This window comes from Caloenas nicobarica, chromosome 5 (assembly GCF_036013445.1).
Source record: "Caloenas nicobarica isolate bCalNic1 chromosome 5, bCalNic1.hap1, whole genome shotgun sequence".
Classification (NCBI taxonomy): domain Eukaryota; kingdom Metazoa; phylum Chordata; class Aves; order Columbiformes; family Columbidae; genus Caloenas; species Caloenas nicobarica.
In genome coordinates, this window is record NC_088249.1 from 65,402,809 (window position 1) to 65,546,987 (window position 144,179).

At 42.2% G+C, this 144,179-nt stretch overlaps 4 protein-coding genes across 9 annotated transcripts; 1 reads left to right on the forward strand and 3 right to left on the reverse strand.

Annotated features, from left to right (window-relative positions):
* Positions 1–43,361: 43,361 nt before the first annotated feature.
* CCND1 (cyclin D1) lies at positions 43,362–60,856 on the forward strand. Of its 2 annotated transcripts, none has more exons than XM_065635268.1 (5): positions 43,362–43,892; positions 45,599–45,814; positions 46,340–46,499; positions 51,953–52,101; positions 52,676–52,760. In XM_065635268.1, the coding sequence occupies exons 1-5, from the start codon at positions 43,695–43,697 to the stop codon at positions 52,697–52,699; spliced, it is 747 nt and encodes a 248-aa protein (XP_065491340.1). In that variant the 5' UTR covers positions 43,362–43,694; the 3' UTR covers positions 52,700–52,760. The 2 variants fall into 2 exon arrangements, with proteins under 2 accessions (XP_065491340.1, XP_065491339.1); XM_065635267.1 differs by lacking the exon at positions 52,676–52,760 and adding an exon at positions 57,404–60,856 and having other exon boundaries at positions 43,365–43,892.
* Positions 48,011–78,126, reverse strand: LTO1 (LTO1 maturation factor of ABCE1). 5 transcript variants are annotated; one of them, XM_065635272.1, is made up of 6 exons: positions 78,037–78,126; positions 76,250–76,355; positions 74,507–74,577; positions 73,509–73,626; positions 50,987–51,042; positions 48,662–48,750 (listed from the first exon to the last, which is right to left on the reverse strand). In XM_065635272.1, exons 1-5 carry the CDS (start codon positions 78,096–78,098, stop codon positions 51,031–51,033), a joined length of 369 nt encoding a protein of 122 aa, XP_065491344.1. In that variant the 5' UTR covers positions 78,099–78,126; the 3' UTR covers positions 48,662–48,750; positions 50,987–51,030. The 5 variants fall into 5 exon arrangements, with proteins under 5 accessions (XP_065491342.1, XP_065491344.1, XP_065491346.1 ...); XM_065635274.1 differs by lacking the exon at positions 48,662–48,750 and adding an exon at positions 48,935–49,009; XM_065635270.1 differs by lacking the exon at positions 50,987–51,042 and having other exon boundaries at positions 48,011–48,750.
* A 5,571-nt stretch (positions 78,127–83,697) lies between these two features.
* On the reverse strand, positions 83,698–87,265 carry FGF19 (fibroblast growth factor 19). The gene is made up of 3 exons (XM_065636836.1): positions 87,046–87,265; positions 86,853–86,956; positions 83,698–84,030 (listed from the first exon to the last, which is right to left on the reverse strand). Exons 1-3 carry the CDS (start codon positions 87,263–87,265, stop codon positions 83,698–83,700), a joined length of 657 nt encoding a protein of 218 aa, XP_065492908.1.
* A 26,565-nt stretch (positions 87,266–113,830) lies between these two features.
* Positions 113,831–116,957, reverse strand: FGF4 (fibroblast growth factor 4). The gene is made up of 3 exons (XM_065636738.1): positions 116,598–116,957; positions 115,652–115,755; positions 113,831–114,007 (listed from the first exon to the last, which is right to left on the reverse strand). Exons 1-3 carry the CDS (start codon positions 116,899–116,901, stop codon positions 113,831–113,833), a joined length of 585 nt encoding a protein of 194 aa, XP_065492810.1. The 5' UTR covers positions 116,902–116,957.
* Positions 116,958–144,179: the final 27,222 nt, after the last annotated feature.

Sequence of the window (144,179 nt, forward strand, 5' to 3'; positions counted from 1 at the left end):
ATTTCAAGTTGAAATCCAAATGAAATATTTTGCTCTTATTCAAACAAATTATTCAAACAATTATTTTTATTCATAACCATGCTTTGTAATAGCTTTCTGGATTGTTTTATTGCTTTCATTAGGAGAGGAAATAAAACTCAATCATAAGATATTCCCTGCAAAGCGAAAATCTGGATCTCACTGAGCTTTAGTTAGAATACTTTTTCATTAGCTTCGCTTTCTGAATATGTTCAATGTCTTACCCAAAAAGTCTCTACAAGCAAGCCCTGTACAAAAGTCACCACACATCCCACATTGTAGGATGCTCAAACCTCATGTCTATTATGAAATGGCAGCAGGATATGGATGTTTTATGAGTTTTAGGACAGCCTACTGTTCTTTAGGACTTCTGCATTCACACAGCGAATCTAATATATAGTATTGATTATCTACATTTGGGGCTGGTGAGACATAAATTACCATTGGACCTAAAACTCAGGAATTAGAAGACATGTAGCAATTATTCCATCTGCATCAGCCAACTCAAACTACAGAAAGTTCAGCCCTGCCCCGGCTTAGAGAACATCACTGCAGCCAAATCTCAAAGTGACAAAGTCTTGGGTCACAGTTACCAAACTTTGCATCTGAAAGAAAAGCGACACCTCTAAGAAGCAAACCCAGATGTTGGGGGTTATGGGCTATGGGTAAGAGACAGAGCTGAGCCTCTCAGGAAGGCCTGAGATGCAAACCTGCATCCCGAGGCGCTGATGCACGCATCCTGCAGAGGACTGATGTAAAGAACCGAACAAAGGAAACCATTTGCAGGGCACCAAAAAAAAAAAAGAAAAAAGAAAAAAAAAGAAGGAATTTTATGGGCCTTAGAGAACTTATCTCCTGAAACCTTATCTATTTACACAGACACAGACATCAGCGGTGATAGATATTATCTGCACTTCCTTCTGATTGCTTCGCTTTCATGCCAGCATCAGGTCTGAGCGTCTCCAGCAAGCCCTGGCCCAGGATCTGCTCTCAGCAAAGCTGCTGTGAAGCACCTTCCAGCAATTCAGCACAGAAACAGGGGCAGCGTGTGGGTGGTTCCCGGGACATCAGCATTTACATCAATTCTGTAATCTCACAGGTATTCCTAAACACATTTAGGAGGAGGTCTGACAGCTGACAGTACCACAAAGGACTCAGTCCTTAGAGATGTTCACCATTTCACCCCAGGATCTCTCAGAAAGAAAGGAACAGAAGCACTTAGCAGCGGCATTTATCCCAAGTACAGGTCGAAAATGTGCCATCCATATTTCACGCAAATCCTATGTAGTAATCAGAAAATAAATAAAGCAAGTAAAGTTTAATTTATTTCTAGTTCTTGCTTCTCAATGGAAACGCGAATAGCTACATGTAGACATCCAGAGCGGGTGTGAACCGTGGTTCCTGACTCCAAGTTTATGGTGATATAACATGCATAGCATCTCCTACTAGTGCTTGCATGTCTCAAGCCCATTTTCCCAAATAATTTAAATTTGAAATCACACACTATGACCAATGTTTTGTTACCCAGCACCAGATAAGGTCGTAAAAGTTTTTTCTCTTAATTCCCTTTTCAGAGTTTCTCAGCTCCACTGGATATTCAGATTGCCCCTATAAAAAATAATCTTGCTCTGCAACCTCCGGAGGTTTTAACCTCGACAATTTGACCCTCAGTTATAAAATCTGCAGTTTTCCAGGCTCTGCAACTTGGAAGCAAAGACTGAGGATTAGTTAAGTACTGTGACTGGCTCATGAACAGTTGTTGGTTCTTGCAATGCCACAGCTTCTGCTGTTTCCCTTTCACACTCAAATTACCCTGGAAGCCCTGCCCAGTGGGGCGGGTGCTCTCAGGAGATAAGCAGCAGCGTGAAAAGCTTGGGAACTTATCCCATCATACAATAAACTTGACATCTAATCTACTACTTAGGTTTGTAACACACCCAGGAGAGTTAAACTAATCCACCGCTGCTGTCCCTGCATCCCTCCCAACATTTTTCTAGGCAGACCCCGTTTACTGGAACTAAAGATGCTCCATCCGCACGTTTTTCCAGTTTTGCACATTCACTCTGCCCCGGACAATAATCACAGAAGACAGTGCCGTGGAGGATTCATTTCCCAGGTGGATTCCCAGCCAGGGAACTCCTGGTGTCCACATCTTTCAAGGGTTTGGTCATACACGTGCTATCTCACCCCTGAGCTTTATCAAGCCTCAGGTATCTTTGGGCATGTGCAGGACTTTAAAACGTGCGTATTTTAAAGCCAGGAAAAAAAGGTTGCATGGTATTTAAGTACCTTTGAAGCTAGGCTTTAGTTCAGCAAAGGTTCTCAGGATTTAGTTTTAGTTTAAAGAAACAGTACTTGCAATTGACTTCGGTGCCAATTTAGATTCCTAAATCTATTTTCTAACCTAGCCCATAGTGACTAAGGCATCTGAATGAGTGGCAGAGATTAAAATAACCACCTTTGATAATTGTCTAAATTCCTAAATTAAAAGCACTCCTCTGAGATACATAAATGGTTTGCCTGTTTCACATAGACCAGAAAATCAGGACCAAAGTCCAAGAAAAAAATGACATATCAAAACATCAGCTGAAACAGAAGGTTCCAGCTGTTTCAAATGCCACTAAACCACAATGATTATTGCTAACATAAATAAAGCAAAATCTTAATCCAGCTTTATCAAGGAGTTACTAACCATATTTCTCCGTTCTTCCAGTAGTTTTATGAGTGAGCACATTTTCATAAGCAAGGAGGAGGACGGTATATTAGCGACCACTTTCTCTTGTACTGTAAAAAATCCCAAACACCCCCAAATGCATCTAACAAACAACTGAACTTGGTCAATTCATACAGAGTAGAAAAAAAACCTGTCAGACCAATGTCTGAATTATGTCCTTGCTAAGTGGCTTGACTTGCCTTTTTTTTTTTAATTTTATTTTTTATTGAACAATGTCACTTCCTTGTGACCACTGCAAATTCTAACAGTTGCAAGAGCCGGAATTTTTTGAAAAGTTTTACAGCTTCAATACTCTGTCCAGGCTGACATTCTGTACTTCAAAAACTATCTTTAAGCAACTTAATAGGTGACTCCAGAATAAGGCAAATTGAAGGAAAAAAAAAAAATAGTAGAAGCCTGGAAATGCCAACCCATCACACTTTTTTTACATCCCATGATTGTGGTGAAGGGTTTGGGTTGTTTCATTTGCAGACTCGTGGCTCCCTACATTCCAGTAACAAAAATGCCAATAGCATTTCTAAATTAAACCCAGCATCTTGTCCCTTCTATTTAGGGCAGCGTTTTCTCTGCCCCACCACATCTCCAAGCACAATGCCAGTTCTCTCATACCATCTGTGTAAACTTCCCCCCGCTGTTTCCAAAAGTGCCTTTTTTCGGCTGCTGGGATCCTCCAGTCTAGGAGAAAATTTTCAAGATGTGTTCAGTAAGTAATTTTTTGCTAGCCAACTTAAACCGATCACATGAAGTTCCCCCCTCCTTTTTTTTTTTCCTTGTTTCCCCACCATTATGACAATGTCCAAAATGTTCGGGTCCAGCGACGCGCTGCCTTGGTAAAGATGTTCTGCTGCTGGGATCTGGTGTAGTTTCTCTCCATGGCAGTTAATGAACGGTTGTTATGAATCACAGTAATTTTCACCAGGAGTTGTGCTTCTACACCTTTTAGGAGATTTTAATCTCTTGCCTCTAGTTGTTTATCCTGGCGTTTCTCTGTGGAGTCTGTATTGCTCCAATAGCTACCAGGAACTCCTTGGAACTGGCATGGGGATAAGTCAACAAGGTGCACAGATTTTTTGCTGGACCTGCAGAGGGATTTAGGATGACATGTTTCTACCTGAGAAAGAAGAATGACAGAGCACTGGCGCAGGTTGCCCAGAGAGGTTGTAGAGTCTCCACTCTTGGACATACAAGTTGTCTGGGCAGATCCTGGGCAACCTGCTTTAGGTGACCCTCCCTGAAATGGGAGATTGGACAAAATGACCTCCAGAGGTCCCTTCCAGCCTCATCGCTTCTGCAAATCTGTAAGAAATACCAAAGTTGGACTATTTCTTACAAAAAGCCAAACAGATTCATGGGATGGGGCAGGAGACATCGACTGGATTCTCCGGAATGAAAGGACATGCCACTGGTGGTTAAAGATCTAAAACTCAAGTCGCTACGTCCTCAGGTAGTGTCACACAAGGTACTTGGGTACCAGAGCCACGAGCATGACAGGCCTGAATTGAGGTGAAGCAAAAAGGAGACGTTCCAGTAGCATTGTCACCACTTGTCCAATATGAAATTGTTCCTCTGGGCTCCCATGCCAATTCCTTTTTCCCCTAAAATAAGCTGCCTGGTAGATTCCCTGCTAAAGTGTATGAAAGAAAACAGTTGGAACACACTATCTCTATTTAGCTCAGTAAAATACAACCTCTTGACCTTAATTAATAAGTGCATTTCACTGTTTTCCTACTGCAACCAGTCTACTTGTTTATGATGGCATGATAAGGTAGCTTATAGAGAAAAATATCTCCTATAATTGTTCCGCAAGCTATATTGTTCTTTAATATGAACACAACAATGCAGTTGTGTTCATAAACTTACTGTTACCAATACAAATAATTACAAAACCATAACAAAATAAATGCACACAATAACCAAAAGTATAAACCCACCACTACTAAATAGCACTTTGTAATTGTGGCTCTGAATTATTACTGCCTCACCAACACAGCCGCAACATCCGACTTCATAAAATCCTCCACTCTGCAGATTAAATGGATTGGATAATTAAGAAAGCTTATGTTTATTCCACAAAGTGAAACCACCATCACTAAAGCATGAGAACGAACCCATATTTTAAAAAACAGTAACATTTCCACAATCCGTACCTCCATCTGAAGCTGAGAGTGTAGAACCTGGGCAGCTGCTTTGCTCTGTAACCTCCGGTGCTCTGCCAACAACTTCGAGTCTCAATTAGAAAAATCTTCAGGGCTGGGACTTTTGGCTTCCTACCGATCTGCAAGACTCTTCATTGCTAACAATAAACAGAAAATCACAGATTTGTTGTAGAAGTCTTGGTGAGAAAACAAACCCACAGCACAGAGGCGTGCAGGTCTTGTACTAGGACCTGTCGCAGAGAGGGGCTAAGATGACAGTGGCTTATGTCAAGAGATTATTTATATTTATACTTTTATATTTATATTTATATTTATATTTATATTTATATTTATTTCTATTCACATTCATGTTCACGTTCATGTTCATATTCATATTCACATTCATATTCATGTTCCTACTTATATTTAATTATTATAACTCCTAAAACATGTTGGCCGTACAGCATTGCCTGATTACCTTCACATTGCACTAGCTCTATAAATAGGACAAAACCACACCTATATAGGTGAGGTAAGACAATTATGCACATATGTTTTATTCCAAACAGCATCTCCAGGACAGCTGCTGATACTTTCCCAGATGCATTTTTACTTGTAACACTTCAGCATTTGCCAACGAGATTTTTTGCACTGCCAGGTGTTGTTATCACTCCACCCACATGCCTGAGTCCAGTGACAGTCCCGCTCCTGGCAAAATTCAATCTTCTCTCATCTCTCGACCCATGCTCATCTTCGCATTGCTTTTTAATTAATCCACGGTTAGCTGAAGCTCCTGCCACAAATCAATGATTCCCTTTCAATTCTAGTTAAAGATTTTTCATTTCCCTAAATTCGCAGCGTGTTGCTCAGGAGCCACTAACAGCACACACTTCTCTCTCATTATCAAATCAGCAAGGAATAGACTCGATGAAGCAAAAAAACATAAACCCAGCACTGAGAACCTTCAGGCTTCAAGGCCTTTTATCTGTTCCAGACAAGCTGCAAATGAAAATAAAGCTTTTTGCCACCTTGAAAGCTACAGGCCAGATCCTCTCTTGGTGTAAAGCTCCACAGGTCTGTTTTGGGACACAAGATGTCCTGATCTACACCAGGCACCCTGTTTCCCCGAAAATAAGACCTACCCTGAAGATAAGCCCTGGCATGATTTTTCAGGATTTTTGAGGATGCTCGAAATATAAGCCCTACTCCAAAAATAAGCCCTAGTTACAGTTTATTTAAAAAGTCAATTTAAATAGCATCCAGGCAGCTGTACAGGTAAAAAAGTAAGCATCTTTTGGAGCAAAAATTAAGTAAGACCCTGTCTTATTTTCGGGGAAACAGGGTAATTATTTGACACTGTAAACTTCCTACTCCAGCTGAGGGAACAGCAGGCTCGCTGTGAAACTGCCCCTCGAAGAGGAATTGCTGGCGTTGTCTGTGACTGTATTTCTAAACGCAATTTTTCCCTCTCTTTTGATTTTGCCAAGCAGTATATTGAGGTCTGTAGCGAGTTCTTGAGGGGACGTTCGCATTGAGGTTGCGTTTGTGTCCCCCTGTGCAAACGTGCTCAGCGTACCTTAGCACTGTTAATTAATAAAGTTCTAATTGCTACGGGGTTCAATTTACAAGACAAGAGATTTTAAAAGCCCAAGACTTTCTAATCATGTTCGTCTCAAAAAGAGAAGATGAGCAAATTACACAAAAGAGAGTGATGAACATACCTACTTACTCTCTTAAGTAGCGTGAGGGGAAAAATCACTATTTAGTCAACGAAGGAAAATGCAAGCTGTAACATTTTGAAGTAGTTTATGAGGGTGACTGTGTGCACAGCAAGATCTGTGAACTGCACACACTAGAACAAGGCTCAGGTCCAGCATCCTCTACAGTTTAAGTCCATGTTCACTATTCATGTGTACTACATTAAACTTTTTCCTTCTCCTTTTCTCCAGCTACCCTTCTGTGCATTTTGGTCTAAATTTTCAGAAAATCGCATGCACAGTTCCTACTATTATGCATGTAATCAATTAGTTATTTATGTACACAACGACTGTGACCAGGTATGCAAATCTCCAAGCAGCTTTTGCCGCTTTTCAATAATTTTGCCCTTTGCCATTTGTACGTCCACTTTTCTTCGGAACAGCAAGTTCATGGAAATTTAACTCATTCGAAACATATGCGTAGGTCCATACGAACTGCCCAAAAGCGTCACAAAGAGAAAGGATAACCTTCTTGTTAAGGCAGGAGAGCGCGAAATCTGGTTTCCATTCCGAGTTCTGCCACACATTTCCTGTGTAACCTTGGGCAAGTCATGAACTGTAACCTATATCTCGGCGTAGCTGACCTACATGTAAAGCAGACGGAGCCATCCTTGCTTCCCGAGGTTATTGAGACGTTTTGTTTGCGAGTGCACACGAAAAACATTGAAGCAAGTAAGTGGAAGGTGCCAGAGAAGTATAAGCTATCAGTAATGGTACTAGATATAGTAATGGTATTATATATAGTAATATATTATACATAGTCAAATATGTCACTATTATATATATTATTATATTAATATATATAGTAACAAACAGGATAGATGATTCAAACGGTAAGTAAAGGGGCAAAAAAGGCCACTGAGAACTGAGCAAAGCAAATGACACACAAATTCAAGCACGGAGATAAATGAGAACCAAAGAGCAACAGTGAGCATGAGCAGGCATGTGAGCAATTAACCTTTATACTGCGATTGTTACTGTCCTACTTGGTCTTGTCCTTTTACAAAGGGTCACGGCGTCAGAAGACATTTGAGAAGAACTGAGCTGGTTAATACGGCACCGACCACCTCACAGCCTGTCTGATCGGCATGAATTATTCCTCGTTAACCAGGATAATTCTAACAGTGATATTTGTGCCAGGTAGTGGTCAGAAGCTGGTGGAGAACACTGTGTTATTGAACCAATTAATATAGCGGTGTTCAGTTATAGGAAAACATGCCCCCTTTGTTTCCTTATACACCAGAACAGAACTGCAAAGTCAATTCTGTTGCTGTGATTACTTTCTTCTTTTTGGATAAAATGCACTTCACTAAATGTTTGGGGTATGGCCTTGTGGGAGCCATATAAATCATGACATATTCTGAGAGAATACATCTCCTGTTAAAAATTACCTAATTCTGTAGCTGACCTATACATGGCACTCACACTGACATCATCAGGAATCTAGAGTAGATTGACTGTGGTACCTGGCCCAAATTTATCACTTAATACTGCAAAATATTCAGGATCCTCAGATCCAGCTGGGATCAAATGTTACATCTTGGGCCACACGTAGCAAATTTCCATTTTGATTCACAAAAATCTTTCCTTGTGCGAAACGAAGCAAAGCTTTTGAAAATATATTAAAGATTGTATCTCTTGACCTCTGCAAAACAGTCTTTGTTTCATGCGTGATATTCCTCGGAATCTGGAAATCAGAATTAAAAACGAACAAAGACATTCTGGTACGTGTAAGTTTAAGGTTTTCTGAGCTACAGGCAAATGTTTGAAAATATGCCTCAGTACACGCCTCTAAAGGTGATTGTCATCCTGTGAGTCTGTATTCAAACTGCAGCTGAGGAAGCAAGAAAACCGATAATACATTTGAATTTGCTACAGAGGCTTTTGTACTTCCAATGTAAAATGTTCAGGTGGCCACGGACCGAAAAAGCTGCGAGCAGCTGCAGCACGTCGGCCTCCTGAGTGCCCTGGAATTCATCCCTCTTTGAATTGGAGCATATCTCTTGGAAAAAGATATCATCTTGATTTAAAATGTTCCAGTGAGGGAAAATACACTATCAACTTTGGGAAATTATTTCAACGGCTAATTAAACTCAATCAAAAATCTGCGATGATCAGAAGGGAACTTTGCAGGGGTCCTTATCAGCTACAGAGAAGGTGCCCAGATTTGCTATTTATTATGTGAATTGCACCTGTGTGACGTGGTATTTCTTTTTTTGATCACCGACTGCAATACAAAAACACACTGACTGTAAAAATCTAGCCAGCAGAATGATTAGAAGAGTTACTATTCCCTTCCAGGTCTTGTGAAGTGTTTATTAAACCTATTAGATATTACCTGAAAAAAAAATGAGATAATAGGCATGTGCCGTGGGAGTCGTTCCACCACAGTTTAGCTGGTGTTCATCACTCTGCCATCTGAGCTACAGTCAATGGAAAAACACAGGCGCTTCTACAACATGATTCATTTGCTCTTAGGCATACACCTACCTTACATTTAGACGGATGAATCACATGTGTAGTATGTGTGGCAGTTAAGAAAATTTGGGCCGTGGCCCTGATTCTGAGAAACCAAGAAAAGGCCGGATGAAACAGTCCCGCCTGATGGAAAATCACCTGCAAGACGACAGGGTGGAGGGAGCTGATCTTCAGCTCGGATCCACGGTGTTCCCCTGCAATCGCTGTAGAGAAATGCCCCAAAGCAGTTGTCATCCTTAATAAGTGCCGACTCCTGAAAGCAGCAGATTTGTCCAGCAAAAACTGGAGCTGAAGTCCCCACGTCCACGTTTCCAGTGCTTTAGGGGTTTTACTCCGGACCAGCTGTAGTCTAGTCCCACTGGTGGCATGTAAGTCAGCATGGAGCTCCCGGAGGTGGAACAGACCTCATGGTCTGGAGGAATCTGAAAGAACTGAGTCCACGTGTGCTGTGACGTGACCCAAAGCACGGCAAGGGGAATAACAGGGAGATCCGGGTCACACTGTTAGTGTGGAGACATCCCAAGTGGTTTTTTATTCGAGACAACAAGGTATGTGGGTCTGTGCTCAGCCCTTGAGGCTGGATCTCTACTGATGGTCATTATCATCTCTATCCCAGTCCACAGGCTGATAGAGACATTCAGTTCTACGTGCCCAGAGCCAAAGTCTGATGTTTTTTCTGTCTTGGGATGTGTGATTGCTGACTCCTGTCACATACAGACAGTAAGTTCAGAACTGGCTTTGATAAAAGAGCCGAGGGAGCTGCTCTAACACCCAGTGCCTGCTGGTGAGGCATCTGCCTGGGTTTCACACTACGGTTTATATATTGCATTATAAGCAATTGTTTAATTGCCTGTTTCACTCTCACCTGAAGCCCTGATGAATCTTACAGATCAGACTGGCTTGGTCGAAACCAGATGTTCAGCAAATTTGGGTGCTGCTGTCCTTTCTCCTTCCTCACACAAACTCCCTGCTTCAGCACAGCAGAAATACCTACTTCCCTTTGCTTGGGCTTTTGTAACTCTACAGGCTTTAAAGGTATTTGTCACTTAATTTGATCTTGAGTAGAATTTCTTCCAGCACTAAAGGAGATAACTCTGCAAATAAAGTTCCTTAACCTGCAAGATCCTTAAAGGAGAGGTCCATCTTTCATTTTTTTCTGTAGGAGTTGTGCTCACCTACAGGCTGTATAGAGATTAATAATAATAATAACAACAACAATAATGCAGAGTTACACAGGTGGAAACTTAAAACAAGAGGTCAGATGAGAAACACAGCTTTCATCGGTCTCCAGGGTCACCGCTGGAATGCAAAGAGATCATTTCATTTGTAGAAGACTCAGTAATTGTAGGCGGAATATTGTCTACCCTCTTCTCCTCTCTCCAAAGAAATTACCTAATAGTTTCCAACTGAGGTGGCTTTAAAAAGAATTTGGTTTTGATTCAGTCATCATCTCAGAATAAGGAGAAGTATTTCACTCTTAAATTGTGATTTTCATAGTTGTCTAATGTCAGCTGAAATTCACACTGTTCCTCAACTAACATATGCTTCTTAAATTTTCTCTCCCTTTGATATACATCTAATCAAATAAATAGGTGCAAATAACAATCTGCTGTACTTCTAACCCAAGATCCAAAAAGTTCCTTCAGAAGCTGGATTTAATTTCCAGACAGGGAAGCTGAGGCAGAGGGAACTCTGGGGCTTTGCCTGGGATCACGCAGCAAGCCAGCAATTGACCTGGGAATAAAATCCAGGTGTGCTCTTTAATTTCCACATCCCGTCCTCTAACCAACACTACTGTCCCGATTCCTTCTCTCTACAGCTATATCTGATTTTTGACAGTGTTGGGAAAGCGTTCCTTTTGTGCAAGATTCCAAAGCAAGTTGTCTTACCTGAACCTATTGTATTTTAAAATGCTGTATTGTTTTGCTTTTACGGATGAGAAAATGTTTATTCCACCTGTCAGTTCCTGTCACAGAAATGATACTCTGACAAATCTCAGCGCTCATGATGTCTGCTGTCAGAAGTCCAGGTCTTTGAAAAGATGAAAAACGTCATTTAAAATGGCAAGAACGTTCATCCACTTATATGACAAATCCAATCGAGGGAGATTTTTTTCCTGAGTCTCTGATGAGGCGTTTTAAAGTGTCAGTTGTTAACTAAAGAGTGGCCCGTTGGTGCACACATGCAAAAGTAGAATTCAGGGTACTTGTCTGACCTAAGTAGGAAGGGGCTGTTCCGTTTAACAAGGGCAAGGCCCAGCTACAAAGAAGTGATAATGGAGATGCCATTGAGGACAGGGATGCATGCAGAAGCCACAGAGATTCCTCCTTTTGTCTCCAGCCCGATCACAAGGACCAAGATTCTTTCACACACAGAAAGAAACAATTGCTGGGTGCTTGAAGGAAATCCAGTTGAGTCCCAGATAAACTAAGAATCTTTTTGTTCATACAGAAGAAAAATATGCCCGTTGCAAGACTTCGGATACATCGATATCAAGCTGTTGGGTTTTTTTAAAACAAAATTAGGCAAAGGCTTTCTCTGCTTCCTCCACAAAATGCCTTGGGAACTTGCTGCAGATCCCAACTGTCAAGTCGTTGCGTTTTGCGTTCGGTCCAAAATATATCTATATTTTTCTCCTCCCCAATTAGACAATCTCTATTTTTCATTCCCCTCAGGTCTAGCTGCATCACTTTGACCTCTCTGTGAGGCCTGGCTAAATCCTGAAGATGCTGGGCCACAATTCTTAAGAAGGAAACTTCAAGTTCTTTCCGCTTCACTTGCCCTTCACATGTCTGAGGCAGTTAACGTTGCTGCCCCATAGTCTGCGTGGCAGGAGCTGTGTGCTGGCTGTGGCACCTATTGTCTGCATTTTTCCTCTCGTTAGTCTCCTTGACCTTTTATTGTCTTACTCCTGCAGTGTCAGGTCAGACTTAGTGTAGGTCTCCCTTCACTAAGGACCCCTTTCCTTTCGTGGATCACTAAGCAGGACAATTGCTCTATCCATCTTTTCAGGGTCTATTGTCGAGCCCCCCCCTGAGCTGAGAAAGGTTTGATTCACTGGGAAACCATTTTGGTCAAAGGGAAGCCTGACTATGTGTCCTTTTAGGAACTCTGTCTTAATCACTGACTTTTTTATCTGGGATATGAAGAGGATTCAGGAGATCAAAAGGTTTGGGAGTACATGGGTTTGACCACATTTTTCCTGGAAATAATGGGAAACCTCCACTGAAAAATGAGCTCCGTTACAATGGGCAAACAAGAAGGAAAGCCACATAGTGTTCCCAGAGCATTCTGAATCATCAGACCTTCAATAGCTTCCATAGAGAAGGGAAAATGTAAACAGAAAATGTAAATGGAATGTAATAATTAATGGACCTCAAGAAACAGACTCATTTGATTTGCGCATAATTGGTGCCTTTAAAAAAAATATAAGTCAAAAGAAATCGACGGAGCAGATGGAGAAGGCTGAAGACTGGAAGTTCAGTTGGGCTGAGTACACAATGGACCTGTGTGGTTACTCAGAATTATTAGAGTAGCTCACCTCACCTTTACAAGTGATTATACCTCCAACAGCCCCATGGATTTCCCAGGGCCACGGAATTTTACAGAGACCTTGCTGGAGCACCACAGAGGAACTACGATGATTTTGAAGGCCCTGGCTTGGTCACTGCGTGTATCTGTTCAGCCACATTCTTGCTGATGCCTTGAAGATTTCTCCCTGCATGGAAAGCCTGACCGTTATTTACAATTACGGGGCCTTATACAAGAAAACCATGAAACATCAGTTGACTGTGTTTCCAAGGAAGTTAACCAGCAGCAAACGTTCCCATTCTGCCAATTTATTGAACTAGAGATGTATGTGCCTCTTCAGGTGCACAAATTTCACAGCGTTTTGTTCAGGGACTTAACAAAAACCAGGAAGAATTAAAATGCCTTCTTTCCTGCAATCTAGCCAGAACCCTTTTACCTACTGGTATGCGAAAATGCTTTTTAAAATGAATGTTTCACTCTTCCTTCATGGAGCCATTACCTCTGCACAGAGTCAGCTCAGCCTTTGCAAAAGGCAAAGCCGAACGTTGCTGTGTCAGGACAAAAGAAGAAAGGGACTGGTCTTGGGAATGGGGGCAAGCAAAGGGAGGAACTTGGACAGAAAGTCTTGGGGAGCTGGACTTGTCTTCCTGTTATCAATAAGATGAAAGAAAAAAGGCCTTTCCTTACTTTTTTTTTTACTTTTAACACGAATCAGTAAGGATTCTGCTTTGGAAAGCACCTTAATTTAGGCAAAGGTTTGTATTTAAAGTTCAGTACATGCTGAGATCTTTACCTGAGTCAAAGAAAAAGAGTCAACTGGACATAGTGAGAGCCAACACACTGGTTTGTGGATGAGGAGCTACAGCTGGCTTCAAACAAGGTCGAACCTTCAGATTAAACACTCCCTAGAAGAGAGAGAGAAAAAAGCGGCCTTTAAAAACAGAGAGAACTCAAAAGATAAAGCATTTCTAGCCATGAAGAGTAAAAAGTGACGCCGTCCACATCTCTGATGCTGCAGGTAGAGACAAGTGTGCAATCGAATGAGATGTGAACCATTCCTGTTTTCTACAGTGAAATTTCTGAACCTGACATTTTATGGTTGGAAAACAGACATAATCCTTGTGATATTTCCGTTAAGTATCAACCAGGAGAATTCTTTATTCTTTTTTTTGTTTCCTGGCATATGTTGTCACTGAAGGCACAAAAATTTCTATGGTAACTTTTGTGCCACCTTAATTTGTTCCTGCCATTTGACTTCCCAGTGTCAACCCATCATATAATGTCAGCAGTGTCATTTTCTGTCAACATTACCAGGCAGAAGTGTCCAAGATATTAAATATGCTTGCATTTACGTATAAGAGGAAGGGAAAAAGTGATCCAAGCATTTCCTGTACCGTAGAAACACCTGAACGTTGTTTTGGTTGAATTGTGACTGACTCATTGACAAAGCTCTGCTCCAGAAAAGTCTTTAGTCTTGATCCTTAATGACACTAAATATCAATTTTCTATTAATGAGTCCCAAACATATGAGGAAAAATAGCGATCAGTGAATAAAACACAAGTCTATCTGCAGACCTGGTGGAATCAGTGTAGCTGCAGTTTCAAATTCCCGAAGGCAGAGAGCAAGTATTATGGGACATATTTCAGCTATATCAGGGAAGCCCCTTGCAAAACTAAAGCGCGGTCTCGTATGGTTAAGCTGATTTGGAAAACTGTTGAGTTTCATGTACTCTTTAAGCTCGATAGAGGGAGCTTTGCTGAATATATCTAAGGATCTAAGCACCCCAGATTCTGAGCACGTGGCAATGCCACCAGCTTTCACCTGGTATTACAATACCAGGTCAAAAAACATCCCAGAGAAAATACCTTTAAGAGAGAAAAAGGAATTGTTTTCCATTTCTCTGGTGATAACATCCAGGCTACTGATAAAGGTTTCCCTCTGGATGCCAAGGTCAGTCCTTCAACTGACCTGTTGACAGAGCATTGTATGTGAGGGCTTCCTAATGTGCTTTGGGCAAAGCCAGACTATTTCAATCCCACGGGTAAATTATGTCTACATCCTCTAATGGTCCCACGTGTGTCACACCTCCGGCATTTTCTGAGAGATCCCATATTGCTGACGATTCTATGAGTTTCAGAGCATAGCTCAGGTGAGCTGCCACACGTCTTACCTGTGAAAGCAGCAAGTTGTCCTAGATATCCTCACACTTCAGTCCTTCTTGATGAGCTAACTTGGGCAAAATTTATTACGGGCCCCAGGAGAAATTAATTGCCCTAGTAGAGAATTAGGTTGAGAATTTAACTCAGCATGGCTAATTTGTCACGCGTAATTTGGAAGTTCTCCTACTGCCTTCTCTGTCAGATGGGTGGAGGCAGGACCTCCAACAAATCATGGTAAAAGGAGGAGGGTCACCTCTTCCATTAGCACATCTGGATCAGAAAAAGGATGATTTACCATCCCTACCCCAAACTCCTACTGAAAAGAACAATCCTGTTCCTCACAAAGGACTAGTGGTCTGCTGCATATTTAATTGGAATGGTAATATGGCCACTTGCATAGTTGAAGATGTAAGAATTATAATACGATTGAGCTAATTGCTTCCAGAGGGAAAGAAACAGAAAGAAGCTATAAAAAGGTACGCAATATTTGAAAATAATTTTTCCCCCAAATAATACTGCTTGCAGAGCTTTAAATGTTAGGTGGAACATAAATTATTAACTATTCTTTCTTGTAAGCATGCACATTTTTTGTTGTTTGTTAAATCTTTTTTCCACATAACGGTTCATGCTAAAGCTTCCACAGTAAAATGCAGCACATACAGGTGGGCAAAATAACTGTGTATTCTTAGTAATTAGTTGTGGTTAGTAACTAACTGTTGATGTTGTATTCAGCCTTGCAATTTTCTAATCTTGAGACGCTGAGTAAGCACAAAACCGTATTAACTCTTCTTTTGTAACAGCTGGACCAGTAGCTGGTTAAAGTCAAAGGAAAGATTCTCATTAACTTTAGTGGTCTGTGAATCAAGCTCTCGATATATATAAAAGGCCCCTGAAAACAAAAATTGTTTTTTTTTTTAATGTATTGTCTCATTTGTTGAATAGCATGGCTTACTGCCCAGTGTTATGGCAGTTCACAATGACTATTCTTCCCACCCATTCTCCTTCTCCTCCTTCCATTAATCAGCGATGGGTCGAATTCAAGTGTTTGGGAAGTTCTGTCTGGTTTTGATGTGACGGTACATAAAAATATCTACAAAGTAGTTATTAGGGTGCTTGGCGTGGCTGCATTTGTCCTGGGGAAACCTCCCCCTCCTCTCCGAGAGCAGCAGCACATTTTGTGGGAAGGTTGGCAGCTCTACAAGGTCTTCTTCGAGGCAGGCTCCACTCCCTCTGCCCCAGTGGTACATCCATCATTTTTGGTTTTCCTTTCCAAAATGCTTTTCACAAAAGTCACTTCCTTGTTTCACATTACTCCATGCTTTGTGAATTCAGACTGAAACATGCTGTGAACCAGATCCGTATCTGGTGTAAATCAGCATCATCCTGCTGCTCTCAGTGGAGCTACAAAATTTTGTCTCCATGGAGGATCTTGCCCATGAACTTTCTACACGAAGAGGCAGTTTTGGTGGAGTGAAAAAGGGTTTATGTATTTGAGGAAGAGATATTAGCAGGAACGGCAAATGGAAAATCCTACCTAAACAACGAGGTGTTTAACTTCACAGATATTAACATCTCTGTTCTTCCAAATGAGATAATTCTGGATGATTTTTTTTTTTCTCTGACAACCTTTGTATTGTCCATTTCTGGCTACTAGAAATGGATGCAGAGCAAAAAAAGGACCAGGCTGCTGACTGTCTAAGAGAGCTCAATTAGTATCACAAACTAACCCTATATAAACGTATCCTTCGCACTCCCATTTCCTTATATAACTCACCACCCCAAGCACCTTTTCAAAAAGTTGCTCAAAGTTTATTCAAGGATGCATTTGGTTAGATTTACAGTATTTGTCACTTGTTGGCCAAAAGTGGCATAAGGGATTTCAATGCGCTGCTTTTAACGTGGTGACGCTGCCTTTAATTTAGTGTAAGTGATTATATATGTTTGACTGTCAAATCACTGTATGTAGCTTTTGTGGTTGGGGGCTTGTTTTATCAAAGAATTCTGCTGAACTTCTTCCAAACCAGAACTCCCATGTGTATAATTATATTGTATTTTCATTATATAAACTTTATTTTTAAGACTGAAAACATATGAAATGATTATGGGAATGTGCATTCTATACAACGCCACCATGTAGTTGCGGGAAGATATATTTATAACATAAACCAAATGTTGTCATTAATATACAGGTACAAGGCGCATCCATGTGACCCATAAAACTGATGATGGAACAGAGGGATCTAAAAATACATGCAAGTATTGAAGTTCAGATTGAAACAAATTTATGGCAACCTTTGTTTCGCATTAAATAGCACCTACTTGATACTCTGTGGCAGTAGATGTCAAAGATTCACAGCCTGCGGTTGAATGGTACCTGTATAGTCAAGTTAGGTGCTTCCAAAATATCTTTCACATTTTATTCCTTTGTTAATACATTTGGTTGGTGCAAATACAGCTCTGTTAGAGACCTCTTTTAGAGACCTACTTTGTCCTGGGACAAACTATTTCGGTGTTTTGCCCTAAAATTGTACACTGGGATTATGTCCTTAGTTTAATTTCATTGTCTTCTGTCACAGGCCAATGAGGACCTAATTCCAGTTTGAATAGGTGCTACAGAGACCAACTTTTTAAGGGATCTGCAATAGAAAATGCTTAAGGCAGGATCCAAAATTATATCCAACATCAAGGTCTGGCCAGGAGGGGTAAACCGTATAAGTTCTGAGCAAGCTCTCATCATCCTCGTGTCCACAGTCCATATTCATTAATGGATTTTTTTCATTAACAAGGCTATTAAGTGTTATCTCTACATTATAAACAGGGAGCTCAATCACCTTGTAGATTAAGCAATTTACCAAGAACATACTAAACATGTCCACATCATTCAGCATTTGATTCCAGTTCTCCTTTCGCTCCCCTACTCCATTGCCCTAAATGATAAGCTGTCCTTCATTTCAAATATCTTTGGTAGCTCTCTGTGCACTCTGAGTTTTTTTCTCTCTACCTCAGCAACATTTGCTTGACTAGCAGTGATTCTTTAAAAAACAATCCTCCCAAGAAATAAAGATTCTAAAGAGTATGTCATGAAAGCAAACTGGTTTACGTATAAATATATATATCTGCACACAGAGAGTGGAGAGATTCACACATTCACACACAGAGCAAACTAGGGGACACATCCATCATCAGCACAAATCTATGAGTCACCGAAGAGAAATGCTAACTCTCTCAAGGCAATCCTATACAATAGATCAATAAACAATATCTTCAGTTTGTGGCTGGGAATTCAGACCCAGTCATTTACAAGCGAAAAAACAGGTCAAGGAATAATGGTGATAACTTGCCTTATCGTGGAGCAGTGTGTGTGACCGTTGTCATCTGTAAACTACTGACAAGCACGATCCTGTTGGCTCTGACTCTTCTGTCGGGGTGACAGAACCAATGCCATCGATGTTGCTGTGCTGTAAAAAATATAAAAAGTACAGAAAATCAGGGCCAGGGTCTAAAAAAAACCTCTTAGAATTATGTACGATACAACAGACTTTTAAAAGGAAAACAAATGCAGAAAAATACCGGAGTCAAATGAGCACAGGGCTTCCTAATGAGCAGAGAAGTCATCTGAAGACAGTTTTGTGGGCTCCGTGTAGCAAATTCCCGCCCAGCCTTCTCCAAGTCCCCAGCCTGGGTCACTTTGAGCTCAGCTGCTCTGGAGCAGAGAAACCTTGGAAGCCGATGAATCACTGTTGAGCAGCACGTATGTTTTTATCATCTTCACTTTGAGGAATGTCCATTCAACATCTAAGCTAATGACCACTGGATAAGGGTGCAGACGGAATGCGGTTTCCACATTTGGAAATGCACTGCGATGAATCTGTTCTTTAAGTGTGTTTATGTTTGAGGGACTTTGCGTGCAGGCTGTCTCCTCAATGGCATGTTAAACTCTGCTCGCCAAAGAGGGGAGTGCAAGAGGCAAGGTAGTGGAGGGGGAGGAGGAGAAGCCAAAAGGATGGAAAAGTCGCAAAATACACTTCTTTAGAAGCACCGAAACTGAATTTGCAAGGTTTGAAGAAAATGTCTCATTTAAAGGAAGAAGAATAAACTCTGATAATTCATCCAAACTCACCACAAATTATTAAATGTTGAGGGGTCTGGAGTTGCAAAACAAAACACCATGTTTTCCAGTAACTCCACAATGAATCTAATTTGCCAGCTCACCATGTGTTTGAACACTGAAATCTCTCAAAATGTTTGTAGATGATTTTTGTAGGTTTTCAAAGCTCTACTAATTTTCCACCATCTCCTTCCCTCTTTCCATATCTCCATGGGCATGCTGATGTATGCTGTCACCGTTGCCAGTTAAAATTTGTCCTTCCCAGTCTCAGGAATGATTTTTGGTATAAGTTTGCGAGTGCACTGTGTTTCAACATGGCATTTTTCCATTGAAGACAATAGGTTCACACTAGGTATTGATCTAGTACTGCAGTTTCTTACAGTTTCTATAGAGCAGAGAGACTAGAGCTAGAAACTTGACAAGTGGTTTGAAGACAACACAGAATCATCCTCAGCTTTTCTCCCAAATCCAAGTAAACAACTTCCTCACTCCCAAAATAACTCACAAACTACTTTTCCCCCTCCTCACACTCTTGTATTCCTCTGCACTTCCTGATCTTGGCGAGGATATTTCAGAAATAGCGATTACAATGGTGTTTCCACTCCGAAAGAGGAAACACTGGGTGGGAGGAGTCACGAAAGGAACAGAGGAAGCAAAAGCTGTTTTCATACCAGCTCAAGCTGCACTTTTACAGCAGAGAGGTGGAAATTCATCTGGGTGAAGTGCGTGACCGAGGTGTCAGAGCTCCATCGCCGTGCAGCGCGGGGCCGAAAGCGAATTCGCACAAACCGGAGCGTGTGTGGCTCCTGGCGTCGCTCAGCGCAGCTGACGCTGACAGGCAGCTCCGAACTGTTGAACAAACTGAATGAATCAAGGTCAGGCCAGAGCCAGCAGCAAAACTCCCCTCCCTCCACGATTCCCCGCGACATGAAAGGTACGGGCCGGACGGCTCTTTGTGCAGAGCAGTCACCCAGCAGAAGCTGCTCCGTCACATGTGTTGTCGGCAAGCCAAGATTTTAATTCTGAACTTTTCCATGAAACCAATCGCTATATTTTTCTGGCTCTGAGCCGCTCGAGTGCTTGGCCAGGGCTATGGGAATGAAATGTCAAAGCAGCCTGTCTATGAATTGAGATTGCTTTCGTGCTTTCATGCGTCTCCACCTGCTGGCTGGCATTTCTCTGATTGCAATAGCCCGCAGGGATGACAGAATACTTTCTGAAGTAACGAGCTTACATGGAAAATGTAACTCTGGCTTCACAAGAGGATGAGCAAAAAAAAGCACGACGGGAGAGATTATTTTCTAACTCGATAAAGAGCAACATCCTACATCACAGGTGACAGGTAGAAGGCCACCAAGATTTTTCAAGTCAAGCTTTTGAATTTCTGAAGCCTCCATTGAGAAGATAAGCAATAAGAAAGATTTTTGGAAGGAATTCATAAAGTGTGGAAACATTAGCATTTGATTTCACTACCAAAACCAGATGCTAAGAATGTTAAAGTGCTCTCATTGACACAGTGAAAGAGGGAAATTGTTTATTAATATCTGGAAGCATGAGCGTTCTGGGACCCACAGCTTAGTTTCTGTGTGGTTAGGAAAGCAGTTACTTAGCAAATGCAGGCAGGCAGCTGTTTCAAATGGAAAGGAATAGAAATGATTAATGACTTCTATGCTTTAAAGAAATGAACCCACAGGATTTCTTTCTTCTACAGTGCTGTCCCACTTGGCCATTTCTGTCATGTGCCCTGGGACTTTCTTTGGAAGTTTTCAATGGTCTGTCGTGAACTACTCTTTAGAAACTTACTGGACCAGATCTGGAGCCAGACAGATGCCAGCTGTGGATCTGATCCATTTGTACATACACTTACAGACTCTGAGCACAGATTATCAACACTTGATATTCCATGAACTTTGTGCTGCAGCAGGAATAGTGTATCTTGCTCTCAGACACTGCGGTGATGAGCATGGTATTAAATCCTATTTAGAGTAGGATCAGCGTTACCTTTTTCCTTTTGTAGCCGCGATTCATTCAGGCTATGTTATACAACGCAGAAGGCAAGGGGCACTCTCAGGAACTGAAACAATACAAGGAACAAACTCTCTGTTAGTAATGTCAGATATCAATATGGATTATTGCTATTTAACCATCTCCTGCACTTCCAGTTATGGGTTGTTTTTATGCCACCTAAACTGCTAACTCTACCATCTGTTTCTCATGTTTGCTTTCATTTAGGTTCTTAGGTCTTCCACGCACAGCACAGGAAGGTGGAAAAGGTTAAAAAGAGGATGAGGAAGAGAAAGAGGAATATGAAGAAAAAGGAAGGCTATACAAAACACAGGCGACATTTTCACTGAATTGTTCACACTGAATCATCCAGACAACTTTGTTAAAGTAATATTTACCGGGGAGAGTAATTCTCCTCTGACTTGACTTCACAGAATTATTTTGAATTTACCTCTATTTTTGAAAGGGTACATAATTTGATCCAGTAAAGCAGGGGTGTCAAACTCACTTTCTCCTACATTTATACCGTCCTAAAATTACATTTGGCCCTTTGAAGGCAACCACGAGGCTGATGTGACCCCGCTGAAAATGAGTTTGAGACCCCTGCAGTAAAGATTCTTTTGCCATATTTATGATTATGTGTTCAGAACTGCCAAAGCACGAAATGTGAATCTTTCCTATTCCAAGGTATTCTCCCATTGTAAAAGTGGTGTTCCATTTGGAACAGGATAGTAACTGCAGAAAGTGGTAAAAGTGTCCATTGCATTTATCTGTATAATTAAACACAGCTAAGCACACTTATTACAGAACTATACAAATAACATTCCTGGCACTTCAGTATATTCATTTATTGGTAGCACTAGAAATCTGACTAAATTAGCCAGCTATGTGAACTCAAAACCATCAAGTAATTTAGAAGGTGTATGAGTTTAATACATCCTGAGTGTGTCTAATACCTTGGCTAAGCACAGGAATTCAGCTAACGAGAGTTCTCATAGATTACTTTAAGACACGGCAGGACTGGAAGATGATATTTCCTTGTCTACAAGTCTATCACTCTCAAGTCATCTTTTCAACACAGGAAGTTATCTGCTACCTGGGGCAACAATGTGCACTTGGACACAATTAGCCTGCTGTCTGAAGATATTTAAGAATCAGCCACATAAGGCTCTCATACAAAGTTGTCAAAAAAGCTCAACTGATCATTTTAACTAAGCCCATTTAAAGTACCTGAATAAACTGATGCAAAATAAAAGCAACTTTTGCACATTTGAACTGCATGTTTCCTTTACATCACTTATTTCCAGTGTAGAAATAAAGACGAGCTCAAATGAATAGTGTTTCTCTTTCTATATCTCTCCGTAGATCTGTCAGGTACTGAGGTGAATTAGCACTGATGCCATTCAAAGCTCACAGTATAAGGATGAGCTTTATCCATGTCGGTACGCAAAATCACACATGGAGGCATAAATTCAGTGTTACGTTCAGTCCACTCTGCTGAAAGCAGAAGTTGGTCCAACAGCCTGAATCATCTGTCAGGGGCTATTTTTGAAACCAATATAGCTCAGGCAGGAAGTGCAAGAGCATATATGTGCATGCGTATCTGTGCTGCTGAACACCATATGAGGGCCAGATCTATTTTCTGAAGTCGATTCTTACTCCTGGTTTGGTTTGGTTTTGTTTTTTATTGCAAGACACTTCCTGAAAACTCCGCTCTGGTAATCCTACAGGGTATAGTAACAAGTACTGAGGTTTTATTCCTACCTGGATCATCTAGCTGATGTGTATATGGATGAATTCCTCTCTTGTTTTCCTGACCCCTTTTATCTTTCAGGCCAGTGCATGATGTAAATATTTAGTATGTGCTCCCACTTGACACTGTCTCGGTTAACATAATATTTTACTATCATACTATAAATTCTTTTAAAATTGTGCTCAACGGAAGGTCCTTCTGCATTGTTGTACAGTATTTCTGCCCTGCTGCCCATCCATGAAAAAGCACGTTGAAAAAAAAAAAAAAGTTGTGGATTTTATATTTTTCCCCGAAGTATTTTGATGCTGAGCAGAATGTCAGGCAGATGAATAGTCATGTGCGTCATTGTAAATACATCATATGTCAGTTGGTGTTCTCAGGCCTGAGAGTTGCACTGCCAGTGCAGAAATACTGACTTTGAACATTTCACTGTGAATACCCTTGTTAGTGTTTCTGTTATGGTAAGAGAATTATTGCCTGCAAATGTTTTGCCAGCCTCTAATAACAAACTATTACTATAGAAAATCAAAGTCAGTGAGAAATTGATTGTCTGAGAGGCAATTCACAAGTGCCTGGTGAGCTGTACCTTAGCACGATAGTGACTACATCTTATTGACTGTGAAAATTAAGCAAGAAAATCAGCATGATGTAACAATCTGCGTGGACAAAAAAAAACAGTACAAAGCTGTCCAATAGTTTGTGCATCGCTCTTGGTATTAATGTAAAAGACGCCTGACATGATACACAGCCATGTATACCTCTGCAAAATGCCTGGCAAGTCAGAAAAAGCGGGTGGCTATAGGGTGATTGTTTATGGGGAAACCCCACACGGGACTAGAGTTGCCCCTGTCTCGTTTAGGCAACTGAGGTGTCAAAAGCAGCAAAACGCCCTTTCTCAGGTTAGCGACACCTTCCTTATCCCTCTTCTCTCTATTCTGCAAGCTGAGGCTTGTAAGCACAGGGGGAGAAGTTAAGTTTTAGTCCAGCAGCACAAATACTGAAGTAACTTACTTCCCCAGCTGGAACAAGGAGGAACCGTAGAAGGAATTGCAGCTCTCTGAGTCATAACTTCCTCCTTGGAGTTTCTCTTGGAGTAGCAGCTCTGCACTATCCCTTAGGCTGACTTTAGAGTTAAGCTCGTCCATCCTCTCATCTGCAAAGCAATAGAGAGAGAGAGAAGGAAAGACAGCAAGGCAGTGGATTATCATGCCCTCAAATCTCCTGATTGCAGCTCTAAATATAGCCAAACAAGTAAAAATCTGTTTCTGGAAACAGTACAACTATTTAGCTCCCAACCCTTCAAACAACATACATTAAAAAAAGAAAAAAAAAATCAACCAAAAAGCCTCCAACCAGTTCTCTCCCGACCAAAATCCTGTATGTGGAACCATGTTAAGCACATTCTGGTCTCCAGCCAGAAAGTGAAAAATTCCCAACCGCCACACCTATCCAGGGTGTGACTAGAGACTATCAACCAGTTTATATTTGCACTTTGATATACAGCACATGCTTAACATCATATGGTGTATCCTTGGAAAAAAAATAGCAACAAGTTTCAACATAGAAATTGTGTTAGATTAGGAGGCCAGAAAAAATACGAGCCAATGAGTTGTAGAATGACTTGAGGTAGCGTATAAGATCTCATCTTAAAAAATAACACGAGGGCAGTTCATTGCAGATGAAACACATAATGAAAAAAAAACATTCCAAACTTTTCATTTGAAAAAAAGAGATTACAAATAAAATAAGCTCAGGCATGCCAAGTGTAAAATCTTTGATATGGAAATGCAGTAATGGTTAAATGAAATGGGCTGAAAATCTATTTATCAACAGTCTGTAATGCCTAGTTGGATCGTCCCATGAGAAAAGCAAATAAAGAGTAGTAGGAGAATACAGAGACACTGTTAAAAAGTTTACATACCTCCTGCTTTCATACCTCAAGATACAGTCCTCCACCTTAACTAGAGATTTTGAGAAGTTAAAAAGCTGGTACGAAAACACACCTCAAATAATCCAGGAAACCTGCCCTGAGACCCAGATTTTCAGGAGTTGTCTGGTATGTTCAGCCTGATTATTAATATAATAAAGGGACCTGATCTCTGGGCAGCAAAAAGGAGCCCTCTGGCATCAGGTCCCCCGTGAGCATCTTGGATGAATGTCCCCAAACATTTCTGAAAGCCTCAGCTGGGGCCACCGGCAACGGCGAGGCCGCTCCAGAAGGTATTAATACGTATTCATGGAAACGCCGCTGTGAGAAAGACCTGCAGATCGTGCTCTCTGCGACACCGCCCAACTTCAAGGAGCTCCGCGCACCCAAGTGAATACAGAATTTGGCCCGTTTCCGTTACCTCCAATTCATTTTTCTCTTTATTCACACTAGCCTCCTATTACATTATTGCCAATGGGCATGTAAGTCATTACTGCGCCCTACATGTGAATCACAAACGCAAGTGCCATGGAAATTAAACTCCTTGACCTGCTCGCATTTTTCTCTTTGATGTCAGACTGAATAGGCATTTTTGACTGGAACATAGTTTTAATTTTGAGAGCTGGCAAGACAACCATAACCTTTTCTGCAAGGAAATACACCGAAGAATTCTTTGTTGTTCTTCCCGAATGACTTTCCTGAAGAAAGAGTGTCAGCAAATAGCATTACAGAAGACCCAAATCACATTTTCATCGTGTTCAAATGCAGGAAACAGAAAAAACCAGCTACCGTGTTCCTGTTCACACCAGCAAATACACAACCCTAACGGTATCACTCCGAGCAAGCCACAAGATTCCCATTAACCCGACACAGAAATGGAAGATATGTTTCATTCGTTGCCGAGGACTTCTCTCCGCAGTTGCAACCTGGCTGCAGGGACATCGCGGCGGTGTGCAACCCACGGGGCAGCTGCGTGCTCCAGCTCTGAGCCCCAAATGTCCTGGGGGAGCTGGGGCAGATGGAGGTTTTGGGACCCAAGAGCCATTTTCCAGCAGCAGCTTATTCCTGTAAATCGAGAGGTGCTGCTGTTTCAGAGACTTGGGGCTCCCACCGGCAAAAGGCTCGGTAATGTGCAAGTGATCCAGGACCAATATTACATTTCCACTTGAAATCATGGGATGTTTTGCTGAAAACACTGCAGAGGTGTCTGGTTTGAAATCTACAGTTTCCCATCTCTCTGTTGCTGACCTGTTTAAAATAATAAAAATAGAAAGCGTTCCAAGATGGATGATACCGGGGCCAGGGATCAAAACCTCACTTGTGTTTCTAAAGGCTCTTTCCATGCTTGGAAACCTGGTTCTTGCATTCATCAAATACAGAGGACTCTTTTTTTACACTTTCTCAGCCAGGAGACTTCAAAAACGGAGATGTCTAGGCCATCTATTATGCTCCTAGTTTTTTTCTTTGGTTCACAATATGTTTTTTTAAAGGTACAGGGTTTCAGGTAAATAAATATTCCAGAACTAGAAAATAAGAACATAACGAAATTATACATTCATGCTATTTACGGGAAGATTTTGTTTCAGACATGTGGCTATCTAGGAAAAAATATTGTTTGATACACTGTTCTGTAATTTGTCAGTTAGGCCTTTCTTAGAACTTTCAGTCTGGCAAAGAGGCAGAAAATCATTTTACGGCGGGGAAGATGGCACAGACGTTGACTTGTTAGAGTTCCGGATGGACTCAAGGACTCACAGAAAGTCAAATTTTATAGCTAAACAGCTGGAAAGGGAAATTTTCATTGCCTAATCATTACAAGTAACTGCACAGTTAAGATTACAAGAAGAACAGACTACCTATTTTGAACCAATTTTTCAAACCTCCTCAAATCCACAAATATAGTTAATTGACTACAAAATGGATCTGTCAAAGCCTGGAACACAAATTTGAGGTTGTTTGGTAAAGATGTAGAATAGTACTTCTGAAAAGTCATGATTTTCAGCTTTCTTCTGAGATTTGTCTTCTGTAGAGAAAGGGGGAAATAAATTTTGAGAACTATGAACTAGTTACATCACTACACTGCTTGTCTGCAGATAGAAGGTGAAATTCTAGATTAAGGTAAAGCCAGCACCATTTTATCATTGATTTTGAAAGAACCGAGGTTGACAGAAAGTAGAGGGAAAAAGGACAAGGCAGGTGTCTTGGGTTTAGGTCCATAATGCTTAAAGATGCCACTGTGGGGTCTCTCTTTAAAAACAGAGTAGTGTCACCACTCCCTGGACACTCTGTATTTCTATTCCTATTTTTTTTTTCAGCAGATAGGAGTCAGCGAGAAACACAATTTCTGCATTGATGCATTTAAATTCTATAGGTGCAAGTACATAATGCAGAAGAAACTAATCAGGAAAGGCTAACGGTGACAAAAGCAACTTAGTCATTGCAGCCAAAGTATTTGCTAGGTAAGTAAGTTTTTTGTTTCCAAGGAATGAGGCTGTAACTATCAGTTGCTTTGACCTAAAAGAATGGGCTATTTCTGGATTTACAAGGCACTTTTGCTCCCCTTGCAATGAGATTTTAGAAGTTTTCTCTACACAGCCGATATCCAAATGCACATAAAGGAGGCAAAGCTTAGCTCTGGATTCGAAGAAGAGTGGATATGAACTCCTAAACCAAGTGAAAGCAGCCTTGGGAAGTGTGGATGCTCATGGATTTGTGTGTCTGAGGCCTTGAATTTTTGCTAGTGAACCATCATTCGTTAGTACAGAGTAGTGGTGTGTTTCACACTGGGGAGATGGATGGGACACAGGCTCATCAACAGCCACGAGAATCCAAAACCTCCAGCTCTTACGTACTATGCTGCATTCAAAAAAAAATAGAGGAATGTAATGTAAAGAAACAGGAGTCCAGAGCAGTCCTGCCCGTCAGAAATCTGCTGGTAAAAAAAGGGGTTTGTGCTAGAGAAAGGGCGGGCAGGCTCCTGAAGTGGATACTGATGTTCTCTATTTGCTGCTCAGTCCTGCCAAATAATTGTCGCACAGCACTGGGCAAGACAATTCAATTTCTCTGGGTCTGTTTCTGTGACACAGAGATAATAAAGAACAATTTCTGTCTCCAGTCCTTTGTTTCTTTTGTCTATATCAACAGTAAGCTGCTCAAGACTGGGGCTGTACCTTAACTGTATTTGCAGTGCTTAGTAGGGATGGCTCTCAGTCCCACATGTGGCCTCTAGGCACTCCGGTATTACAAAAATAATTAACCGAGAATGTGTATTTATTTAGTTAATTGTAATAACTTCAGTCAGGATATTGGACCTAATTTTAGCTTAGTCTAAGTCAGTTCATATTCATTGATTGCTCGGCTCTTTCCAAGCCTATTGCTTGTGACAATATTGGTTCACAAGCAGGATGTCAACACACACATGGAGATTTCTATTGTTTGGGGTTTGTTTTGTTTGTTTCTTTTTTTTTTCCCTGTGAAATGAGCAGGTGAGGATGCCTTACTGCCTGGAAGTTAAGTGACTTAGAACATATTTTAAATATGCCTGATGCCTATCAATTTGTGAAGATGTAGAAGGATACGATGCAACTAGAACAACTTCAGAAAGAACGCCTTAATTACTGAGAGGGATGTTGGAATCACCTTCACAGAGTCATGCTTCTGTGCCTTATCTCACTGTCACATTGTCTTTATCTTACGGGCACAAAACCACATTTTATTTTCCCGAAGAAAATCGTGTCAAAGTGCAAAGCAACTATTGAGCACCCAACGAAGTCAAGCAGAATTGTTTCTTTGATGATAAGAAGCATAAGGATTTTGGAGACCCTTCCAGCAGCTGCTGAGCACTTTCTCTTAAGTCTTGAGCATCCTCAGATCTTAAGATGTATTTAACACCCCAGAGTTTTCACTCCTGTCATATACAGATATTTTCTGTTTAGTTCAGAAAGATCACCAAAATGTTTAATTTAAAAGTGCTAAATATTACCAGCATTTTTCAGAATGCTTCCTTGTATACTGAAAGAATACAGAAGCTCATATTTGAGAGCAAATTATCATAATGTTCAACTGAAGATTTATCACGTGGTTCCTAGTAGCATCCCTGTTTGGTAGTGCATCAAACTGACTTTCTTTTTTTTAAAAGAATTCAATGCATTTTCCTCTCCAACAGCGTTCAGAAACCTACAAGTTACACAGAGACATCAGAAGTCTTTAATGCAGGTTTTCAGAGTAAATGAAACCTTTTTTTCGGTGTGGTTGCCTTTGTAATAACAGTCTTCTTATTTGTTGGATACTTATGTAACGTAAGATGAAAAGACATTTTATAGCCTTCTGGCAAGAGGACTTAAAATTAACAGCATACCTGTGGCTGCCCTAAGCCAGGGAGGGAGTCATTTTCAGGCCATGGGAAAACTGCAGTTTTGCATCCTTCGCTTCTTCTGACTTACTGGTATTCAGTATTTCCATAGACGTGTTTTCCATGAAAGCATCATCATGCACAAAAAAAAAAAAAAAAGAAAAAAGAAAAAAGAAAAATTAAGTCATTGATTCTGACGAAAGAACAAGAGAACAAGGTGGTAAATGACAACTGTCACCCATTAGCATTTCCCCAAAGCATGTGGTGGTTTAACTTATTCTTTCATTTTATATTTTCGTGCCTGGCTAGGTTCTCACATCGGGCACAGTCAATTGGCTCTCTATGCAAAAGCTGTTAACTGTCTGATTAGCCTCTGGCAGCAAAAAAACCCCAGATATAGCACACACCAGGGGTATGAATGAATCTTCAGCCTCCCGGTAGCTTTATGGGCCATATCCTGCCCAGAGTCCATAGGCCCTCACTGAACTTAAAGGGTGTTTTACAAGACAATCAATGGCCCTTCACACCAACTCCCTCTCAACATGCAAAAAGGAAAACCACAAAAAGATAATGATCTGGGTTTTGATCTCACCCATACTGGGCTGACAGTAGGGTAATGCCACTGGCTTTGGCTGATTTATTCCACCAGGGAAATGGCTTTCACAGGCTTTGGGCTGGGCCTTTAAACAAATGTAAACTTGATCAGAATCAAGCCCAATCACATTCATGCCCATTCTTGCTTTGAATATTTGTCTTCCACAGCACGTTTCCACCTGGAACCTGACTGACCTCAGCACAAAGTTTTATTATAACATTTAAAGTTAAGTTGACAAACTATTAAAAAAAAACAACGTAATTACTCTCCATTATAAACGCGGAACACTTTCAATCCTTAAAGCAGCATGGTTTGAGACAGAGTTTCCTACTCATCCACATTGATTACCAACAAATAGATACGTCAGTGCTCCCGTCCCCAAAGTAAGGCAGCTCGTGAAGACGTGCCTGAGCTCGCCAGCTTGGATATTGCTGGAACACACCCCGGCCAGCAAAACCACACGGGCCGCTGGGGAAATACTTGGGCTACTGGCCTGTCCTGAGCGTTGGGCTGCTCCAGTTGGGTTGGCTTCAATGCTTGTGCCAGCTGGTCTGGGGAGCTGGCTACGTGAGCTGCCGTCACCGCGGGGTGGATAAAGACAAGGTTCATAAAGGTGGAAGAATCCAACCTTTGGCTAAAATCACCCGACGGGGTCAGCAGAGTGAGGTTTCTGCTCTTCTCGCCCAATCCACTGGAGGTGAAGGACGTGGTGGCCAGCAGACCGTGGGCAGCACGGCTTAAGTGAAGGATATGTCAGGCCCTCAGTTACGATCCTGCCTGGAAAAATAACTCGGCTTTCCACAAAAGCCTCGTGAGATCTGTAATGACCCCACGAGGCGGAGACCCAGGTTTCACAGCTCAAGGGAGTCTGCAACTAATGGGTGTATTGCATCTGCTGGGATCAGCCAGACTAACGCTAATACTCCGACGTTGGACCTGCTAATACTCCTTTGCCTCTTCAGCCTGTGGGTTGTTTGAACTTTTTCTCTCAGCAGTAACAATTACCCGCGATACTAGAGATGGCAGCGATATTAGATCAGAAAATGACTCATTATTGAACTAGCCCTGTCAAGCAAGACAAATACAATTTAGTTGTTGGCTAATCTATTTTTCTTTGTGTTCTCAATTCATCCGAGACACTGATTACATTGCAGTCTATCATGCTAGCATTAAGTATAAGTCCTTACAATGCTCTTTGCTTTGTAAAGCGAACATTTATGAATACAATAGCTGTATTTGTCTGTCAATATTACATTACCGCTGACGTTCCGTGCATCAGCTTTCTGTGTCATAACATGTAGAGCAATATTCTGGGTTTTCAGGAGTTAAATTACGGACAGGCAGTATTTAATTTAACAGTATTTAAGCAACTAGAAGCCTCATCTAAGACACACTTTTGCTATCCGTCACCTTCATCTGCCAGCTTTTCCTTTCTCCAACTCTGTGACTAAAGTTTTGTGGCTTGATGCCGTGTTGAATCAGCTTTGGACTTTGGCCGAAGCAGGAAGGCTGACGAGCCGTTTCCAGAGGCCTTGTAGGATGCTTTTGCACCTCCACGCTGACCTTCATCAATGCAAGCAGCTCTCAGGGGTGCTCAGCACCTCCTAAGTTCTCCTCCTGCAAGAATTCAGGCTTTGCATTCGAGTTATTTATTCACACTGTACTTCCTCCCACTTTGTTTTTAGTTTTGTTTAGCACTTACTTAGCCCTTAGGAAGGCTATTTATGGAAATTTAACATTTTCATGATAAAGAAAGTGGTTTGCAACTAGAAAGAGAGGAAACCATTGATCTCGATAATAGAGAGAGAAACTTTCTAAGCTTGTATGGTTGGCAAAGCCATTACCAATTGCTAAACTTTGCAAAACAGTAAATAAGAAAAGGTGCATGGTAAAAAGGAGGTGAAAAGCATCATAAATCATGCTATCTTTCTCTATTTGAATTTAATACCAAGTAAGTTGGCATCACAGATAAGGCATTTATCAACTGTCATATTTGATGAGTCGCTACAAGCACAAGTAAAAGATCTTGCTATAGTCACTTTGTGATCAAGTCTTCTGAGAATCGGAGAGAGATAACTGATTATTTTGTGCAGGCTGAGAAAAAAAACCCAAACAACTGTGGCTTTGCAAAGCTCCATCATACATACAACAGGACTTCAATAATCAAGACTTTTGCTCCTTTTCCTAAAACTGACTACAAAATTATGCTGAAAGGACCGAAACAAACAAACAAACAAAAATAGCAATGAATTTACAATACTTTGGAAACCAAACGGCTGTGGACATTTTTCAGGAGAGGCACGAACATACACTTAATGTCCATCATCATATTTGCTTTCTACAGTGGTCCTTTAGGTCTGCTGTTGTATTTCTACTGATTGTGAGAAATTCTTGCAGAGCCTACTGGTGAATCACGATAGGTTAAACAAGCTGCTAAGTGATGTGGGAAACCCTTGCAAAGGTACTTAACTGAGACTGATACACTACACTACGCATACAACCTCTTTCCATCTGATAGTATCATACTATGTTTGGTATGGGCTGTGCGGGAGCCTGTTTCTATCAGCCTGAGCTGATGGTTCATACCACATTTCTCATGCAGATGCTTCTGTCTCCCAGATTTAACCCCTAGGCTCAGAGGACGGGAGGAAAATGAATGAAGTAACTCCTGTTCTCCCCCTTGAATACATAACACTGCATTGTACTGCCTGTCAGGTACCTTTTGAGACAATAGTTGATTTTTCTCACCTATAGCATAAGATATTATCATCATTATCGTTCCTATTATGACGTGATATCATTTAAACTAGTCCAAAATGGCATACCTGTGTGCAATTCCATCTCTCGATCAGCTGAGCCAGACGGATGAGATAATTACGCCACGAGTGCAGCCAGAGCCCCGAGCTGGTTGGGCTCCAACAGCTTGCATGTGAAGGCAGCACAGAGGGTTCCTGAAGAAGAGGCAGGTTTGTGAATAAAAGTGACTTTTCCTCACTTGTGGAAGGATGGATGCCTCACAGGCTGCCTGCTGGGCATGCAAGGCAAGCCAACATCTGGTTTGGCAAGTCTCTTCCTTATCTTCAGAGTGATACCATCGAAGGTCTCAGTCTATTCTGGTTTGGGGCTGATTCTTGCTAGACAGTGAATGACTTGAGAACATGGATAAAACCTGGATTTTTCAGGTGAGTTTAGAGACTGACACACTCACTGCTGTAGCACCTAAGTTACTAAGGACTGGATTCAACGTAGGACTCGGATATTTGAAGAGTAGGTGCCTCGACATCTAGTCCTATGGTGTGAGGTCCCTGGAGTGGGATGACAATCTGGAACAAATTTTACAATGGAACCCAGAGCGGCAAACCACCCTCCTGAGGGGCTTTGGTCCTTCTTCATCACCCAGTGGTGTGGCCAATCCTACCTGACCCCAATCTCTGTGTCCTCCTCAGGACAAAAGGAGCTGAATTTTCCTCCAGATCCATCAGACTGCCCTCCCGAAGCAACACACTCCAGCCTTTCCCTTGGTTGTTGATATTTCAAATAACACTTTGTTGCTGTTACATTTTCTGCTGTAAGGATAACAATCGCTAGTCAAAAAATATTTTTATAGCACAGAGGGTGGGCTAGGAACGAGGGATGCTGCACTTGCAAATTCCACGCATTGCACTTGAATTTTCACTTCTCGGTGCAGGAAGCGTGCACACAGAGTCCCGCGGGGATTTCTGTCAAGGCTGTTTCTCCTTGTGCTGATGGAGCAATGGGAATGGGGGAGATCTTCAGGGACTACAGCACTGCAGTTATCAAAAGGGCTGCTTGGTACCAAAGCGTCAGGCATGAAAAAGCATCAGAAATGCTAGGGAAAAAAAAAAAAAAGGGGTTTAAAATGGCTCAATGGCAGGAGGAGATCCAAGACCTCGATGAGCCCATCAGCCCAAGTCCTTCAGCCAGCCAGGAATCATCAGCAACCTTATTTCCCTGGGGAAGTGCTGAGATCTGCAATGTTTTCTTCTCCCAGCTACTATGTTAAATTCTCCTTTTTCATTCTGGCCCTTGATCATCCCAGGACACTTCTCACCAGAGATGGAATTGGCTCCTGTGGAATTGGACGAAACCATCCCGATCCAGGTACTTTGGGCTGGACATCCTCCACGCTCCATCCCAGCGCTCGCTGCACATCAGCGGTGACATATTTTACGAGTTTGTAAAGTGCAGTGGGATCCTGCACGAGGAAGGTTACTATAAACCACTAAAACCAGCTGTAGATCCACGGTTAGCATCAGTTTTCCACGGGAAAAAAATCCCACGGATGTCTGTGTGGGTTCCCAAGAGCCCCAGGTAAAGCTGGCAATTTAATCCAAGGTAAAGGATGGTAACTCTGCGATATAAAGGAAACCAACACGTATTTTCACCTGTATTTTTGCTTTCCACTGAAATGGTTCCAACCGTGGAACCATCAACAAGGAAGGACACGACCTTAATTTCCCTTTAGGGGTTGGGAACAGTTGCATTAAGAAATCTATGCAAGATCTTTCATAAAATCACACTAGCAGAGCCACGGTCAGGAGATAACAAAGAAAAAACACACCAAAGTCCCTGTTCTTTGGCACTTACAAGCTGAATTAAAGGCTAATGTAATCAAGCTGGTGATTAATCATAAACTTTTTATCAATGGACAATGATAGATTTTTCCCGCCAAAGACTCCAGCACACATTTCGCTGTCACTCAAACTTCGAGTACATGCACCCAATCTCTCCCCAGTTGCCCAAAATGAGTCTGAAATTGCTTCACGGGAGACCGTAGAATTATACCGGGGTAAAATCAGCCTGAGGAGACAATCAGAAGGTAATGGGATCCTTCCTTAAAATCCAGCACCTACACAGAGTCAAATAAATGGCTCTGAATCCATATTCCTACTGGGTGAAAAGGAATTTTTATGGCACAAGTAGTGCCTTGCTTTGTAGATGAACTACGTGTTCCTTTGGGGCATTAAATTTATAATCCCTGAGGCAAGGGCGTGAATTATCCTTGTTCCCAACAGCACACGGAGTGGCATGAAAGACGCCGGGGAGGGAAGTCGTACCTCATCCTGCCGGATAATGCTGCTGCTGTAACGGGAGGGAAACGGAGGGGTGAGAGTTTGCCACGGCCAGGAAGGGTAAAACAGCCAAGATCTGACATATTCTAATCCCTGCGAAAGGGAAAGAAAAGCCTCCTTCCGATAGGATTCCGTGTGTTATTGCAACAGCCTCACCGCAAAGCTGAGCCAGGGTGTATAGGAACGTAAAATCAGAACATCCCGCCTTGCAGCAAATAAAGCCGGGGGGGGAATATCTCTAATTAAAGTATATGCTGATATAAGAGGGTCTCTTTGTAATAAACTCCCACGTTGTAGCCTTAAACCTTAATGGTCTGTGAAAGTTATTAAGTGATGTTTTTAGCATTCAGTTTCATTCTGACAGGACTTTGTGATGTGTATTACAGAAGAATACTGTTAAGCTAATCATACTAATACCAAATCTTTGTAACATAATAGCTTCAAACATTTTGAGCACGGCACAGCTTGACTTTTCATAAATACAGAAAGACAAAACTTTTAATGATGATATTTTCCTACTGCCTCCCCAAGTCCATCTGTTAGAGTTGCTAAAGATCAAGGGCCACCATTTCTTTTTTCTACAGGCTGAACAGTGGAAAAGATATTTGGCTTCCCAGGGCCTAACTCTACACTTTTTTATTCCCTGGGACAGTCTGCTCAGGCATTACCAATTTGTCTTTTTCTTTTTAAGACATGCCTGGTATAAGTCACGGCTGAAATATAACTCCTTATCTCTGCTACTGACGACAGCTTAAATTATTAAAAGGGATTTTAAAGTTCATTTTAGGTGTCTCATTTTCACATTATTTTTCCTTTCTGCATTTCATTCAGCTTTGGTAGCAGAAGGAGCCTTATTGGAGTCACTTTTTCCTTCTGTTTATTGAAACTAATTCTACTCTGTTTGCATCTGATGAGCAGTTAAATCCAAACAGAATTAAAAAAAACCACAGGTAGTAAATACTCTGAAGCACACACCTGTGCAGAACTGCATATACTTAAAAGAAAAACTGAATTTGCATCCTAAAATTGTCAAGAAGGGCCCTTTAAGCTTGAAACAGGAGCAGATTCTTTTAAACTTTCCCAGAGAATAGCAGTGACCTTGCAGATCAGATAACCCATGGTCTACAAGAGTTCAAATATGTCATCAAGACTTTATTTTACTGCTTGGTGTTCCTTGGCCTAGTTGCTCCAATCGGGCTAATTGCACCATCCCCCTTCAAAAAAGAAAAAAAAAAAAAACAAAAACCAAAAACCCAAAAAAACCTACAAGAGGACTGAACAACCAGAACCAACGTCAGCAAAGCAGAGCCGGGCGCATGGTAGGAACGAGGATAAATGAGACTGTGTGTCAAAGGCTGGATTTTTGCTGAGTGACTGTAATCTGATGGGTACAACACACTAAACCGAATGGAAACATTTGATTAAAAATACGCTAGATCTTTGCGCAGGGCCTTATCACAACAGCCGGCGCAGGCAGGCGGCCAAGTGCCCAGCTGCAGCAGGAACGGCCGTGACAGAAACCCACAGGCCTCAGCCTTCCTCCTTCCACGGAAAGCTTGCCAGAAGGATACCTGATGTCCTCAGGACCTCCGTTGCCTTTAAATGTTTGCACTGAGAGACCAAGACCTGCTGTCACCACCCTTAAAAATGCTGACGGCTCCGCAAGCATCATCTCCCCAAGGCCATGAGCTCCTGGGGTACGTCCAGGAAGCCTCAGCCTTCCTGTGGGGTCACCTGTCTTTGTGTCCCTTTGGCTGTGGACACAATATGCTCAAGCTATACACAGATCTTAAAGTGGAGAGATAAGCTGGGGGCACAGCTTTATCACGCACTTCAAGAAAAAAACGCAGCCATCCCCCTTTTTTAGATCCTCCCTTTGCCTGCACGATATCTGGGAAATTACCTCTGCGTTCCAGGCCGTGCCGCAATTAGCACTCGCGTCACGATATGCACGCATGTGACACAAGTTCGTGCCCGGCAGAGACTTCTGTGTGTATTTTGGGTTGGAAATACATATTAAGGTTTATCTTGCGTTTTTTTTTTTTTCTTCAGGTGTCTAAAGTCTTGAATCCGTGTGCTGTACCATTTTCCAGTTGAGAATCTCCATCGGATGATTTCATCCAACTTCACCGTGTTCATCCAGACGCCTTCTTCGCCCGATGCAATCATGACAAGGGAATCCCACAAGAGCATCCCCAGATTTTTTAGCTGCATGAACAAAGATCTCCTTGCCACGTGCAAGTGAATGGAGGTTTTACACGCGCTGACGGAGCCTCAGCACTTTCTGAATGACGGGGGGGACCCGATCAATGGGCAGCAGGCGACTAAGCACTTCGATAAAGCCACTGAAGTGCCAAGCTGGGAATCAAGAAAACATAAAGGATAAAGGAAATTTCTAATGGAATGACATCACCTTTTTAATTTTGATTGCTTTTTACTTAAAAAGTGGACACTGATGCTGCCACAAACTCTAGGCTAGTAATATTAAGACCACAGAAAATTTCATACTTCGGAAACAAAGCACCTCTGATGTAGCTGTTAATCAAAACTGACATTCACGTTTTATTTTTACTTTAATTCCTCTGAAGTGCAATACACATTCAGAAAGATGGTTCCTCTTTTTTTCCACCCCCTCAAGAAGTAGCATCCAGTTTACAGTTGTAAATCTGAGCAATTTAGAAAAGGATGTAAACACAAATGAAAATTAGCCAACAAAAGAAATTCAATTGAGTTAAATAGGAGGCTATTATCATACCTGACATTCTCTTCTGTCACAAGCTGCAGCTCCATGGAGAGCGAGTCAGGTAAGAAATAACCAGAGGGGACAAAACAGCTACTGCTGAGGTTGTGCACTTACCCAAACACAGCAAAAGGAAACACTAAATATAAATAGTATACAAAGATGTAACTCTAGGATTATGTGTTTCCAGAGAGCGATGCTGTTCCGTACTCATTTTTAATCAAATTGAGCTCCACCACGAGTAAAAAAATACAAGCAGATCAAATTAAGTGTAAATATTTCTGAAGTCTTCACTAAGACTATAATCTCATCTTTCAAGGTTTTCAGTTCCTTTACTGATTTATGGCAACAAGTAGACCAGAATCCCCAAGGCTTGTCACTCTGCATCATTATTTATATTTTTACCAACCTAGTATAACTGCCCCACTCCTTTGGCACACACATAAAAGTGCAAACACACACGGCAAAAGGTGGTAGAAAACCCAAGCAATATAAGTTTATTTGATTGTAGTCATTACTGCTGTACATTACAGGTTCAATCCTGCTCCCTTTGATGTTGATGGTAATACTCCCATTGAATTCATGCGCTCCGAAAAAATGCCTGAGTTTTGCAAATTTATCATTTTGTCATCTATGCTTCAGGTCAAAATCATAATCCAGTGTTTTAGACTTGGTTTCGAGCCAAACGATTTTTACTAAAGGTTCAAAGAATGCATACTTGTCCTTCAGAGAAGTGCCAATCCACTTCACAACCAAGGAGTAAAACAGTTGAGGTTTTCAAAGTGTTCTGAGGGATGCAAACATCTTGCAGGTAACTTCAGCAATCTCATTTTCCAGGGTCTTGCTGCAAAAAACAATGAGACCCTCCTTTTGCTGGGGGCACGACGGTGCCCACCTACCTAAAAGGAGTTGGGAAAGTCATTTGCAGAACACCAGAAGCAAAGGAAACTTTCTGGATTGTTCGTGCTACTGAACCACAGTGAAATAACCTAAATCCTAATCATTTATATCATCCAGTCCACCATTTTTAAGCGAAGCAGGTTTCTCTCTCTCCTCATCCTCGTGAGAAATGTTACGCAGTAGTAAGAGGCAGGTTCTTCTGGTCATTGCAGTCGCTCAACCAAATGTGTTCAACAGGGATATTCAAGAGGTTCAGAAATAAGGCAGATGAGCTTCACTTTTAAGTCAACAGAAAGGATGAGAGAACACAGAAACAATTAGGCGGGTGTCAGATGTTGACAGGACTTTGATTTTGAAAGCCTCACCCTCCATCCCAAGTTAATGTACCAAGAACTGGGACCCTGCCAGAGGACTGGGGAACTGCCACAGGCAGTAATTAAAGAAGGTGAGGAGATTAGAAGGGAGCCAAATGCCTGATGTACAGAAGAACTGACCCCTAGAAGTGCTGCTAGCTTAAATTGGGAGTTAAAGAGTGCTAAGCATCCCCAAAAATCTGCCCCCAGAGCTGGAGAATGGGTGGTGGAGATGGTGACCAAAAATGTGACAAATCTCATTCGTATTCAGACCAGAGCCCCAAGATAAGCTTCTATCATCACACCTCTACCTCTCTATGGAGCTAACACGTTTAACCATGAAGCAAATCTACCTGGATGGAGCAACCCCCCCAGCCCAGCCTATCTGATAGTCTGGATCACAATCACTAAAGCACCTTTTCTGGCAGAGGGAGACAAACAAAATATAGGAAGACGACACCTAAGACATTCCTGAAATAGCTTTTCTGCAGCATACGTGATACACACTGATTTACTGGCACTCGTTGGGAATGATGCAAGGTACTCCACAAAATTTGATTAGGGCTTTGCCGCTAATGAATAACACAGCGTAGGAATGTTTCCAGTAAACCCTCTGTCCCCCCACCCCGGGCAAGTCATCGCATCAGCAAACTGCCCCGTTACAGTGACCTGAGTTCAGCGGGAGCAGAACTGAACCTATAATCAGCACAAAACACCTCCCTGTGGTTTTTTTGTTTCACAATATTGGTGAAAAGAGACGTGAGAAATAATAAGATCACGCTTCGAAAACTACTGCCAACATCCAATTCAACAACAAACTACTAATGGTATTTACAACGTGCCTTTAAGTTGCCTTGCAACACTACAGAGGAAGCATCAGTTTGGGTAATGGAGAAAATGTTCCTTTTCTACCTTGTAAATCAAGTTTCAATGCTCTGTGTGGCTAAGACGTGCCGTTCCACAGCTCACTAATCCATATCACACACCAGTGCCTACGTTGGTTCTTTTCATGCTGATGTGTTACCAGAACACCCTGTCAACTGAGACCTCTGGGTTAACAGCGCACAGCAAAACTGGTTTTAAAATCAAAATATTTTCCACTGCAACGTTTTCGCTTTGAGGATGTTGGTGCCTAAAGACATTGTCAATTCACCTTGGTGCTGTCTGCCAGGCTTCCTTCCCTGCCTCTCCTCCCACCGGCTCGTTTCTGGCACAGCCGAACCTGAGGTTTCCCTTGATTAAAAAAAAAAAAAAAAGAAAGAAAACCAGCCCTTGGTTCCTTCCTTTTCCTCCCCCTGCCCTCAGCCCTTTTGCCTCCCTTCTCCACTTTCTTACCACCACCATCCAAGGCCCAACTTGGGCTGAATTCCACCAGCTGCAGAAGGTGGCTGTGGCCAGTCCAGCCCCACCGGCGACGCCTCCTGACCTCGGGACACCCTGTCCGGCCGGCTCCCCCTCCTTCCCACCCAGACTTGTGCCTCTCCCCAGCTTGGTGATGGATCTCCCATGGGAATCCTCTCCGAGCTTTGCTCCTTCAAACCCCCTACCATGACCCTGCGTTGTGGCCGCCGATGTGGCCAGCACGAGACGCAAACAAGGGAAAGCTTCAGCGGTGCCTTGTAGCAGCATCTCATCCATAAGTACTTGTGTCTGCCTAAGGGAGCCAGTCTGGGGACCTCTCAGATGCACCTACAAGACATGTGGGTTTGCAGCAGGTCCAGGGTGCGCATCCCAAGGGGAAAACATGGTGGGAGGCTGTGCAACCACAGGGGCTGGGCTGCCCCGGGGTTGTGCTCCTCGCCAGGGTCCCGCCAGAACCCCCGGCACCCCGGGAACTAGAATCATGGGATCATAGGATGTCCCGACTGCGAAAGGACCCCCAAGGGCCATCGAGTCCAACTCCTAAGACCCCATCACCTCTGAACCCACCACGCACCGGGGCACCTCCCGCCTCGTTAGCAGGACATAATTAGAGGCCGCAGCGAAGAGAAGCGGCTCCGTTTGTGCCGGCTCAATCCGCTCCGGGCCGCTTCGCCCCCTCGGGAGCCCGGGGAGGATGTCGGGGGGTGCCGCTCCCCCGCCGGTGCCCCCGCGGCAGCTCCCGCCGCCGCCGCCGCGCGGCTCTTCGGAAGATTACGGCGGCCGGCGGCACGCGAGGAATGCGCGCGCCCGCGCGCAGGCGCGCCGCCCGAACTTCCCTTTCGCCGGGCGGCGGCGGCGCGGCGCGGGGTGACGTCATGAGAAAGTGCCGGGCGGGAGCGGCGTCCCCGGCAGCGGCGCCGCGGGGCGGGGCGGGAGCGGCGGGAGGGACGGACGGACGGAGGAAGCGCCGTCGGAAGCCCCGGGGCGAGCGCGGCGGCGGCAGCGCGGGTCCCGCCCCCGGGCCGGGCGCGTTAGGCGGCACGCCCGTTAAGCACGCACCCCGGGGCGGGGAGCCGAGCGGGCATCCCCGGGGGAGCCGGTAACGCCGGGCGCCGCCGCAGCCGCGTCCCGCTGCCAAGCCACGGGGGCGGGACCGCGGTGCCGCCCCCCCCGCCCCGGCCCGGGCAGGTGCGGGGCCGCCCGGTGCAGAGCGCGGAGCCGTCACCGGGGCGAGCTGTCCCGGTGGCCGCGGCTCTGGCGCTGGTGACCCGTCCCCCTTTTGTGTCGGCGGGACCGGGCGAGCCCCGCGCCGAGATCTGCCCGATCCGCCTGGTAACAGCCCGGCGCCCCCATTGGCTCCCGCTAATGGCCGCTTCCTGCGGCCGCGCCGCCCCGCGCCGCCCGCCGGGGGCTCCCCCGGGCCCGGGGCCAGCGCCGCTCCCCGCCCGCCGGCAGCGTGTGTGAATGGAACACCGGCCTCGTGGTGCAAACACAGGGGGATAAACCCCTCTCTCCAAGCCCGCCCCAAGCGGGAGGGCGAGGATGCCGGAGGCGTGGGCGACGGAGTCCGGGTGACTCGGGAGACGTGGCCCGGAGGAAATGTTTGGAGGCGAAGAGCTGGTGGGACCCAGGGGAGCGGGGTCCCTGCACCCCCAGAGCTGCTGCTCGCTAGAAAGGTGCAGGGAAGTCAATGAAGTACAACCCCCCTAATTTTGCATCCCGGGCAGGCTGCAAGCCAGTTTGGAAGTGGAGGGTCGTGGCGTGATTCTTCCTTAAAAATTAAACCTCCCCGGCCAACTGAAGTTGTGAAAACGGAATTGTGTGTCGAAGCACAAGGGAGGGACGCGGGCACGGGGCAGCGTCCTCGCTGAGGAACCGTCCAGATTCGCCCCACGGGCTGCAGCGTGCGAGGGGAACTGAGATCCCCGGGCCTCCGACATGCCAGCGAAGACAAAATGGAGACGAATGGTCAAGCAAAGCGGTAAACTAGGAAAGATGGGCAGATATTTCACGCGGAGAGGTTACGTAAACACACAACTGTGCAACAACATGCCCTGTGATCTTTGGCACTGCTTTTCCCCCGTGGGTCACGCAGGAGGGATGCTGTGTGGCTCCACGGCATGTCCACCATGGCGTGGCCTCCACGGCGCGTTCTCCGCGGCCGGGAAACCCTGCTGGCGATGCCGCCGCGAGTGCCGTAGCACCGGTAGGTGCTTCTGCTCACGGTGCTACACCCGGGTGATGTTAAAACACCGCGGCTGCAGTCAATCCGAGCGCTCAGGTTGAGGGGCGAGCGGGCAGAAGGCAGCGCGAACCCCCGTTTATGGCCTTCCTGCTTCTCCCCACGCCGCTTTGGCGCAGGACGTGTCGTTTCTCCCGTGCGGTGCTGCATTGGCGGCACCTCCGGTGTTCTCCGGCAGGCCCCAAGCTCCATTACCATCCCCTCGAAAAGCGAGGGGTTTAAAAAAGACCTTTTTAATTAGAAACGACGCAAAATAAAAGCGTTCTCAGGTACAGGCAGTTCATCACGGGAGTTATTTACGGCGGGGCCCCGCGGTGGCGCGTCACGCGTGGACAGGCTGTCCCGGCAGCGCGGCGTGTCGGATGAGGCCCCGGCAGGCGGCTGCCGGCACCTCCCTCTCTTCCCCCCCCACACCGATTCATCTCCCTTTAGGTGCAAGAGGAAGCTCTGGCCACCATTTTGCTGCTCTGCTGGGATATTTTTTTCTGGGTGGCTGTGAGCGGTGGGGGTGGGGTGCCGAGCGCGGCCTGCCCGCCGCCGACTGCGGCTCGGATTAGCTGGCGCCCTGTCCCCTGCCACCTCTGTGCCCCTTTTGGATGGTAAAACCTTTAAAGCGAAAAGAAAGATGTCTAAAAGAAAAAAAAAAAAAGGAGGAAAAAAAAGCACAATCTTGGCAAACGGGGGGGGGAGACCTCAATTCCTTTAAAATTCTAGCGTGCGCCAAAACCATCTAGGCTGGGAAAAAATAGGAGTGAGGAAATGGGAGAAAGCTTTTCCCTTGGGATCGACTACAAAAACCAGGAGTTCAGGTTGGGAGCGCGCCCTTTTAAGCGACACATATCGCAGGTACGCACCGGTGACGGCAATAATAATAATAATTGATAACGAACAGCAACGCGCTGGTCGTGCCCCGGTCCCCATCCCCGGCGCCCCCAGTAAAATAATACCGACCAAGTCTCCTTGTATTTATACCCCCGCGTGTCTGTGTGTGGCCTGGCCCCATTCATCATTTGGCTCCCATTGCAGAACTCGCTCCATTTTTAAAATTATGCATGATAGAGACAATTTGGGTTTCCCCCACCTCTCCCTTGCCCTTGAAAGCAAGCCCTTGTCTCATTTGCATTAAACCTCTGCTCTCTATAAGCTAAGCAAAGGGGAAGGACTTGAAGCCTATGGGATGGCTTTAGGGCTCTGCCCCTTGCTTTTGGCTCGCTCTCTCTCTTTCTCATTCTCTCTCGTGCTTTGATCTCTGCTTAACAACAGTAACGTCACAGGGACTATACAGGAGAGTTTTGTTGGAAGTTAGAAAGTTTTGCAGCCTCCAGAGGGCTGTAGCGGCAGTAGCAGAAGCAGCATCCAAGGGACTCCTGGAAGGGGAAGAGAGAGGGAGCGAGCGAGCGACTGACTCAGTCCCTCCTGCAGAAAAAACTGAGCGGAGACCACGGAGGCAGACATGGAACATCAGCTGCTGTGCTGCGAGGTGGAGACCATCCGACGAGCCTACCTGGATGCCAACCTCCTCAATGACAGGGTGCTGCAGACCATGCTGAAGGCGGAGGAGACCTGCTCGCCCTCCGTCTCCTACTTCAAGTGCGTGCAGAAAGAAATCTTGCCATATATGAGGAAAATAGTTGCCACTTGGATGCTGGAGGTTTGTATCTTTCGGGGCGATTTTTTCTTCCTTTGCAAGCTTCGGCACCGAAATGAATTAAGGCGGAGAGCTGCCCCCCCATCTCCTGCGGCTGCCGGCGCCCCCCCCGTTCCCGAAATAAAGTTCCCCGGCGCGGCACACGTTGCTTCGGGTGTACGGAGGGGATGGGAACCGGGGTTCCGATCGCTGTCGCCGTTATTGTCGCTTCTTTATCCTCGGGTCCCGCCGCGGAGGAGCGGCGGACACCCCCCCCCGCACCCCTGGCAACACCGCGTCGGGGGGTCCGGGGCTGCCCCGGTGACTTTTCCGGCCGTCGGGGCAAAGCGGTACCGGCGGAGGGGAGGGCGCGGAAGAGCCGGTTCGGCCGGACCCCCCTCCGAGGAGTGGCCCCGGTTCCCGAGCCCCCGGCCGCGCCGGGAAACCCTGCCAGTTAATTTTTTTTTTTTCTGGGGATTTTATTTTAAATTAATATCCTTGTACACGTATGCAAGTGGCTGCCCGTGCCAGTGTTATGCGCCATCTTTGTTCTTTTTTATTTGCAAAGCAGAAAAAAAAAAAAAAAAGTGTTTATTAATCGAGAGAAAAAATTAAGAAAGTCCCGGGGAGCAAGCCAAGGGTGTGTGTTGCGGGGGGGAGAGCGGAGGAAAGGGCCGGGGGAAGAAGGTCGGGGGCCGGGGGACCCCGCTGGGGCTGCGGGCAGGGGGACCGGCCCGAGGGGCTCCGGCGTTTCTTGGGGGAGCTGCAGGGTGAAAGTTTCTTTGTTCAGCGCGAAGAGAGGCTGGAGCTGTGGTCACCCCTCAAAGGCACGCTTGTGTGCGGCGGCGATCTGCAAGGTCGCCTGGGAAAAGCGAGTTGGAAAGAGCCTCGTCCCCTGGAGGGACACGTCTCGGGGGGCTCCCAGCGGGAGCCCCAGGGACTGGGCTACATTTTCATGCTTTTTCGGAAGCCCTGGGCGCCCGCGATCTATTTTTAATTAATTTTTGAAAGCGCAGCGCCCTGCCTCGCTCTGGGAAATGTCGCGCCCGGTTGTGCTGCAGGGCGAATAGGGAGGCGGTGAATTTCACTTCGGGGGGCTTCCCCGGAGCCCCCCAGGAGGACCATGGGCACGGGGTTCGGTAAAGGACCCCCGCCGCTTCATTTTCAACCTTTTTTGAAAGCTCCAAGGATTTTTTAAATATTTTTAAATATTTTTTGAAAAGATGACGTCTGGGGAAATGAGGCTGGACGCCACCTTTGTGTCTCGACCAGAGAGGGGAATCGGCAGCACAACGGCAAATTAGATGAAAAAATAAAGGCGAAATAAATCCGGGGCCAAGCCTGGCTCTGCACCCCATTCCCAGGCACGGGGGCTCGCATTTTCCTTCGTTTTCCTTTTTCTTTCTTTTTAAAAAATTGGTCCTAGGGGCTGAAAAGATGGGGACAGACCTCCTCTTCGTTCCCCCCCCCCCCCCCCCATTTTACCATGAATCGCCTGCGGATTTCTAACGCCACATTTCCCCCCACTTTGTCACTCGTGACTTTCTCTTTCATTTTCTTTGATGTCTCTGTTTTTCCATTATTTATCCGTTTCCCCCAAGTGCATTTCCCCCTTCGTCTCTTTCAACCTTGCCCTGCAAAGCCTGGGGGGTGGGGGGGGAGGGAAGACAGGACAAGCCCAGTTTTCGCCTATATTAAATTATTCTTCAACGATCTCTCTCCTTCTTCAGGTTTGCGAGGAGCAGAAGTGCGAAGAGGAAGTTTTCCCCTTGGCTATGAATTATTTGGACAGATTTTTGTCGTTCGAACCCCTCAAGAAAAGCCGATTGCAACTGCTGGGAGCTACCTGCATGTTTGTGGCTTCAAAAATGAAGGAAACTATTCCTCTGACCGCAGAAAAACTGTGCATTTATACAGATAACTCCATTAGACCCGACGAATTACTGGTAATTTCACGTTTAAACACCTCAGGAAAATAATAATAATAAAACACAAAAAGCGCCTATTAGGAAGCCCCTGGACACCGCGGGGGCTGCCCCGCTGGCGGCGGCGGGTGGGAGCCGCTCCCCGCGGCCGTAGGAGCTGTGGCCCCGCCGCCGCTGGCCCAGGAGGGGTCGGTCCGTACCGGGGGTGGCCGCATCTTCCCCCCCTAAATTCCGCCCCCCCCCCCCCCCAATAACCGGGGCTGCCCCGGCCCGACGCGGTTGGGCGTGGCGCGGGCGCCCCCTGGCGGCCCCGCGGGGGCACTGCGGGTCCCCCCCGCTGCACCCCCCCACGCCCGAGGATCCGCCGGGGGAGGATTCGTGTGTGTGTGTGTGTCCCATCCCAAAACCCCTCCGCGGCCGAGGGCTGAGTGGCCCGCCCGCCGATGCTGCTGGTCCGGCCGTGTGCGAGCGGAGCTAACCACATTTCCCCCTCTTCTCCTTCCTCCTCTTCTCCTTCCCCCTTCCCTCCCTCTCTTGTCTTTGCAGCAAATGGAGCTGCTTCTGGTGAATAAGCTGAAATGGAATCTGGCTGCAATGACCCCCCACGATTTCATTGAACATTTCCTTACTAAAATGCCTCTGGCAGAGGACACCAAGCAGATCATCCGTAAACATGCTCAGACTTTTGTGGCTCTGTGCGCTACAGGTATGAGCCCTGCACGTTAAGCAAAGCGCGTCGCTCCCCTACACACCCCCTGGCTTGTAAAGCTTCCCGTAGCTGTTTGGTCTAAAAGCGAATTCACAGAGCTGCGGGGAGGTAATTTAAGCCCCGATTATTGCCCCTTGTTGTTTGCAGAAGGTGGATTACTTTGCAGAGGTAAGTTTGGTTTTGTTTTGGTTTTTTTCCAGAAGATATTTTGCTTCTCAGTCAAGTATGCATTGCTGTCAGGGAGGGAGAAGTCCCCCCTCCTTCTAGCTTAGGCAGGATTTCTTTACCTCCGCACACCGCGTTTTATGTGGGGGCTGCAAAAGGCTTACGGGGAATCCCTCCCCACGTGGATTCATTCAGTTTTTAAAGGCGGAGGGAGATTTTGCTTGGTGAATGGCTCTGCGTGTTTCTTTTTTTAAAAAAAACCCCTCAAGTTGCCTCTTCCCCGCCTCGGTCGGTGGCTGGTGGGTTGGAGGAGGGCCACGCGGCACCGCAGCTTTCCTGGCACAGGACCCAGGCGCTGCCATCTGCGCCCTCCCGACCACGTGCTGCGCCGGAGCCATGTGCGGAGCCGGCCTCCAAAAGCGCCGACCGTTCGCTAAGCCAGGTTTGCAGAGGCCTGATCTTTGGTTTCAAGGGCACCGCGCGTGCACGCTGGTTCTTTGAAGTCCCCGTGTTGACTGTGGTGTGTGCGTATGTGTGCGTTTGTACATGTACCGGCTTCACCCGCTGAACCCCAGCAAGAGGGGGGGGAAAAAAAAGGCGCAGAAGAATTCTCTGTGTTCTCCAGATCTCGCGGTTCCCACAGGACAGAGTGGAGGAGCGGGGACAAAAGAAGTTCCAGAGGGAAGATCCTCTGTTTAAACAAAACGTGTTCAGCACGTTTTCTTTTAGTATGGCGAGACCAATGCGAGAATGGCAAAAGAATAAGGAAGGAAAAGCAGCCAAAGCAAATGTTCTTTTGCAGTAGCACGTAACGAGGAATGCCAGACACTCTGTTGACACTGATAAAAAACGTAGTGTAAAGGAGATACAGTGCTTTAGTAAATGTTAATATTCAGTAGCAGTTGTGCTAAAAAAAGAGATTAAGGCTGCATTTGGACTTGAGGGATCCACACTTTAAAACCTCGGTGGGACGTGTGGCCAATGGCAGAAATTAATGTTGTGTAGTTTATTTTCCAGAGATGGATCTGGTATAAAAAGATTGAAGAAAGACTGCAGGCACTCAGAAGAAAAAAATTATTTCACAGTATCACCCCTACTACGAGGCCTAAATATAGAACGACCAAGCCATAAAAGAGAAATTTATAAACACTGGCATTGCTCTTCATCTTGGGCCTAACATCAGCCTAACGGGCAGTTCATAAATTAGACTGCCTGGAATAATGCTCGGTGTTCGGAGCGCTACAACCTTCAAACATCCTTCAAACTACCTGCAGCAACATTTTGGGAAAATCAGACATAACTCTCCATGCCAGATTCTACCAGATAAGGCTGCTACGACTCCGAATGCGTGATTCGCTAAGTTTGAAGCTTCCTCGGCTGTTAGCTAAACAGAGCAGCTACCTGGGCTCCCCTTTGGATACGGGGATGTTTAACCTAGGTTGTTGTGCTGGCAATGACAGGGATGAAAACAAGAGTAGTTCAAAGGTTGGAGACTTGCTAAGAGTCCAGTACTTTGATCTACTGTCGGTGTTGTTACGTTTCTTTTAGGAAGCACATCCAGAGCCTTTATTTAAAACTGCTACGCGCCACAGCTGGAGAATGGATCAGTAAATGAGAACCATGTTCTGGGAGTTTGACTTAGGTTTTAAAAAAAGCAGTGCTGAGCTCACCAGGACTGGGGCCCTCTTCAGCTCCCTACTGAAGTTGGGAATATTGGCTGGGGAAGGAGCGCTCAGGAAGGCTGCCACGAGGCTCTGTGTTTTTATTGTTATTTTTGGATGTCAGGATTTTTCTCTACCTCTTGCTTTCCTTCATGACTCCTTTTGTTGGCTAGTGAAGATCACATGTGGCTTAAGTAGCATCTGGACTTTGCTTTGCTGTCGCTGGGTTGTGTTGTGTTTTTCCCGTTGCCAAAATGAACCGAGATGGACCTGCAAACGCGTCGTGCTGCCTGGATGCTGGGGGGCGCAATCCAAAGTCCACTGGAAACACTGACACTCGCTCAAGTGGCCTTGGGGGCAAGTGCATTATATATCCTTTGCTTGAAGCACAGCCCGTGTCCTCTGCTGTAAAGGAGGGTCTCCTAAAAAGAGACAGCAAAATAATTCTTGCTTAGAAAAAAAAAACCTCTCCGCCCATTGGCTTAAGAAGGTGAAGGCTGTGGAAGTGTTTGTAGATGAGTGTTATGTGTGTGTGCTCCAGAAAGAGAAGGTTACGCTGCAAGGTGAAATCGAGGGGAATTCCTTCTAAGCTCCCTCTTCAGTTGTCTGGCTGGTAGAAGTGGATTTGTTTGATTTGGTTTAGTTTCGAAAAATCCATTTTCACCAAAGGATGTCTTTGTGCTGTGGTAGGTTTGGGAGAAAAAGCAAAAAAAAAAAAAAATTACCAGGGGTTGTTTGAAGTTAAGACATAATTGAGCTTAATGAATGGGGCTTTGGCATGGCCGAGCAAGGCAGGGAGAGCTCAAAAAGAAGCAGGCCTCTTTTGGCCCAAGTTAAGACCAGTGTTGAGGGAGAACTGCAGCTCTATACAAGCATAACAATGAATAGCAACAAATATTGGAGCTTCAGCATTTCATTATGTTCCTCTGGTTATCAAAACATACCAGGCTCCTTTTATATTATTATTATTATTATTGCTCTTATTATTGTTGTTGCTTTCCTCCTCTCCGATGGAGAAAGAAAGATCCCCCTTTGAAACAAGCGTGTTACAATTCTCCTATTCTCCGGCCTTTATAAAATTGGAAGTCTCAAGGTATGCGACCAGTTGGAACCTGTTGCATCTTGCAGCAAGTGATTTATGTTCGCAGTTTTGATTTGCCTCAATGAAAAGATTTTCATTCATAGCCCCCAGCTCTCCAGACGGATGGAATTGCTGCTCCATTTAAAAAGGAAAAGGGGTGACTCGCCTTGTTAGGAATTTTTTTTAAAGCGCTGCAGCGCCTATATGCCTGCTTTGTCCTCCCTTCAGGGTGGCTGGCATTCTTCTCTCTCCTCCCCCTCCTCTCTCTCTCCCTCTCTCTCTTTTTAACAACGCTGAAGTTGTTTATTCTTTTTGGATGAAGTCTCAGATAGGCTACTGGGGATGTGTGCTTCAATTGATGGGGCCCCCTACCCCATTGTGGCTGTGTCAGGTCTAATTCATCTCACCGAAGCCCCCTTGTTCCTGAGCGCTCAATAGCGCAAGATGAGGCGATGGAGGCTGACAATGATGCCACACTCTTCACTTGGGGGCATCCAATTACAGGCGAGAGGGGCCCCCTGATTAATATGCTGAAATTAGTGGCCTCTGCCACAAATAATTCCTTGTTGAGTTGCAACAAAAAGGCAGTCCATGCTGCTTGTCTGGAGTGGTTATAGGGACAGACGCAAACTGGTCATTTAAACTTCATTATCACTTTTCCACCTTGGAAAGAATGAGGGTGTGACTATGAATTCATGTTCTTGTTTACTGCTCCATTTAAAAGAAGGATGCAAATATTAATCCCAAACGTGATCCTGGCAGGACAGACTCATTAAACTGACACATTTTGGTCATGTTCTGTTCGTGGAGCTCAGTAAATACGTGTCGTGGACGCGGTGCCACCGTACCCCTCTGAGCAACCCAGTCGTGGTGGAATTCATGCTTGCCCACCAAAATCCCTCATTTCTGAAGTCCACCTGCAACCGTGTATCAGTATTTCTGTTAGGGGACTGGCTTTGGAATGTGTGCTCTGTCCATAAGCGATCTGGACTACTTTGATTTTTGGGAATCAAAGAAGCTTGTGAGAAGGTGGGTGTATTTTATCTGGGCAGATTAAGAAATGGGGATAAACCAAATGTATTTTAAGCACAGTAACATAAATGAGATGACGTTAGGTCCAGCTTGCCTTTTTCTTGGCAGTGCATCACAAAAGTTTGGCCACAATTCATCGTATCGGTTTAATTTTGAAGGTTCATAGAACACTGGGCGAAATGCCCCTTTGAAGGTGGGTATCGGTCAGGGCCACAATGGAGTGTCAGAGGTGTATGAATGGATTCAGAGAGAGGACTTTCATAGAGTCCCAAAGTCTTTAGTTTCCCTGGTAAAACATTTACACAAAAGTTATTTTATCATAATAAAGGAGATGCATGATTTAATACTTAAACTGTTCCACTGAGCCCTCTAAGCTGTCCACTCCTTTGATTTCATTCAAGGGTTTGACAGATGGTTTATATTTTTTCAACCCAGAGGAAGTTGTATTCTGATAAAAGCTGAAGGAATGTATCTCAGGTTCTTGTGTATAATGTGGCGTTTCCCTTTCTTCCTCACAAAATTAGACGTTTACTTGTGCCACTTACTTCCTTTGTTTCTGATTCTCCTCCAAGGTGTACACTGCCACGGATCAAACGCATTCCTGTTCAGCAGAAAGAGCCTTAGCATTAAAATGTGGATTATTCTTATTAAAAAAAAAAAAAACAAAAAACCCAAAAAACCAAAACAAAATCCAAAAACATGCTAAATGGCAGAGATAGCCCCTTAAGGAATCATGGGAGTGGCTTTGTGGAGAGACCTACAGCAATGCAGTCTGGAAGGGGGCCCAGCCTCTTGTCAGCATGGTGTCACATCAGAATGTAACTGATTGTCCGCCAATTCTTGGGACCCCCGTCACTTAGTTATGCCACATTTACATTAAATCCCTGTTGCCAGGATGGATGGCAGCCACTGACAAGAGACTAGGTTGAGACAAAGCATTTTTAAGATGAAACCTTAATTTAAATATGGATTATCTGCCTCCTGACAGGGTTAAGCTGTCTTTTTCTTTTCTTTTTGTTGATGTTGTTGTTCATTAAAGCTATATTCCTTTGAATGTCAGTGCCAAGGTTTCTGCTTTAAAAGGCGCAAGGACTCCTTATTAGCGAGCACCTTGGATCCGATCATGCGAAACATTTAAGAATATGAACAGGTTTTCTCAGATGTATGGTGCCATTGACCCCAGTGGCATTATTCACATGAGCAAAGCATTTTAACATTTGAAGAATGGGGGCCCCGCTTATGATAAAAATACCTCGAAATGATGAATGGCTTCCCAGGCTTAGTGCTAGGAAGGGCTACTCGCTCGAGCACAGTTGCTCATGTGGAGAAGCGTTTACAGGTTTGGACCTGTAACAGTTTTAGAGCAGGAGGCACCTTTCTGCTCGCAGTTTTCCCTGCCTTTTCGGATGCAATAGCTGGCTGGTAGAAGAGCGTATGTGTATGGGCAGGCTTCTCCTAAAGCAATAATTTGTCTTTTATTTTATTTTTTTTTCTCTCCTTTCTTCGTACAGATATTAAATTTATTTCAAACCCACCCTCCATGATCGCGGCTGGCAGTGTGGTAGCAGCTGTGCAAGGCCTGCATCTGGGGAACACTAACACTTTCCTCTCCTATCAATGCCTCACACATTTCCTATCACAAGTTATCAAATGTGATCCGGTAAGTGACTCTTTTCTCTCGGTTCATCTCCTGTCTTAGAGTTTTAAGAATGAATGCCTGCTTGCTGCGTAGTAGCTAATCTGACGGTAAATCCTGATAAAAAGTTAAACCTCAGAGTGGGATTTTTTGAAAATGTTCTCTTGTCCGTCCTGGTTATTTAGCTGTCATTATATCCATTAATAATTGGTGACTGTCACGTCCAGCGCTGATGTTTGTATCTGACAAAGCAAAGGGAACCCTGCATTGATTTAGGATGTTGCACAGGCTGCATTTGGTTGTAGGTAATGAAACCAGGGGTCTATGGAAAACAAACCTTTGAAAATAAGATGAGGAAATAGTTGCTGAGACCTCGCGGTATCTCTGACCTTATCTTTGACCATTCTCGAGGCCTTTTATTGTGCCAAGTGGTGTGAAAAAGCCCTTCTTAAAAGAGTTCTAATGATCTAATTTGGTTTATTACGTGCTAGACCTGCACAGTAGCCGGTATTGAATTCCTTTTCGGAACAAATGCTTGTCCCACGACTTTTCTGACAAGGTAGATGGTCCTCACAGGACTCTCCCTTTTGCCCCGCAGCTTCCAGGAGATGCACATCAGTAACTAGTGAGCAATAAACCTTTCATGAGTGAATGGGCCAGGAAGGGAGCCGACAAGGAAGACCTAAAGTCAATGATCCATGTCATAATGGTGTGTGAAGTTGGGGCAGAGTTGAGCTTTGTTTTGTAACAATGTGGAAGACCAATAAATAGATGCTTTAAAAAGGTTCTTGTGAGGTCTCCAAGCCCTGGACAATGAGTCAAATAAAGACAACTCTGTGGTTAGCGGCAGAATCTTGGAGATGCCGTTAAATTATTTTAGATGTTAATAATTTAAATACATAGAGAGCTGTACTAGTCCAGACACTGCAAAACTAGGTTTGTATAATTGGACTTTGTTGACAGGACTGAGTGATTTCTGAAAAGATGAATGCATCATAATTATTCACAAAAGAATATTTTACTTTTGATAGACTATGTGAAACAATTGCCGACAAATATCTCAGCTTATTATTTTGATCACCTTAATGATGCCTCAGTATTGGGCACGTTATTTTTGCCATTTATGTTCCTGCAGCTAAAGTAATATGGATCCAGTGCTGAAATGTTAAATACTCTAAGAACTTCAAATGCTGAAATAAAATGCTGCTCAGTCTGGCATGTACATGTAACGCTTCTAGCCCGTCTGCGAACAATGTAGATATTTCAGTGTATGGTTGGCCACTATCCAATGCAAGATATTTGAAGCAGGTACTGAGGAAAAAATATCTGTTCTGATAGTATCTGATTCAAACAACATTATTTAATCATTCCTGATACAGAGCATTGAAGTAGATCCTCTCACATCTTGGAGAATAACAGCATGTCCTTATTTGACTTGGTTTGATGACAGAGCTCTTTTAAAAGAAAATAAAGTAGTTTTAGCAAGAAGAATTCTTGCTTATTTCTCTTGTCACTGCAAGGCCACAATCTGTATGACCTGAACTTAAAGTTAGTAGCTTTAAAAGAAAGTAACTCCCCTCTGGCTTTCATTACTACATATATTTCTGTTAGAGCAGCTAGAATTAGAAGTAAGGTTTTTGTATAGGTTGCTACAGAAAATAAGCATCATAAAATTATCTGTGTATGTATGTGTTTGTAATGGAATAAGGGAACAGCATCTTTCAGTACCATTGCTTGGAGTAAACTGCTCGGTTTCATACACGGCATGATTCTCCTGCACAGAGAGTTTCCCATAAGATACGTCATCCCTGGTAACAAATACTATTCCTATGGTCTCATTTCACTACCATGTATCTGAAGCTTGTTACTCCACAGTGATGGTTCCCCTTGTCAAACCACAGAGGTGAATACGCTTTATATTGGATGGTCTTGAAATATGAAGAGCGTGCATTAGAACACGGCTCACATTCTCCCTGATTATCTATTAGCTAGAGCAGCGGGGCTGTCGGATTTCGGGTTACATAATTACACTTTTTTACCTTTAGTCTCAAAGAAAGCTGAATCTAAAGTAAAATGAATATCACCTGATTGGAATTCCTTTATGGTTCATGTTTACGTTGGTAGGAGTCCAATTTCCCATTTTGCCTTTGATCAGGGGTAATTAGAAGTCAGATAATCACAATTAGAAGTCTTGGGCTGTCTTCCATCATTCTATTCTTGACCCCATCATCCAAACAGATTGAATTTTACCTGACATTCATTTCCAGGCCAGAAATTTGCTAAACTAGATTAGATTGGGTTTCCATGCTGTCTGTTAGAACACTGGAATTCGTCTCCTGCCTGCCCCTACTCAGAGGCACCTTCAAACATGTGCTCGTTATCCAGACAGGTCCGGCATTAACAAAGGATTTCCAAGCAGTTTCTTTTTGTTGTTGTTTGTTTCCTTTAGTATCTGACCCTGGAGTCCGATCATGTCTCCTGTGTGTGTTAAAGGTATTTGACCACATCAGTTAAACTAGCAAGTCTTTCTTTTTTTTTTTTTTTTTTTCTCACTGAGGAGCTTAATTAATCCAGGAAGGGTTTATGACCTTGAACAAACTGTGGGCATTGAAAATTTGGGTAGTGAAGCAGAAAAGTTGTTGGGAGAAGTTACTAGAGTAATGCTCAAATTTTGTATTTGCTGTTCAGCGTTGTGAAGTACTGAGAATGAAAAAAAGCTTTGGTGAGGTCGTTCACAGTGAATTTTATATTTTGCAGTTATTTTTGCTAACTAACACATTCCTGCAGACAAACTATTCATCTAATAGTCATCTGAATAAGAAATGAACAAAAATGCTTAAAACATTAAAAAAATACTGTTCATCCAACTGTAGCTTAAGACATAGTCTGTTCATAATAAATTGTAAAGATTATGTTTTTAAAACATACAGTTATAACATGCTGTACTCTGAGAATCTCACAGGAAAAAAGCTCTGTGGTCAAAAATTACCTTTAAATTACATAGTCCTATGTAATTATTCATGAGTGGACTCCAGAGGGAGAATAGGTATTTCTAGAAATTCCTTTGAATGGTTTTCGTTTTCAGAGCTCAAAAGCACTATATGCAAATGGTTAGGGTTAAAAAAAAAATAATTACCAAACAAGCTCCCCCTCTGGAAAAAAAAAAAAAAAAAAAGCCAACAGGGTTTGTTTGAAAATCTGTTGGCTTTCAGTTTGGAACACTGAACATGCTACCTTGTTAAAACAGAATTATCCTCAAAAGTGTCTGGATTCTTAAAAGGAAAAAGACCTAAACCTGTACTCCTGTACTGCTCTTTAATACATCTAATTCCAAGTGTGACTGAGGTCCGTGGTCCAGGACCCGCAAGTAGAAGCTTTACAGTCAGGATTGATCCATCATATGTTGAGAAGGGGCGAAAGGACTTCACAGAGACCTTATTGTGAAGGGCAGAGGTATGTCGGAGCCCAAGGCATGATGACTTTAGGATATGAGGCGTTTCTTTTTGTCATTTAAAACGCTGTGTGTCTCTGTCAAGAGGAAATATTACACTAGGGTTTAAACCAGAAAAGGTCATAGGTTATGTGTTTTCAGTGAGCTGTAACTGATGGTCTGATCTGCTTAGAGGTAGGATTAACCTCCCTCTCTCTCAGAAAGGACTCGCAGAGAATTGTTTGCTTGGGTTTCTAATCTTATTTTACCCCAAATGCCATGTGCCCTTATTGGTGGCGGAGGAGATTCTTGTGGTAGTGGAATCAGTGAAAAGCTGGTAGATCACACAAGAAGCCTCTGAATGAAGGCAGAATTGAAACTTGGGAAAAAAGAAAACAGCAGGCAGGTCACCCTCTCAGGAAAACAACATTCATTCTCAGTCATGCACATCCTAACACTTTTGACGGCAATTTATCATGGAAGACTGGGTTCACCGCAAGGGCTAACACATGTCATAGGTTAAATCAGAAAAGGCAATCCTGAAAGGAAACTTCAAAGTCCTTAATACACAGAGTTAAATATGTTGGGGAAAAGCTTACGATGTTTGTTATAAAGATAGGAGTAAACAGCACGCTGGAGGAATTTTGGCAAAACGCGGCGTGATTGTTTTGCCTATTTAAGGCACCATTTGTGGCGTTGCAATGGCTCTGAGGAATGCAGAAAGTTGAACAGGTTGAGCTAACGGGCCGTCTCCAATTCTAATTGCTGTGGATCGATAAGTAGAATTGGATCTATCTGCTCATGCCACAGTGTAATGCCTGGGGGAAGTTACCTTTCCCCACAGGAGGTGTGATCCTGCAGGCTGCTTTATGCTTGGAGTTCACACCAAAGTCTGTGCACTCTCCTGAATATTCAGCTCCGAGATAACACTTTTGAAGCCAGGGAAAGAGATCTCACCCTGCAATTTCAGGGTGAATGCAGTAGCAAACTGAAAGCTTGGCAGCCCTTTGTAATGCGTGGTTGCAAAGATGTTTAGTGGTGCTTCTGAAAGATCTCTCCCTTTTGGGCTCATACAGTCCGGTACATTTTTCTGTCCAGATGCTTTTGGAGATAGAAATCAGTTGGCTAACTTGAACTGCAGGCAACTTTGGCCATATATATCTAAATATATACATGACACTTCTACCTAAGAACTTTATATTGTTGGAACTCAGCCTGGGAATATCACTGCTGGTGACCATCACTTCTTGTAGACCGTACTGCTCAAATGTTCCCGTGGTAGAAGCAGAAATCATTACAGCATCAGCAACACTTGGACCAACTGACTCCAGCTCAGTGTCCTGTCTTGCAGCTCCACTCGCTTAATTTTGATTGATTCATGCTGCTGTCCAGTCAGACTGCTCCAAAAGGTATAAAGGACAGTGACGTAGAAAAAATTTACAGAACTGAAGTGTTAACAGCACCGGCAGAAAAGTAGTAGCGCAAACTAGAACATCTTAGTGTGTCAAGGTCCTGCCTGGGTTAGTTATTACATGTGTCGCTGTAGCGGAGCATCCATCACATTCACTTGTAGACCTGTGGGCTGAGACTAACAACAAAACAGCCTTGGTTTGTCCAGAGGACCATCTATGGAGATGCTCACTCACCTGGGCCATTAAATAGAAGATGGGAAGAGTTAGTTGCTGAAGTCTGGATCCAGGCTGGCATCCTGCCGAAAACAGGGGTCCATTCACTGTTTTATGTTTCTCTGGCTCTTCCTACGCTCCTTTGAGTCTGCCACCCTCCCAGATAACTTGATTATATTTCTCTTGCTTTTTCAAGAAACGGTATTCGGTCCGTGATCTTATTTCTAAAGGACTCTTGGGTCTTTCTCTCCTTCCGTTTAATCTTCTCTAGGATTGTTTACGAGCCTGCCAAGAACAGATTGAATCCCTCCTCGAATCCAGTCTACGTCAGGCACAGCAGCACAACGTATCTTCAGAAACAAAGACTGTAGAGGATGAAGCAGACCTTTCCTGCACACCTACCGATGTGCGAGATGTGAACATTTAAGAGGACTTCTTCTAAAGGCTTTGCTTGGCGAGAAAAAGCAGACAAAGAAAGGGCATCTGAGAAGGAATCAGCATCAGGATCTCCCCCCCAGAAACCCTTTTCTCCAGGACATTTTTATACCAGAAGGGAAAATCAGTCTTGTTCTATTTTTTCTTGCTCTGTCTCCCTTCCATCTGTGACTTCAAACAAATAAACAAAAAAAAAACCCCAAAAACTGTCTTAAAAAAAAGAAAAAAATAGTATTTGCATTACCCCCAGGGGTTTGTGCTACAAAAATAGAGGATTTTATACAATAATAATCAACTAGTTTTTATATTAAAGTGTTCTTGTCTGTATGTTGTAAAAATAGGCATTAACACACAAAATGTCTCCAGGGGAGGTATTAGATTTGATTTCTTACATATAAAACAAATCAACCAACCATTTTTAAAGTAGAAGAGGTTTGTTTGTTTTTTTTTAGATAGTAAATGAAATATTCTTTTTTTTTTTTTCTTTAAAAAGCATAGCTTTAACGCAGTTCTAGGCTTTTCTGTATCTTGCTTGCTTATGCATTTAGTCACTTTATATTTCATCTGTAAATGTTTATTTTATTTCTTTAGGTTTTTTTATCCTCTTCACCTTATAAATGGTTAACGTAACCCATAAGTTAGTGTATGTTAGTATGCAGCATTATTATATGTTAATCTTTTTTTGTGCCTGTGGATTGCCTGTGCATAAGGCATTTGTAGGGTTCCAGCTTAGCATTGTTGGGAAAGGCCAATGTACTACTCATACGATACTCTATTATATAAAGAGAAACCGAAATAGTGACATAATATATTATATTTTTGTAATCTTCATATTTTTGTAGTTACCTGTGTAAAAATGCTGGTCTGACCCCACAGATATTCAGCCTAATTATGGTCAGGTTCAATCCACAGTTCAGTCTTTGTTTGTTTGTTATATTCTAAAACCATTCCATTCAAAGCACTTTCAGTCCATTAGATATAGGAAAGACATTCTTTTATTGTGTGGGATTTTTTTTTTTTTTAATGGAATGGTTTGGAAATATATAAGTGCTTGTTCGCAAAGTTGGAATTGCAAAGCAAGTGCATTTAACTATGGTGTTAGAGGAGAGGTGATTTTTTTTTTCCGAAGGTTGTGTTCCAGCGAAAGAAATTGCATTCACAAATTGCCAGGATATCTTCCTATCCTTTTCTATAGAAAAGTTGAAGTTTAGAATCCTTTGGTGCCAACTCATCTTTATAAATTAGGGGCCTTAAAGGTTCACATATAGGACACATAGTTTAAGGATTGTCGCTAGATGTTTTACAACTGAAGGTTTTTAAACACTAAAATATATAATTTATAGTTAAGGCTAAAAAGAATATTTATTGCAGAGGATGTTCGTAAGGCCAGTATGATTTGTAAAATAATGCAATCGCCCCTTTTTTTTAAAAAAAAAAAAAATCTTTCTACCCTTGATGTCGCAGTTTTAACACAGCTTATTAAAGAAAAAAGGACACGCTTCAAAGAACAAACCCAAAACAAAGCCGGCGATTTGGCCCCTTCCTATACATTTTCAAAAGCAGTCTAACCATGAAAAGAACGCCATAGTTAATAGATATGAAAATTGGAGTACTTGAAAGAAGTTCTTATTCCAGTATATGCCCCCTTTTTTTTTTTATTTAGCTACAAATAGAAAATTTGCACATCTTGGCTATGTATCTTTTTATTATTATTTTAGAAAGTAGCTGAAGAGACGTGGACATAGCTGTTGAAGTTGATGCTCGAGGAGAATGTGATGGTGAAATGTATGTGAGAAAACTGCCGCTAAGGTGTTGATTGTAAAAAAACAAAACAAAACAAAAAAAACAACAAAAAAAGGAAAAAAGAAAAAAAAATAAAATGAAAAAAAGAAAAAGAGAAAAGAAAAGGAGTGGATGCTCCATTTTTATTGAGCTGCTATGGATAAATTCCCAGCATGGTTTGAAAAAAAAAAAAATTAACATTGCTTTTCTGTATCTTTGTCATTGTGTTTTGCTGCTATTTTGTGGATCATTTTTTTTTTTTGTTATACAATGTCATATACTGCCATGTTATAGTTTTAATTTTCTCATAGAAAATTATATTATTGACATCATTTTTTTTGTAGATTTTTTTATGTGATCAGTTTTTACTTAATGTGATTACTGCTCTATTCCAAAAAGGTTCCTGTTTCACAATACCTCATACTTCAGTTACCCGTGTCTAGACCAGGTTTTAATGTTCGTACACAGTGCCTCATAGTTCTACTGCAAACGGAAATGCATCGAACGTTATTCTGAATGGGTCTCGCGATTTGCAACTAGGTTGCGTTAATTTAAAAACAGCAGACATTTCAGAAGATCAAGTAATGTCATTTTTTTGTGTGTGTTGTTCCGCATTTTATAAAGCTGGATTCTTTGTCTGATCTGGGGTTTATTATCATAGTAGTTTTAAGCTGTGTTATTAGCCACATTGATATATGAAAGGTGCATTATAATATAACTCTTGTGTGCCACCTGATGTGGTTTCCCATCAGTTGGGACACATCGTTTGGTATGATAGGTTATTTTCTGGAACTCTAAGTATTTTGTGTGTTTAATCTGTTATGATATACTAGGGGGTTTTTTGTTTGTTTTGTGTTTGTTTTTTGTTTGGTTTTTTTTTTTTTTTAATTATAGCATAATGCTAATTTAAAATGCCTGTAAATCTCATAAATAAGCCAGCTAACAGAGTTGTACGCTGAAGAATAATCTAGCTGTTGCCTGTATGCTGCTAAACCAAAACAGAATTAGAACTCATTTTGAGGCAAATGCAGTTGAGATCCTACATAGTGCGTAAATAAAGCATTGCAATGCTACTAGCAGTCGCAGGACCCAGGAGGACTGGATACATTCTGTCCAAATTTCAGGAACATTTTTTACTGCTTACCTCATAAAACACTTCTGTTCGTGGCATCTCTGTGTCTCTGAACCAAACATGATTATTAAGTTAGTGCTTGTTGGTTTATTATGTGTTACACTGAGTGGCAGTGTGTACTGCAGATTTCTTTAAAATATTGTTATGTACTAAAAGGCCAAATCCAGATGAGTGGGTTCAAGTGCCAACAGAGATGCTTTATTTGTCACATTGTTATAACAATCTGTAGTAAGCAAGCAATTCAGATTTGTACATTTTTATATTGTACTTATTGACATCACTGGTCTGAAATGCACATTTTCACCAACAGACCTGTAACAGACGAAGTTTCCAGCAAAAAAAACCTAAAGTCTAGAAATAAAATTGGTAAAACCCGATGTCTGCTTGTTGTCAATTTTTTTTTAATTGCCTTCACAAATGCTGAATGGTAGTAACTACCTGATGCTGCGAGTAAACCACGTGGCATTTTCTGGTTTTGACTCTCCGTGCTTTAATAGCTGAAAAACCTCCTGTCGTTATTTCAGGAAACCGTAGGTGTTTTTAGCAATGGGCGACTGCCTGTCACAGTAATGTGTATTTTTAAAGCAGCAATTTTTCTTTTTTTTTGGCTGAGCATCTAAAGTAATTAGAGTAAAATACCATTCAGTGGTTCATGTCAATAAAAGGTAAAATAAAGTAGGAGTTGGATGATACAGAATGCTTATTTCTATTTCTTTCTCAGTGTAATTTGTGTCCCGGAATACCTTTACAGAAGATAGTTTAAGAGCAGTGAGGTTAATCTGCCTTCTTTTCCGTTCCTTCCCCTCATACACAGCTTTTGTATCTTACTATTGTATCACTAAAATAATAAGGAATAAACCTGAAAAATGTAAAAGCCTACTAAAAATACATTAAAAAGAACTACACCTAGAAGGACAGAAATTATATATGACTATAAAGTAAAATGAGAAGCAACTATAACCTGTGTTACAATTCACGTTCCAGAGTATCTCTGAAAACTGGGGATGCTCATTATTAATTATTACCAGAGCTGAACACAGCAGAAACAACTTACTCTTAGTGGAGATGGTCAAGCTTCTAACCTATGAATTTGACTACTTACCCTACGAAAATATTTCTGCTTTAATTAAAAAAAAAAGTCCACGTAAAACATCCAGTACTTGTCTCTCATTTTGCAAATCAGAAATCTAGTATCTGCCTCCTGAGTTTTGCCATTGACTAAACTTCACATTACAACCAATTCAATGCATTAAGTACAGCAAAGGAAATAAAAAATGAAACTCCTGAGATTAACACGTAGTCTAGCGCAAAATGTGCAGTTACTAATAGATGGGAAACCATTTGCATCAGAAGAATCCCAGTTGCGCTTCTATTATCTTGCATTTCTCAGTCATTTCTGATGGAAACCTGAAGCATGTGGGCTACCGTAAAATGACAAATCAGGCGGGTAAAGTAATATCAGTACATCTTGGGATCTGTAATTTTTTGCCATTCAAAATGGGGAGCTCCTCAACATGGTCAAGTTACGCTGGTTGGCCGCCGAGGAAGATTCATAAAGCAGCCAAAGAAGATCTGAACTAGATTCACAGTGACTTTAAATACAGATCAAGACAAAGCTTAAACTGGACTCAGTCAAAAATGACTCATTCCATTTAAGCCCATATAATCAGCTCTGTTAATTAATTTTCCTTCTCTCCAACATCATCTCTAAATGCAGATTACTAAATTTGAATGTTGGGTGAACCATGCCAGTATTAGTCACATTGCAAAGGGCCGAAAGACAAGAATGTGGCAAGAAAAACAATTTACTATAGGCTGCAAAAAATACGCATGTTCAGCTAGGCTACGCTGTAGCTTATTAAAGGAAAAAATACTCTCTTTTCTTACATCAGATTGAGATGTACACCGAAAAAACCTCCAAAAACCCTCAAAAAAATCCCCTCAATTCCATTGCTGAACTCAGACTGATTGACAAGCTTGGACCTTTTATGAACACTTAAATTCACACTCTATATTAAAGAATTAACAAGATCTGTTAAATGTAAAAACTTGGAATCCACTTACATTCAAGTGCATCTGGGATTCTTAAGTGATAGAAAATTCCACAAGATAGAGGAGAAAGTGATGCTTGGAGCTATTATTTCAAAGGAGTCATAGGAATGACCCAGGCATGTAGGCTCGATACCCTAATAAAGATTCCTGGCAACGTCATTGAAAAGCTACAATGAGACAAAGGCAGTAAAGCTATAAATGACGGCGTTTTAACGAATTCCTGCCAGCATCATTTTATGGGAAATATATCTCTTCAGACAAACATGGGATTTTTACAATCCCACAAATAAAATTGATTATAGTAGCTGGATTGGCATGGCAAACAGAGATTCCCATCTGGCTTTTGAGTTCCACACAATATTCCAATCAAATGATGAGAAAGGGATTACAAATTAGTCAGCTGGTTTGCACCGATAACATGAGACTTTCCAGACTTTGGATTTTTTTCTTTAGGGTCAAAGTGTACAAATTTAGGAGCAAGGCAGAAGTTGCCCCTTTGTTTCTTTAATGCGATAGATATTTAAGAGGAAAAACGGAAACTGTTACTTATGATCCTATTAGCATCTGCAGAGCCCTGCTTAATCTGTCCTACTTTTTGCCTATGTGAAGACTTTGTATTAAAAAGCCTCATATTTCAGGGAAGTCACTAAGAATTCACATCCAGCATTTTCCTGAGGGCTCTTACCTCAAGAGGGAACTACTGGCAGAAAGACTCTGTGCTCATAGGCAGCATCTCGGCTCCGCGTGGCCCCTGCTGATGCAGGAGCATCACCCGCAGTGTGTGGGCAACATCTGCTCCTGGGGTACGCACCACGGAGCTCCTGAAGCTATTTTTAATGTGGTCTTCAGAGCATCAATTCCTTCAAAGAACAGCCCCAAACTTTTTGGGAGCAGTCACTACCATACGTAGACCAACAACAGCTTTTTACTTGTCTCAAGTCACCTCTCTGGACACAGGAGGTTGTGTTTAGTGGCTGTGAGAGGTCTCCTTTCTTACACAGAAGGAAAAACGAAAATCCAGCTGTGTGGATTTTTATGGCTTACGTTACTTGTCTTACTTATGATAATATCCTTGCAGAAATACAACAATCAGTGGTTTTTTCCAATTAAAAAAACCCCAAACACATAGCGCTCCACCTCAAAACCAGAATAGCAGTCTGTCCGCTCACTTGAAGACTACAGCAGAAAATTATTTTCCTATCATATTCAAAATATATGCTAATGGACAGTCAGAGTGCAATCTTCCCTGCTAACATGTCTGTCAAGGGGTGAAACCTACCTGAAAGCCAACTGCCCAGTCAAATGAGACCTTGACTACAGCTGCTCAGCTCTGACTAATCTGGCATGAGCTGGAAAACTAAGAAGCAAAATAAGAACTTCGTTAGGCAACTGTTGCTAAATTTGCACTTGGTAACACAGTTGGGGTGGGTGACCAGAGGGTGACAGGACCTTCTTCCCCACCAGTAACTGGCTTGAGATATGGAAAAAGTCAGAGAGAATGGCCTGGAAGTGCTTGTGCTGACAAATACATATATAAAGCAGTAACTGGTTGAGAGGGTAACCCCTCGGCGTTGGAGAGAGCTCCAGGTACAGGTATCTAATACCATCAGGAAAGTGAACCAAAGGAGGAATCGCTACATGCACAGGCCAAGCTCCAGGCCAGGATCTGACACGTGGACTCTTCTCCTGGGTCCACGTGGTGAAGGTCTAGAGGTTTGATTTGTGCACGTAGCATGTGCATCACAGAACGGCAGTTGCTCTCCACTCACCACTCCCAACCTGCTAAGTACATTTTAGATTACATGTGGCCGAGTGGTGCAGTTTTGTTATTTCATCCACTCCACCTGACTGCCCTGTGATGCTTGTCTTAATCCACCCGCAATGTATATGCCATTAAACCCCTGCTGCTCTATGACAGCTACGCATTCCTCACTCTGAGTATGTTATTTGTAACATTAACACCAGTTTTCAAGGAGCAGGGCTGAGATGGGCAAAGCATTTAACAAGGGCCACTAAACCCCCACTAGAGCATTACGACAAGAGTGACCCAGTGCCCTAAGTCACTATTCTGATGGCGAACTGTCTGAAACGGTCAATTGAGCTTTTTGATGTTTTATTTCTCCTTTTATTAGATGTTATCGCTATAGATTGTTTGAATACAGGGTATTACTTTTGAGCAGCTTTTTTGCTCCTTGAACACCCGCAGGCCGCAGTTCTTTGCATTTGGTTGCTGGCCACTTTAAATATGAAGACCAGATCTTCAGCAAATATATACTGTTAAATATAGCTATGTTCTCTTTATATGCACACATAACATCTTCCCAAGATTTCCAGAAGGGATCAGCAATTATTTACTCAAAAGTAAACATTATTTCTTAAAAACAAGATAGAGTTATTTCATATTTTTGACTCAATATTCGTGTAGCTGATTCAGTCATTCACTATGAGCATTTTGTTCCTTTTAGACAATACACCTATCAGCCACACATTAATCCCGGGTTCTCTTCTCATGGAGACCCTTGGACTGCAAAGGATCAGAAAAGTTCCTCCCTTATGGACAATATTTTTCTAATATAAGTTAAAAACTTCATCTGCCTTCACTTCTGCATGATAGTGCTGAACAGAGTCAAACAAATACATGCAAAGTCTCACATGTTTGTGGAAACACCAGTGTTCTCTCATCCTCAAACAACTTTCCAGTCACCTAAATATATTAATAGCCCTCCGTGTTTTTAAATTCCTCTGTAAACCTGCTTAAGGTGTCTTCAGGGATCTCTTCCCACTTCTCCCGTGCTTCTCCTGAAGGAGAATTTCAGGCAAATCACAAGTCAAAGTGAAAAATGTGGAAAGACTTTTTCAAGGAGCTAACACAATGTGTTTCCTTCCCATTAGTTTGAGACATCATGATGCTGCTGGACTTCCAAGAAGTTTGTCCTCATCTTATTACATAAGAGAACTTAAAAGAAGAGCAAGATATACAACTATAATGAGCGAGGTTCTCGACATGTGGTTCTAACAATGTACCTATGGTGAAGGAGGGTTATGAATTTCCAAATTGTGCTCTAATCATTCTCCATCTTACTTGAGTGTTCTGCATGCAACACATAAAATGATGCCATAAATTCAAGTGGGTTTAGGTTTACAGTGCATTTGACTACACCACGGCCAAAGTCTCCCCAAGAAGGAAATACACTGCAGACATAACCTCTAGCTCTGCTTAAAAGTGATATATTATTATAGCAATTCTTAGTTTCAAATAGTAATTTTGTTTTTAACATGTATTTCAGAAACTGTTGAGTGCTTATTAACAATAACTTCTGTATGTGTGGTTTTTTTAAAGGAGGTAAACGGGGTCTCAAAAATTCAATGTCTGCACATACATTGCAAAAAAAAAAAAAAAAGCCAGTTCAGAGAACAATGTAGGCATGTGTTTTTAAACTACTGTTCGTGCAGTCTGGTCAGGACTGTGTGACACAGTATACAATGTTTTGCCATCCAAGGAATGTCTTTGATCAAGAGTTTATGCAAGAAGGAAAAAAAAGCCATGAAACCCTAATCCGTTCCCACAGTCCAGTAAACGTGAGCTGGACAAACAGTGGACAATAGCAGTAAAGCTTGCTGCTGGAACAATAGCTGCAACTAAAAAAATTAAAGGGTTGCTGACTCACAGTTCCTACTATCAAGAAAGATTCCACGCGGTGTTGATTATTCCCCAGAATCCTGAAGATGCTTAAGGTTAAAAATGGTAATTACGACTACATTGAGATAAAGGAGCAAAATGTACTGCTGAACAATCAAAAAATGAAAGATAGTGACAAATACTGTCTAGTACAGAGTCAGGATGGAGACACTGAATAATCAATCTTCTTTCTGCCTAAACATTTTGCTGAAATAAACTTCGTCATTTTATGATAAACAAATATCAGTTACATTCTTTCAGTGAGTATGCCACTCTTTCACGTCATCCATACAAATTCTGCACAACTACCATCAAGCTTTCTAGTTTTTCAAGACAAAAGCTATGTGCTATTTCTTATACCCATTCAGAAATCTGTAGGCAATTTTGCCAAGCCAAAAACACACACAGAATGACACATTATTGGTCAATTACACACGTACATGAAATAAACAATTAAAAACATTGTATAGCAAGCCACTTCAGAATTAACTTGCACTTACTACAGCTGATTTTTTTTACCTTTCATATATTTAATGAGAATGAGCAGGTACTACTTTATGTTAATAAAGATTTCCAAAGCCTCCTATGTTGGCTATATTTCAGATAAGCTTTGTGACCACGTGTCCTTCCGCATAGTGTTACATCATTCGGTAAAGCAAAGTACTTGAAGAATCTTAGGATGAAAAATGCTGCAAGAATGTAATTATTATACTCAGGGAATAAACACTTCTGCGATTAAGGCAGGAATAATCACAGTGCGATGCCAAAGACATATTCAAGTTAGCTACATATGAACAAACTGTATAAGCAGTGTTAAAACAGAACTTATTTGGATCTGTAACAGCATTGTACATCAGCACATATCCATATTTTCAAGTCTGAGTGCACGGAGTTCTATACTTAGAAGACTGTTTTCAAAATAGCGCACGAAGCTTTTTTCATATTATTTTTCACGTCAACAGAGGCTGAGCTGGTTATGCAATTCCAAACACTGGGATGCACTGAAGCACTTCGGTACCAGATTGATCTAATTGGCCTTTGTATGTCAATCCTGGACAGCAAAACGCGCAACTGGAAACTGGCCGCAAAACTCATTTCACACCCACCAAATCTCTATTTTTTCTGGCAATATATACATTTCTAGGGTAATGTGTACTGTCATAAATTTATCCATTTCAAAAAACCCAACAACTCTGGCAGACTGTAAAATGAGAATCTTCATGGTTACTTGCCAAACTATGAAAGCTGAAGTTTTAGGCTGTATTTAGACCAGAACCCATTGCCATAAGAAGCTGCAAAGGGCAGTATTCAAAAGGCAGTAATGTTCATACTGAGTAGCACCAAGAATATAAAGAATTATAACATTAGTAGAAATATTAAACCTTTTGTTTCAAACCAAAGCCTTCCTCATTAAGAAGATCAGGATGAGATATAGTATCACGCACACATTTCGCTGAACAAAGTCCCATCAGAAATAAAGATCCCAATCCAGAAGGACTTCAGATAATTCCAATACTCCAGCAGACTTCAAATTATATCCTTAAGATGGTTAGGCACACCAACACCAGCCCTTTGTCAAAAACATGTAGTGCTTCATGCTGTTATCACTGCAGAAATTGTTTAAGAAACCAACTACCCTGACAAGGAGTCTCATCCCCATCTTCCTTGCCTACAGCTTTATCTCCAGAAAATAACATTAGTTATTATATCATCAGCATTCCCTTTTAAGCATGCAACGCTGTCATGTAATTACAGGACATTATTAAAAAAACCTGGAAAGTGTTCAAACAAGTCACCCAGGGAGAAGGCGCCCACTTTGATTTGAGAATAAACTCAAAAGAACTAGAAAATAATCTAAGATTATTAAACCAGACCTTGCAACAGAAGGTTGTACCGAATAAAATATACAGCTTTAGCAGTTTGTGAGCAAATAAATAAATATTCGATCCAGGCCTGTAGTTGCATGATTTTTTATAGTGATAATAATGATTCAATTTTTAATGCTCTTTTCTTGTAACACCTGAATGTGGAGATAGGTATTAAAACTTTACATTCAAAAAGGGCTCAAGAACAGATGTAGATGCATACAGAACTAAAAGATGTCAGCAGAACATGATTTATGGATTTAAAACCTCGAAAATTTGGATTATTTGATCTCTTTCCATGGGGTAAGTCAGATATCTTAAAAGGGTATCAGTTCTTGCTCTAAAGCACTGTAGAGTATTAAGGCACAGGCAGACTTGTAACAGACGTATCTCCTTTCCTTTTGTCCCAATAAAGAAAGTTGTATTTACAACCAATGTGTAAGTAAGTATTCAGAAATGCATCATAGAGCTCAAACTTTCTCTTGCATCTCTTCAAAAAAGCAAAGTGTATATATTTATAAACTTTGGAACCAATCTACTGAAAAATTAAAACTCCTATCTCAACATGTTTAAAAATAATCAATAAAAATGTGCTACCTTTTGAGAAATCCAAAAGACAAAGAGCAAAATGTGCACTTTACTCATCAAAAGCAACCCCACAAAAACAGTGTTAAAGGCAATCTTCATTTTTCTTCCTCTAAATGCTGTATATCCGGAAAGCTAGCAACATGAGTTTGCACAGGTTCTGTACGCATATTAGAACACATTATTGCTTATATTTTTCATACCACAAGAGCAACTGGGTCAAAGTCACACAATCAAACAAGGTACGCCAAAGTGGCAAGCCAGACTTTGCTTACACATCCACATTTAAGTTATCATAACCTTGTTTCAGAAAAAAGTAACTGGATTTGAATGAGCCAGACTACTCCTACAGGGTTGATTTTTAAGTCAACAACCCCGATTTTTTTTCTGATTTATTCCACCTATTTCTGTGGATTACAGATGTTCATTCAAAGCTGAAACTGATCCCTTTCACTTACAGTTTACAAAAAATGGAAAGAAAATATGCTGCTTAATGAAGCTCGAACTCGTGTTTTATTCATGTATTTTACTAGGAAGCTTTAACAAACTCCATCTTATTTTTTTTACTGTACCTGATGTACTACAATGACACAGATAACCTACAAAATCAGATTTACATGTTCTAGCGATGGCTGATTTGGTATTAGCAGCTCACGATCCCATGGCTATAAGACAGCATTGAATCAGCAATTCTGCAGGGAATGAATTCACTGCAGTCAGAGTTTACCCTTCTCTGCTGATGCCTCAAAACTCGCTATTTCTTGTACTCATCACATACCACAGAAAGAAAAATTACAAGTCTTCTGGACTGCAATGATCTCAGGACACTAGCAGTAAATTAGCTTTGTATCCACCTTCTAATAAAATTCTGTATTCCACAGTTTCAGCTGGCAGATGATCATGAAGAAACAAAACAAGCTCCAACGCAGCCCAGGCAAGTCAGAAATTTGTTAAGTGAAATGTTTCAAACACTCCTCCCTGACTACTGAGCAATAACTAGAGGTGATGAATACAGCGATACATTTTTAAGTCTTAGCAACTTCAATAAATTTAGCAGAAATTTTCTAGCGTAACTGGTCTTAACAATCAAGTGCTTCTGCAAAATTTCAAACCTATTTGACGATACAACACAGAGCCACAATGTCTAAGTCCCACTTTATTAATAGCCAATATTATCATTTACAAGATTGCATTTTTCCCCATATCTTTTCCACCCGGTCTTTAAAGCAACGCTTAGGCTGCAGAGTCAAGCATTCAAACCAGGAAATATCTGAATGACCGTTGTCCATAAAAGCTTTATTCAGCCTCTCTGTGCACAGATCTTTTGATAGTCTTTAATTACAGTGGAACACTTGCTTCCACCAGAGTCCTGACCATTCAAGAGACAGGAGGAGTAAACAGGGTGTGAAACTAATGAAGCCATTTATAAGAATTTGGTTTCATTTGTTACAGATTTTAGGAAGATGTTAACGTAACAGGAAAGGCATTGAAAGAACAAAGAAAAACCAACCCAAAAACCAAAAAACATACACTTGTATTTCACAAATCTGAATACCGGTTTTTGAAATTTTGATGGATTTTTTTTCCCCAGTAGTGTTCCAGTTTGCTTAAGTGCACACCTTACACGGTGTTTGCTAATGTTCCTTATTTTCTAGGTGACTCATCTGAGAAACACAGGCAAAAATACAAACATGCAAAAAGCCAGGCACCCACAGCCACTCTTGATGTTGGCAAGAAACACATTCTGAACTATCCAAGTACTCAACATGCAAAATTACTTGGAACAAGTCAAGTTAGACATCTCACATTGGTTAAGGCAAATCAATATTCTTGATGTAACCTGGGCTTTAACTCCTTAGCTATAAATCAAGTAAAAAAATTACCGCTAAAGTATACTGTGAGGACTCCACTGTTACAGCCCTGAACATCACAGAAAACCCCACGACTCTGTTGAAGAAAACAGTTTAAAAAGTTGGCACCGAAGAAAGTATACGACTACGTAATCCAACAGCATTTTTAACCATACCTCATTTAATCAACACCATCAGGCCCATACAAGACATGAGACAGAAGATATTCAGAAAAATACAGACTCGTAGAATAAGAGACTCCATCAGTATGTACACACGTGGAGCAAAATTAAAGACCTAACAGGCAACTCTAAACCTGGCAAATCCCAGTTTGAAATCCTAGTTGCTATAATCTTTACAGTTCGAGATGTGCATATACATATATATTTATATAATAGTTTATTGTAATAATATTAATTTAATTGTTATAAATAAAATTAAAGCAACACAAGAAAATTAGCCACTGACCAATCTTCAAAATAACAGTCATGAACTCAAAAGAGCCTTTCTCTCCTTAGTCGAATCAAATTAACTTTGTTTTCAATACAACCTCCACAGTAGCACTTTGCATATGACTCACGTATCATACACTACTATTAATCCAATGTTTCACAGACACTTGGAGCTCTCGCATCCCTTTCCATGCTTTTACACACATTTTTGTAAACCATGTACAAAGATTCCAAAAAAGGTCACACTCAAAACATGAATACTTAGGCCTCCAGTGTCTCCTTCTCCTTGTACAATCATTCAGAAGAACAACAAAACTGCCTTTTTTAGATCAAGATGCAGGGGGAGTTTATTTAAAGCAAAATTCATGGATTTCAACAAAAAATATTTTGAGTCAATCACAGAAAAATATCCGGTATCTTTCATTGATTCGATGTAAACAGGTAAAATACTTGGATTTGCAAAAATAAACCACGTTGTGGATGTAGAGATAACTTTTTCAAATTTGGATTTCTCTGAAGCCATTACAAAGTCAAATTAGCTTTTTTTTGTACTTTTTTTTTTGTTTTGTGCCTACCTATTTATTGAGATTACAGGAAATGCTATTTTATTTTGCTTCTATTTTCAGGTACATGCAGTTTGGTGCTAGTTCTGGTTCCTGGTGGCTTAGCTGCATAACAATTAAAAGCCAGCCAAATCAAACTGCCCTAAATGAAAGGACCATCGATGTTGTCATGTCCCTTTCAAAGTCTCAAGTGATGAAACAAGCTACAAACAAATCCTACCTCAATATTACTTTATTTCAAAGAAATTCACCACATAATTAGAAGAGCCATATGATGCGCACATGTTCTGTACTCTTGATTTTAACAACTTTTATCTCCCCTGTTTCCCTGAAAATAAGCCCTAGCATGATTTTCGAGGATGCTCGAAACATAAGCCCTACTCCAAAAATAATCCCTAGTTACAGTTCATTTAAAAAGCCAATTTAAATAGTGTCCAGGCAGATATACATGTAAAAAAGTAAGCATGTATTGGAGCAAAAATTGTATAAGACCCTGTCTTATTTTTGGGGAAACAGGGTATATAAATATTTGTGAACTCTTGTAATCTATTTCTTACACAACACAACGACAACCTCCACTAGATGGCTCTGACACTCACTATGTGGATCAAAGTCGTTTGAACACTTGCACGGGTAAGACAATTAAACAAACAAAAAAAGTAACCCAGGAGCCAGTTATTAAGGGTAATGTACCCTGTGTACAGCTTCCAATACTCATGCTAGCCGGATCTCTCTTTATGAAGCCACACTACGCCATGTAGACTTAGCTGGATGTACATATGTTACACCTGATGAAAGGTCTTCTAGAATTCATTATATAACTATTAATTGACTGTATTTCTTTTAAACTAACACAGTTGAATACATTTAGCTGATGGCATCCATTTTGTGGAATGAGAATAAAGAATATATTTTCAAGACTGGAAAATAAAAAGCTATTCCTTCATAAAAGGTACTAATAAATACAGTATGTCAGTATCAGAACTCTTGTGGTAGTCTTGTTTCTCTCATCACTCACTTTTGGTGAGTTGCAGCTACTTTATGAGCAGGTATCTTAACCTTTCTCCTTGGCATTCTGACTTCATTTGTCATCCTACCTTTTATCCACAAAAATGTTCCCTCCTGTAAAGTCTGCAAGCAATTCATTATATTTTACTTCGCCTACAATATCTACACATTGTGTAAACCGAACAACCTGCATACACAGATTTTTAAATAACATACACCCTTTAAAAAAGGAAACTTTGCAAAAGCATCTGTTTTCCTTTTGAGGAATTAATCTGTCAGTGCAAGGGTAGTGAGGAACGAAAGCAAGTATTTCTATTTATCAGGTTTACACACTGGTGTTTCAGTGATCGTAAATAGAACCTGGAGATAATAAATGTTAAATGACATTTAACAAGGTAATGCAAAGTGAATGCTTTTCCCTTTCCCCTTTAATATTTAGCACCTCTTCACTATTTTGATTTTGTTTAAAATAAGAGTGGATAAACATTTTCCCAGTTCTCTAGTTTTTTTTAATGTTTCTTCTTTGGTCATCCATGTTTATCTTCATCTGTTATATTCAAAATGTTAATGAAGATCTTTCAGTACCCATTCTAAAATCAGACTGAATATTTAGCATTGAACAAACCTAAAAAAGAATACACAGAAGTGTATCAAAGCATCTATTTTCCAATAAGATTGTTCAACAAAACTCCTGATTTCTTCATTTCTTTTCTTCTTAATTAATTGTCAAACAATATTTTCAGTTTTCCTTTTAAAAGGTACTTTTATTTTGCATTTGCTATCATTTCAGGAATTTTCAACTATCAAGTATTTTCACTTAATTCACTTCATTTCAAGTATTTTTACTATGATTTCAAAAGGAGAACAATAATTCCTCTGCACAAATGCAGTGGTTTTGAGCAGGTTTAGAAACTAAATATTTTCAGCAATTAATACTCTTTTTGTGTTAAAATAACAAGTTAATCCTACAAACCTGTTTAAATTTTCCTCTGATTTTTTCCAGATCTTCTTGCAGCTTATCGTAAGTGGGGTCTTCATATGGGAATTTCTGAATCATGCCTATTAATGAATCCAGAGCCTTTATCTTTTTGCTACAAAAATCAAATCAAGACAGAAAAAACAATGAGCCTGCTACAGAGGTTTTTCTCAATCCATCAATATGAAAAATATACTAATATTTAGATTAATATATAATAATTCAGAGCATAGAACCCAGTCCTTCATCCTTCTCCCATTTAGGTCAGTGAGAGTCTTTGCTACATATTTAAGCCATAATCAGAAATTACGCTGTAGCACAACTGTCAAATTAAGGTTTCCCGTTTAACTGCCAAAAGTTGAGAAATATTCAAGAATCTTCAGAAATATTAATGAGATGACTGAGGAAAATAAAGAAACGCAATTAAAAAAACCTCATCAGAACACATATCGAAATGGCTGACAGTATGGTGGTAATTTTGCCAGATAAATTAATCAAAACCAGACAGAACAAAAAATACAGATAAAAGGATGGAAGTCATGGAAAAATGTAGGTTGGAAGGGACAGCTGAAAGTCACCTAGTCCACCTTCTGTGGATAAGGTTGCTGAGGGCCATCTCCAACCAGTTTTTGAAAATGTACAAAAATTGAGCTTCTAGAGTCTCTCTGGACAACTTGTTTCAAGTTGTGAAAGTTGCCTACTGTTCTTTTATTCTGCACCTCTGCAAGGAACATGTATCCACCTTATCTAGAACTTCCCCTGATGTGGTACAGCTTGGTATCTCCCTTGTCTCCTCTTCTGCAGACTGAAGAAACCAAGTTCCCTTCTCCTCTTTTCAGTATCAGATGGTCCAGCATCTGATACCACTCTAGTGGCCCTCTGCTCACCTTCCTTCTGTTTTTCAGTATTTCTTTTTTATTGGGGAAGAGACAAAACTGGACACTATAATTTGAAACAGTGTTAAACGAACAGTATTTTTATTTTTTTAACATTACCTGTTCTTTTCATCTGTGCAATTCTGGAGCAGGCACTGCCACGTCAGTGCAAATCCAAGGTAGCAGCCAATCTGCAAATTTATAAGAATGTCATGAGGAAAAAAACCAAAACAAAATATGTAGTATACATAGTCAAACGAAAATGATGCACTGCGTTGTATCCCATTCTTCAGGAAACAAATCTCTGGATATACAAAGATGTTTCTATGCTGGAAAGTTCAGTAAATTAGGGTTGGATAGATGAGGGCTACCTGAATTACACAGTACAAGAGACAGAAAACTTCTTCTAAGAATCTGTTTAGCATTAGAGGACAAAATATTTAAAAGGCAGCATAAAAAGCAATTTTGCAAAACACTAGCCATACTTTATATGCTTTGGACCCCAAACTTTATTAAAGCATAGTAGTAGGGAGATAGTTCAAAACCAACTTATTTAAAATGCTTTGCTAGTTCCAGTTTGCTGTTAGTTATTTTTGTTAAAGTAGACAATGGAGGCTCTTTTTAAGGCCCAAACATGGGTTTGAAACCTAATGTCCCATTAAGTGCTCAAGCATATTTGAAGTGAGGCTTCCAGTCAATTTTTTCTTGACAGAAATTCAACCTACACGCCTCAAAACTACTTAGAGACCCAAGGAAAATGGAGGCAACTGACAGATATAGCAGTTACCACCGCTGTAAAAACAAGCTACAACGGTAAAACATACCTGGCTCTTGGACACTTAGCCACAGACTTCTCAGCTTAATTAGTACTGGTCTGCCACAGGGGCACAATGCTAATCTTGTGCTTGAGCCCAAGCAGACACTGTGTCTAATCCTGCCTGAGCGATGTGTCCAAAACCAGGCATCCTTTAATTACAACATCTTGCTTTAATTCTCTGCCAAGCAAGGCCAGTATCAGATCAGCAGCATCATTTTGCCCATGACACAAAATAGGCTGACAGGTCTAAGATTACCCAAGTTGCTCTTTCATTTAACATGACTCACTGTCTACAGTCCTACTGTCCTCAGGAGTTTCCCCAACATAAGCAGATTAGAACACTTCTCTTTTATGGTCTGTCTAGGACCATTTTGTATAAAACTATCCAGCTTTGGAGGCTGCTGTGAAACATACTCATCTTGGAACTACACAGTTGTACTATAAGGAAGAAAATACTTAATCACTGTATATCTCTGTATCATACCCAAATGCAAACCAAAATTTTACAATAACCATCCTTTCAGAATTTGACAGTTTACCATTTTCAGTTCAAAGGGGCTTAATACCATTGCCGCTGTTCTTTCTGTAGACAATTAACTTTCTGAAACCTGAAAACACCAAAAGGGCAAATTGCCAAATCACCTAAAGGTCTTCAATAGATTAAACAAATTTATATTTGTGGTGCTGTACTTGAATTAAGGACTGCCATGAATCCTGTGGAACAGCTTCCCATCAAAGCTGAAAAAACCCAGTTCATGTCCAAAAACACTGGAACTACACTGTACAGCACTGAACACACTCCATGTTGTGATAAACTTGAGCTGGACATATAAGACAAGTTAAGGTGCCTCCCTACCACTCTCCAGGTCCTTCATTTCTAGGAAGCCTTATTGGTGCAGGGACATCATTTTGTGAGTGCAGCAATACACAGAACTATGACTCTATGATTCTATAGTAGGCCTCAGACTACCAATACATCGGGCTTTGCCTAACAGTTATTTTCTGATGACAAAACCACTGCAATTCTGAAGTATTTTCCCATTTACCTCAGAGCCGACCTTGGCACCATGCAGCGATCCATACCTCCTTCCCTCAACAACTCCAACGTGACTGCCCTCAATGTACCCCTCCTGATACCCCTCACCATGAAACCTGTAAGGACAGAAGGATCAATTTTAGCACCTGTTTTCATTTCATATCAAACTCACACTGCACGCAAGCAACCCACAGAAACAAAAACATAAAATCGTTTTGGTTGGAAGAGACTCTCAAGACCATTGACTCCAACCGTTAACCCAACACTGGCACTAAACCATGTCCCTAAAAACCTTATCTATGTGTATTTTTAACCCCCTCCAGGGATGGTGACTCCAACACTGCCCTGGGCAGCCTGTTCCAATGCCCAACATGCTCCGTCATCTCCAAAACGCAACTGTCAATATTTAGAAACATCACCTGACATTGTTTTAAATTAAGATGCAATTACCAACACTGCGATCTTTTTAAACCAGTTTACAACAATTTGCCAAGAATGACGCACTCTATAATCCAGTGCACTACTTTCATCAGAATAACTGCAAATTCCCAACTCCACGTCAAGTTTTCACACAGTGGAAGAGCCAAGATCATAGAACAATAGAATGTCCTGAGTTGGAAAGGACCTGCACGGATTATCGAGTCAAACTCCTGTCCCTGCATAGGACAACCCCAAAATTCACACTGGGTGTCTGAGGGCTTTGTCCAAATGCTTCTTGAACACTGTCAGGCTTGGGGCCGTGACACCTCCCTGGGGAGCCTGTTCCAGTGTCCCGCACCCTCCGGGTGAAGAATCTTTTCCTCATGTCCAGCCTAAACCTCCCCTGGCACATCTTCCTGCCATTCCCTGGGGTTCTGTCACTAGCTGTTAAAGAAAAGGGAGTGGAGAATCTCCCGTGTGACGTAAGGCTGAGGGAGCTGGGTCTCTAGCTTGGAGAAGAGGCGACTGAGGGGTAACCTCAATAATGTTTATAAATATGTAAAGGGTGAGTGTCACGAAGATGAAGCCAGGCTCTTCTCGGTGACAACCAATGATAGGACAAGGGGCAATGGATACAAACTGGAACACAGGAGGTTCCACTTAAATATGAGAAGAAACTTCTTCTCAGTGAGGGTAACAGACACTGGACCAGGCTGCCCAGGGAGGTTGTGGAGTCTCCTTCTCTGCAGACATTCCAACCCGCCTGGACGCCTTCCTGTGTAACCTCATCTGGGTGTTCCTGCTCCAGCGGGGGGGCTGGACTGGATGAGCTTTCGAGGTCCCTTCCGATCCCTGACATTCTGGGATTCTGTGAAAAGCGCAGCACCTGCCCCTCCTGCTCCCCTGCTGAAGCTGCAGCCGCCATGAGCTCTGCCCTCAGTCTCCTCCAGGCTGAACAAACCAAGTGACTCTAGCTGCTCCTCATACGGCTTCCCCTCCAAACCCTTCACCAACTTCGGAGCCCCTTCTGGGCGCTCTCCAGTAGCTTTACACCCTTTTTATCCTGTGGTGCCCAGACCTGCAGCCGGTGCTCCAGGTGAGGCCGCCCCAGTGGAGAGGGACAATCCCCTCCCTGCCCGGCTGGCAACGCTGTGCTGGATCAAGCAAACTGGTCGCTCGGCAAGAACAAAGAGGAGAATTCCCCCGCCCTTCCTCAGGCCCACTACCCGCCCTTCGCCCCTCGGGTTTTCCTCTCAGCTCCTACCGCCGACTGTGGGAGCCCGGGCCCGGCACCCCCCGACCCCCGCTAGGCCGACCGTTCCCCGGGTGGAATCCCGCTCCCCGAGGTCCCCGCCAAGGCTCCTCCACCACCCTCACCTCTCCTCGGCCATCACGATCTCGTCAAACATATCGGGGCCCGCAGACGCCGCCGCCGCCATGGCGCCCTCCCAGCCCCGCCGCTCGGCATGCCGGGAACGGACGGCGAGCCGGAGGGGCCGCGGAGAGCGCGGTGCCAGCGCGCATGCGCTACCCCCCTTCTGGAGCGGCGAGGGGGCGTGGTCATTACCTCGTCGAGCCACGCCCCCTTCCGTCTCGCCCCGCCCCTCGCCGAAGAGGCGTTTGCCCGTCAGGGGACGCCCGAGCGCCGCCGGTGCCGCGGGTTGTGCGGGTCAGAGGTTCGGGTCCCGTCCGCTCCAGCAGCGAGCCCGATGCTTGTCTAAAAATTCACGGAATCAGTAGAAAACTATTTTTCGGTTCCATCTCTCTTACTGTTGGCTTCCATACAAAGTGACGACACTTGGATATCCTTCAATAGTATAGTCAGTAGTCTTCATATTACATCTACTGTTTGGTCTCTGTTTCCATCCGAGTTTCTTGAGATTCTTCAGCTTTTGAAAGTTTTTCATTGTTTTCCAGGGTTTGCTGAAGTTCAGGAGAACATGAAACTGCTTTCTTCTCAGCTCCAACTTATCTTCAACATTTTCTTTAATGTGAGAAAGGCGTTGCAGTTCTTTTCCCAAAGCTTCCAGCCGCTTCGGGGCAGGAGCGGGAAAAAAACAGCGGCAGCGAAAGGATCAATTGTGGTCTTTTTCCTATGAAAATGCAAGCTATGGTACTGGGAAAAAAAAAAAAAAAAATATATATATATTACCGATGAATTATTTTGTCTGATTTCTTGACTTTCTTTCTGGATGGTTTGACTTGTGTGGGCAGCCTAGGTGGTGGTTCACGCACACAAAGTGCAAGGAGCAGTTTGGGGGGGCTCCTTTCCAGCCCCATTAGTCCCAGGCTCCAGTACAAACCAGTTTTGCATCGACCTGAGACATTTCTGACTTTCAAGTAGTGTATTTTTTAGATGTGTATACCCAAAATGTAAATATTTTTCATGTAAATACCCAAACCAAACTTTAGTGTGCCATTCTAGACTGTTTTCTACAACATTTATTTATTATAACAGACCAACACTGTTAAAATAAAGCATTTACACTCATTTATAAACAGATATTTTAATGTTAATGTTTTCCAGATACTTACACTCAATAAAAACATGAGCATGGGCACAACAAAGCAGCCTGCTGACCCAGGGGTACGGGGCTCTGTTATCCTCCGAATCAAACACAGGAGGGCAGAGGACTCGAAAAGATGGCTTTAAAATCCAGAGATGGGTCTAAAGAAAAAATAAAACTGCATTAGAGTAGAAATGAAGTCATGCTACTAAAGGCTTAGCCAAGCAGATGCAGCAATCACAGTTCATTAAAAATGCTCCACCGCAGCAGGTTTTACTGATTTACACACAGTGACTGTTGTCAGTTGGCCAGCTCATTTTCTGCGTTAATTTAAAGTTTTGATGTCACTGGATCTCACATGAAATCACTGAAGGTTGCCGGGTGTGGACACCTACCTGCTCTACAACCTCACAATCACAAGCAAACACATATTGTTCACTGAGGGCAATGGAAATTCAAGGTGTCTTTGAAGGTTTCCTCTACAATTTAAATCTTGCTTTGGAAGCTAATAAAAAACAAGTTCTTTGATCTCAGTAGATAGTGAGATTAGTGAAAAACGCTGCAAGTATAATAATGTCCTGGCAAGAAGACTACAAAACACTAGTTTCATTTTGGGGCATTCTTACATAACTTCAACCATCAGTTTCATCCAACAAGGTTCGCGATAAACTTTCTGTGTGCCTAGACTGTCGCGAATTCACCCCAAATTCAGAGTCACAGCGATGTCTTTTTGGCAATCCCATTCGCTTCCAGGTGAAACACACCTCTGCTCTCATCGCATCTGAAGCTGCCCAAAAGGAGGGTTGGTTTCCATACCTTTTTGAGAAAATAAAGTACATTTATTTGATTTATTGTGTCGTCCTCCATTCATATACAAAGTAGAAAGAGTGGGCCCAAATTTTTCACTAACATAGTTTAGGTGCTTTGAGCAGAGGTGAAGTTGATACTATGGCTGTTGAATAAAAGATTTATAGCTTTTTACACTTCCCCAAAGTGGAAATGGAGATGCCCAGTATCTCCTTTCCTCCAGCCTTCCCACTACTCCAACAACTCGTATTTGCACATCACAGCTTCTAACTGAGACTTCACAAGGAGACATTTGACACCTGACCTTTAAAAACCTTTTTAGGGCTGTAAAATGTTCTCCTTCAAATGAAAGCGCTGCAATTCTACTGTCTTTGAGAAATGATAATCAACTGGGACATACATAGTGACTGGTGGTGCTGGTGTTTACATTCCCACAGAACCATCAACAATGGTGTTTTGAGGTTTTGCACAGCGAGTTCCTGACCGAGTCAGGTGTCTGATGGTTAAAAAAAAAAAAAAAAAAAAAAAGGCATTTTCCAGTAATCCTTCCACCTCAAGCTGTCGCCTTGTCAGATTTTTATAAGCAAAAAAGCCAGAACTGGTCAGAGCTTGGATGGGAAACCTCTAAGGAAAACCAAAGTGCTGCAGGAAGTGGTGTGGGTAATTTTGCTCCTGGCATCTTTCTCTCCGTCTGAATAAATATTGAACCATCTCTAACCACGCTGTTGCAGTAAGAAACGCTGTGCTGCTGGCGGAAGATGCAAACCCAAAGGCATCAGCAAATAAAGTCACCGGAGAGCTCGAGATGCTGTGCACAAATGCAAGGTTGCTCATCTTTGTGCTCTGGAGCAATATTCACAAACAACGATATTACATCTACTTTAAAAAAACCTCTCACAGTTTAAAACAAACAGCGTACCCTCTGAACTCTGTTATTTGTGATGTTTCCCATCAAAAGTGTGTATTTTTTTAGCAGAAAACTTAAAGTGGATTTTTTGACCAAACTTTGAAAGCTCATGTTTATTTTATTTCGTTTTCTGGGTTTGGGTTTTGTTGTTGCTGCTGTTGGTTAATTATAATTTTCGATTTTTTTTAGAAAATGGTCATGAAAGATATCTAGTGTTCAAATAAAATATTGTGGCTAATCAAAAGTGGGAATGAAAAGCTTTTGGAATAAAACACCATGACAATCAGGACTACATTTCCCAGTACCCGAGGCGCAGGAACCCTCTGGATGTGTGGCAGTGGCTCGGCATGAAGGAGAATGGGAAACACCGTGGGAGATGTTTGCCAGCCAAGAAATCTGCAATTTCCATGACTCACAACATGTCCAAACGGAAACCTTCAGTTTCTTCTGCTGCCAGGGCACTGTGGATGGCAGGTTTTAACGACAGCAGGGGTTTTTTATAGAGTAAATGCAAATCCATTACTGCTTTATTGCAGATAAAGTATAATTGATGATGCCTGCGGGCAGCACTTGTGGTCCTAGACCTGCAACTACCTGAAATGAGGTTGGAGCATGGAGGGTGTTGGTCTCTTCTCCCAAGAAACAAGCGATAGGACAAGAGGAAATGGCCTCAAGTTGCACCAGGGGAGGTTTAGGTTGGATATTAGGAAGAGTTTCTTCACTGAAAAGGTTGTAAGGCATTGGAACAGGCTGCCCAGGGCAGTGGTGGAGTCACCATCCCTGGAATTGTTTAAAAGATGTGTAAATGTGGCACTTAGGGACATGGTTTGGAGCTGGACTTGGCAGTGTTGGGTTAATGGTCGGACTTCATGATCTTAAGGTTGATCGTCTTAAGGATGACTCTATGATTGAATGATGAGAAATGTGAGGAAAACATCAGGGCACACTCACACAGCTTAAAACTGAATTCAATCATTTGTTTTATCAAGTGAATAATAACTGAAGACTAGACAGAGTGACCTTCATGCATCCCAAGGTCAACATTTAATGAGCCATTTCCAAAACCCTTCCGTAACAGAAATACTTTTCTTAGACTTGCTGTTTCACCTGGAGCTCATCAGTAACCAGCAGCAGAGAGATTCAAATTCCAGCCTTGGCATTCACTGCCCAGTTTTAGGAAAACCCTTTTGTGTCTCCATGTCTTTGCCCGTTGTACCTCAGCTTCGTCACCTTCACAAGAGCCACCATCTTCACATGGTGCCACAGTCTGCCAAAGCTCCTTGAAGTCTCTAGACTAAAGGAGTGACAAAAGAGTCAACTAGATTTCTGTGTTGAAAATGATTTTTTTTAATTGCAAATGTACATGTTACACTACTGATAATGCACAGAATTTTTTAAAAGCTATTGTTTGCTAAAATTTCATGATTACAAAACTTCACAAAATTTGTTACAACTAAAAAACCCACCTTCAGGAGTATATAAATAGAATTTTGAGCATAAATAACAGTAACAAAATAAACAGATGTATGTATTTAATAAATTAATTATAAATATTGCATTGGCAATGAAGTGCTAGGTCAGAAGAACACCAGTATTTCCAGCAGAGATTTTTTGGTATAGAAATCTCTATTATAAATGAACCTTTGGAAACTAGTAGAATCCCTGAACCCTTCTCTTGAATTGCTCCTTTTTTTCTTTAGTTTCACCTTGGTTATTCTTTCATCCAATTGTTACAGAACTGAAGACATCGAACATCCACTTTTTGGCCACGAGGTACTCGTATTCCCTTCCTGCAAGAAGAACAGTGTGACTGGCCCAGTTCTGTGACATTTAAGTCACTAAACTGTCTCTTCCCTGATTCCCACTGATGCAGAATCAAGCCTGGGAGGGACTTGAAAGAATTGCTGATGGTTGAAGGTTAAACAGAAAACCTATTTTGCAATTGATTTGACCTATACATGATCCATTTTCAGTTTTTCTCTCTGTTTGCTAATGACACACACGCTTATATACAACAGAACCTTAATTTAAACATTAATTTGATCTGCTAAATGCTAGTTCCATGCACTCTTCCAACCACACACTGAATTCTCACTGTCAATGAGAACTCCCTGCTGGATGATGCTGATCCCACAGTGAACACAAATTAGCCTATAAAAGAAATCAAAGATCCAGTTTTCCAAAGTACCCTTTAGCAATAAGGGAAGGAAGATTTTTTTTTCCCTTTCTTTCCTTATTTCCTAAGGGAGGAAAAAGCACAATATACAAGCAGATTTGTTTTTTCAGTGGTATGCTTTCAACAGGAAGTTTTCCCAGAACGTTGTCAGCAGGTTTTCAAGAAACAGCGTTAACTCTAGTTTGAGTAACCACATTTGCTAGGTTTTCCTTCACTGTGTTTTGTTCCAAGTGTTTGTCTTTAAGGCTTCTGAAGAGATCATTAACCTCCCTGTGACTGGGAAAAAGTGTTTCTGCATTTGCTTCTATGAGCAGAAATGACAGGTGAACATACATGGTAATGAAGTTGATGTAGAAAAATTGTGATTATTTTCTCATCATCATGGTAATGGAGGAACTCTGATGAAGCTGCTACGTTTTTTCTTATTTCATCCTTCTTTTCCAAATAAAACTATGGGTAGGCAATTCTTCAGACTATAGAGTAGCCTCTGGGCACTCATCTCTTACAACACACCGCAAGGGAAAGGCTGGCTCCATACTGAACTATACAAAAAAGTTCGAAAATATCCCTACATGAACAACTAAAAACCTGCAGTATTCTGCAGGATTTCTTTAAAAACACACATGTGTGTGTGATCAGAGTCATTTCTGAAAGCTGGGGCTCTTCACTGGCGACAGTTTGGAGGTGATGCCAAAGGGGTCCATGCTGTCCGTTTCGAGGGGCGAGGAATACACCTCTGGTTCCAACGCCTGGCTGTAATCACTGTATTCACCAAAGTCTGTGGACTCCACGGGCACGGTGTTGATCATCGGTAAGAAGTGAGATAGTGGAAGAAAATCTTTGCCTTTGAACTGTTGTCTTTGCTTGGCGCTGCTCAAAGACACCGATATTCCGTATTTTTTTGATTTATATACGTTGTATCCATCCGGACGAATCTCTTCTTCAAAGGAACAATCCTCAGTGGAATACCTGAGCTGAACAGCAGCGAGGAACGAGAATTACAAATACACCCACCAGACTCATGGTATTCACAACATAAACCTGTGATGTGACCAGTCCTTTCCCTTTGCTGTCAGTGGGGGTGTCCATCTCCTTTCTATTCTATTCTATTCTAGTCTAGTCTAGTCTAGTCTAGTCTAGTCTAGTCTAGTCTACTCGTATTCTATTCTACTCTACTCTACTCCTATTCTATTCTATTCTAGTCTAGTCTAGTCTAGTCTAGTCTAGTCTAGTCTAGTCTAGTCTAGTCTAGTCTAGTCCTAGTCTAGTCTATCCTTTTCTATCCTATTCTATCCTATTCTACTAGACCCCCCACATTGAGCATCATATACATTTGGGTTCATGAGGCCATTAAAAGACCTAATCCAGAACTCCTGAAGTTAATTCACGTCCATCACATCAAATAAGCTTTGAATCCTGGATGTGTACTTCTCACAGCTACGACACTTATCTGGTCTTGAGCACAGAGAAAAAGTATCTCAGCTGCCAGTGCTCATTTAGATAAACTGTCTTTAATTGCTGACAGTCCTTAACTGCAGTCACGAGAGCTAACCCAACCATCCTCAGGTATAAAACTCCAGCTCTATTAGAGCTTTGCCTGTGTAAGGGCTTCAGGACCAGGTCTGGAGAAAGCACAAAGAAAGCGCTCATGCAAATATGGCCAGTCAGTAAAACAATACTAAAAAGGTAATTGTCTTTTTTTTTTTTTTTTTTACTTAGCATTTACTAAAATTACAAAAGGCCAGTTAATGCAACGTTATTTGCTCATTACACGTTAGTTAGAACTGTCAAATTGATACCAACATGTTAAGATTTTGTATAGAATAATGTATTCTCTTAGGTATGAATTTGTAGAATTACAGTTGTGATATACTGTACAGATAGTATATTAAGAGTTTGCACGCCAGGTCAGACCTTTCCAGATCTTTAAACAAACATTGTATTTCTTTCAACTTTGGTGCTATTTCAGGTTCAGCCACTACAGGTGGTTGAACTCACGGTCAGTAAAAGACAATTGTTGATTATGTCTCAGTCTGCAGTGATAAAAATGCCTTTATATGAGTGCTCTGTCTGTCTGAATGGAGAGCGTATTTGATACATTAAATTACATAATATTTATCCTTCTACACATGTTATAGCTCAAAAAAAATACGTGTCTATGATACAAATTTATGGCTGAATTTTAGCTGTGCTTATTTCTATGAGTTTTCAGCCTCACTAACAAGGATGATGAAATAAAAAAAATGAAATAAAAATGAAATAAAAAAGCTTATTGAGTACGTGTACATTACATTACTGTTACATTATTAAGTTATTGATTTCACCTCCGTGTCTCAAGTATATAATTCTCTCTTCATTTCATTGGGATTGTCTCTCGTATATTTTTTAAACAAGCACCAAATGCACTTGAAGTGTTTCCAGATTATTTTTTTCACAGGAGGAATTTATAGTATGTCAGTGTATTAAGCAGTCACACGATTTCCCCTAAACTACGGAGCATGGCACGCTGCACATTCAAAAAAATCAACCCTAGTCACCAGTTTTCCAGTGTTAAAAAAGGGCACGTTTCAGGAGTGCAAGTGGTTGCCCAGTTCAAGTCCCCAGACGCTGTATTTGCCCTTTTGTTCCTCCACTCCTCAGTGCAGCGCTGATAAGGCAGAGAATTACCTGCAGAGCTGCCAGCCCGGGCTGTTGGCAGAGAGGTGACAGCAGGTGCCCACAACATGCAGACACGATGACATGGTTACACGCCATTGTATTTTCAGAAAAAAAAAATCCTGCAATTAATACTATGTACAAACAAATGCAATCTCAGTCGAGGCATATGCATATGCCTTCAAAACAGTGTTATATGAAAGCTACTTTAAAATTCTGGGACTGCTAAAGTCCAGCTGGCAGCTCCGATGGGAGCAGGATCCAGGCTGTGCTTTGTTTTCATCGATCGTTTTGCTTGGGATATACATTAAAACATCAAGCTAATAATTGACCTGCCATATCATCTAAACCTATGCACGTTATCACTGCATCGACTGGTTCTAGCCCAGAAAAGTGAGGAAATTCAGAAAGAAAGGGTTAACCCTATGTTATATACACATTCAGAAACATTAGTATCTCAGTATTGCTCCTATTAAAGATACTTGGAATTTTGACAATGGGCCAAGTCCTTGCCCAATTTAAATCAGCAGAAATTTTGCCGTAGTAATCAAAGCAGAATCAAGCTGTATCTTTACTATGGCATAATAAAAAGCTGTCGGTCTGTGAAACTCAGCCTCCCATAACGCAGTTATAGACTGAATCTGAATCTTACCCTTCAAATCCTAGAGTTGGCAGCTTATTCATGTGACTTAAAAACCAAGTTTATATCGCTGATAAGGACTAGCTGCTAACTCTGACATACCTATGGGAAAAGCGTGACCTAACAAAGCGGTGTCAGCAGATGACTCGACTTTTTGAACATAAATGCAATTTTGCCCTGCACTGTATTTTCAATATATTTTGACGGGGGACACGCAACACACGCGTCGCCTTCGAAATGATGTCCCTTGCTGAATTCTAATAATCCTGACGGCCTTTCAGGCGGGAACAGTGATAAGAATCACCGGTCCTATAGAGAAAAGAGGGTGAGGGTGGTGTGGTGGGGACCTGAAAGCTTTGTTAACCCTTTGCCAACCGCAGCGGTTAAAAAAAAAAAAAAAAAAAGTCAGCTCTTTGGTCTCGCCGGCCGTTTCAGCGCGGCAGCCGGGCTGGAAAACTCCCTCGGGACGGAATTACCGGGACCGGGAGTGTCGCATCTCACCTGCCCGTGCAGCCGCCCCGCCTCGTCCATGCAGAGGTACCGGGAGCTCCGCACGCCCTTGATGGCCACAGTGCGTACGGCCACGGCGCGGATCTCCAGCAAACCTGCGGGGATAGAGGGGGGAAAACCGCGTTAACTCCGCGGCGCCGTCCCCATCCCACCCCGCTCCCGTCCCGCCGCCTCCGGTACTCACTCTGCGGGCTCTGGCTACCGGCGGCATCCACCCGGCCGTCCCCGCCGATGCGGAGGAAGCAGCTGAAGAGCCCGTGTTTGCTGGCGGTGTAGAGGTGCCGCAGCCGGATCGGTTCCCCCCAGCCGTAGTTAACGTGAGGACCGGCGTCGGGCAGCGGCAGCGAGACGGCGGCGGCGGCGGCGAGACTGAGCAGCGCCAGGGCGGCCGGGCGCAGCTCCATGGCGCGGAGGGGAGCGGAGAGGCGGCGGGACGCTGTGTGCGCTGGTTGCGCTGTACCTCGGGACTGTACGTCGGGCCAGCCCCCCGGCCTTTTATAGCTCTCCCGTTATCAGCCCGATCGATTCGGCTGCATCCAGCTCCAATATAGAGCCCATTTCATAGCGGGAATTGGTCGGGATCGGTCACTCCCCCCGAAAATATTGATCGGATGACATCATGTCGCAGGGGACACCCTGAAGTTGCTCCCTCCCCATCCGCACCTCCGAGTTTTCCCTCCTTCGAGTCTCCGGCAGCGCCTCTCCCCGTCGGGCCGGGGCCGGACCCCACCGCGGTCCCCGAGGGGACGGGACGGGCGGCACTGACGGTCCCGCAGCCCCTGCCCTGGTGGGAGCGCCGGGAAGGGGACCGGGGGTGGGCGGGTGTAAATCCAAACCCATCCCGCCGCCATGCGGAGATGTGGGAGCTAACCCGCCTTAGCCCCTGCCCATCCTTGATTTCCCTTTTCAGGAGGATAATTCGCCTTTTTTACACCTTTTTTACACCTCGCTAAGCGAAATCAGCCTCGGGCAGGGCAGGACCCCGCAAGCCTCGGCGACTTCCCAGGGAGCGCTGGGTGAGCCGGTGCCGCTGGTCCCTGATACCCGCAACCGGCGGGGCACAGCCGGACACCTCCCACGCCGCGACGGGGCGGCCCGGTACAGCGCGGTACAGCGCGGTACAGCCCGGCACGGCCCGGTACAGCCCGGCACGGCGTCTCTGGGGGGAGGCGGAGCTGCTCCGGGGCTTTATTGCCGCCCGGTCATCCCCGACTGTGTCACTAGATGGAGCCTGGCACCTGGGATGAGACAGGCCTCGCCTTTGGGGAGCTGCTGCCTGGGGGCTGGGGGGGGGTCTTCAGCTCCTGTTCGTCCCCATTTGCACAAAGAGATTTGGGGGAAAAAAGAAAAAAAAAAAAAAAAAAGAAAAAGGTGTGTGTAGTAAAATTGCATTGCTCCCAGCCAGCGGCCCGACCTAAGCATCAAAAAGATTTCTTTTTTTCCTGGCCTGTGCGTGGACTTTTTCCACACGTGCTCCTCCTCCGGAGCTTGCTCAGTGAGTGCAGCAGGAGAGATGGAAAGAAGCAGACACATATATTTTGGGTTGTTTCGTGCTTTTTGTACTTTAGGGGATTGCTGCTGACTTGTGCTGCCCATCCAAACTGAGCGTTAAAGGAATTTTCTCAGATCTCAAGATAGAAAAGGGGTACTGATAGGATTTCATAAAGAAAAAAAACCTTAATCCACGGAACACATTAAATAACAATTAAACAAAACATAACCCCATACCCCCAGCAACTTCTCTGAAACAACAAAGTTCCCATCAGCTTCAAACCCTGTTTTTATGTTTTGCTACCTGATTATTTTCATCCTTTTTGTTTGTACACTTGCTTCTCCCTCCTGCAAACACTCACACAAATAACTTGTCTTTAAGTGTAATCTTAGCTCAATGAGGCTGTGCACATAGACGACGTCATAAATTAATACAGAGTCTTGTAGGATGGCGGACTGCACTTGTGTAAATGCTTACACTTCTATCATGTGTAGCTTATGGTACTGAATTTAATCCATCTATCAGTGAGTGTTTGAACGATCAAGGTCTTGCATTGCAAGCTCCCTGGAGCAGGGATTGTATGTCACCAACCATTTCAAAAGCAACTACTGATTTTCACTACCTTCAGGTTTTGTTTTGGTTTGGCAAGCTTGAGACATCCAAAAAGGAGCCCAGTTTTCTCCTCATGGTTGATGAATAACTAATAAAAATTGGGACCACTTAACTTTCAGATGCCTCCCGCTGCATCCTCCAAATTGTGAGCTGATGTGAAAAATTCTGGCCTTCCAAATATCACACAAGTTCATAATATTATAAACCCAGTAAATAATACTAAGACATCTCAGATCCTGTTGTTTTTTAACTCTACAGAATTCTGCAATGTTATTACATGACTGCTACAAAGGCAGTTCACTGCCCTGCAACCCTAGGCCCCACAGCAGTTGTGCATGTAACTCATCCTGGCTACATATACATTCTTCAAGGTATCGAGCACCCACCACACACACAGAGGTTATGGTCTGAAATGAATCTGAAAGGCTTTTTTAGTTCATTTTGTGGTGCATCTCAGAAGCTATTTTATGATTACTATTTCTGCTATACTATAGTGTTAATAATGTTCGTGATCATAACTGTACATTTTCTTCGTCAAGAAGTCAAACTTCTTTCCAGCGGTAAGGAACTGATGCTTACAACTTCTTTATTAATTTTGACAGCGTTATTATTCCCTTGTGAAGATCAAAAATTGAGGCAGAAAGGGCAAATCTTTTGCACTAAATGATACTTCAAATCAGTGCAAAAGCTGGATATAAGTGAAAATTTACTGGCAATTGATGGAGAGCTTTTGAAAATTTTTTTTCATTGTTACTGTTGCTGGTGGTATGTGGACTGATGCTTAAAGGCTCATGTAAAACCAGATTAAAATAAAAAATTAAGCACTTAACTATTTTATTTCAGAATGGCCTCTCTAGTTATAGGAAGTTTTCAATCCAAACCATTTGTTCAAGTTTCTCTGTAGACAGTGACAGAGGTAAGTGCCTCCAAGTACTTATCTGGACTGGATAGTACCAGTCCTATCTCAAAACAGCTGTTTAAGAGATATGGGTTAAACAATCTCTCAAAGTGCCTATTTCTTTATTGGCTCTGGGAAAAAAAAAAAAAAGCCTAGATGATTAACTCAGATTAAGTACCTTAGTTTTAGTTAGAGCCAAATGAGCTAATGAATCTCACTGTTTTCAAAATATGAAAGTTGCAACAAGAGATTTTAAATTCATTCCTATCTGTGCCACTGAACTTTATCATTTATTATCATCTTTTTACCAGAGTTCAATAGAAAGACACGTCTTTACATGTTTCTACAATTGTATTGCAGAAAAAACTTATTTGCAGAAGAAATTACAGGGTAAATCACACCATGACTTCCATTGTGGGTCCTACTTCCTGCCTTCAACAAGGAAACCTGGTAGTGTGTGTAGGACGTTCTGCGTTTATGGGGTTAGGAAACAAAACCCAGGAGGAAAGTCTAGAATAAAAATACCTCCTGACCAAATAGTACACAACTGCAAAAGCATTTTCACCTGTTGTAATGAATCATTTATTTCCACTGCACTTTTCAATGTCCCAATGTAATTTTTGCAGAACGAGAACTTCAGCTTTCCATAACACTGAAGCTGAACTGAATTTGTTTTGGAAGAATGTAACTACCTATATTTAAAAGTCAAACATCCAGAGATCTTGGGACATGCCAAAAAGATAGCAGAGGGCTTGTGCCTAACTAGATAATACCGTAATTGGAACCAACTGAGATGAAATCAAGGAAGTTTGCCACAATGATCAGAACTAGGACATGAAGCCACCTATGAGTAGAAGGTGGTCATAGCAGCTACCTTATGGTGGACACCAAAGGAAAAATTAGATAGGTGCGTCACTCAAGGTGGAGTGAGGGTCGAAATGTGATGAACTAGATGTGTCTAGGATGAAGAGACATCTGTTCAATAGTAGAATAGCTTCAGAATATCTACAGAACTTCGTGGTGAGAACTTCGGATATGTAAGTCATTCAGAAAGAGGAAAATGGTACAGAAACTTTAAGGAAGTTTCGCTTCCTTTGGGGTGTCTTTGGGATCTCCTACAGATTTAGGAGTAGGTAATACACAAATGTGATTCAATATTACTCTTGAGAAGAAATTTGCAAGTCTTTTCCCCTTTTCTCTGAAGTCAGAAGTAGGAGAATTACAGAGGGAAGTAAGGTCCCAAGCAGAGCTGGAGATGTTGGTGTTAATTCCTTTGGGTTGTGATTTCTGCTGTAGTTCCTGCACATCATCCCAGAAGTGACAGCCAAAAACCCCCCTTATTTCCCCCATGGAAGAGGGACACTAGAACACTCCAGCCCTTTCTCTTGCTTCTGGTAGAGATGAGTATGTCAGGCAAATGAGGAAAGGCAGAAGTGAGGACACAGTACACTGCGTTATGTGGTTATTCGAGCATAGGGTTGTTCTATAAAGAGCCTTATCAGCACAGCACAAGTTAAAAACCTGCCTAAGAAGGAGAGGTTACTCCACCATATGTCAAGGACCGCTCTGCTTCCCAGCTGCTTCTGCAACCCAAGAGGCATAAAGGTGACAATATTTCTCCCTGGGCTGTGAATGAGCACAGAACTGAGATTCCACAGCTCCTGTTGCGTGCGCCCACTGACAGGATGTCATACGACGGGACGAGCATTCACAGAGGCTTTCCCCAGATAATAATATAGTATAATAGTCCCCAGTGAATTAGTAGGATCCAAATGCATCAGATACTTAAAGATTTTTCAAACTATCAACTTCCGAAGGGGTTCATCTTCTAAAACTGCTCTGCTAAAGAAGGTCAATGTGCTGGAGAGATCGTCGCTACTGTAATTGGTAGTTGCATGTGTTATTGCTGGTTCTTTCCAACTAATTTCAAATATCTCTCGCCATTCTGTTATCTAATGCTTTCTTAACTATTGCTATCAGTCAATGCATTCCTGAGAGCAATACTTAGCCTGGAATGGACTTAAAACTTTTATGGTCAAATTGTATCTTCTGATTAAGTCTACTCTAAAGCTCACAGAAGTCCCATCAGCTTCAAATAACCTAGATGCGTTTTTTCGTCACTGTAAGCCATTATTTCACACTTTGGAAATACTTAAACCACCCCGTCTTTTCTGTGTGCTATGAAATCCTTTGTAATTCTGGTATAGAAGAAGCCCTATTGATTTTCTGTGTTCAGTAGCTCTCCAGCACCTTATTTACACTAAATCAACAATAGCTGATTATTTTTTTAGCAAGCCTGCATCCCACAGCAGAAATTAATAATTGCAAGTTTCTTTGCCAGTAGGTAGAATAATTCTAGATCATCAGATTCTCAGTCAGAAGTGGTATCCATGGAGCATTCACCTTTACTCTTTTCTTGTCAGTGGCAAAATAGTGTTTTCTTCCTGCCTCTTATTTCATGCTACACTCTGCTGCTTATCACTACTAGGAATTGCAAGTCATCACCAGAACTGGATAAACTGTTAGAGAGATGCAAATGATTAGTGAATGCAAGTGAACGCTGTGTCAAAGTGTCAGTTCAGTCCATAAGTGTTTATTCACCTGTTGTCATAATTTTGATTATGATACTGCAGGAAAGACTCTTACTGAAAGGGTGAATCCTTTTATGAAACAGTTCTGAAAAAATGTAAGCTTTAAAAAGTACAAAGTTTCCTAATGGCATCATTTAAGGCTGTTAAGAATATTTTGCACACAGCCACATCCTCAGTTTCCAGAAAGCAAAGTGATTCAGCTGAATCCATAGAAGTCTACCTTTCACCCCAGTTCATATCCTGGGCCTAAAGCCAAGGAGAAATATCTTAGAAGAGATACAATTCTTATGTAACTCCTCCAAAATCAGTTGAGTAGATGGACTTACTTCACCTGGATTTTAAAAAGTGTGATGTTATCTTGCTTCCCTCTTCACAAGACACCCAGACTCAAACCTTAATACAGGCGACAGTCATGTAGAAAGCTCAAGGGGCAAGAGGTGAAGATTATTAATAACTGTTCTTCCACTTGGGGTCATAGGAAATAATTTTCTGCTGAAAGGAAGCCTATACCACTGCACCGCAGGATTTATCATGAATTGGGAAACCAAGTGACTTTCTCTGATGTTCCTTATTGCAGCTTCTTAACTAGTCCCCTTTGCTGCAATGAGTCATGGCTGTGGGACATTTGGGGTCAAGAACTGAAGGGCAAAGGTTACTGAAGCATCCTGCCAATGCAGCTAAAAGTGACCTTTACTTGACAAAGCAGAAGTAACATGGGGTCTAAAAGAAGGGCATTCAAATTGCTAGTCGGTCCAAAGCATTGCATTCGGATTGATCCTAATCAGCCATAATTTCCTAGTTTAATGGCCAATTAAAAGGCCATTTGAAAGTAAGAGAAGCAGAACAAATCAGCATGGAAAAAGCCCGGATGGTCTTTAGAAAGTGATTCAAGTTTACTTAGGTTTTACACATCTGACTAGCGAGAAAATGAGTAGGTAAGGGATGTCTTACTCCAAAAGCAATTCGAGTTCATTAAAGAACTTGTTTCAGTATGAGATAAGATCTAAAGCAGCGCTGAAAAGTGAAGTGAAATACCTGCATTAAAACAAGGGATTCGTCTGTCTAAACATGACAGCAGATATTAAATGGAATGTAAAATCCCCCCCTATCTGGCTATTGCATGTGCTACATACCTTGACCTGATGTAAGAAGCAGAATTAAACTCAATATTTATTTTATGTATATTTACAACTATGATCAAGCATATAGTGGTCAGAAGGATTCTGATTTACCATCTTTAAATCCAAAATGGTTTTATGTTAAATGCATCTTCAAATTTTTTCATTTTCCTGGAAACAAAGTTCCTTTAACACTATGGGCCAAAACTGAGAGCCAAGTTACCTCTGGTTCTTTTATGGCTGGAGGTGCAAGGAAGATCCTTCCATGACAAGAGGCAGGGACACCTCAGTTCTGGAAGTGAACAAAGCAGGTGAAAGTGCTGAGGATGAAAAAGTGGAGTCACAGTGTCCCTCTCATATGGATCCGTCTCAAGTTCATATACTTTTGAATATGGATCTATTGCTTTAGGCACTCATTTTGCAAAGGGAATTGTAAAGATACGTCCCCCAAGAAATTCTCCATTTAAACCACTTCAGAAGATTCCAGAGCGGTGCAGGAGTCCCTCTCATAGCTCTACGTGGGGCACCAAGGTTTTGCTCCCTGAGACCTGTATATTACTCTTTATCAGAGGTCTCCAGCAGACAAAGCCTGCAACAAAACACCTACTGATCCCTGCTACTGTAGCCTCCCTCTGCAGAAGTTCTGCTGTTGCTGGGCAATAGATGTCCCTTTCTCCATTTTCTTGACTAAGAGGTCACATATTGCCATTCAGTTAGGCAGATGGGTCATTGATTGAATCATATTGTAGAAGGAACAAGCCAACAATAATGAGATAAAGAGCAACGGAACTATAAATGGACCCACACAATCCCTTCCTATTCACAACTCCAGTGGCAATATCAGTATCCCATTCTCAAAATACAGTAATCTCCAAATGTTTTTCCTCCAACACACACACAAACACAGCAATGACACTTTGCATCATCGTGGCAAATAGCAATGGTATAAAAACTCATTAATTAATCATTCACCTGCCTGACTTGCATTTCCTTTACAGCTTCATTGTAACTGATTTTCCTGAGAAAAGTAGCGACAGACATATCAGCTACAGCTTTTCTGGTAATTTATGACCCTTGCTACCTGTGTTCCCTCTGCACTGTCATTAGGTGAGATTTCGTAGTTACGATGTCTCGTCACCACTTCATACGGAAACAAATCTTACAATTTGTTAAATGGGGTTGTTTGTTGTTGGTAGTTTGTATTTCAGTCTGACTTCACTGTATGTGAATAATATTGAATAATAATAACAACAGCAACAACCATAATTGTCAGTTAAAGTTCAGAACAATATTGTTAATACTTTGTTAAGAAAAGAGGCAAAGGTCCAATTCTGCCTTCCATGAAAAAAAATCATTTACTTCAGTGGGAACAGCCAGACATTTGGCAACGATTCCTGGTAGTAAATTATCAGAGTATCAATTAATATTTATAGTCCAGGCCTCTTAAGGCCTCAAAAGAATGAAGGCTCAATTTTGCTTCACATTTTATGTGCATGCACAAATAAGCAACTATGTCATGCTTTCCCTTATGCCTCCTAGCACAATGATGCACAGACAATGGGTGGATTTCATAGTCTCCTAGCCAGATACATTTATTCCTAGAGAGTTTTGCTCATGTTACAGACGTGGACATGCGTGACTACAGCTTTTCCAATTTTAGATCAATGAGCCACACAGCAAAGAGCATGGAGTTGGCAGGTCCCCCGCATTCATCTGAATGAAATGAAAGGGAGCTCAGTTCTTGGCTCCAGTTTTCTGTCACTCCATTGTCATTCAGCAAAATGGACCAAAGAGAAAAGCGATCAATCCATAAACTCGTGAAGCCTCAGTCTCCAGCTGTCATCAGCTTTGAGCTCCCTCCACTGATCTTATCTGTTGCAGAGTGATTGAAAGTAATTTGTTTTGGTTGAAAGTAATTTGTTTTGGAGAGTAATTAGATTATCTCTTGGGGGGGCTTCCTACCTGGTGACCCAGTGTTTCTCCTTGGCTTGCTGCTCATTAACATCAATTACCATAGAGACACTCTTCAAAGGAAGGCTTGTGCTGCCCATGGTGGGGAACCTATTAAGAAATATGCTTCTCATTCCTGCTAGGAGATAATAAACCTTCTGATGTCAAACAATTATTTGTAGGTCAGACACATACGATCCCACTGGGGCTTAAGCCTTTCATTTGCCATCCAGTCTGAAATGCTTAGTAATTAGGAAATGAGCTAGAGCTTTCTAAAACAGTGTATATTAATGTGAATATAACAGGCTCAAGCAAATCACTGTGTAATATTTATGAGCATTTACTAACACTGCCAGAGCAGTAAGGTGGCCTGGCAGGAAGGCTATTCTGGAAAAATACAGGGACACATATTTCACATTTGCAGAGGTACCAGGATAGCAAACAAAATCCATCTCAGTAGGGGAAAGTGCAGAGACGCTCAAAAGTTCAGGCTTCGACTCTTATCCCCAGAGTCAACTCTTTTTAATTGAGACAGTATGATTATGTGTATGACACAGCACTGATAAGCATCATAATATCACCAGTATCATTTTGGTTTTTTTTTTTTTTTCTGTAATCATGTGAGGTCTAAATGAGTCATTGCCTGACTGTGACATTTACTGGTAGTGATTACATCATTACTACTATGCCATCCTACAGAACACTGCAAAATAAACAAGAACCATAATGATCCACCATTCGAACCACGTCTCTTTTTCTGGCACAGTGAATCTGAACAATAAGTAAGTCACCCCAGTTCTGCATTAATTTACAAACATTCAGTCTAAAATTTTCCCTTGCTACATCTGATCTTTGTGCTGCTCAGGCAGTAGAAAAAGATTATAGAGGGGGCAGAAATGGCCTTTAAAATGAAGGTTTGGTTGCTGTGGCTTCCCTGGCTGTGTAGAGCTCCTAGTGTCACCAAAAGCCCCTGGGCTGGCCCTGGGTGTGTGGGATGAGCTGGGGTTGACCACTGGGAAACCGGGGGAAAAACATGGTGAAAATGTCCTGGTTCTGCAGCTGTTGATGGCTCCTCAGAGGTCCTGGTCCCTGGGGAGCGGAGGTGAAGCTGGGGTAGCCCAAGAGTCACAATGAAAGGGAATCGTCATCAGCACTTGTAGTCATCAAAACCCACCCTGTTAGGTGATGCTGGCTCTCACATTTAAATATGTGCTACAACTCCTTTAAATCTCTTTTCTGAAGAGCTGCTAAATGCTAACATCTGAAGTAAATAACTGTGATTTTCTTTTTTCATTTGCCTTGTTTGAGTAATTAGGTCATTATATTTGAAAGTGATTGTTTTATGCGTGCCAAGAGCGAATAATGAAGAGCTTTGATGAATCCAGCGGGCAGCATGTAAATGTGGGGAAGGAATGCAGAGGCAAATGAATGACCTTTCTGAAACAGAATTTCTCCCTGCGCCACCATTTTTATCCGCATTAAAGTCAGTTAATGCATTTACTTTTCCCTGCTGTGTATATTATAGTTGATTCCTCGATGCTTCCTTTTCCTAATAAGATGCACATTGTCCAAAGTGTTTGCAATGCTCTTTAAATAGGTTTCTGTGGGCCTGTTTATGAGCCAGCCAGCAGTTGCTTATATAGAGCTAAACATTTCCTCATCTTATAGTTTTCAAGGAGTGCTTAGAACTTAAATATTTTATCAGACTGCATTTATACAATTTTGATATTAATGCTGAGCTATGGATTCTCTTTAGCCACCTCCCTAGCCCCTAAAAATTAAGTTAAATTGAAGTAAAAAAATAAACTGATGGTGTTAGCTAAAAAATAAGAGACAAGGACTGAACAAAAAATGCAAAATAAATAACCTTTTGTCTCTCAGGACTGATCCTCACAGGAAAGGGTGAGTCAACTTCTTCCACTTAGCTGCTCATACGAACAAGTACAGGATGTTACTCTACAGCCCCATGAAACCAGATTGGCTCCGTGGCACCCACATTATAAATCAAACTGAGTAAAGTGAAGAAACTGGAAATATCATGAGAAGACTGGCGATGATTTTGTTTTGCAGGCGTTTCCTTTGAGCCCGGGGTGGGAGGAGAGCTGCTGGTGCCTGCGAGCATCCTCACTGATGCTGATGCTGTTGCGGTGGTACCCAGCGGAGGGACGATGCCCTGACCCTTGCGGTGTGGCCATTGACCTTGCGATCCTGTCTCACGTCTGCTGGCTGCCAGTGGGAAATAAAATTCCGTCCTTTGGCAGCACAGCTGGTTGTGAGAGGGAGGATGCCACAGGAAAATTAAGGTGTCCTGAAGAGGGAAACAAATGGTCTGGGAGGCTTCGTGGTAGGGAAGAGGAGCAGATGGCTGAATGCATTTTATCTGATGCGTACTTCGCAGGTGTACTTTCTGCTTGCAGGTGTACATATCTGTATATACCACCTTCCATTAACCGTCTGTGGTAATTTAGAAGAAAATTAATTCAAATCACTAGATTTTTTTTTTCAGTGTGCAGCATGTGAGTGGAAAAGGTGTGTGGTTATGGCAGCAGTTTAGCTTAAGTCAGGATAAATTGTTTGAAGGAACACAGATTAACAGATTTTCCTCCTTGCTGAGCTTCGGTTTGCTATTTGGACTAAGTGCTATCAGAGCATGTGGACCAAATTCACTTTGGATTAAACTAAATCTGAGTATGTGTTCACTGAAGTCCCCTGACATGGTGTTACCTACGAATGGCCATTCAGTCCACGGGACCAGACCAGACCTTGCCTGAAGGAACCCCTTTGAACTGTGTCCAGTGTGGGTGCCAGGTCCTCCACACCTCGGGACAATTTTGGGACAATTCATGATAATCACATCATCTTTTTTGTTTCCTTAAATAAATACTTTTTTTTTTTTTTTTCTGTGAATGACAGACAGCAGGTCCAGTAATTCCAAATCTTGACATGGCATCTGATAAACTCTCCTATAGCTTTCATTTATTTTCTCAGTGGAAAACTTGGTAATGTTTTATTATGCACGTGAGAGGCTTCGACTCTGTCCATCACATCCCAACTCACTGCCCTGCCAGCTTAGGCTAATGAAGTGAAGAGTGTGAACCAAACTGTGGTGAATTCTTGCACCTGAGCTTTTATATCAGTCTGCCTGCTCTTGGTGTGAGCTGAGCTCTGTTTACAAGGCGATTTCTAGCTCTTTGTTCTCAGGTTTCTGAAGTGTAGGACCAAGGAATTACGGAAGGGATTATCATGGACTTCTTATTTACTTGTGGGAGAGCTACCAAGGTAGCTATGCAAAGCAGGCTGCTAGACATAAAAAACCCTAAATCTGAATCAAAAGGGATGAATTCTGTGGCAAAAAACCCCTGAATTTCCTCTTGGGAAAATGCCGGTTTTCCCAGCCAGAATATTGCAAATGGTACAAAATCATAATAGGGAAATGAGACAGGTCACACATCTCAGAAATCTTGTGGGCAGATGCTCATGTTTACAGCTGGCTTACAGTTTTGAGATTTTCTGGGACTACAGAAGGTAGAATCAGAGTTTAAAGAATGAACCTCCTAACTGGAAAGCAATACAGGCAGTAGGAGCTAATTCCAAGATGAATTTCTCATCCATGGGATCACAGAACAAGATACTTCCTTAATGGTATTGTTAAACTATGTGACTTATATGGGTCTTAAATCTCCTGTTTATAGAAAACGTATGTCCCTTCTTGATTCTCTGCCACAGTAGTGTAAGAGAGGAAAAGATGGATAAAGTGACAGAGGTATCCATTTGTATTTTTTTATCCCCTGAATACATTACAAATATAACTGACGAATAATTTACTGTGAACATTCTAGAGGAAAAATGTTGTTTGTTGGAACGGTTGATCAGGAATGTTCTAGAAACAAACTCTGAGTCATTTTTAATATGTATGTTGCTCACCCAAGGTGTAGAAATGCCAAGATGTGAATTGAGGAGCCACTCGCCCAGAAGGGTAGGAAATACCATGTATGTGAACATCCTAAATACAGAAATTTCAACAGTTTTCTCTTTGAAATGGGTACAAGTCACAATCCTAGATTCATGTTAGAAAGTGTCCACTGGCCGCTGTTTGTATAAGCAATCACAGGTTAATTAATTAACAAAAATAATTTTCTCTTTGTGGACAATTTACGAAGTCCCATTTGTCGTCGTCATAGCACGTTCAACCACCCTGAGCTAAGAAGTGACTTCCTAAGCTCCAGAAAGCAAAGTAACAAAATTACAAAACACTAAATGCAGTTGTGAGGGGTTTATCAGCTCATGTTTCCCCTTATCCCAAGATTTGAGCGCTGGCCTTCTTCCAACATTTCCATTTTACGACCGCAGATTTTACCCACCATACCTCTTGATGGCTTTGCTGGCTCTGCCTTTTCCCACTTGATGCTACCATATAATCCTATTCGATCCCCCATAAGAACAGCAGGGCTGTGAGGGATCCCAGGGACATGAGCAACTCTCAGCAGAAGAAAACAAAAAGCTTTAATTCACTGACATGACAATCCCGTACTAGCTGATTCATTAAAGGGATGTTGCAAGACAGTGATTACAGGGAAAGTTCAGCCGGTTTCCCTTTGAAATACATGAAGGTGGTGTTCAGGTAGTGGTTTTGAATGTTAGTTCTTTTGATGTCTGCAGGCTTTGCACTGGCACATCTGGAAGCCTGCACACCTTGCTATAAACAGGCATCACAGCGATGTTTCACAGCTGGCTTTACAAAAGATCAGCAGGACGCACATCACTTACAAGCGCCACTCTTTCTTTTTCTTTAGCTTGCTTGAAATTGTATGTTGTTAACTTGCGACTTGCTTTGGTGATCGTTTTATTCATTTTCCTTTTACTCACCTTCAAAGAATAAGCAATCTGGCCCCACGGACTTTGCTGTGTTGCCATAGGAATAGACGGGGCTGGGGACCGGCATTTGTTCTCGGAAGCCGATTCAAGCCCCGCTGAAGAGTACGTGAAGGTTTTGCTACGGTGCCAAGTGCCCCCAGGCCTCTGTGACAGATCCTGTCAATCAAAGGAGATGTAATGAAGTCAGTTTGGACACAAGTCTTATTAATTTCAGTCTCTCTAGCCTCATACTTAATTACCTTTTACTTCTAGGTTCAACTTCAGTCTGTATGACGAGTGACAAAATGTCATTATTAAAAAATGGCTTTGTGGAAGCAATGACTATAGAAAAACTTGAGTGTCGCAGCTCAAAAGCAGGACGCATGTTCTCATCCAGAAATGGGAGTAACCACCATTACATTTTGAAAGGCTTGGCAAAAAATGCCATTGCACTTGAGACACTGCTTGATTTAGAGAGCTGGCCATGGCTTCCCAGGTAAGCACTATACTGGTCACACTGCCTGGTGAGTGAGCAGGTTTGGGACTTTAAGATTGCTATGGTAAACATGAGTTCGCTACTTAGGACGTAAAACCAAGGATTTTCCAAATTCATAGTTTCCTTGCTCCCCAATCGGCTGTCACATCGAACTGTCAGAGTTAGGGACTGGATACACCCAGAACCATGGTGTTAACATCCTGCAAATATGCCCTTATAACTGGATGAGTATATCTGAACAGGATTGCAAGGACACAACCACGGCTGGAACAAGTCAGACTGAAGATGAGTCTAGTCCAGGATCCTGCCAATTTGGTGATGGTTGGCTACAGATACCTACAGAACAACAAGATAAAAAGGACCATATAGAGTCATTCTTCTGCCTTTGGCAATATTTGTCAGAGTGGCTTTATGAAATGAATGTTAAAATCTGGATCGCTGTACTCAATAGCTTATAATGGAAGTAACATTTTATTTAATCTATTATTACTGATTACAGCTCTGGTATTTGCAGGGAATAGGAGTTCCAGGACTTCCCTCTTACCCCTTGACTTGTCCAAAACTACAGAGCTGAGGTGTAACTTCTATAAAATCTTTGTATCCTGCTCCCTCTTTTGTCTTTATCATTGTGGCTGCTAATATTTTTTCATTATTGTTTCAGACAAGGTGGCTAGTGCAAATTATTCACTGATTTTTAGCATATTGGTCTTCCCTTGACCTCTTTTGAAAGCTGGCATCGCATTTGCAATCCTTCCTTCCTCTGATCGTAAGGTTGGCACAAGCAGCAAGTTTTATATCCCAGTTAGCAGTTCAGTGAGTTCATATCTGAGCTCATTTAAACTCTGACACCCTTTGGTGAAGAGCAGAGGTAAATATCCTGTGGTTAATTGCCCTGTCGTATCTATCCCAGGACAGGAAGAGAAAGAAAATTCAATAGATGGGCACTTACATGATTAAAACATTATTTATATAGAGCTTTTAGGCCAAACTGGCAAAATGTGTAGCAGCAATTCCTCCACTCAACTCTCTGTGATAGTTTGGTCTAAAACCTTGATGTATATAATACTTTTACTTCATCACTGCCCACCCATTGCATTATTACTTTTTTTAAAATAAACACAGAAATGAAGAATTCTCTCATTTTATTCTCTAATTTCTAAAAAATTGGAGAACAAGAAAGTGCTGTGTCTTAGACAAGACAGGTTTTCAAAGTGCCAGTTCCCAAGCCCATCCGTCCTCCCTCCTCCCTTTCTCCTCCCTAGGAACACATTCCTGCAAAACTTGAGTTGAAATCGCTTTGTTATTTTGCGCGGGCTCTGCCAGTTTGCAGCCCATGCCATGACACAGCATTCCTCCTGCTTTGTTTGGGCTGCTCCCATTTTGAGCTGACATTTAGCAAAATTGCATTAATGCCTCCAGAAGACAAGACTCCTTGTTGAAAGCAGTTCGCTGAAGTTGCAAGTTTTAGAGACAGGCACCAGTGGGGTGTGCAGACGTGAACCCCAAAAGGGAGTTTCCCTCTTCCTTGGGGGTTTATGGCTTGTTTTGCTGTGGAGCTCACCTTGGACATGGGTTTCTCCTGTGAGATTCCAGGGGATTCCATTTACCTTGACATTTCAGGGGGCAGGCAGTGTGGGGAAGACTTTTCCAAACCCTACAAAGACACTCATCGCTTACCTGCACGAGGCTGAGCATAGATTATTTTGGACTGATTATTCTAGCATACATATCTGGGGGGGGACATACTGGGTATTTTTATTTTCCAGCATTTGATTTAGGGCTTGACTTCCTTGAAGTCAATAGAAACTTCCCTACTTACTTCAGTAGACCTGAATCAGGGCTGCAATATAAAGTATACTGCAACTAGAATGTATATCTTTGCTACTGTATCTTTGTTACTTAGTGCTTATACATCTTTAAAGTAGCAGCAAACACTCTTTTAAAGCCATCACGGTAAAAGTTTTTCACAACAAACCATCCACAATGCCAAAGGAGGCGGCTTTTGCTAATAGAGGCTGGTAGGTGCTGGCTGGAGAGGTGAACTAAATAGTCAATGTTTGCCTTCTATTAGCAAATGTCTGTCATAGCCCTGCTAAGTAGCCAGAAACAAATTATGTGTGAAGCTCAGCATCCCTCTCCCTCTCTCTCTTTCTCTCCTGTGATTGGTATTTGCTTATGCAGCCCAAGTCCTTAATTTAATTAACAGGCATATGCTTATTTTACAAATTATAACCTTGTAATCTCCTTAGTAGGAAAAAAATAGAACATTCTTACCACAAGCTATTCTTTGTTGCACATCATTTTATTACCAACGTTGTTGTGGCCCTCTATTTATTAAAAACTAAATTAGTTTTTCTGATTATTTTCATTAACTTACAAGTGGATTTTATTTACAGAAAATAGATGGGAAAGCCACAGATATATCCTGAAACTTGTGTGTCATTAAACAGACTTCTAGAATAGCTCAGTTTTTTAGATGCTTATGTCAATTATAAAATGAATTAGCCTTGACCGTTATTATTACTTTCTTTAACAGAATATTTGAGTGGATTCTCCCCTAGTGTCACCATTTTGAACAAAGCTGTGAACTGCACACTTCAGTCAGATTTCATAGATCCCCATGAAAGGTAAAAAATAGATGTTGACAGCTAACACAGGTATTTTTAAGTATGGATATCTATGCTTATCTCTATAGACACATTCATAGACCTGTGGCTGTTGTTTGATGCTCCTATGAATAGAATCAAAACAAATTGGCAAGCAGATAAGTATTTGCCTCCATATTTTTCTTAATTAACCTTTGGAGAATGTAAACAATGAACAAATGCAAATTTATACTGCATCATCTTCCAAAACTCGAATGGAAAGAAACCTCAGATTTCCGCCAGCAGGAGAAGTGAATATGATAATTTTCAACCTGCAGCTATGGTACCCACGTGAACAGATACAGCTTTTTATTAAATGCAAATATATTCCTTGTTTCTGCATCTGTCCACCTTTCTATAAGAGTCACAACAAGGTGATTACAGCAGAATATTTTTGTGACTGTTAATCTATAATTCAGCATAGGTCATTCGATGACCACACTGGTAGCCTTATTTATTTTCTGGGACCATTCTGCAGAAGAGCAAGAACATTTCTTTAAACATTGAGCTTTAAACTGATAATGTAGAATATGATTCCAAGAATGTGCATTCCCTCATTTAGCAAAGTCACTAATTCACACTCACCCAACTTGCAAGCAGAAACTATCAGGAAATCCTTTTCCCAACAGCTAAAACCCAAAGAGGCATTTGTTGATTTTTCAGCCTTTATTCACACAATATTTTAAGTGATCTATTCCTCTGTTCTGCATTTTGCTGGGTACCTATGACTACCAGTAAGCTGATGCTTAAAGGGTCCAAAAAAGCCCTAATGATATGCACTAATTATTCTACTAAGGTCACCCAGGTATGCATAGGAGGACTTTGTTTAGAAACATGGTAATTACAGTCAGATTTCTGGTGTGAACATTACAACTGTGAGATGTATTTAATGAAAAAAAATTGTAAAAGGCATAGACTGAAATGAAATGTCTCAATTTTTAAACTCAGGAATTATTTTGGTAGACTTTCAGCACATTAACCTTTGTGGTTGTATTTACTCTTTCATTCCATATTTTAGTCTAAGATGTATTTCAAAATTATAACATCTATTGAACAAGCTCTAGTCTAGTACAGCCTGAGGAACAAACATATGAAGTACCTCATCCCATGAGGTCACATTCTTTGCTATTTACTAATCATTACTCCTAAAAAAAATAACTCTAGCAGTTATTTGCCAAGGCATGAAATAAAATGTTATTTTATGGCTAGCATACCTATTCTGTAATTTAAATTTTGTAAAAAAAATAACTCTAGCAGTTATTTGCCAAGGCATGAAATAAAATGTTATTTTATGGCTAGCATACCTATTCCGTAATTTAAATTTTGTATTTATGTATTATATGTATATTTAAATGAGCAAACTAAATAACAAGAATTCATTTAAAGCAAGTGACTATCTTGGACGTTACTGGTATTACTAGAACAAAGATTTGTGGAAGATGCTAAATTTCTGAACTCTGAGGTCAAAGACTTTCAGTTCATCTCACTATGTAATTTCTTAGGTTTCCAGATCTGACTTCAGCCGTGTTTCTGTGTTCAAATTCTTTAAAACACAATCACTGTTTAACACAAAGCTATGTGTAGAGATGGCCTTCTATATAGGCATCTTTCTGCCTAAAACACATTTGGCTTTGGTTATTCCATCAAGGCATAATTTCTTTGCATGGCATAAGAATATCATAGTTCTATTTATAACTTAGGTAGTTCTAGAAAGATATAAGTGCTTTTCCCTGACCACGCTAAGCACGCTAAGAAACCCCACGCTGAATTGCCCACGCTTTGTTTGCCAAAACAGATATGATCCGGTGAATCACATCTGATAACGTATCAGGGAGCACAAAGGACCTGTTTTTTATGCTCTTCTGGCTGATAAACAGACACTTGATGGTCTAATTCTGCTTCCATTACGGTTCGTGGTTAACACACCTTGCTCTTCAGACAGACGCGTGTGTTGAACTCTTCACCGCTGTCACTGGGCTGTCGCTTGCTGAAAGCTGGTTTAATTACCTCTGCTACCTTCAGACATTCAGGAGAGAAACTGCAAAGGACTGAGGGAATGGAGGTATGTGGGTAAAAATGAAACGGAGGCAAGTGAGAAGTTCTGCGCTAGGGAGTTGAACTTCATACAGAAGATGAAAAGCAAGGGTAGATACCAACAAGAGCAGTAAGAAAGGGTTTTAAACTAAAAGAGGGTAGATTCAGACTAGATATAAGGAAGAAATTTTTTACACTGAGGGTGGTAAAACACTGGTCCATGTTGCCCAGAGAGGCGGTGGATGAACCATCCCTGGAGACATCCCAGGCCAGGCTGGACGGGGCTCTGAGCAACCTGAGCTGGTGCAGATGTCCCTGCTCATGGTACGGGGGGCACTGGATGACCTCTAAAGGTCCCTTCAACCCAACCATTCCATGATTCTATGAAAATAAATGCACCCTGACAGGAGCATAGCAGACAGTCCGTGCATATTAACGTCTGCAGGAATGAACCTGAGTCACAAGGTCAGATACAGACACGAGTCGCTCCCGTGCTGGCAGAGTTTGCATCACCAGCCGCAGCAGGCAGGTCCAGGTATGTGCTTGATTAAAGCTCTTTGGCCTTAATGTGATTAATAAGGTCTCGAGAATAAAATCTAACACGAGATCTCAAGGAAGGAGAAAGAGTAGAAAAGGCAGAAGAGAAAGGGAGAGTGGTTCAGGGTAGCACAACTGAGAAACATAAGAAAAACGAAGCAGAAAATCAAAGCAGGAGTATGAGAGAAAAAGAGAAACCTCAGAACAGGAGGAAAAGGTGTCAAAATGGGACGGCATGGAAGAAGGAAGGGTGCTGGGTTGAATGGGGGATGTGTCTGGGCAGAAGTAACGTGCTGCGTGCGTGGAGGAAGACGGGCAGGGCTGTTGGGGAAAGGCAGTGCCAGTCACCCGGCCCTGGCAGAGAAAGGTCAAAAACGAGGGAAAAAGCAACCGAGGTAATTTTCCTAAGGGGCCATGGGAAAGCTATAATAAATTGCAGCCAAAGTTATGGCTGTTGGTAGGTTGGACCTGCCTTGGTTGTAAGGGCTCGGCCACTCCCGGAGCAAGCACCGCGGGAGACTCGGGGCCATCTCACCGTGGTGACCTCCCGGCCACAATGCTCGTGCCCGGGGAAATTAGCTCACTTATCTCAAACCTCATTTGAAGGCAAAGCACCGACAAAAAGACACTCTGGCTCCAGAGCGAGACTACACAGGTGAGATAGCAACCTAACCGTCTGGGTTAATATGTAACTCCCCATGGACGAGCTCCCGCTCGCGGTAGCACTGGGGTTTCTTGGAGTGGGATTCGGCATGGGAGGTGAACATCGGGAATCTGTAACATGTCCTTTCCACACCAGGTAATACGGAGCCACCTTACTGGTTAGCTTAGGTGGGAGGGAGAGGAGAGGGGCACCGAGGCCCATCAGAGCGGTGGTCCCTACCCCAGATGGTGCCTGGTGGAGAAGTTGAGGTTCTCCCTGGTCTTTCCTGGCTGGAGGGGCTTGCAGGTGGGAAACATGCATGAGGCTGCTGGATTTCAGTGTTGATGGTGGGCATGGGGAGGCTCCGGAGCAGCCTTGGCTTAGCGATGTGGTGGCCACGTGTCCCACCGTGCTTGTCAGGCACAAGCCTCTGTGAGCCAGACCAGGGCAATCCCCGCCCCAGAAAGGGGGTCAGAGCAGGGACCCAGTTACCCTCTGGCCAAGCGAAAGAGTTTATAAAACAGGTTTATATTAAAAAAAAAAAAAAAAAAGCTCCAAAATGTTCATTGCGGGTGAGCTGTTAAGCTCAGTCAGAGGCGCATGGCTGGACATTTCTTCTAAACTTCTTTAAGAAGAGTCCTACAAGGTTGGGGTGTCTCCTGTCTCTGATGAACACCCATCCCGCAGGTGGTGCTCCCTTTCTTCTCACAAGCACCCTTAACCTCAATGACATTGAACAGCTGCATTGGCCCCAGCTAGCATTACAAACACTTTTCTTGAAGGCACTTGAAGCAAACAGATGTAGCTGCGGAGATAATGAAAAAGGATGTAAATAGTAGCTCCCCAGAAACCACAGAGTTTTACCAAGTGGCTTTGACACTTGCCAAATACCTTTAAGCTGATAAAGATCTGATTTGTACTTCAGAGGTAACCTGATTAGCAAGCAATTTGAATCTGGAATATGTTAATTGGTACAAACATCACTAAATCACTTTCTTTAGCATATATGAAGTAGTGTGAATGAACGATAGCAAAGGTCAACAGTGTCTGAGAAGTCATAGAGAACGAGTACTTCTGTATGTACCCACAATAAAATAGTATGATTAGTAATAAAATGTAATTGCATATACACACATGGAATGACACTAGAAGGTACCCAAGGTCAATCCAGCACTCAGGATTTAAGAAGAACTTGATTAAACCTGATCATGCAACTAAAATGTGGCCATGTACCACCTTTATTGCCAGGAGTCCTGCCCTGCTCAGTGCCCAGTGCTGATGGTGTTCACTAAACGAGCGCCCATTCCTGGTTTTATATTGCTCAACCACAAACTGTAAGGCTTACTGACCACACGCTCTCACAAACTCAGTATTTGTGTGTCTCACAAATGTTAATATATTATTTGGTATATTTTGTGCACTGTTTGATGACAGCTTGGAAACAGAAAGCTGAAGCGCAGAGATATCAGTGTCAAAAAGGTGCAGTAATGTAAATTCCCCAGGTTGAAACCTTCCTGGCATGATATTTCATAGTGCCTGTCATTACTCATCATTTACATCCACAACAGAGCTGCAGCTGAGTTAATTTTTGGGTGCTCACCGTCTTCGGCACGCTTGATGGTGTCATGTTGGGCATTCAGAAAGGAAGGGCTGGACCATGCCTTGCACCACGGTGCTGGCATCACAGGTTACCTCGCGGCACAGGTGACACTAACATCTGAGGCTCCAGTGTGGCACTGAACTATTTGCTCCTCAAAAACCTTTCGTTCATTAGCAACTGTCTTCTTCCTTTTATTTACTTGCTTCACTCCCAGCACGGGACTGTCCAGGTTGCAGGTCCATTAGCAGCATGAGACTTTGCTAAGGAAGGGTTCTCAAAATTCAGTTTGTCTTTAGCATGGACAAGATGTATCTTCTAATATTATTCTGAAATGGGTTGCAGCATTTTTGGATGTGCTTACAAAAAGGAAAAAAAAAAAACAAACGATGATGCTCGGTTTTCAGGAACATTTGTCTGAATTTTATAAATGTCAAGTATCAATATGTAGTCTTAAAAATGAAAAAAAAAATTAATCAGTTCTATAGACAGCACTACCAGCTTCCTTTTAATGTATAATTAAACTTATGAGATAAGAAATAGTCATTGTTTTATATTAAGTAGTTGCCTGCACTAAGTTACTGGCTATAGGCATTTTTTGGTACAATATTAAGCCATTATTTTTAGCTAATCAATTAAAAAACCCCGTTCAGTGTAATATTCCTTGTTTGAAGTCCATAAACTATGGCTGGTGCTCAAGAAACTGAAATAGTTCTGTGCCTCCCTTTTGCATGTCGTATTGCCCAAAAGCAGCTAGGGATTTCAATTTTGCACTATTAGATTATTTGGTAGAAGAAGAACTGAGGTTTTGGGGTTTATATGTTGTTTGTTTTGTTTCGGTTTTTTGTTTGTTTGTGTATTTTGGTTTTGTTTTTGTTTGTTAAACTCCAGATTGGGTTTTGTACCTTATCAATCTCTTCTCATCTGTGCTTAACAAGCAGCAATACTCTGTGTCACATAAAGGGAGCTGCAGCGTTTCAGGGAATTCCTTTTAACTTTCTTGCTGAAGTGCTTGCTAACCTTTATCAAAAGACTCCTCACCCCTTAACAGACTCTCTTTAATTGGCCACTTGCATGGTCAGTTAATATACTGCAGTGGAAACCAAGTGGTAAAGTGTGAACAACCGAATCTGGCACTATAAACCCAGTGACCGCTCTGAAACCTGTGGCTATTTATATACAAGGCAGTGTTTTGTCATGCTGATTTTTATTAGCACAGATTAGATACAGACAACTTGGTAGATGTCACGGATGAGTCAGAAAATGTTAAGCACGGGTCATTTAAAACGTGCAAGTCTGCGAATGAATGATGGGGCTTGGAACCTCATCTCTGTCGCTCCCTTGGCAAGCAGGGCATGGCGGGGGCTAGGCTGGCGATTCTCCTCTTCCCTTTATCCTACAGGACGCATAGGACCATCATGGAAGGAGTTAATACACCCTCAGGAAAGGTTTTTAGTTGTTCTGTGCAGACAAATGTTTGGTAGAGAAGCACTGAACATGCCTGGAGCATGGTGATGTTCTCAGTGATCTCAGAAATGATGCAACACGTGATGTCTCAGGGCCTTTTTAGGGGGTTAAAATTCACTTTCACCTTTAAAAAAATTATTTTACTACCTCCAAAGGCAATGTGAGGAAAGTTGGCTTAGCAACGAAGCAAAAACTGGTGATGTCAGAAGAGGAACAGCATTTCTCTAGAGTTCTATGTGACATCTCAAGCTGCTCCATCCATGGTGGCAACAGACTCTCATATTTTTGTGTAGGTAGGACCCCATGTGCAGTGCCAGTACTCTAAGTGATGTGAACCTGCAAAGCTGCTACTTTGAAGTCTCCCCTTCCTAAGAAGCAAGTCTTAGGATTTATCTCCAATCTTAAAATTATAATTGGATGTCTCCCCAAGGCTGAAACAAATTTTTGTCCCTGGCTATAATTTCTTATTGTAATTTTGGAAGACCTGGCAGAAATAAATGTGTTTGTTCTTTGTTTACAAGCATTTTAAACAAAAAAGTTAATTGTGAACAATGATTATATGTATCTGCTTGCCTATTTATTCTGGTCCTATTCATAGAAGCATTAAACATGCTACAGCTATACTTGTCCAGTTCAAAAAAACCCACCTGTGCTGCATATTTACAGAGCCGATACAACTTTAGAGAGAAATTGCTCTTGCTCAGAGTGCGGGCACTGGACATTCACAGCTCATCTATTGTTTTCCCCATTGCAGGAACAGGAAAAAGAGCGATCACTCAGTGGCAAATGAAGAAGTCTGTATCTTGGGGTTTGGCTTTTTCTGTTTTGTTTTGTATGGTCCTTAGTTGAAGAAACTCTCTTTGCCATCAAGATGCATAAAACCAAAGCTGAGTGTTGTTGTTCCTGTTACATATCCTTCACTAATCCTTGGAAGAGGGTGAGCCATGCGTAAAACTGAAAGTAGTTAGATTTGGTGTAGTGTGTGTGTATGTGTACAAGTGCATATGAGTTTTTATAAATAAAAGTTGTGCAAAAGGATCTTGCCGCAAGGTGTGCTACAAAGCACTTCATGTTTCTATACCCTTGTATGAGTATAAACACTAATTGTAAAAAGAGACAGCATCTCAAATCAAATTACCTCCTGCATCCATGTAAACCTGCTTCACAGGGAGCAAGCAGCACTCATTAAAGCCAAGAAAAAGCCCATCAGATTTAACTTGTAATATTAACATCCAGCACCATAAACTCCAAAGCTGGTTTGTGTCTCCGATCATTGATATTAGACGCTGCACGAGAAGCTGCTGTTGTTAATAACCAGGCAAATAATACGAGTGAGAATGCCAGCGTGTGGCAGATGCAAGCGGGAGTATCTGTTACGGAGCTCATGGAGCTGGGGCTTTCCTGGACCGTTTCCAGCTTTGGCAGCGGGAACTTTAGCTGAGTAAGAAATCCAGGCTGTCATTTGGGAAGTAGCTGGCATAGGTGCAAAGTCTCCCCGATCTTTGGGAAAGCGAAATAGCATTTTTTTTTTTTTTTTTGCCTTTCATTGCAGGATGCATTCCCTTCTAAAGAGTGTAAAATCGATACCGGGGCGCCATATGTTGTAAACGTTTATCATTTATTATGCATTTAAATGTGCACAGCACATACACCACAGTCTTGAACAGCACCTGTATAAAACTACAGACAGATTCTGGTAAATGGTGAAAGTTCATACCATGTAACATTGTTATCAAGGTTTTATCACAATATTTCAAAGTTACAGCAACTACCTCCGAACATATCTTGTGTGAGGCTGCTGGTTGTGGATTTAAGGGAGTGAAAAGTGACAAAGAAGAACCATTCCCAGAGAAAATCTTTGTGATTTGCTTTTGCTGTCTGAAATCTGGAACAAAATCAGCAGTTGTCAGAGGTAGTGGTGATAATTACACAACAATTACTCACATATAGAAAACATAGAAAGTACAGAAGTCTCCCAAATTACAGGAAAAAAAATCTAAAAATATTTAGGTGTGACATTTCCTAGTCTCCCTCTCATTATTTGGCTTCTTTTTTCGTAATTGTTATTTTTGCTTTGACAGCAGCTGGCTTAAGATCTGGTTCTGGTCTGCTCTGGTCTTACTGAACTTTGGTGAGTAGATTTTGTCTTCAAGGTCATGTGTAAGTAGAGAATACAGGCAAGTCTATACCACTACAGAGCAACAAAGGTTTTTGTGTAGGAATGTAAAGAGAAAGAGAGAAGAAAAACTAAAAAAAGAAGAAGAAAAAAAAAGCTGAACTCAGATTTACATGTAGTCAGAAGGAACTAGTTTAGATTGGAACATGATCTGTAAACATCCTCCAAAGTCATGAAACCTTGTGGTTAGTCCTGGTTACCAGTTAACGTATTGATGCCTCAAAGATGACGTCTCTTTTAAAGAAAAGAAAGAAAGAAAAAAGAATGAACAGATCCTTTTAGTGATTACCCCATAATCAAGCCTGTCTTTCCCTTCATCACGTTAGACACACGAGTTACACTTGCAAAATATATAAAGAAAAATATAGGGTTACTTGATGACGATATAGTACTGCAGCCTGACAGCTGTCTGCAAATATTTTCACCATGATTATCCTTACTAAAAGTAAACCACTGGGTAAAGATAGCTCAAACGTGACAAGGCTCAAATAGGATGAAACCAACTCTATCCTGAATACTTTTGGCTACATATGGAAAAAAGGAGAGATTTGGGATGATGATTGTTCCCCCAGGCCCTCCTCCAGAACTGTAAGACCAAGCAGGAAAGCATGTACCTTCTTTGCATGCAGATTTTGTTAGGAGACTGGCTTTGAGAATTAGTGAGGTAGAAATTAATCAATCAACTTTGTCAGGGAATGAGACAGAAAAAAGCAGCATATTTCTCCTTCCAAATACTGCACCAAAAATAATAAATAGTACAAAACAACCTCAGTCTCTTGCAATCAATCTAAATTCTCTCTGTGGAGCTTGTGCTTTCTACGAATCAGCAACAGCTTTTGCCTTTTAAAAACTTATGAGTATTATAGAGTTTCACAAACTTTGAAAAATGAATGTAGTCTCCAAATGTGAAAGGGAATTTGATTTGAATAAAATCTAATTCATTCACGATACCGTGTTGCACAGTGCGCTCATTGAGGGAGGGACAGACACTTTTTATTTTTTCAGCCTAATGTCAAGCCATTATATTGAATATAAGCTTCAATTAAGGGCCGGAAAAGATCGTACGCTCCTGTTTATCTAAATTGAAAAAAAAAAAAAGAAAAAACAACCCTGCTGTTTTTATATAGGGGTTTAAACCTCTCTCCTGCCTGGCAGCTCTAAGACTGACTGCAGAAAAGTTCAAAGTTCAGCACTGGCAGATCTAAAAACAGATTTGTGGGGTAGCTCTTCAGCACCGCTCTTTCTGTACCGAGGTAAACCGATCCTGTTCCGATGAAATAGCAACGCGGCACAAAGGGGGTCAGGCATTGTGTGTGGCTCCGCGCCGGCATCCCAGCCAGGCACCTCCGCCACCGCTCCTGCTCCCAGGCCAAGAGCTGCTTTGGGAGTCACGGGGGTTTGGAAAACACACAGAGGACAATGAAGCCACCATAACAAACAAACGCACAAACACGCGTACAACCGTAGACACCGTACAACACACAAACAGTGCAAAACATCGTAATGCGGGAATTGAATTTCACCTGGTTTGGGACACAGAGTAGCAGCACACCTGTGATAACTTAGAAACAAAAACTTAGAAATGAATTAAATAAACCACAAAGCAGAAGTATTCTACTGTTGCACCATGAAATGAAATACCTTGGGTTGGAGGTTTGTTTTGTTTTCAGAATTTTTTTTAAAAAAAATCTGAACTATAAATAAATTTTGTGGCAATATATACAGATTTTAAATAATTAACTTAAATATCTTACACCTACTCTTGCATAAAACTCTCCAGTAAAAGTGCACCATGTTTCTTTTCCCCAAATGCTTTCTGCGTCTTCCCCTGTACTGAGGTAGGTCTGAAGGGAGATGTCTCAGATTCTAGGAAGAAAATGTGTCACTGTCATTGTGGGAGACACTTTATTGCCTTTCTTTGTTCTTCCATTTTTGCTCAGGGCTATGTACATCCCGGGATAAATCCTGGATTCGTAAGCATTGTAGTTGTTTGGCAGGAGAATCTCTTTGAATTTGCACTCGTCATTGAAATGAGTCTGAAATGAAAAGGAAAGAATGAGAGGGAAGGAATTTTAAACATCAGGTGTGGAAATATTCTTGCTGCCAGGTGTAGAAGGTGTGCTGCAGGGAAACGTGCAGCTGACTCCCCCCCACTTGGTAATCTTTTGAAGTGGTCACCCAAAAGAAGCTTCAAACAGGACTCAGAGGATCTTTAAGGATGATGTGGCCAGGCCAGGCACCCCTAAAGGTGGGAAGGACACCCGGAGCTCTGTGCACACTCTTAAGGGAGAGGGGCACATTTTAACAGGGCTGCAGTGGGGTCAAGCCCAAGCCCAATTCTGCTACCCTGCTCATCTCTGTGCTCAGTTATCCTACCAGCAATCAATGGCCTGAGAGGCTTCTGAAAAGTCCTCATGTTGTTTGAGAAGAGGTATTTTAAAGATGTTCAGAGCGGACAGTGTTTTCTGCTTCTTTAAAGCTGAAGGGTTTGGATTCACTTATGTGAAGGGATCAGGAAAATGCAGCTGACAAAAGGCGTCCTTCCAGTGGAGAGGTATCGTTTGCAAGTAAGTACAAAGAGGGACAGGTGTTAGAAGTGTGGTGTTATCTGGAGACTAACAAATGAATTCATCTCTTATTATTGGGCAAAAGCCCAGGGTTTTGTAAGAGAGGTCTCAGCCTGTCAAGGTGAATGGTCCCCCTGGGAATTACTTTATCCAGGATACCAAAGCAGCAGGTCTTCATAAGAAATGATGCAAAGGGAGCTCTTGCACTTCGGTTACTGATTCTGCCTGGCTTTAATATAAATCAAAATCCTTTGTAACAGGACTGATGCCCCAGAAAATAATTCTGGATGCTTCATGTCTTCAATCATGTGAAAATGCCCTAGTTAACTTTGACATAGTTTGGCTCTTCCTCAGCCCAGATTTCTTCAAACCATACCTGAGAGACATGAAATAGAAAAGCCATGGGTAAGGAAGGACACCCAGGAACATGGGTTTGAAATTATGCTGATCACAGTAACTGAAACAGGGGTGACCTCAAAAGCAGGAGAATAGCTCAGCAAGAGCAAAGACATGCACTATTATCGTTGACCTCAACTATATTTTGTAAGATGCCTCTATCCTTTCCAAATATTCAATATATTAAAAAAGACCTTTATTGTCTCCTAATAGATTTACCTTCTTGTAAGTTCAAACCCTGAGGATGCTGAACTGTCATGGGAACAGACAATCCTATCAAGAGCATTATCAAAAAGTGATCAACAGGTATGTGACAGGCACTGATTCTTCACATCATAAAGGATCATTTGTGGGGCCCTGTCTGATCACAAGTTCAAGTACCCTCTGAGAGATGGAGTGAGCGATTGCCATACTTGCTTAAGGCTATTTATACTTAACTATAAGAAGGATATGGACTGAGGCTAGCTTGAGGTCTTGCCACACAAGAGACTACTCAGTTTGATGTGTAGGCAAGATGGGTAGCCATGGCTGGGTGACTATAGGAGAACCAAAGAAGTATAAAGCCAACCTTCTGTTGGGAAGGTAGCAAGGGCTGCTCAGTGTTGCCTGACCTGGGAGGGGCAAGGATGGGGCTTGGGTAGCTTCTAGCACCACACACACCTGTCACCCCAGCTGACCATGGTCCCCTCCCCAGGCACACAATTGGTGGCTACTTACAGATCCGTAGAGTTTGCCTCTGCTATTCATGGCCACGAAGAGTCCACTTCTAACACCAAATATGCTCACCACTCCTCTTTCCACGGGGGAGATTTCCAGCAGACCTACAGAGGAGACACGGGAATCAGGGGGACGAAGGCCTGTGCCCTGAAGGAGTGTGTGGTGTCAATGCTGCACTCACCCAGAGGCTCCTATCCCCAGTATGGTGTGGATCCCCATGCCCCATGCTGAGCACAACCAGCACTGTTGTGGGTGGCCACAGAACCCCGGCCTCCCCCTCAATGTTCTGCCCCATGCCCCATACTGAGACCTCTCTTCTTTTAGCTAAGTATCTATTTTTACTTTGCCCCCAGGCATCCTCCTGTGTAGCCGAGGTTAAAATAAGCCAGAGTGTGCTTAGGGCAAATGAAACATTTGTCATCATGCAGCTTATATCCCCCGTGAGGATCTTATTGTTTCAGTTGGATATCAGAGTCATGGGGCCACGGGGTTAAGTCCCCAGCAGATACTTTTCAAGTCTGGGGGAGAGCTGGGCCCTGGCTGAGCTCTCCCCAGCCCCTGCTTGGAGTGGGCAGCCCACGGACGGCAGATCCTCCAGATGTTAAGGCAACCCCGACACCTGATGCCTGGCCGGCGGCAAGGGGACAGCACAGCTCTGAGCAGCGCCCGTGAGCTCCGCCGGAGCGCCCGATGAGCTCCGCCGCCGCCCCGCTACCCCCGGCGCCCGCCACCCTCGGGGGAGCCGAGGCGGGCAGCACCGCGGTGCCGTGAGCGGTGGGACTTTTTAGGGGAGTTAGAAGGTCTGCCATGCACCCACCCTCCCTTTGGCGCATACAACTCTCCGGGGCAGGTGAGCCGCTCCGCGCCCGCGGAACCGCCCCCAAGGGCGGTTCCGCGGGCGCGGAGCGGCTCACCTGCCCCACCGCGGGGGTCGTCTCCTGCTTACTGTAGCGATTCTCGCTGTGGATCCCGTCGATGCGTCCGTCGGGCAGGACCTGGATGTGGAAACCGATGCCCACGTTGCAGTAGAGGCGCCGCAAGCGTTTGATGCCCAGGAGGTAGTCGCCGTCGCGGGAGGCGTCGCGGCGCTCGGCCGGGAGGCGAGCGACGGAACGGGCGAACAGAGCAGCGTCCCAGCGGCGCTGACGGGGCCCGACCGAGAGGTGACCCGGAGGGGACCGGCCACGTACCGCCCCCGGCCACAGCAGCCCCAGAAGCAGCGCTGGCAGCAGCGCCGCGGGGAGAGGCATCCCGGTTAGGGGCGAGGAGCCACGGGCCGCCGGGCGGTCGTTCCGAAAATACGCTCGCCCCCCAGCTCCCACTTTATACCGAGGTCAAAGCGGGGCGGGAGGGGCAAAGTGGGGGGAGAAGGGAAAAAAAAAAAAAAAAGAAAAGAAAAGAAAAAAGAAAACCAATAAAAAACCAAAACAAAACCCAAAAAAGCGAGGCGACGGGGGAGGGAGGGAGCCCCGCGCTCAGTCCCCCGAGGATCTGCGGTTTCCCTGGGCTGGCTGCATGGAGAGCAAATCCCGGGAGCAAGAGCTTCTGAACTTGATCTCAGCTCCAGGAGTCTTGTCTGAAGTGCTGATCTTCTTCTATAGCTGCTCAGCCATAGCGCTTTAGCCCTAGCCACGATATTTATATATCCATGTGCGTTGGTACCTATTACATCACCACCTACTGCTGTCCGCTGCAGCCCTCCGGTTTAGCTGAAACTCAAATTATCACCCCTAGATGCTTAACAACTCCGAAGCGTCTTGAAGGGAAAGGGTGAGCAGCACTAGTGCTAAACGAGAGGGACAGCACAAACTTTTAAAAAGAAAAGGTCATATGTTGCGTTCATCACAGCAGCTTCCTTCTCTCTTCTTTCTTTTCCTTTCTTTTCCTTTCTTTTCCTTTCTTTCTCTCTCTTTATTTCTTCTTTCTTTCTCTTTCTTTCTTTCTTTCTTTCTTTCTTTCTTTTCTTTCTTTCTTTCTTTCTTTCTTTCTTTCTTTCTTTCTTTCTTTCTTTCTTTCTTTCTTTCTTTCTTTCTTTCTTTCTTTCTTTCTTTCTTTTTCTCTTTCTTTCTTTTTCTCTTTCTTTCTTTCTTTTTCTCTTTCTTTCTTTCTTTTTCTCTTTCTCTCTGTCACTCTTTCTCTCTTCCTCTTTCTTTCCTTCTCTCTCTTCCTTTCTCTCCTTCTCTCTCTTTCTCTCTCTCTTTCTTCTTTTCTCTTACTTTCCCCTTTCTTTCTCTTTTTCTCTTTCGTTACAAATGCTAACGCAGCACACAAATATCAAAGAATGCCCAGCACCCTTTCCCCCAAACACAATGTATGACTTTGTCAAAATCTGTGGAATTTCAGCTTCTGCTGTATCCAAGCGACATGGTTTACAGTTTGCTGGATGCAGAAAAATTCCCTTCATTAAAAGCCAAAATAGTTGTTGCATGGGAGGTTTAAGAAATGAAAAATTAAATAACTTGCAAGAAAAAAAAAAATAAAGGGCCAAGGCTTTAATAAAGAGGAAAACATTTAAAGAGGTTGCATGTGCTCAAAAGCAGTCATAACATTCTTGATTCAAAAATCCGTTTAAGAAATCAGAAAGCACAGCATTGCTCTCGAGAACAAGACGTGCAGCTCCCTCTTGGTCACTGTACTCATAGGGGCTGCAGTGACAGGAATTTATTTCTGAGCTTTAGGGGCTGCCCATTCATGCAACTATTGCTGTGCTTTTTAATGATAAGATTATTTTCTACTCTTTGCTATGAATGCACTTACTTAGATATTACTGTTGTGTCTTGATGATGCAGTTGTTCTTAGGCAACTACTTCAATTGGTTTAAGATCATGGAAACGATGCTCAGTATTTAAAAGTAGAAGAAGTTCTGACCACATCAGTCTAGAATTACTCTGTTTAGAGCAAATCCCATATGTTTTGTCACCTCCCTTAGCTTAAGCCTTGGCCCTCAACAGGTTTTCAGAACCAACAGGTGAGGAGACATCAGGACAATTTTGGAAGGTCCTGAATTAATAGAAAAATGTGGGGGGGGGGGGGGGAAGTGGTTTGTGACTCAAGCCGTTTATAGCCTGAGGCCAGTTTAGTCTTTCATGGCAGTAAAGCTCTCCTGCTGTTCCAGCAAAGGATGCGAGAGAAAAGAGAATTGCCCCAAGCCAGATGACAGCTCACCTAGGTGTGAAAATCTCTGACCTTCGCTAAACCTAAGCAAACTTAGATGATGTGCTTTTATTTCTTCTTGTGAGGTGCATATACACTCTATGTGTGTGTGTGTGTGTTTCTCCTTACCACACCTCTCAGGATGGAAAAGAGACGGCCGTTGGTTTCTGGGTGATTGCGATCTGGTGTTATAGAGGTAAAAGTCTCCTAGGTGTAGTTTTGTCTCAACATCAAACAAGTTAATTTCTGTTTGTGTGTGTTTAAAGACAGCAGAATTTAGATTTTTTTTTCTCTGTGGAGGTTTACAGGCTGGTAAATCCATTGAGGTCAAATGCGCAGACATTTACTATGTTTCTGTTTGCATCAGATCCGTGCAGACCCCTCTTACACCTGACAAGCCCGATGGATCCGTTCTGGATGAAAGGGCTGTGTGCTCACGAGTTTGGAAGCTGCCCTGTTCTGCAAGGGCTGTGCTGGACACCTTGTCCCTCCCCGGGGTCCTTAGAACAGCGTGATCCCACCTCACTTCAAAACCTGAATGATTTGCTGTTAGCAAACGGCAGTGGATGAATTTGGGATTAAGTTGATTTACCCTCTGAAGGATAAGGCCAAGGAGTGGTGTTCTGCCAACACAGCTACCCAGCACCTTCGCTCCTGCAGCACAAGGGTGGTCCGACACCCATAGCTGAAGGATCAGGGCCAGGTCTGCTCGACCTCACTGCCACTGACAGCGGTTGTCCCTGACCCAAAAAAGCACAAGCTCAGAGACCTTAGTCTTGTGAACATGAAAGCCTGATGACTCTTGAAGTTAGGGGGCCCAGTGAGCTCTGGTGCCTTCATCCCTTTGGGATGTAAGGAAATGGGTCTTAAAATGCCTGTTAGGGTCTGAGTCCGTAAATTGGTAAGATCAGGTCCTAAATGGTTAGAGATAGCAACCAGAACATCAGATTACATTGCCACATATCACTGATTGATAAGGGACACTTCTACAAGGTAATTCCTAAACTTGTTGCAGAATTAAATGGCACTTTTCCCATGAAGGCTTCAAATGAGCTTTTCTGAGAGGAAAAGCAACAAGTTTCCAACTAAGAACAAAACCATGAGGTTTGGTTTTGCTTTCCAATTTCACATATTCTTGTGTGTGCGAGCTTGTGTACAGTCTACCTATGAAACACTAGTCCTGATGCTTCAAAGCCCTCTGATCACTGAGTTGTTTGTACCTGAGGAAAACCCAAAGAGATGAAAACAAAGCAGAACTGCAGCATTTTTTATTTGCAACAGGTGTAAATGACAGGTGGAAGCTGGTGACCTTCGGGGCCTTTATGCTGCAACACAGACATTTCCGATTGGAAATCATTGTCACAGGAAACCATCAAAGCAGCATATTCTCCACGGAAGCCGATGAAACTGTGTCACCCGGGAACTGACCCTCCAATGTGCCATCACCTTTCATGCAGTGAATGGGAACTGGGTGTCTCCAGATCTTCGTGTAAGTAATTCTTCTGAGTCTTCCATATCGTGCCACTGCTGTGTGTCTCCTATGCCTTGTGTCACACGCTCTTTCAGAGTAATAATTTAAATATTAACAGGTAAAATGTCTTCATCTTTGTATTGGGTCTGTTCCCTAGGCAGCATATGGGGATGTCACAGTTCAGGCAGCTCTGCTTTCCAAATTCCTCAAGGCTTAAAGTATAAAAAAGAAGAAAGGATTCACAAAATTTAGGTCCACACCCAGGTTCAAGCCCTATATCACATATTCTGAAAGTAAAAAGGAAAAAGAAGGAGGAATCTGGAATATCTTTATGACTTCACGGGAATTGCTCTGCAATTGCGCTGGCAGAGCAGTCATCCAAACTTGGCTCTGTGTCTAGATCTCTAAAGTGGTCTAGGTCCACAATTTAAAAATCAATTTACATATTTATTAACCCCAGCAAACACATGTAAATGGCCCTGAAAGATATTGCTCATGAGTTTTCTGCTGAAGGCAAATATTGTACTGAGACCCTTTGATCTGGAAGGATGGGGAGTGGACTGGAAGGGGCATGGAGAAGTATATTGTCAAGCAAGAATCCCTTTCACCATGTTTGCATGCTATGAAGACACGGTAAAAAAGCAAGCCCGTACCCCAGCTCCCCCTTTGCGCACGCCCCTTTTAATTATGATGATTTTGGAAGACAACTACCCAGCGATCTGCAGAAGGGACTCGCCTGAGCAAGCTTTCTCACGTTCACGTCTGGCTGCCTCTCTGTGTGAGCAGGGACAGTGGTCCCGGGAGAGGAACCGGCTGGAATGCAGCGCGGTGCTGGGGGCCCAAGCCCCACATGGCCAGGGTCGCCGGGAGACCTTCGCCATCCAGCCCCTGCCGCCTGCATAACACACATACCCACACACGAGCTAGTGAGTCATATGCACGTCTTCTTTTTTTTTTTTTTTTTTCCTTTCTCTGTTTGCAGCTGGTCTATTTGATCTCTGTGTGCCTGGGCTGTTTGCTGTTGTGAGCGTCTTGCCATGATCAAAACCTTATTATCTCGAGTGATGTCGCAGCGTTATATATTGGAAAAGGGCAGTGGAGTATAGCAGCAGGCAGCAACAATACTGGGAAAACAACAAAGGCACCAATAACCTCTCTCCAGTGTATTTGGACTGAATCAGTGAAAGGACTGGGTGTCACTTTGCTTGTGATGGGTACGGACTTTTTCAACAGCTGCCCCCTCTGCTTCTTGTTGTACATCTTTGTATAAAGCAGAGATCAGAGAAGACATGACTACATCCATCTGTGGGGCTCCAGGGGTTTAGATGTCGCAGTTCACGGTTCCAGCTTGTGACTCTGCTGCTCATATACACCCGCTGCTGTGGAGATGGGCACCAAGGAGCTCCAACTGGAAGACCAAACCACAGACATATGACTTTCTGTGAACTACATTCAGTGTCTTAGCAGCCTTTTTCTCAGCTGCTGAGCTTTATTTTATTGCTTTTCAGCTGTTAACGTTGCTGTTCCCGCAATATCAGCTCAAAGGTGCGAGGTGGTGGTGCGGTGATAGTGACCCTCCGGGAGACCCGAGGCCGTTAGCCAAGCAACCTGATGTGGTCACCACAAGCCATTTCCTTGTCTTGCTGGTCCTTGTCACTGACTGACATATGAACAGCTCTCAGGTGAAGAAACCCTCTGCTTCTCACCCTGTTTCTGCAGGCTACGTCTTTGCTCCGTGCCTTTCCTTCAGTAGTCAATCCTCACAGCAAAAATTCCCAACCCTACTGTCACTACTGCTCCATATTTCCCCTAGTTTTCTTGGCTCCATCAGCTTTTTCTCTATCAGATCTTTTTGCTGCATGTGCTTCTTGTTTTCCATTAGTCTCCTTTTTCTGTAGCTGTTCTACTGTCTTCTCCATCCTCGGGACAAGATGACAGTCTTACAGAAACAAATGCCCTTCATGGAAGTGACATTCAGGATAAAGGATGACTAAATAACATCCAGACCTTAACTGCAGGGCTGAAGGATGTGTCCTGTCCAGTGGATCCTCTACAGTCACCTTTATGGTGCCAGTGCTTAATTGCATGTGTGAACTATGGTCGGTATGAAAATGAGTTTTAGGGAGAAATGTCATGAGAACCAGCTAGGGGAGAAATTAGCAGCCCTAAGTGGAATTTTTCACTGATGTTGTGATTGGTACCAGTTCCTGAAGCCTGAGATGCGTTTCTGTGGGGTGGTGGGACAAGTGGAGAACATGGAGGATCTGAGGACTCCTCAGGAGTATCATTGGAGTTTGTGTTATTGAAGAGCAGGACTCAAAGGGATGGAACAACAGAAATGTCCCAGCAAGTCAGCAGTCAAGCCAGGTCATTTTTGAGAGCAGTCATGTCCCAGAGTCTTGCCATAGCCTCACAGCCCTCATCCTCATGAAGTTTAAGCTAAAGTTTTGGGGGGAAGTCTGCTAAGAACCTAGATGGAGAAACATGTTCAGAGGGCTCCAATTATTAACGCAGGACTTTTTCAGAAAACTTAGCTCCCAGCCAGGCTCATTCTTATGTTAAAACTCACATGCTTATACTTTCATATTCATTGCTGACATTTCTGCATATGCTATTTTGTTCTTCCTTGTCCTGTATTCTTTTTACCTATTGAAATTATAAACATTTTAAAACTAAAAATATACTTTTTTTCCTTTTGTCAGATTATGGCACACATACTTTTGCTGACATATTTCTTGACACTCTGCCAAACAAAACTGGTAAAAGGAAACATAATAGAAAATGAGTTTTGAGAATCAGAGTAAGTGTTTGTTAAGCTTATTTTTATTATTATTATTGTGGGAAATAGTAGCTTAAGTTAACTTTTTGTGTGAGAATGTTTTAGCTGACTTTGAGTGTAGCATAATTGGTTTACACGAGTCTGTTCAACATGTGGCCTTTCTTGTATGAATCATTTTTTACCAGTGGCTAACGTGAAGAAAACTGGCTGTTGTAAGCAAATGACGTGTATTGCTGAATTTTAGAACTTCCCAGCAAAGCACCACTTACAATCTGTCAGAACATATATGGACATAGCTGTACAATTCATAACCTCTCCGAGCCTGAAGGAGACTAGCTTTTCCAGTTGACCTTTAGTGTCACAACCGTGAAACAAACGGATGTCTCTTTTCTTCATTTACCCTCGGACTTTTCGCGGTGCTTATCACTGCAAGGTCTGAGTCCTCTGAGGAGGTGAATGGTTGTATCCTCAGAACACCTCCATGAGCTGGATGTTGCCACCCTCCTTCCCAACCCATTACTCGCCACGACAGTGAGGGGCAGATGCGCTACCATCAGATGAGACGTCTTCATGTACATCTGCAGTGGCAGAGAGGGACTCAAGACCAGAGAGGCTGTAGAAGACCTGTGCGATCTATTGGGGTTGACGAATTGCTATGGTAGGGGTTCTCTAGACAAGTAGCTTGGCCAACGTGGCACAGCGTGCAGAGAACCTATGGTGCTGACATTGACTCCAAGGACAGGAGAGCTGCACAGGTCCAGCAGGACCATGGCACTCACCTGCACCAGGAGATGTATCTGGGTCCTTTGATCTTGGACGAGCACCACACCATGCTACCTCATGGGCTGTGAGGATCAGAACACAGATGTCCTGAAACCTCTCCAAATACTCTGCTTTCCTAATAACTACCAATGGCGTTGGCAATGGCCAAAACTTTATCTTGCACTCTGGCAGAAAAAAGGCCCTGAAAATAGTTATGGAAACACAGTTTAACAGGCAGCTCGCTCAGACAAGTACCCAGCTCAGTGCTACATCACTCCTGATGAAGTCAGCCAGAAACAACCGTATGGTTTCCTGGGTCGGTTTTTGAAAAGTAAACAGCAAGCTGCAAAGTGTAGACAGGTAACAACTCTAGAGCTTGAACACCGACCTGCACGGAGGTTACCCATCAAATTCTGTGTTGCTTGAAGGTAGTGACAACAGTAATAATGAGGTTAAATGCAACTTCTTCCCCTTCAAAGCATTTGGGAAAAGGTAAGAAGACAGATATATAGCTTAGAAGCATATTGCAGAAATGCGTAAAACAGGTTATCTGTCAACAGATGCATCAGTAATCTGTCATCGGGCGTGTCTAGAAGATTTGTCTTAGATTTTGGCACATTTGTTATTGACTCTCTTCATGTTATTTAATAACAGGCCTTATAGATTGTTATGGGAGCCAGTTCTCACTCCAAGTTTGTATCACACAAGACACAACTAAATAAGTTTTGGATGAATGATTCTTGCCCAGAAAAATCTCATTGACACCAAAAAACCCATGGAGATGGCATACTGCATTGCATGATTTTTATCTTAATCATTTAATTCCTCCTGTTATTCAAGGCCCAGAGCAACTTTGCTCTAGTCAACTATTTTAATATTACCTCCATTTCCCTTCCATCTTTCTCACTTCACTAATAAAGCTACAAGAGCTACAGTAACATCAGCATTACAAGAACTAACAGATGCAGGTTGAAAAATAAACAAGCAAAAGAAAAAAAGAGAGATTGCTTACCTCCTTTTGGATGATTCCTGGTGTGATAGTACTGCTCTAAGAGTCCATTCCTCACAGGGTCTACTTTTGTTCCTGCAGGTGAAAGAAGGAAACCAAGTTTGGTCAGTGAAGCCACACAGTGTCTTTAGCTTTCAGCAATGAACATTCATTTTACAATTTTTTAATTCCATTTCAACGTATGTTTATATTTGGACCAAGAAAATGTACATTTTCCATATTGCCAATGTGTTTTTTGGGAAGACATCCCCAGGAAATTAGCTTAGAATCCTCGCTTAGGACTGCTTTTTATTTTTAAGATGTCAAATGAGTTAAATGTAAACTTGAAACAACCATTTTAAATATTGTCTTGAGAAAAAAAAAAAAAAAAGCAGGCTTAAATCAGGCAGAAAGCAACAGAATGAAGACTGTGGTATTCTTGATAGTTTCCCAGGACTAACCCATCATTCCCTTCACTGGTGGATTGGAAACCACTTGGGACTAAGCCAGATCTCCTTCCTGAATATATATGTCCTGCAAATGTTGAGTGTAAGAGTGTGGTCATCTAAAACCTGTTAGCTGTCACAGGCAAGCAGAACACGTCCCACAGCTCCAACGTTTTCACTTTGCTACTAGTACTGGAAAAATGGATAAATTATTGCATGAAAGGTACTGAACTAAACTCTATTCTTACTCATTTCCATGTGACTTCCTGAGATAACGGGGAAAAAATGAAAGAAGCAGAGCCTATGGGAAGTCCAGTCCCTACTAGAGACATTGTTTTTATGTTAAGAGCAAACCAATTCAGGATGATTCATTTGATATGAATCTCTATGCACATTATTATTGATATTAATGGGAATGGAAGATATACACGTGAGCTGTTGGTATCAGGGCAGTGGGATGGGAACGACACATATTGAAGTGAAAACTCCCTGCCCAGGGAATTCAGACAGCGCTGTGCAGTCACTGCTGTGCTATTTGCCACGTGCTATATACAGTCACAAAATATTCCACTCAGTCAGAGACATGGCCAGAAAAAGCCCTGCGAACCCCAAAGTCTTATAGTCTTATAATAACCACCGAAGCACGCCCTCCGCCACAAAAGGAGCACGGCAGAGCTCCTGTTGACCAGCATGGGACAAGCTGCACACAATTCATTTCCGTTCGTAAAGAACCAGGAAAAATCAGAGGGCCCGATTTCAGTACATCCGTGACCTTCTAGCACTACTCTGGAACCACGAAGTGAAGATATTTGGCTACCTTAATGAAACTTCATAACGCTGGAATGAGATATTATAAAATTATCTGGAGTTTTCAGAATATCCACTTATTTCAGGGGATAAAAGCTACATTTGCTAACAGTATTTGGGTGAAAAAGGATTTTGTCGTTAAAAAAAAAAAATCCTTTCAAAATTAATCTGTGCTCTTCTTCCCCCTCCTTCCACTATTTAAATTGTAAATTTATATTCCTTAGAGTTGTTGGACCAGTATGCTAGGAGGCTACTTGTCACTTGAAGTTCAAATACAGGAACCCAGAAATATGAGCAGCATTGGAGTCTTTAGGACTATTTCTTGGATTGGAAAATACAGGAACATAATGATATAACAGCCCTTACTGTAAAATGCCACTCCTATCATCTACAACACCGTACATATTATTATCATTCCCTTTATTATTTTTCTGAAAAAAAAAAATCAGTCTAAGACTTCAGTTATAATCAAACCACAAACAGGACAAAACAGCAAACACAATAACCCGCTGACTGACTTGTCTTCCAAAATGCTCAGGCAGCTGCTAGTTTTCAATAGTGTTTCTACATGCTGTAAATACAAATTACTGCAGTCAGATCCTCTTTATTTAGTCTTTATTGGCCAAGATAGCAAAGTGGGTGAACGGCATCTATCTATTTATATATTGGCGTTAAGAAGAGGATGGGGCAGGTCGTGTCTTGTCCCACACAAGAAGGGTGGTTGTATGAGGGGAGCTGAAGCTGGTCAAGACATTATGCCAGGACTAGGGCACCATGTCACACCAAAGCCTACCTTGGAGAGATATTCCGTCCCAAAGGTCCTGTCAACCAAGGGAGCCCAGGGAAGTCGGGCGTTTTTTGGTGCTGACTCTATTTTACGCTAAGAGGACAGGTGGAAAGCCTGGCTCAGTAGCCTTTTCCATGGCATGCTGGACCGTGGCCCCAGTAAAATCCCACTGGCTGGGGACTGGAAGGGGTTGGAGGGAGCAAGGCCCTCAAAGCTACGCTGTTTGTTTGCCTGGAAGTCCCCGCTGAACCGCTGCCAAAATGATTTAATGTTATTTTTGGTGGTAGTGACTGTTTTCACTCTCAGCATTTGAAGAGGCAAGCAGTAGCATCCATAACACACATATTGCAATCTGGGGATGTGTTACACCTGCAGTCGGATCTCCTCCTTTCCTTTCCCTCTAAAACTCCCGTGTTTTTTCTCACACTGCCCGAGGAAGGGGTTTATCTGGGGCCGCTGCTGCAGAGCTGGGAGGAAAAAGGAAAGGGACCAGAATGGTGCTGGCAAGCATGTTTCAGCTTAGATTTCTGCAGAGCTTAGGAACTTTCTCCCCCATCACCACAGTATTTTCCCTAAATTGCAAAAGGAAAATTATGGAGTGTCAATAAAAAAGCTACTGCAAAACTCCCTCTTGTAGCACCTCAGGCGCAAGTACAATGATAATTCAGAATCACGGGAACAAACCTTGTACTGTTGTAGTATATTATTTAACAGCAGTGAATTGCCACTGTTTTTTACCATACGTGAGGGGTATTTTGCAACTTATTCTCGTGCTTCATGGTGCTTTCAGCTCGACCTGAACAAAGGCTGCAGAGTTAGCTCCCAAATACCTCAGATCGTGACTCGATGATGTTGGGGAAGTGGCTCCAGGAATTCTTCCCTCTTGGAGCTGCAATGGTTTGTACCCAACACTCCTGCTCCTTCAGGGGCTTCAGCACTACCATAGCCAACACCACACTCAGTTATGACAAAGTTGCATATTACTAAATATATCTATAGAGTATATAAGCTTCTGTGATGATTAGGGATAAGGGAAAGACATTTCCATTAGCTGCAGAGAGGGACATACAGAACTTCTCTGCTCATGGACTAACCCTACACTGCTGGAGGAACGGCAATACCTCAGCAGAGAGCTTATAAGAAATCAGCCAGACGTGTTTAAAGAGCAATTTGGAGTCACCAAATACTAGCCAAATATATCTCGCTGTTGTTATAGTATAAATATAATTATTGCTATTATTAGTAGTAGCAATAGTTACTATTACTGGTTATTATTAGTCATAATTTTTACTGTGGTACCACTTAGGAATTCCCTCAGTAGACCAGAGTGCCATTGCAATTTGTGCTGTAACGCTGTTACCATGACAATTTTTCTCTGTTTGCCAGTGTGTTTTGGCTAGAGAGCCAGCTGTTGACTCGCTATGCTCCAAGTTGCCGAGCAATAAATCCCAAACCAAATTCATGACCAGATTTCTGCTCCAAGTCTCAAACTTGTGACTTGCTGCATAGACTGCTTTGCAACTTCACTCTGCAAAAACACCACTCTGTCACTGAAAAAAAGTGACTCCTAAGTTAAATATTTGAAAATATACATTGCATACACGTTTGTACAGGTAAGCACAGGAGATGCTGCTGGTAAGGTTGACAATGCAGAAAGTATTTGTGAAAGGTTCTGGGGAAACAAGTGAAGATGAGAATTATTTCTTTGTAATACAAGACTAAAAGCTCTTAGAAGAAGCTTTCAGAAAAAGGTATTAATCGAGCAGCATGAGACAGACTTTGTGAAATGTCAATGATTTCTTATAGATGAGGAGACTTCCCTGCCAGATTGTCAGTCTCAAGAGATCTATAAACTATTGACCTGGCTTCCAGCTTGGTGTTGAACATACTAATGTTACTAATTCTTGCAAGATGATCTGGTTGTGTGGCATTTTTTTCTTCTTGTAACAACACATGAAATTGGTCACTGTGCGTGGAGAATGAATTTCACTGTGGGGTTCACTCACATATGATGTTCCACTTAACATTTTCATAGCCTTCTGGACAGAAGTACAACGCCATACACTGAGCAGAAAGAACATCAGAGGTCTGCGAGGAGTCCTCAGGTGCTCACAAAGACCCTGATGATCTGGATGTCCCAGGACCTCTGGGGTGACGCAACCCTGTTGTCACCAGGACAAGCCATTAGCATCTGAGGTCTGCCGGGTAAAGCCATGGTATGTGAACTAATGGTCCCAAACCATTACTTTCTGAGTTGAAATCCTTATCATAAAAGCACTACGGTTGCGATTTGCATCTCTCCACTGTGTGGGTTCAGTAACTTTTCCATCTGTCATTACCAGTAATCTCTCTTTGTCATCTCCCCAGTACCTCTGTGTCACCAGTATCCCTACTATAGGTGTTGTGTTTTCTAATGGTCCACTTAGCACATTCAGAAGGCTTCCACGCTCACACCGTTGTTTGATTATGTCTTTTGGGGTTAAGATCTGATCAGTGTATGTACAGCCTCTTCTGAAGCTAAACTGACTTTCCTTAAGCCTGCTATTCAGCTGTGCCTGCTTTCTTGTTCACAGGCACTCAAGCAAATGTATTCTCAAACACAGCAAACAAGCTAATGCCTCTTGAGGTTTATATTCCTTCCTGCCACCTCCTTTTTTTTTTTTTTTCGTTCAGCTTGCTGTAATCACATCTGAATACCAGGGACGAGTCCTTCCGCAGCTTTGAAAAGCGCCAAGAATACCTGACGCTGTCCCGTGGGTGACACCTTTGTTGTCAGCGCTGCCAGGTGGATGCGACGCTTTGGGACGTCTGTCCCTGTGTCACACCAAGGATCCAAGGAGCAGTGACATCTGTGGGGCCACTGCACTCTCCTCGGTGGCTTTCAGTCTTGATCCTTGCAGCCGTGCAAGGATCTTTTAAATGTCCCAGCATAATTACTCTTTTCAACAGTTTTCCACTCTCCCTTCTAGACTCTCATCTAAAGTCTTCAATTTTCCTGTCTCCCTCTTCAATAAAATTTTTTTCAATAAAAACTTTTGAGAGATGAATCGTCCTGGCATGTTCCTGATTGTGTTGGTGTGGGGCCATGCGAGTTTGTGACCTACTGCGTCTGCCGCTCACTTTCCAAAGCACAACTTCAGGTATGTCTCTGAAAGGATCTATTTAGAAACACTGATGAATTAAAAGTGCACCTGGAACCTGGTATTAGCTCCTAATTTAACACTTACTCAGCCTTTATTCATACTAATCACAAAATCGATCTGTCTCTCCACACTAAACTCTTTTCTTATCAAGGGGACTTTTGTCCTTGATGGAAGTTTATCTAGTTAAATACTGATAAAGCTGTATGATGATACGGGCAGGCAAAATAGTGCATTTAAGAGAAGATGAGCATTCAGACTTAACTGTTGTGATTAAATTGAAATAGCGAGCCTCAGTTTCCTCCTTTGGGCATCTTGGCAGTATCTTTCTGAGGACGTTCTCTATTGCTGGCAAAAGGCTCTCCAAAAGCAGAGGTGTAGCGGTCAGTCTTCAGAGAGAGGCTTAAATTAAGTCAGGTCTTCTTGAAACAATTGTCCAGTCACTTCTTGCCAAATATGCCAGTGTTATTGCTACTACGAGAAAAAGATAACGAGGAAAACACATTGTTTTACTAATTCTCTTACGTTTCTGTATAGTTCAAACGCTGCAAACATTGCGTGAGGCATCACACAGACATGCAGTGTAAGACACTGATTTGACCCCTTCATTAGCTTGGTTAATGCCCATGTCAAATTGCCATATTGCACATTTACAACATGAAGTAGTACTACTCATGATAAAAGCAAAATCCGTTATAAATAAAAAATCCCAAAGTGTATTTATGCTAATCAAAAAAGGTCCCAATAGTATTAATGCCTTGGCATTTTAGTGACCCAATCTGTATTTGATTAATTAAACAAAACTAAATAAGAATTATTTCACTAATAGGTGACTGATATCATGTTTAGTACCAATACCTCAGGATTATGAGGAAAGTCCGTGATGTTTTATTTCTGCTAGAAATTGGTGTAATGATTAGGGCTTCCAGCTCAGGTTCCAGGGAGACATCTTTCTTCCACTGCATTTTTCTCTGTTCCCTTCTGTGCCAACTCTTATAAAACAAGATACTACAGGATTTAATTCTAAAAATCTAATATTACTGCCTCGTCGTGAACTGGATGCTACAGATTCCTTCTTGATAATACTGTCTCATGGGATTCCTGTGTGGTAACAGAATCTCTTGGGATTCCTGCCTGGTAACCATATCTCGCTGGACTTTGGTAGTATTTCTCCCATTGGATAACCCCAGCCCCACCAAATAAGCAGTCATAAACCTTATGCTCTCATTATTTTACATGACATTATTTTACTAATGTCAGATCCTGCACTGTTTAAATCAGTGGGGTGGTTTTTCCCCATTGATTTTCACTAAGCTAGAATCCAGGCTCCGAGAGAAAAGAATATTATGGAATATTTTTTTTTGCTTGACAAGAATAACATCAAGAAACACTTTTAAACTAGCGATAACAGAAATATTTCATGGCTGGTTTATCTACATACTGTCATTCAACTCCTGCAGGTCTTAACTTAGTTTTTAACCGTACATGGACTAGAAATGTTTTTGTTGTTCTGAAAGTGAGATGTTGTAGCTGTTCTTCCTCTTCATGCCAGTGAGAGAAATCACAGCTAAATATTTTCAAAAGGAATACACCAAACAGTTCTTGAGAGAGATTTTCAGTGAATGCTTCTGTTGCAACCATCGAGCAACAATAAACCAACAGCCATAAATCACTTATTATTCTGCTTGGTTTTGTTATATCCAAAAGGGTCGCTAAAGTCAGGTCCCCGTTGCAGCAGACACTGCACCCTTAAATAACGAAGGTGTCGACCCAGCCTTTCTGTTCTCAGCCACTCTCTAGACCCAGTTGTTCATAGCAAATTGACGAGGGGGGAAAATTATTCCAAAAAGCCCATGAACACACAGTTTTGTTCTTACAGTCTTGCCTAGTATCTCCAGACACTTTTCCAGCTTTTCCCAGGCTGTGCGGTCACCCTGGGAAGCAGCAGTTAATCCACGCGCAGGGTAACCCTGAGACGAGAGGCTGGTCCCTATGGCTGCGCATTTCACAGGATTCAGATTTGGCTCATCAACCTGTAAAGCCCAGAGTGATTCAGGAGAGGTCTGTTCTGGTTTGCCATGTGAGATTTCCAGGCTCAAAAGTTTTGGCTTGAGCTTTCTTTTGAATTATTTTGTGCTTCTAACTGCCCATTTTTGAAAAGATGATGGGATCTTTATGGTTGATGGATCACCTCGATGGAGGGATTGCTGCTGAGCTGAGAACCAGCCTTGCGATTTCATAGTGTTGTCATATTGCCACTATACACCTCCTGGAGAACACAGCCCTAACAATGTAAGTCAAATAAAACGGTGATGGGCCCTGTAAAGAATTTTTCAGTAAGTTTTGTGTCGCTAAGCTCTAGATGTGCCAACAGACATCAAGAAAGATCTTGACTACCATCTTCCTGGCACAGGGTGGCTTTAGCAGAGCTCTGACCAGCTGAACCTCTGGCTCAGCGAGATAAGGAATGTTGGAAACCCAAACACTACAAGGGTTTGAACTAAATGAAGGCACATGAAGAATATTATCGTTAGAGATGAAAGAAGCTAAGCAAGCAACACCTTCTATTGAAGCACTGTATCTCCTGCTGCATGTTCAGACAAAAAAAAAAAAAAAAAAAGGGATATATGCCATTTTTCCTTTTCGCAGCTGTTTTTCAATCCAAATATAACACTCACAACTCCAGATCTTATGGCTGTTCTGAGCCCTTTTTTGAATCCAGACACGACTTCAACACCAACTTTTCTTTGGTCTTGATCAAGTCTTTAAATCTTATAACTCTCGGAGACATAAATAATTATCTGGGGCAACAATCTTACTTCATATTATTTTTGAGAGGATCAATAAAATTTCTGAAGCACTTTCTGAAAGTAAGAAATATGACTTGATGCGCTTGCTACCAGATCTGCAAAGACACTTTTACCCCTAAACCCTTGAATTTCTGTGGTGTTCAGCTGCCAAAAGTACCATTGAAATGAACAGGCAGGTAAGAAAGTGAAAGGCATTCAGGAGCTTGGGTGGCTTTGGTCCTGGACGGCACTTTGGTACCCTCTGAGATGATTAGAAGGGCTGTATGTCCTGGCTATAGGGGATGATAAACAGGAATGCTGTCAGATTAGGGTCTGCATCTCTGCTCTGCTACCTTTTAGGGTACAACTTGCTGCTTGGACAACGAATTGGGAAAACCGTATTGGGGACTTGTGGAAATATCCGCAGGCAGCCCGGACAACGAAAACAGGAAAAACAAAACACTTCTTACCAGGGGGGCTTTTGACAGCCTCCTAAGGGGGCATTCATGACTTTCTCGTGAGTCACCACCCCAAAAATACTGCGAGTGCTATTCATTCAGCGGGGCTCGCGGTGCAAGCTGGAAACAATCTAGGGAACTCTCATCTTCAGGTCAGCGGGGGCTGGCAGCGCGCGCTCCCCGACCGGGAACGAGGGGCGAGACGGGAAAAAGCACGGCTTGGAAATTGCTCTCGTGCATGCTGGGGCTGGGGGCTGGCACCGCGGGAGGGGAAGGGTTTATTCGCCGCCCAGAAGCAGAACTGTGGGTCCCCTTTGCAGCTCTCAAGAGAAACGGGATGACTATTTATTTTATTTTATTTTATTTTTGGTGCTTGAGGGGTGATTACGGCTAGGAAAGGTTTACGGAAAAGTGGAACAAAAAAGAAAAGGTGCAGAGCTTGGGGGAGATGCACAAAAATTCCTGCCATCCCGCACTGCTTTGTCTTCTGCTTGGAAGGGTCAGAGAGCAACTTTGGTGTATAAGCCCGTTTATAGCCCACAGGACCTTCTTAGGGCCTGAAGTTCTCCTGCTATAAAAATAGGGGAGAATCCTTAAAAGCAGCAGCATCTCATATATAGCACAAATCTTTTCTTACAAGATAGGCAAGAAGCTAAATGCCTTAATTAGAAGTTCACTGAGTTATTTTTTGTATGTCGCAGCTAACGACACAGAACATGGACTCCTGGTTGAATACCAAGGCAGTAAATCAATGGAGGGTCTTTGCTACCGTTCATGAAATGCTCCAGCTGTGCTCCTAAGGATTATAATGTCAACAGAACTCTTGATTTGAATCACAGCCTTGCCTTCACTCAGGGGCCGTATATTAGTCTTGAAAAGCAGACAGAGTTTCATCGCTTACGAAAAAAAAAGAAATCACTGAGCTGAAAATAAAATGGTGATGTAGGGGAGGAACACTGCAACATAGCCGAAGGAGTCGCATGGCAAATTTCAGCAAAAACCTCGTGAAATTTAAGCATTAAGATGTTTTTCCATGTTTGTTTAGTATTAATTTCACAAGACAAATTTAATTTTTCCTAGTACATTTAGACACCGCTTAGCCACCTTATTAGATGCTCAGCTGGGGTGATTCCTCACAGGTTCACCAAAGCCAGCACAGCAATGCCAGTGCCTTCAGCCGAGGATCCGGTCCTTGCTCAGAATGATATATTAATATATCAGGAATCCCAGGAAGCAAGACCTGTATCATTTGAGACTCAGGTAAATTTGTATAGAGGACAAATATCTTTCTGAATATCAATTGTGGTTATGCTTCTGCTTCAGAGCATGAACAAATCAATGAAGACTAAACCGTGTTCCATCGAGCTGGATTTCTGAAAGCTGTGTAAAAGGTGTAGTTTTGCCTTAGCAAAACACTTGACGTTTCCCAGGAATCTTTTGACATTTAGCAGGTGTTCTCTTGCAATGATTGTAATAAATCTTAACAACCCATGTGCAACCAGGCAAAAAAAAAAAAAAAAAAGCTGAAGACTCTCCTAATGATGACCTTGAAGTTGTTGACAAGGTCAGAGTGGTAGTGTCATACTGCAGTTTGCACATGTTCTTACTTTTTTATTCCTATAGGAATCAGCTGCTGCCAAAGTACACATGATACAAACTAGAATCTTGATTATCCAAAGCTCAGTCATCATCTCTGTTCCCTATTATACAGTTCTATCCCTGGTATTTATTGCTTACATTGAAAAGTATCTCAGTTATTCAAAACCTTGGTTACTCAAATTCAGTAATTGGACCCATTAAATCAATTTGCAATTAATTCAGCTGATCCAAAACCATTTCCCCTCTCATAACTGTACTGAAGCTATGCAAAAGTTGGCACGAAACTATTCAAAAAGGAAAAGACTTAGCTTTACTCTAAATATTTTTGTTGAAAGCAAAAAGAAGGAAGAGATCTCCCAGAACCTTAATACTCCTAGAACTTTGGGCAGGTTTACATCTTCGCAGGAGCAAGAAAACTGGCCATCCTTCCTCTCTGAAACGTAGAATTAATTGAAAATGCCCCTTTTCACTAGCACCAAAGTTGAACAGCAGCTTAAATACAATGGAGTTGGAGAGCTGAGCCAAGTTCCCAAAGCATCACACTAGTTTCTACCCACAGGCCTTCACCTGGCAGGGTTCTCCGGGGCAGTTTTCTAAACTGATTCTGTTTCTTCTTCCCCCCGACCCCCGGCCTTTGCTGCTTTCCTTCTTTTTCCTCTGTCAATCTCGTGGAGGGAGCAGCACCACAATAGCAGCTCAAGGTGTAAAAGTGTTTTCTTATCTCTCTTTGATTGCATTTTAATCAGTGTGTTTCCCTTCTGATTCTGCTTTATCAGGGGTGCGTGGAAAAGACTCGCAAAGTGTCTTTCAGTCTTTCCACAGCTTTTTGACCAAATGCTTCGTTATTTTCTAAAAAAAGTAAAAATAAAAATAAAAATAAAAATAATTTTAAAAATTGCTCTTTCTTTCTTTAGCCATACATGTTCTGTTTAGCCATACATGTTCTGTTTAGCCGTACATGTTCTTTACATGGGCAGTAACCTAGAATTTGCTCCAAAATTTACCAAGAAAGCAAATCCTTGCCTAGCTTTCCAACTCACCTCTGAAATTGGAACCTTGTTCCTATATTCAAAGACCAGAATATTTCACATGTAGACTTTATAAGTTGTATTATTTTATAAGGGTTTATTTGTTTTCTAAGAATCTTATTGTTCCATAAATTTAGTTTTTCATCTCACTACAGATGCCATGGGAAATGGATACAAAGATGTAGCAGTTCAGATAATATATATATTAATTTAAGTTTTTTGTGGAGAAGTTTGATGGAGTGTTTAGCTTATGCCACGAGACAGTGCCATTGCAAAGATATCATATTTTTAAAAATATTAATTCTTTAAATCAGAAAAGCTTTCTTGTGTTTTGTTCTTGATAGAGAAGCCAACATTTATTAGAACTTAAAACAAGAAGCACTACTAAGTTTATGTTAAAGTAATCTTACCTTGCATTGAGCTGTGGCTCAGGAGTCTATCCGCATCCTTTAGAAAAAGGTATTAAAAGAAACCTGGATTGGGTTCCATCATCTCAGGAGGTGCTCAACATGCGATTAAAACAGATTAAATTCCAGTTCCTTATTTTCCTGCCCCAAAATAGCTACAAAACGAAACCTAGACCCTGAGTTCAAGCACTGCTACCCCTCATTCGAGTCTTACAGGGCTTTGAAGCCTTATATTTACCTACAAATATAAGAAGGAACTTAACATGGCATTGAGTTCTCTAAGAAAAAGCAAACAATATGTAGGACTGCCTTGATCCATTTAAATTAGGAAATTTAGGGTGTTTGGAGAAAAAAACAAACAAACAAACAAACACTAAAAGAAGGAAAAACTCAATTCTGAAGAGGTTTATTTGACCATCCTGGTCCCCATCTGGGAAGATCTTAGAGCATCTTAATTTCCAATAGCTATTTTCAAACACATTTTCGGTAAAACACTGGAAATGCAATGCGGTTTTCATTCAGAACAGGGGAAAGAAAGGGTTAATCAGATCCAGAGGGTTTTCTTTCCATATGCAGAACTGAATATGGCTAACAGATCCTCGGAGCAGACAGACTACAGGACACAAATAAACTCGGTTTCTGCTGCTGTAGTTTTAGACCCATGTTGCCATGAAAAAATGTCCAAGGATTTAAGAATAATTTTCAGTTGGTTTCATGGTCTGAGCAACACATGCCTGTGAGACTCTAGTGTCTGTGGTGTAAACCAAGCGCTAACGATCATATGATAACTATGCTGCGCCAAGTAATGTATGTCGCCTACCTTCTAGTGCCACTGTTTCAGAGATTGCCAGCAGACTTCTTTCAGACAAGTTCATTTCTGGGCACGTAAAGTAACATTTGTGTGACGTTTCCTAGTAGTAACTTAAAAGGAAGGTGGAGCCTTGATCTGCTGTCAAATTTGGGGGGAAGTCCTATTTAATGAAGTATCTAAAACCACTGAATTCAGGTCATATTTTATGAACGAGCCCATTTCTCCATTTCTCCCTCTAAAATCCATGTAAGGAATACTTTCAAAAGGTCCAAATTTATTTAAGACAGGTTATTATCCTTCGTGGCTGGTTATCACATATGATGTACTATTGGACAGTATAATCAAACTTACATGAAGTTATTTACAAATTAAAAAGGTGTTCCATTCAAAACGCATCAGAATGTGATATTTTGGCACTATCAGACCTTGTTTTCTTTGCTCCAGGACAAAAATTTGGAAAATCAAGCAGCCGGTGCCAGAGATATTTCCAAGTCTGTAGAACTGCACATCCCACTGGGGCTGGATCTCTCAAGAGCTCTGCAGCCAGACCCGCTGCCATGCGCTTCTAACTTACTTTTGCATTAGCATCAGGACATCCCTCAGTTCTCACGGGCAAATCACTGTTCCGCAAATCCAGACAGTTCAGATTGCACTGAAGATATTACAGTGTTTCGGATTGTTACTGTAGGAAAGCACGGCATTTTCTTTCTCAATACCTACAGTGAAGACTGTGAGCTTGTTTTTCGTGGGCAGAAATGGGATGTATTGCTATGCAATGGTGGCATCTAAACTATTGCAGAACTAAAACGGGACTGTGTTCTCTTTAACCATCTAAATTTGGAGGTGGCTTGAGAATGCTAACAAAGGAGGACAGTTACCATCAACTGTTCTTTAATTATAGATCTGCTTGTTCACCTTCCCAAATCCTTCAAACCTTCCGAAAGGAAACAGGAGACATTTGAACTAGAGCACCACAACAAACTTCAAAGGCACTATTTAAGATAGCTTAAGGAAAAAATTCAATCAGTTCGATACATCCCTATGCAAAGCATTTTACCACCTAAAATCCAAGAGGGAAGGACACAAATCTTCTTTAGTAGAAGACGAAGCAGATACGTGGACTAAAGAAACTGCTGCCTTGTCCAAGCTATTCAGTTTTGTTATGTTCTTAAGTTCTCACAGAGGTTTCCCAGATTTCCATGGCAATTTTTACATATTCTCACTCTCTTTCTCCCTCTGTTTTGATAATTCGTGCCACTGAAAAAAACCCTCCCAACACCATGGTTATGGGCAGTTCTCTCATCTGAGGAACAGTACATCCAAAAAGCAAGTCACCTTTTGCTTTCAAATAACTATTCTATTCAAATGTGTCCCTGACCCATCTCTGAAAGGTTCAAAGTACTCCAAAGTATTAATTAAACTTGCACAATATTGTAAGGTCAGGTGGAAAATGATTGAAGTCCACTGAGAGTAACAGAATAAGTCCTACCACCTGTGCTGGGAACCGGACTGGGCTGGAGTCAAATAAATCAATTATAGCTGAAAAGCCAAACTTTGCAGTACGAATCAGTTCAAATCACTCCAACAGAGTGAATTCTGCTCAATACCTTCCCTGAAGATGGCAACAAGAATGAAATTTGTCCTCAAATTAGAGAAAAACATTTTGAATTCAAGTAAAAATGTTTATGCCTAGTTACTTATGTATCTGCTTTTATTCATGTAATGTTTTCAGGTCTCTTTTTTATATCTTGGCCTTCGGTCACTTCTTTTTGTTGTCACTTTAATGGCCACAATATGTGTAAAGCAACATTTGCAACTGTAAGTATTTCCTTCCCTGGGTCAGTTCGTCTCTCAGGGCTGTGTCCACAGCACAGATGTGAGTGAGAATATAATTTCCCATTACAGGTGCCTTCTTAGCCTACACACCAGCAAGTGAAGAACATGGAAAACAACCACAAAGGATGAGAACCTCCCTCACATTGCTCATCTCCACACTTACAGATCAGATTTTCTGTGGACCAACCAAGGAACTCATTATTTGGGAAAATGGCTGTAGCAACACTGAGGAATCTATGATCAGTTTTTAAAATGCCATTACCAGAACAAAGGAAAAATAATGATTCTTCACTCCCCGAAGACTTGTGCAGCCGTGGTGACATACTGAGGAGACCAGAAATAACCAAAGGATGCTTGAAGACATCTTGCATCCACCTCTTAAGCTCTAGAAGATGCAGTAATATCTGTCAGGATCTGGTTCATCAGCAGACACCCTTTGTGGTCTCCTGGTTTTAATAGATTAGCATCCCTTCCTGCAGAGAAATTGAAGACTGGTGAGATTGCCAGCGATTGCAGCCGTATTCTGTGTTGACACAGGCTGGTCACGAGAGTTTGCATCCTCAGTTCTGGAAAACAAAGTGAAATATGAACATGGATCCCATTTTAGCCCAGACCACCACATCAGCATGCAGAGCTGAGGCAAAGCCCAGGCTTTGGTATAGAGAAGAATATTCTAACAAGATGTATTTAAATTAGTGGGAGTTAATGCATTTCATCTCACCATATGTTGTTTCACTTGTTTGCTTCTTTATTGGTATGTTTTACTGGTAAAAGATAGTTCTTTTGTGACCAGTAGAAAGACGCTATATTTATTACCAATAAAAATAGTTTGCATTCCAAAAGGAGAAAAAGAAGAGCCATCAGTAAGGTACTTCTGTGCACAGATTGTTGTTTTGATAAGACAGATCCCAGCAGCCCCTATCAACATCTTTTTGGTGCTGATCTCCTTGCAAACGTTCGGTTCTTAGAAAACAATTCTGCACATAAACAATGCACAAATGGTTGTCCTGATTGAATGTCTCTTTTTACAATGCCTTCAGCACATTACTGGCAACTAAAATTGAAACATTTCAATTCCAGGACTATAAAAATATGTTGAGTCTTGTTTGCTTTGGGCTGAAAGATATGACTGTATTTGTTGTATGCATATTACATTCGGTAATGCCATGATTACTAAGCTTTGAAAAGTTTGTCTTAATTGGTTTTAATGTGTTTTCAGAGAGGTATATTGTAAACCACTATCTTTTAGTACTCTCCCTGAGGTTTTGAGGCCAGAAAAAAGATTCTTCATTTTAACGCAGTTGGTTATACATTTTTCTAAGGAAATTTACATAAATATGCAATACATGTACATATAAATATGAAGAATCTCATGCTTTGTATCAAATATAAATAAGCACTAAGTTTCAAAGTTTCTATTGTTGTCATTAACAGCTTTATTTTCTGAGGTTATTGTTTAGGTCTGAGAGGGAGATTCTGGACGTCAATGCACAGCGGTGCTCAGGGGAAAGGTTTCGCTGTAATTCAAAGAGGCTTTTCAACAACATTGTTCTGGGATGTCTCATATTGCCCTGCCTGGCTACAACTGTAGATATATTTACTTGCCTGTTCCTCTGAGCTCATATTTGCTGTGAATCAAATATTTAATGACGAATATTGGTGTATTCTAACAGCTTTGCTGCCTAGATTTTTTTCAGCTTTCACTATTCTGGATGGGACTAAACCTTCTGAAAGCTGAGGGAGTAACCGCATCCTCAATTTAGATGGTGGTAAGAAACAGTTAAGCCTTGTCAATGGAATAATAGAACTAATACCAGCCCCATGCCAAATCCAGGTCCATGCAAGCACGCAAAGCAAAGGCACCTGTGGTCAAAAGGATTTCTTGGCCTATTGTTTCGCAGAGGGTTGTAGATCTGCAAAGAAAAGCAGGGAAGAAAGAGGAATCCTCAGGAAGTAAAGCAGGAAATCCAAGAGCTCACAAAAGGACTCAAAACAGAGAGGGTTTGAGGCTGGGTACTGCTATTAAAAAGTATGAACAAAAAATCCCTTCCAGCATTATTTCTTGCTTGTGGTGACTGAGGAAAACGGATTCTATACATTCATGGTAATTAAATAAGATTACCCTGAGAAACATCGCTAGTCTTCCTTCTAAATGCTGAGTGTACAAGTGTGAAGCTGTTTCCAAATACAAATGGGGTGCTCTGCTATTCTTGTTGAAGCAAAATGGATAACGATAGGAGGTTCATAGAAACAAATATCAGACCTATAGCAAGTGGTGAAACAAAGAGGCAGGAATGCTACTAAATGACTAAAATATAATCTCAGGATTGCAGAGTAATGACCCTCAAAGGGAGGGAAAATCCATGCTGAGAAAGTGGAGAAAAAATGTGTAAATTGGGAAACTATTCATGCTTTTTAACTTAGTTATTCAACATGGGGCAGCTATCTGTGTTTCATGCACAACTCTTGTTTTTTATGAACAGACAACCACAAAAGTGCTAACATAATCACCAAAGACCAGAATGTTTTACACGAAGCTTTAAACAGCTTGGAATACAAGAGTTATGATAGGCTAAAGCAAGGTTTAAAGAACTAAAAAAAATCTGCTTCAGGTAGAAATCAAGAAGTCGTGGATCAGGCTGCATGTCTTCTGCATCAAAAATAAAACTTTTCTTCCCTATTAGTTACCTGCAGGAGCCCAATGAGGAGTCATCATATCACACCAGCTCAGACGGTGCCAAACACTTCTCTCTCAGCTGGGGAAACTCCAAATGATGTGAACTTTGCTACAAAACTTGATTCATATGTTAGAGCATTGTACAGGAGAATGAAAAAAGTAAATGAAAACTGTTGGTCAAAACCCCTTGATGCACTGTTCTCTTCCTCCTGCCCATGAAAGAAAATGACATTCCAGTCGATTTCAAGTACTGCATGAGTGACTGGGAAAGTATAATAAAATTTTTGTAGAATTTGTATAATTTCTACAGAACAATATTTGAAAAAAAAAAAAAAGGGTAAAAAGCTGGAAAGAAACAGTTCTATACAGTGCTAGAAATGTCACCAACAGAAAGACTTTTATTATGTGTAAGAGACGAAGGAGATAAGAGAATGTACCTTGTGGAGTTGAGGGAAGAGCTGGTGCAGGACGGCAAGCTGAAAAGGGGTGCACACACCTGCTGCTCAATTTTTGTTTGTATCTGGCAACCGAACAACTATACTGAATGTGCAATACGTGATTTTAAAAGAAAGAGCAGGTAGTTAGTACACCAGACTCTTGAAATGGGCTAGAGAATAACTAATCCAAAACTGAACAGCGTGCTTGGTTTCAGATGAAGTTTGTGAATGGAGAGAAACCTGAGGGGTTGGGAGAGGGAACTGGATTCTGAAATGCACAGTTTGAGTTGGAATATCCGAAGGTGAGGGAAACTAATAATCTGGTTGGATTCAGTGCAACTAATCATTGAGATGCATCTTGACAGTAACTCAAATCTACTGCTGCTTGTAATGTATCCAGTGAGGTTCTGGTCCAAATAAATAAAATGGGATATAGGATACAACTGAGATAACTATCGTGAATAGGATTTCAGCCTGTCAGTATCTGGGAACTGTGGAATTCAAGGTTGCTAAAAGGATATTAAGTAATGAATGTATGTAATGAAAAGTATTTCAACAAGAACATTAATATTTCTTAAAAGAGAAAAAAAAAAGCAAATCCCAAAGCCGTCTCCTTTGAATTGCTGCAATGAGACTAAGCAAAGAAAAATTCTAAGAATGTCAGTAAAATTGTTCTAGGTTGATGTGAAAATCATCACTCACCTACAGTAGTTAAAACGCCATCACATCCAATCAGGGGTTTTTGTTTTGTTTGGGGTTTTTTTTTGCCTCCTCTCTCCTTTTTTTTTTTTTTTTCAGTGCCAGTATTTTAGACTTTGTTGAGATGAAAACTGAAACTGAAATAAGGATATAGCTCATGTGTTAAGCTAAACTTCATTGCAGTTCCTTATGGGAAGGTGGTTAAAACAATACTCCTGTAACAAGCTTGCAATGCAGCTCAAAACAAAGACAGGAGTAAGAAGGTGATTTGTAATTAATGATATTCCTATATCACCTGTCGCAATTACCTGCTGTTGCATTATGGCAGCTACTTTGCCCGCCTGTAAAAGAGAGGTAGAAGGAGAAAAGAGTTAGAGGAAAATTTGATAAAAACAGAGAGAGAAAATCAGTGGATGGAGTCAGCACAAGCGTTTGCCCTTGGGAAAAGCTGAGTGAAGACTAGATGTTCGGCAGGAAATGGACTTGGAGCTGATGCGAAGATGCTATCTTTGTGTCTCGGAAAACAGAGTTTGCCCACCCTCTTTAGACCATCAGGGTTGTGTCAAAAATACCTGATGCAATCATCAGTTATTAGCTTTACAAGAACGATTCTTGGGAGAGAGAAAGCTGAGAATGGATCTTGTTTTTCTTACGAGTTGAGGTGAAGTAGATCTGAAAGCAGCCACAATAAATATGACCCAGAAATTAGACACGGGGAAAAACTGATCTCTTAATCTTCAGCTGTAGGTGATCTCTCCCTTCCAGCTGGGCTTACTGACACTTTCCTTCCCTTGGATTTCGTTCTTGAGGCTTAAGAGCTGAGAGAATTCCCTACATCTCTGTCTGTTTCCTGGCCAGTCAAACCATCCAGCCCCCACCAGCAGCCTGAAGGGGAATATAGAGCTGAGATAGAGTAGCTGATGTTGTCAACAATATGTCCCCAAAACACCCTTGATGCCCAGGATGTAAAACTTAATTTTTTTCATTGATACAACCAACTTTCAAAAGACACCTTGAATTCGGCAGTAGTTTGGACCTTATTTGGTTCACAGGAGAGCGAAGAAAACAGAAAATCTGAATTTTTCTGTTTGTTTTTCAGTCGCTATGTTTCTTCTTTGCACACCTTTTTCAGTGGCTCCTGACATAATCCTGCCTGATTACTTCTGTGAAGATCCCATCACTATGTTCAGCTATTTTGTAGAAGTAAGAAAATTTGGGAACACGGTTCACAGTTTTTTCTACCCTTTTTTTTAAACCTAGGTCTATTTTGTGCATACTATGTTGCATTGTTTAATGTACATCATTTAATTGTCTTTTTACCTTATTTCAGTATAACTGAAAGCAGACATCAAAGAATTTTTACTTTCTTATTCAAACACAGCTTCCTTCTTTGTTAGAATATCACAGAAAAAATATGAAGGCTGAAAGAATGGAGCATACTTTTCAGTATAAAG

What these genes read in the sequence shown, in the direction of transcription:
- CCND1 (XM_065635267.1), top strand. Translation starts at nt 43,695, where the DNA reads ATGGAACATCAGCTGCTGTGCTGCGAGGTGGAGACCATCCGACGAGCC. An exon ending in TTAGACCCGACGAATTACTG is followed by an intron (nt 45,815 to 46,339) that starts GTAATTTCACGT and finishes TTGTCTTTGCAG; the next exon opens with CAAATGGAGCTGCTTCTGGT. An exon ending in TGTGGCTCTGTGCGCTACAG is followed by an intron (nt 46,500 to 51,952) that starts GTATGAGCCCTG and finishes TTCTTCGTACAG; the next exon opens with ATATTAAATTTATTTCAAAC.
- LTO1 (XM_065635270.1), bottom strand. Translation starts at nt 78,098, where the DNA reads ATGGCGGCGGCGGCGTCTGCGGGCCCCGATATGTTTGACGAGATCGTG. An exon ending in ATCGTGATGGCCGAGGAGAG is followed by an intron (nt 76,356 to 78,036) that starts GTGAGGGTGGTG and finishes CTGTCCTTACAG; the next exon opens with GTTTCATGGTGAGGGGTATC. An exon ending in TCAGAGGAAAATTTAAACAG is followed by an intron (nt 48,751 to 73,508) that starts GTTTGTAGGATT and finishes GTCTCTTTTTAG; the next exon opens with GAGACCCTCCTTTACAGCAG.
- FGF19 (XM_065636836.1), bottom strand. Translation starts at nt 87,265, where the DNA reads ATGGAGCTGCGCCCGGCCGCCCTGGCGCTGCTCAGTCTCGCCGCCGCC. An exon ending in CGGTAGCCAGAGCCCGCAGA is followed by an intron (nt 86,957 to 87,045) that starts GTGAGTACCGGA and finishes CTATCCCCGCAG; the next exon opens with GTTTGCTGGAGATCCGCGCC. An exon ending in CGGGGCGGCTGCACGGGCAG is followed by an intron (nt 84,031 to 86,852) that starts GTGAGATGCGAC and finishes GCTGCTGTTCAG; the next exon opens with CTCAGGTATTCCACTGAGGA.
- FGF4 (XM_065636738.1), bottom strand. Translation starts at nt 116,901, where the DNA reads ATGCCTCTCCCCGCGGCGCTGCTGCCAGCGCTGCTTCTGGGGCTGCTG. An exon ending in CCACAGCGAGAATCGCTACA is followed by an intron (nt 115,756 to 116,597) that starts GTAAGCAGGAGA and finishes TCTCCTCTGTAG; the next exon opens with GTCTGCTGGAAATCTCCCCC. An exon ending in GAGGCAAACTCTACGGATCT is followed by an intron (nt 114,008 to 115,651) that starts GTAAGTAGCCAC and finishes TTTTCATTTCAG; the next exon opens with ACTCATTTCAATGACGAGTG.